The sequence below is a fragment of the Pezoporus occidentalis genome, unplaced genomic scaffold, assembly GCF_034315485.1.
Source record: "Pezoporus occidentalis ecotype Australia unplaced genomic scaffold, CSIRO_AGI_Poc_V1 ctg63, whole genome shotgun sequence".
Classification (NCBI taxonomy): domain Eukaryota; kingdom Metazoa; phylum Chordata; class Aves; order Psittaciformes; family Psittacidae; genus Pezoporus; species Pezoporus occidentalis.
The window spans coordinates 4,191,593-4,309,562 of NW_026915977.1; the positions used below are offsets into that span (position 1 = coordinate 4,191,593).

Here is a 117,970-nt window from a genome sequence, read left to right on the forward strand (position 1 = left end):
CTCAGTCACTGACACAGTGTGCGCACTTTGAAGCCTGCAGGCCCTCAAGGGAGGGGAAGGGGCAGCCTTAGCTGGGACCTGGCTTAGTGTCCCCTCACTGCTGGTGGCGGACCTGTTGTTCCCCTGTCCCTTCCACTCTGGGTGAGCTGGCCTGCAAGAGGAAGCTGGATTGTGGTTTCCCCTTCACTCTGGAGTGTCCCTTCCTTTCCCCTGGTCCGGGAAGCTCAGTCCCCTCCTCTGTACATACCCCTGTTGTGTGGGAATTGCTGATGTTTGTTGGTGTGTCCGTGTCTGCTGTAGAACAGGTTTTGCTGTCCCCTTCTCACAGGCAGGTGTGCACTGCCCTGCTGTTGTGTTGTTCAGTCACGGACCTGGGGGGAGGGAGGGAGGAGACCCTAAGTAATGGGGGGGGGGGGTAATTAGTGAAATGAAATAGGTCACTTCCCACTGTCTTCTCTATGGATGTGTATAATATTGAGTGTGTGTCTGGCCCTGCTGTCTCCTAGCTGTTAGCTGAGTAAGTGTGACTATTACTATGAGTATGGACTGTCTGACCACAGCCGTGTATCACACTAAATAAAGTTATTTCACCAACACTTTTGCTGTCCTGCTGCTGAAGAGGAGCCTTGTGATGCCTCTGCATACTTCACTTGTAGGTTTGACAATGCTGTCTGGTGTCCTGTAGGGTGGATGAAGGGTGAGCTTACAGAGTTTGAGTGTGGCTTTGGGACTACAGTGGGAGGAGAAGGGCTTTTGCTCCAGAAGGTCAGGCTACCTACAGTATCTTGCCAATCTGCCTCCCTGGCCAGGGACTTAATTCACTGACATAGATCTGCTCCAGTCCTCATGACTTTTGGCCTGTTTTGCAAGTTGCTAAAAATTATCCAATGTTCCTGGACCTGTTGTTTTACCATCAGGAATCAGTAACTGCTATTTGTCCTTCTGGTTCCGGAGGATAAAATTGACTGTGGTGGCCAGTGCAAACCCCATTAATGCTTTGTCAGTTAACTTACACTCATGCCTCAGGTATGTTGGACAAAGAATCTACTCTTTCCTGTTTGCCTACAGCCAGTCACAGGGTCAGCAAGACGGCTGTGAAAGCACCCATCTAATTACCTCTGAGTAATGGAAGGGAGGAAATGGCCCTGGGCATCTCCCTGGAGCTCCTGTGAGGGACTGCTCAGAAGCAGGATGAACAAACTGAATGTTGAGGTTGTATTTGCAGTCTCCTGTGGAGTTCAAGGTGCCTCTTGGCTCCTCAGCCATTGGATTGTGTGCTGAAAGCTTGAGTTGTGCATTCAATCACTGTTTTCCAGCAGGCAGAGACCAGAGCTGACCACCTCCCTGGCATGTCTGGGCACAACAGGGGGAGAAGGGAAGGTGGACCAGTAGGAGGCTGCCTTGCTGCAACCTGAGCATCCTTCCCAAAGGAACATATAAATGCTGGAAACTGGTGTGAGACTGCAGATGTGAACATTCCATGGGACACAGAGCCCTGGCCCCAGAGAAGAGCTCCTACATCTTACAGTGGGGCTTCCAGAATGCTTTCCCTGGTAGAAAAGCTAAGTTTGCTGTTTGGAGTTTCTTTTCTAGTGTATTTCATTCCACTTCAGCCTGGCTCAGCTTTCTACCCAGCAACTGAGCTAAGAGCAAGCTTGCTGGCAGTGCTGAACTTGGGTCAGGGCTACTACCCTTCACCATCCCAAGCAAGTTGTTTGTGGTACCACGGACACAACCCTCCACTGCAGCTCTTGCTCCAGGTAGTGCTGAAGCAGTGCTCCAGGTTAAAATCAAGGACTAGGCTTTCAGCTGTGTGGGTGGAAGAACAGCCTTAAACCAGAGCTGCATGCTGTATGGGTCTCATGCACTTCCTCAGAGTAGTGCTGAGGGTGTTAACAAACAACCCCCTCCACACAGAGACAGCCTGAGTGGGAACAGAATGAACTCTGGTTGCTGTACTTTTTATTATTTCAGTTATTACAGATAAGCAGAAAACACCACACAGATAGCCACGGCGCAAGGGCTGTCCTGATACCACTTAGTATGTGGTACTACCGTGCGGAGTAGCACACGACAGGACTATGTCAAGTGAAGAAAGCAGGTTCCGTGCGTGAAACCCTCAACCGTGCCGATGCTGCCCTGGGAGGAACCCAGTCAAGCACCTACAGCAGTTCACAAACATGCTGAGAGCATCTCGGTCCTGTAGTGTGGGGGGTGGCTAAGCAGCACAGAGGTACAAACCTGCCTTGGCAGACTAGTGCAGTGAGATATGTGAACTGAGTTTGAGTGGATTTTACTCCTGTTCTTGAGTCCAAAGTAAACCCAGTAGGGAGTAGCAGAGGTAGGACAGTAGAGAAGGAAAGAACTTCATGGTACCAGAAAAGTGAACAGGTTGATCTCTTGGAGGACGAAGGCTGTGCTGTGCTCCAGCATGCTCATACCCTCTTGCCTTGTATCTAGTAACGAGGGTTGGATCCAGAACCAGCAGTGCCCTCATTTAATTCAAGTTGTGCTAGAAGAGAAGCACAGATCTTGCCAGAGAACCTGCCCTCTGGTACCCACGTGCACATCAGCTTCAACAGCTTGTTTCAACATCCAGTTCAAGGAGTACAGACTAAAGCCCTGTCCATCTTCCAACTAAATAAGATTCCATTGGTATCCCTCCATGCAGGAAACAGCTGATGCCTGTGCAGCCAACAGAACAGTTGTACCTCCAGTGACAGCTGAAACACGGTATGTCATCTCAGATGTTGAGGAAAAGGAGAGTCCTTAGCAGGATGGCCCCTCTGGAAACCCAGCAGACAGTTGCCTGCTAGTGAACAGTTCTTTCCTTCTGTCTCTGGTAATCTGGAAGGGAAAGGCAAGGCTGAAAGAGCAGGAGAGCTGGCTGCGGACGGCAAGATGGAATTAGCAAAAATGTTACAGGAGAAAATACATTCCATTTATACCTCACTAAGTAGAGACAGTGTTTGCTACCCTCTTGGGTAGCAGCTGGCTTTAAAGTAGTATTTGCACCCCAGCCACTCATTTCATGTTATTTTAGGGCATTGAAAGTTTGAAGTCTCTTCCTCTGCTCTCTGTTTTTCTTCTTTCTTCACTTGAGAGTCAGTTTCCATTTTATAAAGAATCCTTGTTTGGCTTGACCTGACCTTCCTCCCCCTCCATTATATCTATGAACTCTGGGGTTACAGAAACCAAGCACTAATACAGTCTTATCCTTCACTCAGAATCTGAATGTTCTTAGGGAGGGCACTTACTGTAGGGGAAGTAACGCACACGCATGGTGATCTCACGGGCTGTCTTCAGGATCTCCACAGCCTGAAACCAGAAAGAGTTGCTCAGTGACCAGACTGGGCTGGAGGAAAGAGGAATGCATCAGTTTTACGGTGTCACCAGCTCAGTTGGTGCAGGCTGAGGGACCGGAAGGAGATGATGGGTGCACAATTCCTCTCCATCCTGTCCCTGCTTCAGCAGTGGAGCTGCAAGAGTGCTCACCTTGCTGTGCTCAATGTCCTGGAAATCCACATCATTTACTGAGAGCACCTGGTCACCTTCCTGCAGCCCAGCCCTGTGTGCATCTGAGTCGGGGATCACCTGTGAAGGGAACAGCAGGGACAACAGCAGTGACCCATGGCACAGCCCGGCTCCAGAGCCTCCCCATGGTGCCCATCTATAGGACAGGGGAGGATGGGGAGCAGTGGGTACTGCAGTGCAGCACCAATGCTCTGTGTGCTGGTGAGAGATCAGGCAATGCTGCAGGAATGGCTGCTTGGTGCGTGGCAAATTACAGCTGTGAGTTCAGAGACTCATATGACAGTTTCCCTGCACACCCAGCTGGCTCAGCAACACCCAAGGGAACAGACAGGATAGACGTAAGGAAATGGTAAAGGACAGACACACCTTAGAGATGAAGATCCCCAGCTGCGAGGCTTTTCCTCCTCGGATGTTGAAGCCCAGCTGCGAGAGAGAACAGCAGTGAAATACAACCCGGGCTTTGACCCAGGATCCTTTCCGCTGCCAGTGTTTCAGATTCAGCGTTCCTCCCCGCTCCCTGTCCTCCATCAGCTCCACATCCCCACACGTGAACACCTCTTGCCTCACCCACGTTCGCTCCGTTCACTCCCGGTTGGGAGCAGCACCAGCGCCGGCACCACCCCGCTGCCAGAACGTTGCCCGTCGGGGATTATCGCAACCCCGCAACTCGGCTTCAAGCAATTTTTGCCAGGAAGGGCATTGGGAACCGTGAACCGAGCAAGGGGGGAAACGACCGGGAGGGACCCGCGCCCCCCGCAGGCAGGGGGAGAAGGGTCAGTGTTAGGCGGGGCCTCACCTGCGCCCCGGGCGGCTTCTTCAAGACGATGGTGCGGGGCAGGAACTGGGTGAGCTCGTTGTTGTAGTCGGGGTGGTACACCCTCTGCAAGGCAACGCCCGTCAGCTCTGCCGCGCACCCCGGGCCGGGCCGCGGACCCCCGCCGCTTGCCCGCCCCGGGTTGCCGCCGCTCCACCACCACCACCACCATCCCGCCCCATCCCCGCACCTCATGCGGCGGCACCCAGGCGGGCGGGCTCTCGTAGGGCGGCAGGAACACCACCGGGAAGTCATCGTAGGGCAGCCGGCCCTCCATGCTGCCGCGCCGCCTCACGGGACGGGCCGGGACGGGGCAGAGCCCGGCCCGCTCCTCCCCTCCCCGCCCCGCCGTGCGCCCTGACGCAGGGCGCCGCCATTGGCGGTTCGCTGAACGCGGGTCCCGTTTGAATGTTGGCGGTTGCGGCGCCGCCTCCGCAGCTCGCAGCGGAGGAGCCTGGTGGGTCTCGGGCCGGGCCGGTGGCGGTTGCGAGGGCAGTTGCTCCCCCAGCTTCCCCCGCTTCCCCCGCTTCCCCCTTCCCCTCAGGCACGGCCGCTGCCTGTCGGGGCTGGGCGCTGGTAGCGGGGTGTAGGCCTCGCAGCTGCGGCCCAGGCCCCGGCACGGTACCTGCTGGCAGCGATGGGTGCTGCTCCTGTGAGGCCTTAACCCGGCTCCACTCCTCCGCAGGGCGGCCTCGGTGCCTGAAAATGATGAAGGAAGATGCGAAGGTGATCCCGGTGCGAGTGGCGTTGCGCTGCCGGCCCTTAGTGCCGAAGGAGATCAGCGAAGGGTGCCAGACGTGCCTGTCCTTCGTGCCGGGGGAGCAGCAGGTAGGGGAGCCCGCGTTCCGCACCGGGGCTGGCGGTGCCTCCCTCCTTCGGGGTGCTGCTGGGGCCTCGTAGTGAGCGTGGTCTGTATGTCTGTCTGCTCCGCAGGTGGTCGTCGGTAATGATAAGTCGTTCACTTATGACTACGTGTTTGACCCTTCTGTCGAGCAAGAGGAGGTCTTCAACACAGCTGTGTCCTCTCTCATACGAGGCATCTTCAAAGGTGCGTGTTAACTGAGCTTATACATCGTAGAATTGTGGAATACCAGCTTGGAAGGGACCTCAAGGATCATCTGGTCCAACATTTAAACTCTGATTTAAATTACTGGGAGTTTTGGTGGGCTCAGCTGTGGAAGGAAGTGCTGTTTAATTCTTCCTTCTGACTCACTTTTTCTTTTGTTTTTCTCAGAAAATTAAATCCCGCACTAGCCAGATTGTGACTTCAACCTCTTGTGCTAGATCTTGCCTCTTTGCAACCGGTTACACTCCACAAAATGATCTCTGTGTTTTCTTTAGGTCATTTTATTTCCTGATGCTGTTTCTGTAAGGCAAGAGTATTTTATCAAGAATAATAGGATGAGTTGCTAAGCATCTCATACCAGGAGCTGTTAGTGATGGTACTGCAGAGCTGGGATGACAGAACTTACACTGTGTTTCTGTGGCTAGCTCTAATAAAGCTTTAACAAAGAGTTGGAATAACAATTTTGTCTGTGTTTATGTTGCTAACTGTGATCTGTGCATAAAGCTTCTGTTAAATAGACGTCAAGGATCAGTGCTTTTCCCAGAATGCAGTTTTGTTCATTAAAGCTTCTTCTGGTTCCCATGTGATTATCTGATCTGGGCACCCTTTGTTCCCCAGGGTACAATGCCACTGTGTTAGCCTATGGACAGACAGGATCTGGGAAAACGTACTCTATGGGAGGTACCTACACTGCCAGTCAAGAGGATGAGCCCAGTGTGGGAGTCATCCCGCGGGTAATCAAGCTGCTGTTTAAGGAGAAGGAACAAAGGCAGGATTGGGAATTCATCCTCAAAGTTTCTTATCTGGAGGTAAAAGTTGTTTTGATTTTCAAGCTATTATGAACTGCAAATAAAGTGAGCTTTAATGAGGCCACCTCCTTCAAATTGTAGGTATTTGTTAAATTAAGCCCAAAGACCACATAAGGTCTTGTCAGGAAGTTGATTACGAGTCCTCGGTGTCTTTCAGTAGCGGTAAAACGAACAGAATGCAGTACAGAGGTAGCCATGATTTCAGCATAACTATGTGTCTGTCTCCATGCAAGGCTGATAACTGAACTGCTGCTCTGATGTTTTCAGATCTACAATGAGGATATTCTAGACCTTCTGTGTCCATCAAGAGAACGGCCTTCTCCAATCAGCATACGGGAAGACCCAAAAGAAGGCATAAAGGTCTGTTGCCCTGTTAGATGGGTCACATACAGCGTGATATGGCATGGGACGAATGTTTCGGTGAACTGTCTGACTCCTTAAGTGCTGCTTTGTGTTAGTGTGTGAGAAATCATCACAATTACTCATTTCTCTCAAAATCCGAGCTGTTGTTGATTCTTAAGTTTACTTGGGTAACACCAATAGGGGAAAACATTCATCACGAAGACAAGTTCTGTTCTGACTTCTTTTGAAGGCTATTTTAGGTGAATATCTGAGAACGTGCTTTGAGTCCTTCACCAAATTCCAAACCCTTGCAATTGCGCTCTTCCTTTTGGCAGAAGTAGTGTACAACAAAAGGATCCTGAGAGGAAATTATTTTAGTGCCCAAGTTATTTGTTTTGTGCATACGTGCAGATAAGCCTTATGCTACTGGTTGTTCTGTGTACTCATTTTGTAGCTGAGCTTCTGCTGTGCTTTATTCACACCAATTCAGTCTGCAGTGGTGGGTAGGTTGTCAGTTGTCATGCACACAGCTTAGGTGTCATGTCACTTTGATCCATTAATGTCTTTGTTACATGTAGTCCTGTGCTGTTTGTTGTCATCTCTAAAATATTGTGGTGCAACTCGTCCATGTGTTAGTAGCAGCATTGTGATTCAGGGAGACAGGCCTTTTAGGGAAAATGCAAGCTTGCCAAGGAGCATGATCAGTGCCCGCTATGCAGTCCTTTCTGTCCCTAAAAACCTGCCTCCCCTCTGCTCTATTCACACAAGTCGCCACCCCCACCAGCCAGTTTTCCACTTTCTGTGCCAGTGATGGGCACAGCTGTCAGCTCTCAGCTTGGCCAGGCATATGTGAAGGCAACTCTAGATTTCTCCACAGAATACTGAGGAGCCCAGCTAGCTCTCAAGCAGGCACGGAGGAACTTGGCGTGTGTATGAAGGAGAGATGATAGGATTAACATTACTGATAGGAAATTCAGAGCAAATTTTTGCTGGGGGAAATCCATACCAAGCTTCTGGCTTGAAATAAGGCTGATTATTGTGAATGCATATTTACAAAGGGAATTAACTTTGCTACAGGCTAAGACAGGATAAATTTTCTGATGGAAGTCAGGATAAAGAGGATAAATAATGCTTTCTTTCTGGATACAGATTGTAGGGTTAACAGAAAGAAATGTCACTTGTGCCCAAGAGATGGTATTCTGCCTAGAGCAAGGGAATAATTCCAGGACAGTGGCTTCCACAGCAATGAATTCCCAGTCCTCACGGTCCCATGCCATCTTCACCATTTGCATTGACCAGAAGAAGAAAAGTGACAAGTAAGTGTGATCGCACAGTCAGTCCTAGCAGTTGTTGGGGGTCAGACTTACTTAGCATTTCACAGTCCTGTCATTCTTTCCTGGTCTTGGATGAACTCAGCTGAGCTTGAGGCATTTCTTTTACTTGGCTGTCTCTGATATGAAGAATGGTTTTCAGCCTGGTAGCTCAACTACAGTAACCACTGGACTGCTTTCCTAACTGCATGTTTACTTGAGAGAGTAAAATAGTTTTTTTCTGCCATAGGAACAGCAGTTTTCGCTCCAAGCTGCATCTGGTTGATCTTGCTGGCTCCGAGAGACAAAAGAAGACCAAGGCTGAGGGAGACAGACTAAAAGAAGGTGTGTAGGAAAATGACTGGTATAGCTTGGGTTTCTTAACGCTTCTGAGTTCACAAAAAAGCAAAGCAGTTCTTTTAATTAACACTTTTAATGTGCTTTTTTTAAACCTTTTTGGTTATTTTTTTTTATAATAAGGACAGGAAATGAACAATTCCCAGTTACGGAGACATCTCTGCTCACTGTCATCTATTTGTCTGCAGGTATCAACATAAACAGAGGTCTCCTCTGCCTGGGGAATGTAATTAGTGCCCTTGGTGATGAAAATAAAAAGGGGAGTTTTGTCCCATACAGAGACTCAAAGTTAACAAGATTGCTGCAAGGTAAGAGACAGATGACGATAAATCTACATATGCACTTTAAATAACAAAGTAGCAAAAAAACCTCAACAGCCATAAAACCCCACAGCTCAAAGCAGTGGCTGCTGTTGACAGGAGGGCTTGCATTTAATGGTTTAGTTCCACTTCTTGCTGAAGCTGGGCCTGTTCTGTACTCTGATTTTTGAGGTTGCAAATATGTTGAGATGGACACAGTTGAGTCCACCTGTTTTGCAGTTCCTATGTGATAGAAGGAAACTAGACAAAGTGCATTTAGTTTTTTGGTGAGGAGAAGAAAGACGAGAAGCTATGTCTGGAAGCAGAGATCTATTATTATACCCTAATTATAGCTACTTACTGGAGAATATTGCAACCAAAATGAAGCTCAGGCTGTCTGTGCCTTCACTGTATGCATTGTGTTTGTTTTGTTTTCTTAGTCTGAGTATCTGGTCCTTATGGTGCTTATTTTTCTGTAGTTGTGATGGGCTTTTAATGCATTTTACCTAAATTAACCTTTAATATAGTCGTAAGTATAGTCATGCAATTTACTGGAGTTTTTTTCTTGTAGTTAAATAATTTGGTACAACAAGTTAGGCTTTTCAGTATTTTCCCTGTCTGGAAGTACCTAATAAAAAGAAGCTGGGTTGGGCAGAGGTTATTATGGGACCCTTTTTTTTTTCCTGATCATCCTGATATGTGTTAGTCTAAAACAAAAGGATAAGATGGCATACAGCTGGACAAGTTGAATAAATATATTGTTGGCCAATAATTCTTTAAATCTGAAGGTAGTGTGAATTCTGATGTCTGGATATCCATGGGGATCTTGGGTATTATTGTGTGGGAGAAGGGAGGAAGTAACCTGAGAGAACTATGCCAGAAATAGCACACAGAAATTGCAGTAATTACAGAAATTACTTAACAGGACAACAACGTTACTGGGACTTCTGATGTGAAATAGCTGGGGCTTAGGGATGAGACATAACTTTGGGATTTTGGCTTACAAAAATAAGCTGATTGTGCTGTATTTTCCTTCTCAGATTCTCTGGGGGGAAACAGCCACACTCTCATGATTGCCTGTGTAAGCCCAGCGGATTCCAATCTAGAAGAAACCCTGAATACTCTGCGTTATGCTGACAGAGCAAGAAAAATAAAAAATAAGCCAATTGTCAACCGGGATCCTCAAGCAGCCGAGTTACATCAACTAAAGCAGCAGGTACTGTGTGCTCCTTCCTGTGAGAAGCGTAGGTCTGTCCTTTTGGTACTAAGGTCATTAAAGAGTTAAGCAAAGATGCAGGATGCCTAGCTACACAAAATAAGCAAAAACTATTTAGTATGTGTTTCTCTGTCTCTTGAGATGGGTATATAAGTGCCATATACATGAATATTACTTGTAATTCTACAACAAGTATTCAATGCAACAAAAAAATGATAACATTAGTTTGATTTATATTTCCCTTCCACTGAACAAGTCATTGCCTGCCCATTAGGCTACAGGTGAAATGAGAAATGCAGTGATGGTTGCCTTGCTGACATCACCTGTCTATGTCCAGCACAGAGCAGAAAGTGAGGAGTGTTCCTATGTGGTCAGCTAGAGACGTAAATAAGCTGCATAAACTGGAATTGGCTAAACTCGAAACCAGAAGTGCCCAAGGGCTTGTCTACCAATGAGAGTTAACTGGGCTTGCTATGCTTACTTAACACTATGCATATGACAGTCTTTCATGCTATCTCTCCAGAGAAAAACTCAGTATTCTGGTTCCACAATGGATCAAGGGAGTTGTTTTGCTTACTTCATAGCACTGTTCACCAAAGCTGAGTGAATGGTTATTAGCATCCTGTAAATTCAAATTACATATTCAGGCAGCTTAGGACTGCAAATGCTCTGACTATCTCATGCAAACAGTAGCAACAGAACATTGGTTCAGCAAAGCGGGAGACCTGTGCTTTACATCAGCTAGGTCCCTGACCCTGCACACAGAACAGCATATCACCTCTCTGTGGGTGACTTACCATGTTCTGATCTGAGCATTCCTGATGAAGACAAAGTAGCTTTTCTTTTTATGAGTAAATTACTTAAAATACTTAACAACATGATTCCTTCCCACAGGCCATTGCCTGTAAAAGAACAGTTGTGAAGCATTATGACTTTTATTAAGATAAAGGATCTTAACAGTGTTCCTTCAACCATTTAGTTCCTGTATGGGAGAGCTTTACAAGTAATAATTGTTTGCCTTTCTAGGTTCAACAACTGCAGGTGTTACTACTGCAGGCCCATGGAGGGATCCTCCCAGTGTCTATCAAGTAAGATTTGTATATTAATGCTCAGTGTTCTGATGGCCATCACACACCAACAAAGGCTCTAGATCTCCTTTGCTCTAGGCAGTGCTGTAGAGTTGAGGGCAGAGCAAAGAGTTGTGTTTTAGTAGGTTCTGAACACCCTTTTTTTCCTTCTCTTTGTCACATTTACTGAAATTCCATGCATGCGTGGGTCACGTAGTTTTGTAGGAATCCCCTTAAGACTGCAAAAACCAATTGTAGGAAATATGAGGAGCATGGCAATGTCTCCTAACTGTCTGCTTTTCAGAACCATCCATCCCTCTTTTCTTCCTCTCCCCTCTACCTCTAATTGTAGGGCACCTCCGTCTCCATTGTTCCTAAAAGCACAAAATGCAGGAAAGAGTGGGATCGTGTAGGTGTTTGTTGTCTCCTGAGCATGTTCCAAAACCCAAGTACATTCAGTTTACAGACTGGTCAAACAGCATTCCTGTTTCAAAAAGCTGTTTTCTTCTCTTTCAAATGTCTACTTTTGTAAAGGTGTATTACTTACATATTCTTTTTAATTAGACTTCCTCCAGTGATTTCTGTTTCTCTGCTACAACCTATATTTATTGTAAGTTATTTAGGAAACTTGGAGGCAATTTCAGTGCTATTGCAAACCTCTAGCAAAGTCATGTTCACAAGCAAACCGGTCCTTAATATTTCAGTAGCATGGCACCTTCTGATAATCTCCAGTCCCTGATGGAGAGGAACCAATCACTAATGGAGGAGAATCAAAAGCTGAGCCAAGGGCTGAGTGAGGCTGCTGGCCAGACAGCACAAATGTTGGAAAAGCTCATTCTGGTAAGGTTCAGTTACCCAGGAAAAACTTTTTAGTTGCATGACTTCCCTTTTTAGCCAAAGACTAATCAATAGCAGCTCCTGTATTAACGGCATATTAGGAATCTCTGTCTTTAATGTTCCTTTCACATTCGTTTAAAATCTGTAGCTATCAGTCAGATCCAAAAGTCTTCCAGAGCCAGTCAGAGCCTAGAGATCTGTTGACTTCAGTGAGGGAAAGACCTGAATATTTCAGCTTTTCTGTTCCTTTAATGTTTTAAGTACCAGCACTTGCACATGTGCTCTCTCTTCCCCACCTCATTCTGCTTTTTGATTCACTGCAGCATATTTTTCCTGTGAAAAAGGGTGTTAAGTCTAAACAAACTCGTGGCAATGATCATACAAGATCTTTCAGTGCATTGATTTGCCACCAACTGACAAACATGCCTTTTGCTACAAATAAATTAGCTATTTGCTGACTTCTTAACTTGCTATTCCTACAGTTCAGTATAATTCTGACTTCTCTTAGGCAGAACAAGAAAATGAGAAGATGAATGCCAAACTAGAGCAACTTCAGCAACATGATGTGTAAGTCTGTTTCCACACCCTACTTATGCTGAGGAAATGTCTTTCAGCATTAAACATTTTTGTTGGGATGAAGTGGGTACACTCAATTTGTGTTTGTTCACCTAGGGCTCATTTGTGTGTTCAATGAGGAAAGTTGTTCCTTATTAGTGTGTGTGACACAAACATGCCATGTAATACTCACGGACTTATTCCCACGTCTGCATTGCAGATGCAAGCTTGATCTACAGAAGCTGGTAGAGAATGTAGAAGATGAGGAGCTAAAAGAAAATATTGAAGTGATTCGCAATGTGCAGCAAGTTTTGGCTCAGTTGCAGGTAAGACTGAATCCTGGGAGAGAAGAGTGTGCCAAGTGAGTTTACTAGCAAAACCAAGGGTTCCTTTGTTCATCTGCTGAACAGTGTATTCTGCTGTGCAGAAGCCTTGTTTAAGGAGCCCAAGAATGAAAGTATTAAATGAGTCTTGATATCTACTTCAAGACAAATTGTCCTGCTGTACTTTTAATGCTGCAGAAAGGCCAGTTGTGCTTGAGTGGCTGCACGTGGTGGTGAGGGGGGAAGGAAGAGACTCCATAAAAGAATTTGACAGTGGGAGTTTAGCACGGATTTGCAATTCAAAAGTTGGAAAGAGAGTTATGAACTTGCTAGTTTTAATGAGCAACAGAAATCGTAGGGACCTGAAATTGTCAAACAGAAGCTGCCCAATCTTCATCTAATTGAGGATCTTCGCTGTTCTCCCTTGCTAGATGTTCCCCCTGTTCCCTGACTCCTTACTCCTGTGAGGAGCTGGATGCCAATGCTGGAGTTGAGAGAAGACTAGAAAGAATGGCTTGTCCAGTTAGTCTAGGAGGAGCTCACTTTGCTAGAGGAGGAAGAAAATGTCATCCTCTTTCCAGGGACAGCTTTCTGGACAGAGGGGAATAACATTATGCTTTGTCATAACAGGCTAACAGACTGTTGTTGGTGTCCTTTTACTTCATCTTTCGCTCTTAACCAAAATTATTTTCTCATTGTCCTATATAGAGTGAAAGTGCTGCCAGAGCAGAAGCTGCTGCAGAGGTGGCAAACTCTGGACAGGATGCTACAGCCGTAAGTGAGGGGAGTCCAGCAGTGCAGACCTTACCAGGGGCATGTTTTTATCCCCTGATCTCTCCTATCTGCATCCGTACCCTAGTTTTCTAATCCAGATGTTTGGGAAAGAACGTGTCACTTTTGTGTGTGCTGCCTTTCTAAACTCTTATTTGCTCAATCTGTTAAAGATCAATAACCTGTTCTTATTTTAAAGTATCTTAATTTTTTATGTAAAAATTGAATTTGAAGTGTTCTGCAGAACCTGTGATCACATGGGTGGATTGGATTGGCCTCTCCTGTTTATCGCTGTGTCTCCTTCAGGAAGCAGGAATGGGCCACAATACCAAGAGATCCTCAGATGGCTTCACCACTCAACATGCCCTCCGTCAAGCACAGATGTCCAAAGAGCTGCTTGAATTGGATAAAGTCCTGGCTCTGAAAGAGGCACTTGCCAAAAAAATGACACAGAACGATAGTCAGCTGGAGCCCATTCAGTCCCAATACCAGGTAAGCTCTTTTGAAATAGTTCTGGTAAGGATATGTTCAGTTTATTTTTCCACAACGGATGCAGTCCCTCCATGCTAAGGAGGGAAGGGAGGAGATGATCTGTCCTTTCATGAGTGTGTTCTTATTGGGTCTGTTTCCTTAAGCTGGGTCACTGCCCTCTTGGGCATAGTGGGGAATTAACTACAGGGGTCAGCAGAAAAGGGGGGGGATCATCATGCCCTGCTACCTACAAATAGCTCTACCACCAGAAGACAGTCTTTTCCCTGAAGTAAGCTATCAGCCACTGTATGTTCTAGGTAGAATGGCCTTCTCTGCTTTTACTTGGAGGTTTGCTTGGCCACACCAAGCAAAATGCTAGTACTTCACTGTTAACTCTTGCAGTACAGCCAGGCGATCTGTTCACTAGCTGTGCTGGGATCTCCTGTCTCTGAAATTGTTCAGTCATAACTTCAGTCATAACTTTTAGTTTGTCACGGTGGTTCTGTGGCCTAAGATCTCGGTGTATGACAGACTGGCCATTTTCACACTTGTACTGCTTTTAGACAAAATGGTTTACAGCCTGTTGGAAAAGAATGTGGTTTCTTAAGGCTTCCAGACATAAAGCTTTGTTTTGAAGTATGGTTTCAAGGCTTTTATTTGGAGGCTTACTATTCTTGTTCTTTGTAGAGTAATATCAAGGATCTGGAACTTGAGGTCAGCAGTTTGCAAAAAGAAAAGGAGGAGTTGATCCTTGCTCTGCATATGGCAAAGAAGGATGTCAACCAAGCCAAGTAAGAGTGACTATGAGAGCTGTGTAGCTTACAGTGCTGAAAATTGTGTTAACGTGCCTGTGAAAATTCATTGTCTTGCACTTCATCCCTGGCAGTGTTCAAGGCCAGGCTGGACGGAGCCTTGGGTGACATGGTTTAGTGTGAGGTGTCCCTGCCCATGGCAGGGCGGTTGGAACTGGATAATCTTAAGGTCCTTTCAACCCTAACTATTCTGTAATTCTGGTACTTGTAAAAGCTCTTATTTTAATGCAGATGCATCTCTTTAACATGGCATGTGAATGGTATGAACTGCAGAAAAGCCTGATAGAGGGTTTTCATCAGTGGGAAAGAGAATTGCTTCGTTTTTCATAAGGTGTCTCTAAAGTTGGAGAGTACCTGTTTGAGAGTAACAGTTTGGGTGGGGGGCCTGTTTGTAAAGCGTGACTTCTCCACAGACTTAGTGAACGGCGTCGGAAGCGACTTCAGGAGTTGGAAGGACAAATTAGTGAGCTGAAGAAAAAGCTGAATGAGCAGTCAAAGCTCTTAAAGCTGAAGGAATCTACAGAACACACTGTCTCCAAGCTGAACCAAGAGATCAGGGTAACTAACCGCAGCATGCAGTTCTCAGGCTTGCTCTAGTGTAGACAAAGCAGGTTTGGGAGAGAAGGCCCTCGCTTTCTGTTTTGTTAGACTGAGAATACTGGGGTTATTTTGCAAGATTTCTTTGGTTGTGTGACCACAATTGCTGATGTAATACAATAGGCAGATGGCTACGGAGACTTGGAAGAATAAAAGAAGTCCAAAGTGTCTTCTGGCTATTCTGATAATTTATTGCCTCAGTCAAATCACTTCACTTGGATTTCCTTTTATATAGTTTGCATATGTTAGCCTTCCCTTTATTCCTTAAAAAATGAATTCTCAAGTTAGCACTTTGAGAGTGTCCCTAGGCAAGTATACAGGGTGGGCAGCACACTGTAGCCCACCTGCCACTCCCCACCCCTGGCAAACACACCAAGGGAATGTAGTTTGGAACTACTTAGGATGCAAGTGCTGGACGATTCCAGCCCCTTCTATTTTTCAGGAAATGAAAAACCAAAGGGTACAGCTGATGCGCCAAATGAAAGAGGAAGCTGAGAAATTCAGGCAGTGGAAACAACAGAAGGACAAGGAAGTGATCCAGCTGAAAGAACTGGTGAGCAAGCAGTAAGCCCCCCAGACTGTAGTTCCCTTCGAAGAGTGAAACAAATCATTACAGTGTTTGCTGAAAGGCTTTGTTTAACTATCGAGCACCTGAAAAACATCTGGGGAATTCTTTGAGGGTAACATTAGTTCATATGGTTGCCACCTTTCACCAGTTGTTATAAATGGACCCACTTGTATCTGGAGATCTTAAAGCTGTCAACACAGTTGTCATGATTCAGCTCTAAAGCAGAAGGCAAAAATATTCAATATTTTTAAGCATTGAAAGTTCTAGGGCTTGGCCAGAGAATGGGAGGTATTTAAACTTTCAAAGGAATATTGCATCCACCTAACAATTCAGGTAAACAGAATTGTTAATGAAATCCAGCTACGAACATGTAGCTGTTGAGTTCTGGCCTCACAGGAATTCTTACTGTAACAAGTTTGCTTTGGGATGCGAAGTGGTTCGTAGTCTCTTACAGCTTTAAGGCTCCTAAACCTTTTTAATGGAAGGTCTGAAGCCCTTCTAGTCACTTTAAGCCTAACAGCCATTTGTTCTTAGAGGCACTACGTGTCTTAAGCTTGTAATGATCAGTGACATTGTTATGAAGCACATGCATTGTGGAACAGCAAGCTTAACTATTCTGTTCCAAGAACTGTGAATCTGGCCACAGGTATTAATGTGAGGGGTGATTTTTCCATCTGTCTTAACATTATTTCCCTGCAGGATCGCAAGAGACAATATGAACTCCTGAAGCTAGAGCGCGATTTCCAGAAGCAGGCCAATGTACTTCGGCGCAAAACAGAAGAGGTGAGCATCCCATATCTGCTAGAAACTCCTGACCAGTTCCTAAAGGTCTGCAAAGTGAGGTTGAAGGTCATAATAGAATATGCAGACACTTCTCCAAAGCAGTTTGAAGGTCTGGAAATAGGTGCTTTTCTCTCTGTAGAAAAATACTGTGCTTCTGTCTGTGGCCTTAGAGGGATTCAAGTTAAATCTATCCCTTAAAGGCTGAATTACCTTTTGAGCATCAGGTTTCTGTGGCAAATGTATTTCAGACACTGAAGCTAGAAAGTGTAAAATGAGCTTGGGTGGTGAACATGCTAGATTGCAAAATTCTCTCAGAATGGCTGTACAGCAGAAACACATCTTGAAACCATCATTTTGGAGGCTTTCTGCTACCTTTAGGCCTAGAAACAGCTTCTGTTTAAACTTTGAATCTTGGCAAAGGAAACAAAGTCAACCAATCAAGTCACTTAATTCTGAAGTTACTCTGGTCTTACTAACCTTATACTCTGTTTTACTGCCTTAGTGTCTGACTTGCATTGTGAATACATCATGTTTTCAACCATTTCAGATTGAGGTATTTACTGTTCAGCTGTTGTGCAATTTGTTTTACAGGCAGCAGCCGCTAACAAGCGTCTAAAGAATGCTCTTCAGAAACAACAGGAGGCTGCAGATAAAAGGAAGGAAAGTCAAAATCGGGGAATGGAAGGAGTTGCTGCACGAGTAAAAGTGGGTGACAAGATGCTGTGCATTGCAACAATGAGTAGACTTAACTTTGTGAACTCAGTAGGTGCTGCTGGGGTTGATGGCTGGAGAGCAGAGGGGAGGAACATGGGGGAGCATATTAAGAGAGGCAATATGATTATTCAGTTTACCTGTGAAAGCATTTCAGAGAGGGATTCAGTCCTGAAATTGAGACTACAGCAAACCACTATACTGGGTTTTGGGGTTTGGTGGGGTTTTGTTTTTCCTCCAGAGCTGGCTTGCAAATGAAGTAGAGGTTCTCGTTAGTACTGAAGAGGCTCGGCGGCACCTTGCTGACCTTCTGGAGGACAGAAAGATCTTGGCACAGGAGATCCATCAGCTTAAAATGAAGAAAGAGGCTGGGGAAAACCCACCTCTAAAGTTACGGGTAAGAGAGAAGGAAATGCCGTTTTCCCTGCCTCACACCTCTGTCTGTTCAGCAAATACTGTTGCTTACTCTGATTTGCTCCTGTTTGACCTTTCCCCTCGGGTGGTAGGGATGGAGATGGTTACCTTTCTGGAAGAAAGCATTTAGTGTTGTTACTGTCCTCTGGCATATCACGGAACAGAGGTGCTGAAATAACTTGTTTCTTAATGCAATAAATATGATGGATGTGAGTGGGTCACAACCAAAGCTAGAAAGTGTAAAATGAGCTTGGGTGGTGGACATGCTAAATTGCAAAAATCTGTCGAGATGATTGTACAGAAGAAACACATCTTGAAACCATCGTTTTGGAGGCCTTCTGCTTCCTTTGGGCCTAGAAACAGATTCTATTTAAACTGGGAATCTTGGCAAAGGAAATAAAGTCAAGTGGGTCACACCCCTTAATCAAAGACTCTGAGGAGGAGCAATGTAATTTAAACTATGGAAAGATACTTGAGGATTTTATAATAGCTATGCTGGAATGTTGTCTGTAAATGAAATCCCAGTCTTGTGTGTATTTCTTCACGTATTGCTCACTTCTGTCCATTGCTGCACTTCTTTAGAGACGCACCTATTCCATCGCAGATTTGCAGGCATCAGAGATGGACCTTTCCATGGCGAAGCAGATAGAAAGCCTGGAAACTGAGATGGGGCTCAGGTGAGGCAGTGCACCAGAGCTGATTTACATGGCCTTGCCCCATTTTTGGGGTGGTTTTTTGTTGTTTTTTTGTCTTAGCTCTTCTCTTTCTACAACTCTTCTGTTTCACAGAAGAGAAAGTAAAAGAACTTATACACCAACAGTAAAAATAAGACCATGTGGTTCTCCTGAATTCTTTCAGAACGTGGGGTTGTGAGGACACTACTCAGAAACTAGGATTGCTTTTTTTTTCTGCTTGTGAGCATCTCCATAGAAGGGAAACACTGCACTTTTAGCCCAGTCACTAGCCCAGTTTTTCTCCTGTTTTGTAACCTCAAATACATGTAAACCTCAAATGTGTTCCTCCAAAGGAGTGCCCAAATAGCTGATCTGCAGCAGAAACTCTTAGATGCTGACAACGGAGATCGTGCGAAACAGCGTTGGGACAACATTGCAACAATCCTAGAAGCTAAATGTGCTTTGAAGTATCTCCTTGGAGAGGTAAATTCTGAATTATCCTATTTTAATCACTAAAAACAAAGGCTGTAAGTCTGCTTAGCCAGGGATGAAAGGAAGTGACTAACAAGCTGACAGCAGGGATGAATTCAAGTGGAGCTCTCTTCTACTGGATGAGATTTATTTCCCCCACAACTTCTGATTTAAAATATTCTCCTGTATTGTAGATCAGTTTAGGGAGTGAAAATTCGAAAAACAGGGAAGAGGGAAACGGAATAGAGAAGTACCTAAAAATCTTCTTGAATAAGTAGGCAGTCTGCAGGGAAAGAAGGGGAGTGCTCTGGGGCCAGAGTGGAAGCCATGGAATGGATGTTGAGATGTGAGAGGCCCTAAGAAGACTGGGAGTAGGGACAAGTAGGAATAGGGCTAATGTGTGATTAAGGAAAGAGCAACTGAATGACAGTCCCTGGTGCTTGGAAATTAAAGGAAAAGAATTAAGGAGCTAATATGAGAGAGCATTCTTTCTTGAGATCCCCCCAGTACTCAGATTGAAAGTGTTGCAGGAAAAGAGATTAATCTAGAACTGTTAACAAGACTTCCTGCTGTTTTGCATCTCCATACCAGCTGTCAAATATCTACCTCTGAATTTCTCATATAATCTCATTGCTGATGGCCAGTCCAGTTCTTATGGTATCTGGAAGCTACAGAAATGCTTTGCCATCAGACTGCTGCATAGCTGTCCCAACTGGCATTAAGAAACATGGAACTGGAACTCACTGACCCAAGCAATCATCTTGCTTCTGTCTTTCAGCTGGTCTCCTCAAAAGTGCAAGAAAGCAAATTGGAGAGTAGCTTTCAGCAGTGCAAAGCCAGCTGTTCAGACATACAGAAGAAGCTGACTGAAGAGCAAAACCACCTAGCAGAGGTGGAGACTGAGTTCCAAAATCAGCTTTTGCTGCAAGAGCAGCACCACCAGGAAAAGGTAAAATAAAGTGATGGAAATCTTCAGAGCTCCCGTGTCTTGGGACTGTGATTCCTGAATGGTCTCAGTGATAAAGGGAAAGGGGATATGCTGAAACCTGTTGCTGTATATCTGATGAAGATTTATTAGACTTTTGCAGATAGCTAACAAGGAATCTCCCTGTTCATCTTCTGTCCTATCCAAGTTGGTTTATTCAATAACATTTTGCAGTGTTTTAAATGAGGATGTTACACCTGAGCACAAGATAACTTAAAAATAGATCAGGGTGGAATCATGCTTTGAAGCGGCAGAAAGAATCTTTCTGAAATTAAGGCCTTTTCCTGGGCTGCCAGATGTCTACTTAGGCATTCATGCCTGTTTGTCTCTAACACATTAACTTGCTTTTAGGTTCTGTACCTGCTTAGCCAATTCCAGCAAAAAGAAGCAGCAAAGAAGAAATTGGAAGATTCACTAAATGAGCAGGAGAAAGAGCTGCAAGAGCGACTTAGGTTCCAGGTAGAGTGTCCAGGTGTGACTTGGGGTGGGTGTGCTCATTACATGCTACTTGGAATAGGAGCTTTAGAGTGAGGAAGGTGAAGAAGGATTGAGAGTATTTCCATTTGTAGCTAAAGTTACTCAGTTCAGTTGCCTGCAGGGGCCAGTTGCTATACAGGTTTGAATAAGCCTGGAGTTTTTTTTGACTCTTAAATGTCTTCTTCCATTAAATAAATGTAAATGCAGTGTTGAGGCCCGTCACAATCCGACCAGCTCACGTAAACTTCCATGCTCAGAATACCTTTAGTTAGGATATTCAACATGCTATTACTAGTCCTTTGAGCGTATTTCCACCGTGCTATGTGATGGAACAACTTTAGCTTGATCGTATAAGTATTTCATATGCTGTAACTTTTCTTGTCCCTAAAGAATTAAGTAGTGTAGCAAGCTCTTGTCAAAAGGCATATTCAGCAATGTATTAAAGCAAAATCAGTCATAGATGTGCCTAATTTGGAGGTAAGCCTTAGAAACAGACGATTTTAGGTATTAAATGGTCACTCTGAAAGGATCAACTCCTCTCTGTATTGGTGGTGTTAGACCTAAAACAAGGCAGCAGGACTAATGATTGTCCTGATCTAGATGTGAGAGCTGATCTCCTGATGGAGAATACGAAGAACCCCCTCTGGTGCTGCCAGACAGATCAAAACAAAAAAATCTGTCACAAACTTGGGCTCCCTCCTCCATGTAAGCCTACAGATTCCATCTTGTCTTGCGAACAGGAGGAGGAGCTGGAGAAAATGAGGGAGTTCTGCGAGAAGAACCAAGAACTTCTCCATGAAAACAACACTCTTAAACAGGTAGAGATCTGTACAGACGGAGGTCTGAAGAGCTTCCTAGCAGTTGCATTAATGTATTTTGCAAATGTTTTGCTAACCTTTGTCCGTTTTAACAGAAACTGCTGCTCCTCCAAGTTGCCAGTGGACAGAAGCTCCATCGCGTTCGGCAAATGGCATCAGAGTCCTCAGATTCTTCTTTTGATTACATTCCACCCAAAGTAAAGATGCTGTGTACCAGTTTTCATACTTTTATTGTACCTGAGTTCTCTTCAAAAGTTAATGTTGGCTGTTAATAGTCTTGGTTTCTTTCTCCCAGGTTGCTTTTTACAAGGCATCTTGTTCTTTAATTATTGGAGTTTGCCTTGTCTGTACTTCAGAGAGTCCTTAAGGCTTGTGGTTTCAGAATACTGTGAAACTGGCTTACATTAATGGTTTCAATCTTAAAACAGGAAAAAAAAAACCTAACAAAAATCCAAACTTGTTTTCTTAGTTTAAATATGTCTGACTCTGTATCCTCCTTTGTAATCCACGTTTTCTCTTTCTCTCTGTAGTATTTCCAGTCTCTGAATGATTACCTTGCAAAAAAGCCAAATCTTAGTGCTGGGAGGAGTAAATTCTTTAGAACTTTGTCAAGGCTGTGACACAAATTATTAAATTCCCAAGGGTTTGTCAACCTATAGCTTTGAATTTTTAATCCTGACAATCTGGTATTCTCTCCTCCCTAACCCTACAGCCTTCCTGGCTGTCTGAGAGGAATGGGGCTGTGTTGATGGGGGTCTGAAGTGCCTTAATAAAACGTAAACCCCCTGTTACTTCTTCTGGGGCCTCAATGCTTTTAACTTCTGTGTGTAGCCAAAGGCTCGCCGCCAGACGACAGCAAAACCCCGTGCACGAGCCTCAGAAATGTATGTGGAAGAGCTGTTCTCTGAGTCGGGGGAGTCTGAAGCAGAGGTGGACGACGCAGACTGGATTCCAGTAAAAGCGGTCAAAGGAACAAAGAAAAGCACAATGGGGGTAAGATCCAGTTACCTTTGACTTGTTACCTATGAGGGAGTCACTAGCCTGTATCCCTAAGGATCTATAAAGAGCAAAGGCTGCCTATAGTTAGTGACACCTTCCTAAACAGTTTTTCATTGGACAAGTTTTCTTCCACCATGAGATATGTGTTCTGTCCAGCTGCCTGTGACTGAACTGGCCTGTATATTTCAGACAGCAGCAAAATAGTGAACCCCTACAGCAGCCTTATTCCTTCGTGGAGCCTGCTTTAGTGAGGTGGAAAAGCGATGGCCTGTCATAATATCCCCATGTAGTGCTCCCACCGTGGTGTGCTGCAGTGGCAAACTAGAAGCAGTCTATAAATCACCAAAGCTCTTTCTACACAGAACTCTTTTCTCTGTCAGTGCTCCTGCAAGGGCCGGTGTGGAAACAGGCAGTGTGGCTGCAGGAAGCAGAAAGTGGGCTGCACTGAAGGCTGTAGCTGTGACCCTGCCAAATGCAGAAACAGAGACTCTGGCTTTCTGGTGAGTAGTGCTGCATTTACAGCCACACTATACAGTGTTTAAGTAAAGCTGGGTGAAGGGATAAGTGCTTGTGCTGTTAGTGAACATGCACAGTTTGTCAAGGTAAAGCATACGCACCTTGCTGAAACATCTGTAAATGTCACTGATTCAGCGTTGCCCTGTGCTAACTGAGCCCAAAGCTTTCCACTGCACTGAAGATTGACATCTGGGAGATGTCTCATAGATTTACCTACCACCAATTGTCAGCCATGAATGTGAGGACAAACAGTTTGGGTCTTTCTTTTGCCCTTGGTAGATAAAAGTTATATCTTTGGCTTCAGGTGGCACAAAAGCTTAACTCATTTTCAGGTTATTTTTGGTTTTGTTGAAGAATGGAAAGTGATTATTTGGGGTGGGAGTTGTAGCATCGGAGAGCTTCAAGAGCAACTGATGTTCATTGGAACTCTTGCTAGAAACGTCTGCCTTACTCTTTCTGAGTGCCTTAGTCTTTCTGAGATTTGAAGCAGAGATCTCCCATAGTCATTCTTTAATTATTGACTCTTCTATGAAGGCAGTTGCCTGGAAGAGGCATCTGGCACCCTGGATTAGGAATTACTTCACAGCTGGAGAGAAGGGGGCTTAGGGACCGCTGGTATTTCTTCAGCTGTTGGTGGGGAAGGAAGGGGGGGGAAGTTTTAAAAGTGCTTCAAAATAGTATTGCCCCCAGGATGCTGCGCAGTGTGAGGACCAAGGAAGGGACTCTGAAGGTTCCTTGAAACCTGAAGACCCCACTGAAGTGACTGTGGAAGGCACCTTTTTTCATCCTGTGTGTGCCACACCACCCACAAAGGTACTGCCTAAAGGTGTATGGGGAGAGGAAGGGCTCTGGATGTGTGAGCACCTTGTTTATGATGTTACTGATGGATCTGTAAGCAAAAAAAGGCCCAAACAAACAGGGTGATAGACTGGTGCTAGAAAATTCTGAGCAGATTGCAGCTGTCAGAAAAGCTTGTGTTTGTTTTGAGTCTGCTCAACTCTTTTCATACTAAAATTTTGCCACACAGGCTTACCATGCTTTCCTGCTGCGCCTTCCAGCAATGAGAGTCTGGTGTTGGCAAGGCTCATAGATGTGATTGCTTCCCAAGTCAAAATTTATTGTTCTTAAACCACTGTGTACAGTGAACAGCAAGTGTTTCAGGGCACTGATCCACTCAGATTCCCTTCTTTTCTTTTCTGATAGGTCCTGAAACCCATCACAGACCAAGAGCTGTTCCTGAAGAAATCCAGCAACCCTGCTTCCATGCTCATGAGTGATGAGGAGTCCCAAGAGAACCAGATCCTGCTTGTGAAGAGAAAGAAGAGAATGCTGAGTAGCAATACCAGCTTCTTCTCAGGTTGCACCCCTATCAAGGAAGAGCGCAACTGATGAGCCCACAGGTGCATGACTGGCCTGGGCTGTGTTCCTTCAGGCCATGTCACTGATGACTTTAAAAAAAGTGGAGTTTTGTTAGATTGTGTCCTGTCCAGTTCTCTGTGAATATTTGTATGTGTGGCTCTGGAATTTCTGCAGTGAATGGAGTTGATTCAGTCCGGGTCCCTCATTCCATCCTGAGCTGTGAACGTGTTGGGTACAGTTTAATCCGTAATCTTGAAAGAACTTTGCCTTTGCACTGGAAACCTGGGTCCTGTCCTCTAATCCCGTACGAAGGGCTGTCCCAGGCTGCTGGAGTGCTGTCTGTAGTCTTAACCTAGAGAGCAGGGTGGGAACAGTCGGTGTTTCTCTACCTCTGGGGCACTGGCCTGTCATTGTTCAGTGAAGTTGGAGCCTTGCTCTAGCTGCCTGTGAATATTGTAGTGATTTTAACTTGGTAGCTCTAATAAAGTAACTACTAAAACCCCCTGACTTCTAATTTTACATTACTGCATACAATAAGTGATTTTACATGACTGTATGTAGTGACCCACCCAGGCCAGGGTTAATTGCAGGGCTCTCTCTTCCACTTGCTGTGTTGTTGCCCCTGAAGCCTCACTTCAGGTCTTTTTCCTACTCAAAGCGGGCAGTCCCCGCAGGGTGTCCTTCCCCCTCCTTGCTGCTGTCCTGATTTTTGAGTCACAGCATGAGGCAGTGACAAATGTAATTGTTTTGTGGGTTTTTTCGCCGCCAGTGGTAGCAGTGATAACCCAGACCTGTGCTTTTGACTCGCACACAGATGCCATCCCTGAGCTGGAAGAGCCCTCTCTGTTTATTGTGAGCTACGTGCAATACTATTTGGTAGGTGGCTTCTGGCTCTGTGCAAGCCAGGCAGGCTTTGCTGCACAGGAGCTGCTCAGACAGGCCTTTAATAAACATCAAAGGGTATCTATCTGGATGGTTTCTCTTAGTATCAGAAAGACCTTAGAAAGAGCAATGTCACTTTCCCTTTCTTACAAGCTCATTCCTTCTAAGAGGAGTGGTGGGAGCAGCTGGAGCAGGAGCAGGGTTTGTGCTGTACTCAGCAATGTGCTCACTGATAAATCCATGCTTGGAGCTCTGTGCTTGCCTGGGAGAACTTGACCTAATGAAAGGCCATCCATCCATCCATCCATCCCACATGCCTGCCCCTCCCTTATGAGAGGGCTTAGGAATGGTGAGTAAGGAACTGTGGGGTATTTGAAGAACAAAGACACAGCATAAAGGCAACAAATCCTTGTGTGGTGACATACAAGGTGCAGATGCCTGTGGTTTAAGCAAACTTGTCCTTCTCATAAAGGGCTTTGTGAAACATCCATGTTCTTGAGGAGGTGCCTGGGCAGTGGCCTCGGTGGCAGGTCTCACCTTTCCCAAACGCTGCTGTCTGGCTGGAGGGCAATGCTGTTGGATGAGTTGTGTGAACCTGAACCTCAGTCCCAGCCCCTGTGTGCTCCTGTCTGGGTGTTGGTTTGACCATGCTCTGGTGGCACAAAAAGGCACCTTCCTCAGCGGGGCAGGGAGCTGGTGTAGATGGTTCCCCCCAGCCCACACAAAGCAGCAAGGCCTGGGATGGGCCTGACCAGCCAAGCTGTGTCAAGCCAAGCTGTGCTGAGCTGTGCCAAGCCATGCCAAGCTTCAGCCAGCCAGAGCAAGCAGGGAGCTGTGCGGAGCACAAGTCACGTCATGCCAACTCCTGGTGCCACCGGACATGTTCAAAGGCTTAAATTGAGACAAGCAACTCCGTTTTGTGCCCAGAGCCTAACAGCTGATGACAACCTGCCCTGGGGGAAGCAAGGGGGCACCCTGGAGGGCTCAGAAAACATCCCTCTCCAGTTATATGGTAAATATAATATATAACAATATATATGTGTGTGTGCATGTACCCATGTGGGGCTTTGTAGAGCAGATGTAAGACTGTGTCACTGTGTGACCGAGTGTTTGTGTGTGAGGATGTAAATTGATTTATGCATGTATTAGTGTGAGAATATACATTTATAGATATGTTAGACTATTACATATATAAAAGAATAGGTGATTGTGAGCATTTGTTGCAGAGGATGTGTCTATATTCTATATATACATGATCTATAATATAAGAAGTTGTATAGTTGAGACCTATACAAGGCTGTCACCCTGTGTGTACAGGGGAAGTTGAAACAGAATCACAGACTCAGCCTGAAAAAAGATCCTAAGGATTGTCTAGTCATTAGGCATATATAGAATCATAGAATCATTAGGGTTGGAAAGGACCTTAAGATCATCCAGTTCCAACCCCCCTGCCATGGGCAGGGACACCTCACACTAAACCATATCACCCAAGGCTCTGTCCAACCTGGCCTTGACCACCACCAGGGATGGAGCATTCACAACCTCCCTGGTCAACCCATTCCAGTGCCTCACCACCCTTACAGGAAAGAATTTCCTCCTTATATCCAACCTAAACTTCCCCTGTTTAAGTTTGAACCCGTTACCCCTTGTCCTGTCACTACAGTCCCTAATGAAGAGTCCCTCTCCAGCATCCCTATAGACCCCCTATATATACATATATATATGTGTGTGTGTGTGTGTGTGTGTCTAAAAGTATAAAAAGAGTAGGTGGCCACGTGAGAGCAAGAGTGAATGTGTGTGTGGTGGATCATAAGCATTTAAAGAGGTGGTAATGATGATAAGACTATTTATTGTAGCCATATATATTACAGTATTACCATGTGGACACACACGTGTGTGCGTGATGCACTACATACACATTTTACCCAGGCACTTTACATATTATAGTGTAGGTATTAAAAAAAGGGTGTCTGCAGCTGTACAGGGTACATACACCTCTGCATAGAAAGAGACTGTGCAAGGGTGTGTGTATGCGTATGTAATATATAATTAAAATAATAGTCTAATATATGTGTATGTAATATACAACAGTATGTAATAACCTGATTATGTATTATATAAAGATGAACAATAGATTGCCATGACACATAATGTATAAAAAAATGGCATATATAAAAAAATGCTACATGTTTGTTATAGATTATGTATGTTATTTCCTGTGAGGGTGGTGAGGCACTGGAATGGGCTGCCCAGGGAAGCTGTGAATGCTCCATCCCTGGCGGTGTTCAAGGCCAGGCTGGGCAGAGCCTTGGGTGCCATGGGTTAGTGTGAGGTGTCCCTGCCCATGGCAGGGGGTTGGAACTGGATGATCTGAAGCTCCTTTCCAACCTAAACCATTCTATGATTATACTTACATATAAAAACGGAAGAGTGCCTGAGACTGTATGTGCATATAGAGTATAAATCCCTGTGTATATAGGTGTGTAAAATAAACATAATATACATCTGTATGTCTAAACATTATTTTCAAAAGCGGGGGGGGTGTGAGAGAGGTTATTACATAGTTTTATTTATACGTATATCTATTTGCTAGTACCTATGTAAGAATAGTGCCTGTGAGAGTGTGGATGTGTATAGTTATAAAAAAATACATATTACCTATTATATGCCATGTCATCTGCTGTATATGTTATATAGATGTATAAAAAGGGTGTCTGGGACTGTATAAATACATAGAATATAGAAAATGGTAAGTGCATGAATGTAAGTATATATAATATGAGTGTATCCATAAATCTGTAGTGTACATCAAGGTGGGGCTGTGTTTGTGTCTGTGCCAGAAACTACTGTCAAGTGTCTCTCTGTACCCACAAGTCTCTCTACACTGTCTGTATGAATGAATAGCTGCCAGCAAGAGCCTTAGAGCATGTACTAATTATACCATGGGTGTGTGTGTGTGTGCATGTCTGTGACAGTGCGCCTCTGAGCATGCCTGTGTGCCCGCATCCCCTGCCCCAGCACCCACATTTCCTTCCTCCTGTGCTGCCAAAACTCCTTTTTGCTTCGGCCCCGCCACTGCCCTTCCCCTCAGACACTGCCTGCGTGCTCCTCTCCTCCTCTCCCCTTGTGAAAAGTGACTTTCATTCATCCTTTCTTCAGACAAAACCTGCTGGAATTAACAAAGCGAGCACAGACGCAGCACACTTGCAGCTGGCGCCAGCCTGCGGCACATCAAGTGACAGCAGCCACCCAAAAACAGTGTCAGGAAGAGGGAGCACTTGTGTGTGCATCACTTCAAAAGCCAGCGTCTTCAGTCGCTTGCTACCTTCAAGCACTGCTTACCTTGCAGGAAGCAGTGGCTGAGCCAGAACCTGGACAAGAGCTCTCCCAGCCAAAGGCATGGCCTCAGCACAAGAAAAGAGGCATCAGGGAAGGCAGCACCAGCTAAAGCCTTTGCCAAGAGACAGCACTAAACACACACACCGTTTTATTCATTGTTTAATATATAAAACCCCATCATTCAGCCTTGCAGCACAGCTTCGTGTCAGCCCTTCAGAGCCAAGCTCAGGCCCCCAGGTCCCCCCACGCCACAGTTCACACACACACATACACGCACAAGCACACAAGCATCAGCTTAACAAAGCTCGCTCTTTGGAAATAAACCAAGAACAGATCAAATGTGTTTTCCTTTCCTCTTAAAGCTGTGGGTATTGGTGGAGATGTTGAGCTGAACAGAAACCGTGGATTAACAAGGACCAGGGTCTCAGCCTAAGGAACTGTCTCCCAACACCCCCTCCTCTTCCTTTTGTCTGCATTTCTACTGTTAAGAGATAATCTTTGCACTCACTGAACTGCGCGTGGAGAACAGTGCATGTGCCTAAAACGACCTAGAAGCAGCAACTGTATTCAGGGAAAAAAAACCAACATAGACTGATACGCTGTTCCAGCTCTGTCCCACCTCTCCCCGGGCTGGTTTTGATGTTATTTAGAAGGAATATCCATGTCACACCAGCCAGAATTTTCTAAAAACTAATTTTACTTGGCACAGGACAGTACTACAGCACGGGGCTCCCTGGGTTCAGGGACGTGGACATGGACGTCCTTTAGAAATAAGGTGACAGAAGAGGCACAAAGACTGTTCTGTGTGACAGGGACCGGTGCTCACCACCGCTGCTGAGCTCCATGAGACCCCATGGCCCACAGGAAACAGTAAGTCGCTTTCCCGTCTTTCTTTCCACAGGCAAAGATCTCTCTCACTCTACACCCAGTGCACACTGAGTATTTACACACTCTCACACTGCTGACAAAGAACTCTTGGCAAAAAACCTCATTAGACTCAATGTGAATCGACGACAGGAACGGGGACCGGGCAGTCTCCTCATAGGTTATCGTAGTCATCATCATCTTCATGCTTCCTTTTCAAGGGGTTCGATTCATTAGATGCATTCTGTGATGACACCATATTTGTAGTAATAAGAATGTTCTTTGGTCCAATTAATGAAGGATTAATGAGAACATTCTGAACTGTCGGAGTAGTTGGGGTGGCTGTGAAAACAGAAACGAAGCCATTCAATTAGCAGCTTGAAAAAGGTGACAGTGGATTTCCCCACACTGAAACAGAACTTGCAAGCTGACGAAGCAGCGCGTTACTACAACACTAGGGGCTGCAAAAGTAGAGAAGATGGGAAAATGCTAGCAAGAAGAATGCTCAAAAAGAAGAATGCTCAAAAAGAAGAGCAAAAAGCACTGCTGGTCTCTGCTTGTGCCTTACCTGACTTGACTGCAGCCTGGGAAGAGGGGATCTGCACGGTGAACCTCTGCCCCGTCAGTGACACCGGAGTGCCCACTTTGGTTGAGACAGACACTGCTTGTGCTGAAGGTGTACCTGCAGTTCAAACAACGTGGTCAAGAGATCCTTTTAAAGAGAAAAGACCTATACTTGCACATGTGAATTTGCCTTCGAAGCAGAAGCTGTTACTTCCAAAGCAGCGGAACATGCCAATACTGGCTCAACAGGAGTTAGGTTTTCAGGCAGATCTGTGCATTTACTCAAGTCTTAGGAAATTTTAGGCTACAAACACACACCAATACGTAAGTGCATGTGCTCAGCCGTAAGTTTTGTGAGCCTTTTAAAAATGGAGTTTATTGAGTGCTATTTGTGTTGTGCTTACAATGAGGAGAAAAACCCTCAAACTTCAGTAAGCTTCTTGAATAATCTCTTCCCATATCAAAGTTACCACAAGTACAGGAATGAAAGTGCCAAATGTCAGTAATGCAAGCACACACCAAAGAGGATGGTAATCTTTTTGCAATTAAGTGTGCTTTCCTGGTGCTCTCGAGCAATACAAAGCTCAGGTGGCCCCAACATTCCCTCAGGGGTTGAGACTTCATTTAAGTTACTTCTGACGACTTTTTGCCTTCATGAAATCAACCCGGCAAACCCCAGCTGAGGTGTTTCTTACCTAAAGTAGGAGTGCTGGGCCTGCTGCTCACAGCACCAACACTCAGGCGAGGGACTGTTATTCTGCCTGCAGAGGAAGAGACCTGTTGAGAGAGAACATTCAGTTCAGCATCCAATTAGAAATCAACAGCTCTCAAGGTGGAAAGAAGAAATGAATCTTCCTACAAAACCCCCGAGTGCCCATTTCACAGCAACAACACACAAGCTGTAGGTCAATGCAAGAGGTTCTCAAGCCCTGCATGGTGCAAACGTCACTGGCGTGAGCAGGAGAGCTCCTGGGTGTGATGTGACACCACAGGATCAGCACACAGCTCAGTCAGGTTTGTTTCTGCCAGAAAAAAGCAGTTAGAACAATTATTACTCCATTCTACACCCAGGCATGTCCCAAGTCAACACCTGGAGCCTTAAGGTCCACTTTTAAAACTCCTTCTTTAAACAGGGGGAAATAAATCTGAAATCCTACACACCAAGACCTTCAGGGTTTTGCAGCCAGCCATGTAAATCTTTTCCCTCTAAAACAAAAACAGCTGAGGTGTAAGTACAAAATACCCTTTAATATCTATCCTAAAGCTTTACATTTCCCTTTTACGATCTGATATGCAACTTGACAATTTTGCTCTAATGCTAAAAAATTCACAGGTGCATTTGATAACCCACTTTGCCTTTGAAATTAACCAGCAGTCACAACACCTGCAAATTCATAGAGCCAAAGACCACTGCTCCCAAGTGAAACACACTTCTGACATGCACAGGCTGGAGCTTGCCCACCCCTATCCCTCAGCAATGCCGAAAGCTTTAACTCCAACAGCGTTCCTGACAGTGTGCATCCTTCCCCACGCACAGACCTCACCTTCTTCTGTAAGGACTTCAGCCGGTAGTTGGGAGCAGTCAAGCAGTATCTGTCAGGTGGGAGCCTGGGTCCAGAATAAGGCTTTATCAGTGGCAGCGGCGTCTGGTTTTTCTGCCTTGCAATATCTAACAGGAACTGCAGAGACATGGTCACATTCCCCCCTGGAGCCCTTGACCGGGTTCAGTTGTCATCGATGCAGCTCTACTTACGTCTCGCGGAGGTGGAGATGTGAAGGACTGGTCTGTTCGGCACTGGATCGCCAACCTCACGTCGTCCGCGTCAACGCTGGATTTCTTTGCGTGGCTCGAATAGATTTTTGCATCTTCCAGTATGGTTGTAACATACCCTTCGGAAAACAGCCCCTCTCCTTACGGTAGGCTCAAAGGAAAGAAAACTGCCCCGTCCCCATCCCACTCCGCTGTCACCAAAACCACTTCCTGACACCACCACTGAACCTGGAATCCTCCAAGGCTTCCCACAGCCTCCTCCTAGAGGGAATAAACTCCCCAGGGAAGTGTTAAGATTTGGCCGGACAAGGCGCACGGACATTCAGGTTAGGGCATACAAAGGTTCTGGTATTCAGGCTTTGCCCGCAAAGCTCGGACCGGATGCCCCTGGGGCCCATTCCAACCTTCCGTGCCCCTGTGATTCCTCCGGCAAGGACCCCCCCAGCAAACACGGCTGAGGGCAGCACCCCCCTCCTCCGCCGACCCCAAGCACTTCCCCTCCCAGGACCAGGCCCCGAGGCCGCCGCCGTCCCTTACTGTAGGCGAACTCCAGCATCTGGTTGATGACGCGCGGCTCGTACTCCGTGATGCCCATGTCCTTCAGGATCTGCGCCATCACCTGCGGGGCGGGGAGGCACCGCTCAGCCCGGCACTGACCCGACCCGACCCGACCCGACCCGGTCCCGGCGCGCCCGCGGTACCTGCGCGTCTTTGGGCGCGCTCTTGGGGGACGCCATCTTCGCCGGCTCCATCTCTTCCGTTAGCCCGGGGGAGACGGCGCTTCCGGTCACGTGACCGGGGCGCTGCGAGCGCGACTACGGGGGCCGAGAGGGCGGCGGGGCGGGGTTACCATGGCGACGGGGCGGGGTTACCATGGCGACGGGGCGGGGTTACCATGGCGACTGGGCCTGGCCGCAGCCGAGGCCGGGAGGAGCCGCTTCACGCCCGCAGGGATCGGTGGATAACGCCATGTACTGAGTGGAAGCGAGGCACCCGGGCACGGACAGACCGAGCCTGATGGGCTCGGGGCTGCCTCCGCCCCCATTGCTGCAGAGCAGCCTAATGCCACCCGTTTGTCCGGCGATGGAGCAGAAGGAGGTGTTACTTCACCGCTCTGATGGTCGCTTCTTCAATGGTCACCATGCCCAGGATTAAAGAAAAGCAGGCTTCTCTCTAGGCTTGCTCTTACGGCAGTGAAGGATCCCCACACACATCCCGTGCAAGTCTCACAATAAATTTCTCTCTCTGAGGTGAAAAAAAAAAGCAACAACAAACAAGTTTGGGGGTGATTTTGTCAAATCGGGGTCAGCAGCACAGAAGCTGCAGTGGTGTTGTCCTTAGCCTGGCGGTCCAAACGAAGCAAGGTCCAGATACAACGGAGCAGCGGAGCCAACCTCCTTGGAGAGCACAAAGGAGCAAAGAGCTGCTCGCTGCTGACCCCTCCGATTCATGCCTCCGGTGCACCGCGACACATCCCAGCGCGTCCCAGCTGCACCAGGCAGGATGTGTAACGCATGGGAGCCCTGAGCTAACCCCCCCTTGATGCAGATGTGACATCCACATCTGGACGTGTGCGCGCTGAGATGGCAGCGGGACCCCAGCACCGTGGGGCAGCCGGTGGTGGGGCAGCCGGGCGGGGGCCCTGTGGCTGCAGCGGCAGGAGGAGGAGCTGGGAAGCCGGTGCTCAGCACGGGCCAGCGCTGGAGGTGCCGGCGGCCAGGATGCTTGTGCTGGGGCTGCTGGGCCCTGGCAGCACCGCAGTCCAAGTCATTTGACTTTCATGAGTCAGAGCACGTTACACAAAAACATCCTGTGAGGACGAATCCCAGACGCTGACCTTAGCCAACAAACAAACCCCACTTCTTTCCCCTTGTTTGAGGGAAGGGGGGGGTGGGAGGGAAGCTCTGTGAGCAGGGTGGAACTTGGCACCACCAGCACCTGCCGTCACTGCCGTGTGTTCCCGATGCAGTAAAACCCACTTTGTTCTGCTGGAGGGATCTGGGTTTACCCCAAAAGCAGGCAAAGACCCTTGTGCTTCCCCCCCCCCCCCATCTCCTGTCTGTGCTGTGCCCGTGCTCCCCTCCAGCCCTGCTGCCCAGGGCTGACTTCCACACTGAGAGCGTGACCAAAAGCGCTTCTGCCTGGAGATCAGCGGCAAGGAGAGGCAGAGAACCCGCTTCCACCGGGGGATATTTGTCCCTAAGGCCACCGCTGCCTTTGGCACAGGCAGCTGAGCTGGGGGGCGTCTGCCTGGCCATGGAAACATCCCCCCCCGCCCGCCCCAGGCAGCCCTCTGGGGCAGGGCTGTGCTGTGAGTGCCTGCGCTCAGCGCGCTGCAGGCACCATGCGCTGGCTGAGCGAGCAGCCGTCACCCTTCCTTCATCTTTGCTCAGACACTGGGGCTCCTTTCAGCGGTGGAAAACAGGAAACTAGGTCACGGCGCGGCCAGGCCAAGCGCTGACTTCTCCATCCGCCACCGCTGAAGCGGGGCCGTTCATCAAAGACAACTGCCTCCCAGCTGGCAGCGGTGCGCTCGGCCGAACAGGGACAACAGCCACACGCACCGCTCACCCGGGCGAGCTCTGCTCAGGGTGCAGCGGTTAAATCCCCAGCGCAGAGCCAAGCAGTGGGAATTCCTTCTGGGATGGGTTTTGTTGAGGCGTTCAAGGTGCAGCAGTGAAGCCTCCGCGCACAGACTGCTTCTCCTTGTTTAGGTGTTCACGTGCGTAAATCTCTTACAAAACCCCACAGCCGGCTCTTCTGCCTCTTGGGAACGGCAGCAGAAACCTCCCTAAACATTTGAACCAGGGATCTGTCGACACAACGCAGTGACTGTGTTCAGCACTGACCTTTCAAGCCCAAATCCTGCTCTGTTTGGCTCGAGAAAATGCTGGCTTTTGAATAGTTCTTCAGACAGGAAAAACTGCAAAGAGCAGTGCTCTGAGGAGGTTTATTTTGCACCGGGTACCCCGCTCGCTTCTGCCAGCACCACAGTTCCTGAGTTATGGAGGCATTTCCAAGGACTGTGGCTGGATCCATCCTGCTGTTGAGCCGAGCGGTGCACGCAGCCCAGTGTCCCTGCTCTCCCCACTGTGTGCAGTTAACCTCCAGCTTCCCAGTGCCTCCCCTTGCTTTCCCCTCTCACTGGCCCTCCTTCTCTCTCCTGCCCCATCCGGCGCTTTCCAGCTCATCATCTCTGACCCGTTCTGAAGTTGGAAGTAAATCCGAGCTGAGCGTCAGACTGGCTCGTTTTGAAGACTGATGTTCAAATAAAGGCTCTCCCCTCCTATCTCAATAACGTCGTTCAAGCCCTGCCAGGAGAAATTTCTTACTCGGCAGTATATGCCGAGGAGGAACTCAAGTGGGAAAGGCCCCAGGTAAACACAGAGCGATGGAAAATGATGCACCTGGCCCAAATGGGCTAATTAAATGTCTGCTATCAAAGAACTCTTCTACCCTACTCGGTGACTGCAGGCACTTTCTGCAGGGTAAGGAGAAAACCAGCGTGGGGGTGCGTGTTCAGTGCGGCATCATTAGTGGTGTGTAGGTGGAGGGTGGAAGGTGGATGACTCCACGTGAGAAGCATGGAAACGGCTGCAAAAAGTCAAGTGGCCCCAGCTGGATCCCTCAGATGTGCCAGGGACCTCCCAGCACAGCAGCACCGGGGCACTGGTGACAGGAAAGCCATCCTGCAGGTGAAAGCATCAGTTTCTGCCAGGCACGATGCCCAGCTCCTCAGTGCTTGGGGACACTCTTCTCAGCCTAAAGATTTCCACTCACAGTACTCAGAAGTGCTGCAATGAGTGGCTCCAAGGGGCTGTTCCAATCTAGCTCACATCAGGGCACTGCCTCTCCTTGCAGCTCCTCCGCTACTGATCCAGAGCCCTGGATCAGTATCACCTGGCTCTATGCACTTGGTGGGATTCACAGGACTTGAAAGGGAATGCTGAAAATGGCCCCTTTTCAAACACAGTGGAGCTAAGGATAAATACCAGCATGGTATTTAAACTAGTTTATAATGGCCAATACAGTTTTTAAAAGATTGACTGGCAAATACTGCGTGTGTGAATCTAATATTCCTTGTATCTATTATTTTTATTCTGTATTCTGGTGCCTGTGACTATAATTTCCATCATCCAGTTTTCCTTGGGAGTCTGGGAACTCTGGAAACTTCCAGAAGAGGAAAACAGTGAACATGTATCTACCCAGCATGGTGCTGTCAGACACTGATTTCCCTTGGCCTGGTGTGATGGATACAAAACACACAGGAATGCAAGGATTTGAAATTAATGGATTTACACCTAATTTGGGTCCCTGGCTACACAGTATTCAGGCTGGGGATCTTACTGCATGGTGGGGCTTTTGGGTGTTTGGAGATCACATTCTTCATTGTGTGTGTCGTCGTCCCCCCCCATTTCTGACCCTTAAATATCCAATTTAAAGAAACTGGGAAATGCTGTAACTTCCATGCAGAGCAGGTACCTCCCTGTTGTGGCAAGGAAAGAGCTTAAAACAATTGCCCCTGCAAAATTCCTCAAGCTTAGTGACCTGTTTGTGCTTGCTCAATCCATCTCAGCAGGGAGGCGGCAGCACCCCCACTTGGAGATGCCATCAGTAGGATGTACCACCTCTATCTGCTGTCTGTTCCTGCATGCTCTGTTTTCCCATCCTCTTCCTCAGTGCTTCTGGGCCAGCTGGCTCCCCTTTTCTGCCCCTGCATCACCTAAAGGGGTCCTCCCCTTCTAACAGCCATTGTGGGATGTCAGGGCTGACTCAGATTCTCAGGCCAAGTGGGCAGCAGGCATTAACTGAAGTGCAGGCTGGATTTGATTCCGTTCTCTCTGCTGGACCGCACGGGTGGAGAGAGCCCTCTTTTAATCACAACCAATTAATTTTGTCCTTGTTGCTTGACATTAGCACAAAAGCCACTGGGCAAGGCAGGAGGTCTCATCCTTGCTGGGTTAAACTTTACAAGCTCCTGTCTCAATGCTTAGATAGTTTGAATAGGGACAACATAGGGATGACTGGAGTGTGCTCTTTTCCTCTTCAGCTGTTGCAGTCTTGGCCTTTGTGCTGGGTTGGCTCAGTTTCCATATTGGCTAAATCCTCTTCAGCCAGAGTGAAGTCACCCCGAGTGACCTCACACAGTACTTCAGCCTCATCGCGTGCTTCTACATCGGGGCTTCCACCATGTCATACAAATACAGGAAAGTGATGAGCAAAATCCTGCACCACAAGTGAACTTGATGCTGCTGACCGGGAGGGAGAAGGTTTCTCTTGAAGGTACGGAACTCGATTCTTTCACGTCAATGTTCAGCAGTGACTTCAACTCTCACAACCCAAGTGAGAACAGCTCACCAGCTCCCAGGCTGCCCCTATGGCCTCCCAGCCTCACATGAAGGGATTCAAGAACCGGCACCGCGTGGCTGCAGGGCTCTTGGAAAGGATGAGGATGGTGCTGTGCTAAGGCTCCCACAAGTAACTTTTTGACTACGGGTTTAAGACCCTTAGTAACAACACTGAATGTGTTTCTTTACCTAAATGAGGTAGTACACAAATGACTGCTCCTGAGCAAGATCAAAACCCACAAAACCACACAACCACCCTGTAGTCAAATTTGAATACATTTGTATTATTTATTGGCTGTATTAAATATATTATCTATTTGATAGTTACAATTTAGTAATACAATGCATGGCAGCTTTAACATAAGTTTGAGATACCTCAAAATTACAATACAAGAAGACTGAAGATACCTAATACATGAACGCCACGAGGGTCTGTTGTTCTGGAATGGGAACGGCTGACGGGAAAGCTGTGTTGCGGTTGGCTTTCCCGCAAGAAACACGAGTGTTTTGTGGCAATAACAAAAGGACTTTGTTTCACCTTTTCACGGTCATGACTTGTTAGTATTTACTCTGCAATCCTAATTTACCTTTTAAAACGATCAGAACTATTATTGCCAAATAAACCTCTACAAACTTCGCTCTAAGAGTTAAAGAAATAACCCTTTGGCAACAGAGATTTGCTGAAGGCCGTCTTATTTGCTAAAAGTAGATTATGAAGAGAAATAAAGACAGATTGTAAACTCTTCTGCAAACTAGACTAATATCTGTATAAAACTCTTTCCAACACTGGAGGGAGAGATTTCTATGATATAATAAATGATTAACTTAAAGTTCTGCTACAAGTAGAACAATACATTCAAACATACATTTTCCAGGACTTTTAATCAAAATAAATAGAGTACAAAATGAAGAGTACATTTTGAAAAGATTAATTTCAGATTGCACCATAAATCTACTTTGAAGAGTATTAAGCGATACTATGTCATAATTTAGGTTTTCCACATCTGAAATACAACACAATGCCTCAAACTACAACGCAACATTATTCCTCAACTGCTATAGGAGAAAGACCCTTAAACTGATTAATTACTGGAAACACTTCGCCTGTAGCACTATCGCATCCAACACTCCACGTACAAGTGCATCGCTCTGATGGATATAAAGTGTAGCCACATCTTTGCAAAATACACTACATCTACCTTTCCATGGCACACTCCAAATGCTGCTGGGAAGACCCATTTTGAACCCCACTCGAAATCTGTTGAGTTCCAGCTTTCCGAACACCCAACATCAAGACGGCAGCTGTAGGTATTCATGAGCAGATTTGACAGCAGTCATTTGTAGTGCACAGTGTCCACAAAATACATATCCCCCAGACAACCAGGACGAGTTTCCGAAAAGCTCACGGCAGGCTGAACATTCCCATCTAGAAAACCATGGAATGTGAAGCTGCTACCCCTGGGATAGCAAGTCCTTTAAAACATCATAGAAATGTTATCTAAAAAGAGTTCTTTCAGGTACAATTTGATCATCCAGATTAAGTTAGAAGGGCATCCAAAAGCAGTTTGAACTTTTTATTTTTAGGTTAATAATAGTACAAAAACATTTGCTCAGTTTGAGCCAAATAGTGTTACATTTATCATAAATGCACTCTTTCTCCTTAAAGACAACACCTGTGCTTTTCTGAAACCACTGTAGAGATTTAATCAGAAGCACAGGAAATTACTCTTCTCTCAGGCACTGAGAGTGAAATGTGGATTGGGCCAAGAGCTGCTTCACCAACAGCAGAAAGCATTTCGTTCCGAAATGTACGATACAAAAGGGGCCTCTTCTGCAATGCTGCACCTGAAACGTACATCACGTCCTGCTAACCTTTTGTCTAGCAGTTGGATTAAAACTCTTAAAAATGCCGGCACCCTCTACGTGAACACTTGAAATGATTATTACAGAATCCAAAATATTAAAATAACTGTAAAGTAGTAATATCACTAAGTCAATATTCTGCTTTCCTTCTACGGTATATTAAATGTGGTATGCTCTAGTAATGATCTGCAATACAGAACTGCTCTAAGCTTAAGCATTTGTGCTGCTGTATCTCATGTATACCAAACTACGACAATACCCGATTAAACACTGCGGATCGACTGCCGCTGCTCTGGTTGTACTGGAAAAGGACTGGTTCTACCAATGCCACCTGCTCTCCCACTGGCCAGAGGGCCCCACTTTGAACTGGGGGAGAGGAAGAGAGTGTGCGCACACTGGTGTGTGCAGTAAGGCAGTTTGTTTTGCTGTTTTATCAACAGCTCACCCTGATTACAGAGGACCCAGGATTACCCTTTCTACAAGAAATCTGCGTTCAGTATTCGGAAAGGATCTGCCAACCCAGCCTCACTGTTAGCCAGCAGCAAAAGTGGAAACGCATATAACGATACATTTCCAGCTAGGATTTTAATTAGAACTAACCATAAATACCCGAAATAGCTTCTGTACAAAAGCTGAGTACTGCATAGGCTCTCGTCTACTTGATTACAAAGTACTGAATAACAACAGCGAATAAAATAGCAACCACTGCGAATCCGCAGAGAAGAACGATGGCGATGAAGCGCTCTTCACGTAATGTCTTCTTAGTCTCTGCCAACTCCGTCATCAGGTCAGCACCCTGTGGAACCAGCTCCTGTTTCTGAGATGAGAACACCGTACTGGGGCTGTAAGGTCCATACAGTTCTTGAGAGCCGGTAGAGTCTTGGGACTGGCGGCCGGCGCAGACTCTGATCCGATATTCACAGTTTGTCTGCAAGTTTGTGAGACGGAAGGAGGTCTCTGGTCCCTTGTACACCTGGTCAGAAGAAGAGGGAGAACTGCATTACACGGGTCCATCTCACAAACAATACCTTCTGTTCCACTTCACAGGCACATGCGGTGCTGGACACTGCTGGAAGTTGTTCTCTTCGAGACAGCTTGAATGTGAGAGTTGTTTCCTTGTGAACAATCCAAAGCTTCCTTGTGCCCAACACTGACACACCTGGATAGCGGTGCTCAGAAAAAAGGTGTTCTGCACAGGATTGTTCTCAGCTCTCCTGAGTGCTATCTATGACTGGCAGAGGCAGCAATGCCACAGATCTAAGAATCAAAAACACCAGGAGAACTGCTGGGAGTAGAGGATAACCTGGCGTTAGCCCACTTCTAGACCACCGGCCCTCCCAGGACCTCCCCTACCTGCCTTTGCAGCCACTTGCTTTTACACTGCAAAGAAAGGGTCAACACAGAAACGAACTCTGTGATCTTTAATGGGGGGCAACCTTCAATGCCACAAAGAGGTGGAACAGCAGGACCTGATGCTGAAAGCTGTTCGGACCCATCCTGAACTTAAGTGTCTCACCAAGAGGAACTGACCAACACATGAAACAAGCACCCTGACAGCAGGACTGTGAGATGAGTTCCCTGCTGAAATGAGAAGTATCCCTGCTGCCACCATTAACAAACAGAAATTCAACCTTGGAATACAGACATCTTCTTTTCCAATACTTTTTCAAAGTAAAGGAAGTTCATTCTGTGAAACGAAAGGTACCTGATCAAACTCTCTCCCAGCAGCGAGCTGAAGGATGTAAACAATGGAATCTCCTTTCATCGGCTGTAAAGGTTCCCATGTGATTTCATATGTGTTTTCTTCCAGCTGATTTGCTTTGGGTGCTAGAAAAAAAACAGTGATTTGTTGGTATTTCAGGAAGAGAAAACAATGGTCTCTGCAGATGTTCGAGTTTTTTCCAGCAGAAGAAAAGGTCTAAAATCACCAATTATCACCGTGACTCATTTTCACAGTTGATGTAGCAAAGAGCACTGGTTTCAGTACTGACAAGGAAATTTTCTTGCTCCAGCTTAAAGAACACTTTGCTTGTGTATATTTTCCATTGAAACTGTGTCAGTTCTAAGGCAAGTGCCTGGTAAAACGCCCCATGCCTGGCAGTATTCAAGGCCAGGCTGGATGGGCTTTGAGCAACCTGGTCTAATGGAAGGTGTCCTTGCCTGTAGCAGAGAGGTTGGAACTGGATGATCTTTAAGGTCCTTTCCAACCCAAACCATTCTGTGATTCTGTGAAATGTAAAAGCTTGAGGTTTTTCCAATATACTTGTTAACAATGCAGAGGGAACTGTCATTCAAATAATTTTAAGCACTTAAGATTTCATTCTTTTTCTTTGCTGTATTTCATGACAAGCTTAAAAAATGATCATTGTAACATCTGCAGGTTAAACCTGTCTGTCTTTTTGAGCTGCTGATATCTACCACTTGAACAGATAAGTAAGCACTTTCAGGTCACCAGAGAAATCAGCATGTATATGGCCTGGGTATGTCCAGAGCTGAAGTTCCATGTTATAAGCATGGCTGAGTCAACTAATTTTCCTGCAGGTAACTGTCATTCTGATCTTCAGAGTGATTTTCTCTAATAATAATCTTTAATGCTCACATTAGAAAGTGAAGATCGGGAGTTCTCATTTGCCTACATGCTGTTGTAACTTATATCAAATGATAGCCATCCCCAAAAAATGACTTTCCAATTGCGAAAGGGTAGAAGAAATCCTCACTGCTGGGGTGCAAGAGCCACAGCCCACACAGGGAGACAGCAAAGACAAAGCCCATGACAACTAATTTCTGTTCCCTGCCCCACAAAGGCCCTGGAAAGACACTGAGCTGGGAAGAGAGTCTGGTTGCAGCTCAATTTGCACTCAAACAGCTTGTGGAAGTTCCTAGTGCAGTGTAAGCTCACCTTTAAGAGATGCAGGTGGAGACTTAGTTGTAGTGAAAGCGTAAACTTCAGAAAACCCTCCCTCTCCAGCATCATTATATGCCTGGATTTTAAAATAGTACGTAGTGGATTCACTGAGTCGCTGTACCTTGTATGTATGACAAGGGCCATTATAAACAGTGACAAACCTGCAAGAAAAACACAATTAAAAAAAAAAATCAGCATTATTCTGTAATCAGATTTGTGACAACACATTCTGGGTGCCCAGGCTCACGATGAACATCAGGCACTGACCTCTGCTGCTGTCATCAACAGCTCACACTGTGCATTACATCAGCACTGCTCACCATTTGTACTGGTGGAAGTCTTAATTTTCAGTCACGAAGCAGTCACAGCCTTTCAAGACACTGAGCTACACAGGCTACCACTGGAGCTACGTGACCAAACTGTGCATTTGAATCAAGAGAATAACCCTTGGTATACTAGATAAATTAGAATCTCAAGTTAAAGAACAGCCGTCAAGCCCAGGTTCCTCATGCACAAACTGGACTTCATTGTAGAATCTCCAAAGAATAAAAAACCCTGGCAACACAGGAAGATGGTAAGATATTACTATTTAAACAGGAACTGTATTTGCTGTTCACAAGTAAATAACAGTGCAACAGCTATTAACAGCATTTCTGGTGGAAAGGTGGGATGCAGAAAGGCAAACTGAGGGGAAAACAGCCCAAATGACTTCCTAGCACAAAGAGAAAGGAGAATACTTAAAACGTCTTATAAACTTGATCTGAAGCTGTAAAGCAACAGGTGTGAAGCTCCGTTTATCTTACCTGCCAAACCTGTCCTCCATCTGCAAGTTGAATTGGGTAGGGTTGGTAATTAAAGCTCTGCTAGGACCTTCACCCCATTTCAGTTTAAGGCTCTGGTAGCTGAAGACCACACATTCCAGGTGAGGAGGGTCAGGAGGTAGTGGTTTTGTTTTGGCTTTAATGGAATGACTGAAAGGGCCAACTCCAAAGCTGTTTATGGCCTGTATTCTGATTCTAGAAACGTGAGAAAAGCAGCTATACGGTTAATTTACTGAGGTCCTGAAAAAAATGCCAGGTAATAAAGCCAGAGTTAGAATTTGTGAAGAATGTAACTTCAAACAATAACACAAGTAAAATGCAGGTAGAAAATAGCTGTACAAATAATCTACTTCCAAACAAGTCAACATTGTTTTCAGCATAATGAAGCTTCAGTGTTTCTCAGCATTGTTCAGATTTACTCTGTTCATCAAGCAAGCACCCAAGTCCTCCCTGTTAACCTGAGCTCTTTGCCTCCTACTGACACTGAAGAGCCACAACCTGACCTGAGCATGTAACACAGAAACAGCTAATTGGCTCTTACCCACATGCTCATCTTCTTCTGGTGAGCTCCCACTGTACACATTGCTTCAGAATTACGAATTCTAAACCCAGAAGATTTAGAAGAAAGCCTTGGCTTTGAGAAAGAATGTTCATTTTAATGCAGCAATCTTAACTCTTGCCACTAAACCACCACGCTCTGAGTCTGGATATGAGAACTCCCCTCCCCAAGTTGCAGAGTGAGTTAAGCAAACGGTCTAAAAGGCAAATGGTCTAAAAAGCAAATGAAAACTTGCTCTAAAAAATTAAAACACTGTCCTCGAAGCTGTTGACTGAAAACCCTACAAGCACAGTTTCTGAATAAAACAATCATTACCTGTACAGAGTGTCAGGCAGCAGGTTCTCAAGAACATGGCTTGTGTTTCTTCCCACAGTTACAAGCTGCTTCTCCCCATATTCTATATTATATCCAGTGATCTCCGACCCGTGACAACACGGTTCTTCCCAATGAATTGCAAGGCACGTTGATAAAGGAAGAGAAATTTCCATTTGATCTTCTTCAAGTAAGTGCAGCACTGACACTACTGCAGGCACCGATGCAGGGGTTGTCACCACACCGGTCTCGCCAAACAACCCTACTCCGGCAGCATTCACAGCCTGAAAGGGAGAGCGCCTGCTGGTTAGTGAGCCTACATTTTTCTAACAGATACGGTGTTTCCTTTTGCATGTGTTAACAGTAATTTGGAAGAGAATGGAAAATCTCCCAGATAAAATGTAAACACGGCAAAATGGCTGGTCATTGATGCAACACTAGATCTAAACCTCTTCTCTAGGCATGCGTAGTCAGGAGGGACTGAGAGAGAAGGGGAAGTGTTTTTACCAATTACCTTATATGCTGCATTAGTAGGTGACATGATTTTATTCACGTTAAGTTTTTCTTCAAACTGACTGTACTTGTTTGTTTGCTTAGCAACACGTAACAGAAGGCTTTTCATACCTGTACTCTGCAGTAATACGTGGTTGCAGGTGTGAGACCTTTTACTTCATAGCTCTGGCCAGGGCCAATGTAGAGGATGTGCATGGACCCTTCCACTTGTCCCCACTCCAGTCGGTATTCACTGATTTCTGCACCATTGCACGCAGGGCTCTGTGGGTTCAAGCAATAAATTTCCTTTCACCTACTGCATGTACACATGTTCACCTGGTAAGTGTGATCTCTGGTATGCTGAACAGAGACACTGGAAGAGAAGCTCTGGGGTTGACACCTGAGCTTCAACTAGAATTGTCAGTACAATTCTAAAAGCCAAATCTTAATTTGTGTATTACTAAGACTCTTTAACACCTACCTCCCATGAAACTACAGCACAAGTCGCACTTTTACAAGTTATCAGGGGTTTGCAACACTGATCAGGAGGTCCTGGAGCAGTACAGATCTCTGCTTTGTCAGAGTGAGGGCCAAACTGCAGGGAAATACAACTGCATGAATACAGCAACAGCAGTAGAGCAAAAACCAATGTGCAAGTGTAGGAGCTGGAGAAAACAAATTATTTTTAACTTAATAGGGAAATAAATAGAAGTGCTCAGTGTTCGGTTTCACAGCACTGTTTAAAACTCCTTTCAATTAGTTTACTCTATAAACTGGCCCTGTGCCTACAGGATATCTGTAATCCTCTCACTGCTACGGTTTTGTAACTCCTCCTTCCCCTGTAGTCAGGATCTGATTTCCAGAAGCAGCTGGGTACTGTTTCAGAAAGACTTTTATGCACCCAACATTTGTCCCAACCTCTTTTCAAACCTGGTATTATTTGAACACACCCCTCTCCACACAATGCTCTTCCCACACCACCAACCTGCAGAGCCAATGCTAATTGTAAAACAGGGCAATTTCTTAAGGCACAAACATGAAGTGGTTATTTGCAGCCAGAAGTGTAGGGCGTACACTGCAGTCAAAGAAATGACTAAAAGTAGTAAGAGAACATCTAGCTCTAACTTTGGACTAGTTACCTTTGGTTCCAACAGTAATCCAGTGAACAACAACAGAAACACAACACAGTGAATGTCCCCATAGCCAGGGACATTCAGTCCTTCCTTCAGCCCTCATTTATTCAATCTTCTTTCAATCTTACTTTTTATGCTGCAAGAAATTTTGCACCTTCAACAGAAGCTACAAAATATCATCAGGCCTGTAAGACAATAGTATCATTACTATCTCTTGTGTAAAATACCCATTTGAGTTTGTTAGCACAGTGGTTACCCCAACTTTGTTTGCTGCTCGGATCCAGAAGCAGTAGGTTCTCCCTGGAAGCAGATTGTTTACTACACATTCAGATGCTGGACCCTGATACACTTGTCTGTGTTCATCTCGTTCAGAGTTTGCCATCTCCACAATATATTCTGTAATGTCGGAACCTCCATCTACAGATGGTGGGCCTACAAAATAAAAAGATTTTTTTTTTCCCTATTAATTACAGAAAGCACTTTTAAATTGTTTCTGATCAGCCCTCTCAAGCTAAAAGCTGAGCCAGGTGAATTCTAGACCTTAGAGTAGAGGCTTGTATTGTGTATCTGAGCACAAACACTTCATGAAGCTTGCCTTCTTCCCCCCGGATACTGACAGATCAGTTTAAGACTGATCATGTTTCCTCCAAACCCCAGTATATCTTCATTAATTTTTGATTATCTCCTTTACCGAGACAGAAGTAAGACAAAGAGGGTTGGTTTTTAAATTGCTGAGCAGGTCTCAGTAATGAGAAAGTCAAAGTGTTCTCACTGGAAGACCTTTATGTCTGCTTAAGTCTCACCGTATTGTTGCACATAGATGCATCCCCCCCAAATCAGAGGTGGTTAGCGTGCTCTGGTGGTCTTAAAAAAGCCCAAAAGCCCCTAAAACCTCCACACAAGTAAGTACATGGATTACATTCATACGGTTTTATTTTAAACAACTCCCCCACCCCCTCCCTTCTAGATTTTTCATTGTGCCATGACTTTTAAAATCAGAACAGTATTTTGCTCACAACACTGGAGCTTACCCCACTGTAAAGTGATTTCCTTGGGCTTAGCTTTGCCTGCCAGGCATGGAGCGTGACAAGGTCCAGGAGGAACAGCTGACGTTGTGACAGTCGTAACATCAGAAGCCTGGCAGTAATGCACAGTGTTTTAGAGTGGAAACACAAAACATTTCACTACAACATGAAGAGAAATGGTTTGCAGAAGCAAATTAATTCTCTTTCTTCTCACCTGGCTTTCACCACCTTTACTGGCACAGTACACTCTCATTCTGTACAAGGTGCCAGGCTTGAGATGATCACACACGTGTTCTCGCTGGGAACCGCTGTATATGGTGTCCCATTTGGTCCCTGAGGAAAGATAGAAAATGCTTTCCACTACAAAACTTGTGCAAAAAAAAAACAAACCCCAAAACAACAAACGTGTGGAAATTCTCTCACTCAGCTACTAAGATAGTCAAATCTGAATGATCAGTTATGCAGAGAACATGTACAGGCCAATACACATGTGAAAATACAACAGCGACAGCCAGAGCAATGAATCAGCACACTGAATTGGCACGCAAGCTGAATTAGCACCTAAAGATGATTGCTTACCAACTGATGGTTCTGAGATTTCCAAAAAGTATTTAGAAATGTCTGATCCTCCATTATCTTTGGGTGGTTCTGAAAGAAATCACCACCTTACAATAAATTATAGAAGATTTAAAACCAATGCATTATCTCATCAGCTTTTTCAGAGAACATTCAGTCACTGCAGAATATATTCACATTGAGAACTCAATTCAAACAGAAGCAGATAACAGCATCCTTATATATTCACAATGCATTTTCCAGAACAATAAGGTTTTTCTATTATTAATTGTGATTATGCCAGGAAGAAGAGTAACTAGGAAAATACTGCCAGTTTCAGGTATTGTCTCATTTTTTTTAAGAGCACAGAGGTATTATTTATGCATCGCAGTAAATCCAGATGCCATTACACCTGAGGATGTTACGACAGCATTGACTGCTCCTTTAAATTGAATAAAGAAAAGCACTGCTTTTGTCCTATAGCCCCAAACCAAACCAAGCTGCAATGTTTTTGGTAATGCAAAGTGTTCTCCTGCAGTAATGCTATCTGCAGAGACAAATGATTACCCTGAGTTTGCCTCTCACTTTAAATCTGCTGACTGTACATAGGTAAGCAGCACTCAAAAGACAACATGTACAAAAGGTAACCTACCCCATGTAACCTTCACGCTGTGCGAATGGATCTTGCCCTTTACGGTGGGTTTACTCGGTGGACCTGGCTTGTCAGGGTTGGTGCTGTGTTCTACCACCTCACTGGGATTACTTTTTCCTTCGCTGTTGTAGGCGAACAGCTGTTTCAGGAATGATCAGAAAATATGATAAATGCTTTATTACATGACAAGTAATAGCCTGCTGATTTACAAAAGTATTCTATGAGAAATAACAAAGCCACCATCCAAGGAAAAGACAACAATTTAAAAGAAAAAATTAGCTAGTGCAAAAAATTTGATTTGTATTAGAATTTCAGCAAAACCTATTATAACAACCTATGATAATAATACCTATTATAAAGGAACTGCAGGTAGTTTTCTGCTGTCTCTACAAAAGTGTCTTAGCTGTATACTCCAGCTGCTAAACTCCAGAAAAGCACACAGCCATAATTAAATGAGAAATAAAATTTAGTACAAACCCTAAATTTATAGGATGTACTCCTCCTAAGATTTCTTAAAGTGCATGAGAGCTCATCTCCATTGTACTGTGGCTGGAAACCATAACCCTGAAAAGGAGGGAAAATAACAACACACAGAGTCACAAATTTTCCACAATAAAACAAGAACTAGATCAGGTCAATCACATTTCTATCTTTGTTTTGTAAGTACATGCAAATGGCTGCAGTTATTTTGCAGCATGTTATTAGAAAGTAAAAGAGCTTATTTAAGCACTACTGCATGTGAACCTTTTACACATACAACAAACCCCAGCACTTACAGAACCTTCCTCTTCCATGTCTAAACTGTAAGTGAGGGAGTCATCTGAAGACACCCCGCCAGGCGGGCTCCACCTCACCGACAGCCAGGTCACTCCTGCCTCAACGAGCACCGGGGCTGCTGGGGCTGGTGGGACAATCCCCGCTGTATAGTATGTCACTGTCTCGCTGAACCCACTGCAAAAATACAAAATAAAATGAAAATGTTAATAACAGCACACCAAATTGAGGAGAAAATAATTTATTTGCTACGTTGTGTTCATTACCTCATTCCAATATCATTTTTAGCAGCTAATCTGAGCGAGTACTTTGTGGAAGGAGAGAGTTTGGTAAGTTTATACTGCTTCAGGTGGCCATAGTAGCATTCTTTGAAGGGTCCATTCTTCCCCTTTAAAGAAGTGAGAACAACCCAAGTCAGTTTCTGCATGAGGACTGCATGCTGCCTGCTGAGGTCAACTTCTTCACTCTAAACTGTCCTAAACTTCATTTCACTAATAGTTAAAAATGAGTAAGCCTAAAAACATCCAAAGATCATGTCACGGTCGTACAGATTATGCTCCTCATAATCCTAAGCATTCTCCATAATAAACCCACATTTTGATTGAGATCTCTGTTGATTTTTTGGCATTGTAATTTGACAAAATGGTAATAAATAAAATCAGAACTGCGTTTTGCTTTCAGTTATCATGTAATGCATTTCAATAAGAACTTTGAAAGCTGAGTAATATTTGTGACAGCAACAAGCCAGATGCTCATCCATTTCAACAGAGCACAGGAATTAATGATGCTCTGACTGACAGGAATCAAATGAGGGATCTTTACACTGTCTTCCTAGAGGATCTGAATGGAATGTCTACTGGAGATGCTGCCACACTAGTAATTCGATTCAAGCTTTTTAATTGGTTTGTCCCTTTAAAACTGTCTGGACAGTTGCACTGAAAATAGCTGATGCACCTAAGCAAAAAGTATTTTTAAGTATAATTGGTCAACAGATGTCATTATGATTTTTTTTTTGGTACTAGAAAAGATCTTACCTCATCCCATTCTAAAAGAAAATTAGTTATTTTGGAACCATTGTCATTTGAAGACTATAAAAAAAAAAAGAAACAATGACAAACGTTAAAATCAAATGGTTGTACTTTTACAAATATTATTTCACATTAAAAAAACCCAAACCAAAACATTTCAACAATGTAACATAACATACTCCAATTGCCTTTTAAAACAAAACATTTAACATAGAGCTGAAAGGAATCTGCAGCAGGCCCAGAGAACAGCCCTCCTCTTCACACCCACTTGTGATAATCTGAAACTCTACTGGGGGCACAGGCACATCTATTCCACAAAGTAAGCTAGAAAGGACAAAAACTAGCTGCTATTTTAAGCAGTTTAATTCCTTGCTCCTGATGGCTTTCCAGGCTGCTATACTACTTCTATTAATTCTGATAGTTTATTAATTAATTTGATATTTAATATTAAACTCATGAATAGTTTTATGAATAACATGAATGAGATTCTTATAAATTTTTCCTTGTGTCCTTGCACTGTATGCTCACAAGCTGCCTGAGCAACGTAAGCATTCAGGCAAGCAACATTTGTGCTTGATACGACATATGAATTGGGAACTTCCTTCACTTTGTAAGTACAGGTTATACAAATGATTTAACTAGTTAAAGTCATTTACGTATAAGCCATTTTCCAATACAGTTATAAGAAAAACACAAAAAGACAAGAAAACAGTTGTCAACAAGTCTTCACAGGCACTGTATAGATCCAAAAGTCAGATTATTAAACTTCAATCCACAAGCAAGCCAAAGAATGTTACTCTGAATGGGTCAGAGTAACTGTAGAACTCTGAATTATAACATTAATTTGTACCTATTTATTGTCCAGGAACCCCAAGGAAAGAAATAAATGCTCTGTTCTTTCCTCTGCTACTGGTTCAGAAGAGAACTTTCCTACTGAATAGTGCATACTGGGAAAGACCTACCAACTGCATCACATTAGAGGCATGCAAGAAACTAAACACTGAAAGAAAGAGGAAGAAACATGGTTTGTTATCAGTCTTCACTGCACAACTTAAAAGCCAACACCTAAAGTACACACTAAATCATTGACCAAGCTAATTTAAACATACCATGGGTGACTACATCTGACTTCTTACCTTCCACTGCAAGCTCAGGCTGTTTTTGGTTCTGTTGATGAGCTTCGGTGCAGCTGGACAGTCTGGCTCACAACTTTCTGTAGTGAAACTCACTAATTCTGAAATGGATTCTTTTATGGAACTGCTGGTTGCTGAAACTCTGAACAAAGGACAATTAATTATGTTGCTGTTGCATCAGCACCTGACAGCTTAAGGAAAGAATTGTCAGCTTTAGAAACACGTTTAATTCCAGCAGTGGTTACAGCCACAAAGACCAGCCTGCTCTTTCATTGGAGATATGTGAGTGAAGAAATACATGTGGAGGCATGATGAAAACTATAAGCAAGTGTAACCAGACAGTAACAGAATACCTGACTTGAAATGAATCTTTTGCTAAAAAAGACCTTGAGATTCAAATTAACACTTGTGCAAGAGTATGGATACTAGAACAGATTCAATCAGCTATTCAGGCAATGAACTCATGTTTACCAGTGTTTGACTGTTTAAATGGTACAGAATTTCTAGAACAGTTGTGCTCATTTATGGTTGGTTTTGAAAAGCAATGACTTGACTAACTTCAGAAATACTGTCTGTCTGATCAAATGAACTGAAGGTAGAAGAAAGTTGGCCACTATGGAAAGCAACACCATGAACTAAACCCACACTACGCTACGCTGTGCAAGTGGAGCTGTGCTGAGTATTTAACACACTCAGAAAATTTCTGCAGTTTAACAGGAGTTGGCTTCAGTAAGTCTTAAAACTGTTTTCTTCCTGTGCCCAAACACTGAGGCTCATTTCTGCTGCTGGATCACAGTGTTCTGCTTGTTTAACAAGCTTGTCTTTCTCTCAACCAGTTAAACACCTCTCCAGTAACACTTATTTGCTCTGTGTGGCATTTCTTGAATGTCACGTCTTGTTCCCTTGTAACACAGCCTGTTTCAACCAGCTTCCACTTCCTTTCTCGCACTGCTACAGAAGCCTGCAGTTTAGAGAAGCAGTTTTATAAATCAAGCTGGTAAGTCAGACTCACAAATCCATATTCAAGGCTAGCTTATTTTATTTACTGCTCCCTTCAGCCTACAACAAATCTCTTTCATTGAGTTCAATCTTGTTCTAAAAAAAATACCAACAGAGGATAACTTAAAGTTTGTATTTGAGAAACACAAAGAGACAGAAAAGACAGTAGGGAAGAAAATGAGGTGACACTTCCATGAAAGTAGAAGGTAAGTGGGAATTTCGATAGCAACAGTAGTGTCCATAGCTATGGCATTTTTGCAGAATGTTCCTCAAGTTCTTTGTGATCACCCTTCCTTCGTGAAGCCACAGTAATTTGGTATTTAACATACTAAACCAAAGCATGAAGTAGGTAACTCCACATAACGTACCTGGCATGATAATCAGTTGCTGGTCTGAGATCGGGAAGTGTAATTGTTAATTCTTCCCCACTGTGAAAAGGGGAGAAAAGAAAAAAGAGAAGAGTTACAGCTCTTTCTTATACTTCAAAGGATAAAAGCTTATTGAAAAGCAAAACCATGTAGCGCACATTTAATTTGCACGTTTCCCATTGTCCATGTAACTCTTAGTGATATTACTTAAAATTTATTTCACGTGAAGTAGGTAGGTCTGCAAGTCAACAAACAGCTCCTGATAGAGAGATTGCTGATGGGTTAATGGTTTTAAACATCGGTATTGTGCTTAAATGAAGAAACTAAACTTACACATAGACAGATTTAAATTTTCCATTTTTACCACTGTTGGATATTGCTACTTCAAATGTAAATGCTGCTGGACTATGACTATGGCTCTCTCCATTCTGTGAACTAACTGGGAGATTCCAGGACAGAACGGCTGATCTTGCTTGTATATCAGAAACCTATTAAAAGCATAAATAATGCAAGTAAGTTTGCTTTCTGCAATAAAAGGTATATTAGTCAATAACATGGTGTCGCTAGTTCGCCTATGAAGTTCCTCACTGGAGGAATTCTTTACCTTTGTAGCAGAAATACTGAGTCATTATTCGAATGTAAATTATTTCCTCTTTTAATTTCTAAAATAATCATATTAAAGGATTTCCCTTCAAACACTCAACAAATGCACAAACACATGACATTATCTCAGTGCAAGAAGAGAAACTTTGTTTCACATGCACTGTTTTCATCACTCATTTGGAGCAAAACTGTCAGATTTAGGAGTCTTGAACACTGACACCAGATCTACATACCTAGGCAGTCAGATGGCCTAACTTCCCTACTCTGTGACAACTCCAGCACGTATTTAACCACTAAGCTAGAGGATTGCAAGAGGCTCTGATTTCAATGTTCACAACTAAAGCTTTTGACCTAAATTTCTTACTGCTCACTTCAAATTTTCTCTGACAAGGTCAGCACAGCCTTCTGTTAGCATTAAGTACAGATGTCAGAAATAGCCATAAAGCTGTAAACAGCTTTATTTTTTTTTCTATTTTTTATTTTTCTATTTATTTATTACAATAAAACTGTAAACAAAGCTAGAAAGCTGAAGAAAAAGAACAACCTGTGCTTACTGTATAGATAATGCAAAGAAGAATTCCATTAAGCATGCTCAAGATCAAAAATATCAGTGCAGTTTTAGCCTTTAGGCATTTAAATTCACATCACCAGACTCCAGCTTCCTCAATAAGTATGTAAATACTTAAGTATTTGCTCCAATCTCTAAGCATCGCGTAAAAAGATGATCTATTTTTGTAAACTCTATTCCCAATATTCTTAAATCCTCTATGCTGAATGAAGAATGGTTCCAAGAGTGGACAGACTTCCATTAGGTTAGTAGGCCCTGGGTATGCTTGGTACTAAAGCCCTCACATACACTTGACAACTTGGCTTACAGACTGGGAAACTGAGGCAGACAAACTGTTTCAGAAAGTTGAGAAATAGTGAGTTTCCGTAGCATGGTTGCCCCTTTCCCAGCTATAAATTCTGATAACTAAAATACATTTTCTCTATTAAAAAAATAAACCATTAAGAAAAAAGAAAGAGATCAAAAAGACATTTTATAGGAAGTATATGCACAGAAGATAATGGTATTTTAAGGATAATACTTACAACTGGCTTGCCAATGCTCAAGTGAGTATCACATTTCTTGGACTCTGTCTCAGATTCTGCAATTTCAAATACAAAACAGATTACCCAAAACCCCAAGAGTAAACCAGTCTGTTACAAAAAAGCCACCACAAGATGGAGTTTGCCTTAATAAAAGTTTAACAATAGTATTATTGTGCAAAGTTCATTTCCCCTGTTTGTTTTGGCTGTGTGAAGGGTAGAAACATGAACTATCCAAAACTAACAGTGTTACAAAAACCCTTTTAGTACATCCTGCACAAAGGGTGTATTTTCCTAATCCGAGCATAAATAGGTTTTCTTTGACAACGCAGAAACATTCTTCCAAAAACGAAAGGTGCTAAAAAATTGACAATAAGATCTTATCTATTGAACATGATTTCCTTGAATTTCTCTTGCAAAACACTTGGTCTAGGCATAATGCGAAAGAAGCCTGATCAAAACTGCACACTAAAGATAGCTACAGATACCAAAAGGGCTACATCTGTAAACTGAATCCTATCTTTACAATTGCCTATGTCGAACAATGCAGGATACTATTCTGCAAACAAAAAACTCTTCCCCCACAAATGTGTATTAAGACAAGTCTTTATAATCAAGTATATTCTTCACCCTTGAAACAAGTTGGATGAAAACTTCCACCTCTACTTCCTTCCCAAGTTACAAAGTCAGGTTTATCTTTTATTTCTCTCACTGAAGAGATAAATACAACAGCGACACAAATGAGGACTAGACCTTGCAGCCTAACAAGACCACTTAGTTTAAGACATACACGAAACTCTAAAAGATGCTCAGATCATTTATGGCATCATGATAAGAAACTGCACTTCAGTGACACTGTTTCAAACCAATAGGAAAGATACTGTACACCAAGTATTCCAGTATACACAAACAGCCACAAGCTATTAAAAAGTTCATTCAAGCAAAACAATGCACTGACCGGAAATTACAACTGATCGAACAGTAACCTGCAACTTGACAAGTTGCTCAAACCTTCCACTTCTCAGAATGTTAAATAACTCCTAGTTATCTGAAAAATACCACACAGGAGGACACCAGAAGTCTTTTATAAAAGTACCCACAGGTTCACCCTCGCTCGGAACACTGATCAGTCCTGCGTTAGAAAAGGCACAGAAGTAACCAAAAGGCTTAAAATTCTTGATCTTCCTGAAGACCTTATCTGATAAATCTCAAATGAAGAAACCTGACATTACTATGATTTCTAGAGGTAATAAAAGAAATCTAAACATAATGGAAAGTATTTCAGGCTTTCCCTAATCCTGAATAATCAAAGAAATTGACAAATTCCTTTTTCAGAAACTATTTTACAATGAATTTATATTATTTTCTGTTACAGAAGAACCTAGATTTTAATTTTTTTTTTTTTTTTACCCTTTCAATGCAACCTACCTCCCATATCTGTGTCTGGACTGCCCTTTGTTTTTCCTATCCGCTTCTGCTTTGGTGGTCCTCCTGCCCCTTGCTGTCCCTTTCCATTTCCATTCTGAAGTGTTGCATTGGAAGAATTAACTTTATGTGGTGAAGATGGAGGACTGTTAAGTTTATTGTTAGTATGACCACTGGCTTGTCTGTCTTTTAGCCTCTTCTTCAAGTGTTCTTGCATTTTGAGACTCCTTTCATCACGCTGAATGAAGTTGGTCCTTCCATGAGAACGAGGTTCTACAAAGAAAGGAGAACTTACTTAATCATTCAGTACAATTTATTAGACAGCTGAGAAACTCTGTAAGTTATCAGAGAAGTAGCTATAGGAGAACCAGAACTCGAACACCTCTGGGACTTCACTGTGCTTGCTGTCAGTCTGTAGATGTGTGGAGCTCCATGGCTCATGCAACCTGGGCTTGGTGCACATGGGATGTCCTGAGGAGTTTCACAGCTGATGCTCGGGAGTCTCTGGGCAGCAGAGCAATAGACAGGAAACCTGCACATACTGCCCTGCTCCCTGGCCACACCCCACCAGACTTCAGGAACCTCACCAGATAAAGAGGTTTTGGACTGGGCTCAAATCAGTGTAAGAGCATAAAGATCAGGTAGTAGGAGAACACCATACCCGGAGGTTTCATTCTATAGCAAAATACACAAAATACCTGCAGGCAAATTTCCATTTTTCCTATTTAACCCATATTCACATTCAGTCACCTTTTCAAAAAGTGTAAGCAAATTTAGGACCCAATCTAACTTTTTAAAACATAGCTTGGGAGCTACTGAATATTTTTACCCTAGACATGAGGCAAAATAGCTTAATTATCAACTTAAGCTTGAGAGGGAGATAATGAATGGTCTTATGTAGTCTAATTTGTGTTAAATGCTTGTTTACATATAATAAGGCTTACAGCTTGACTTAATTCAGTGGTGCCCCCATTCCTCCACTTAAGTATTGCTTCATTCAGTATCTGAATACAGAGTGGACTTACACTTCATCCTCCAACATGGCTTACTATATTTTTTTGGCTTATGTATGTTTTTTCTTTCCAGTCATATCTGGTCTCTGTTCAGTCAAAAGAACGCATTCAAGTACCAAATTAAATGCATTTTCAAAAGAACTTCATGTCAAGGTTGTGACCAAACACAGCAGCTTTGAACAGCACAACTTTAGAGAAAGGCGGAAGAAATCATTGGGGTATTTACAGTAACAAAAGTAAAGATCCATGAAGAACATACACAGTATTAGAACACTTCTAAGTTAAAGTCTTAGAACAGAACAGAGGATTTTAACAACACAAGTAAGTGTCAGCGAGTCTGACAACTAGCCCCAAAATCACAGAAACGTGTAAGACAGCTGCTGACAGAACTCGACTGTCTCCATCGAGATGCACCAAGTGAAAGGCCTTCTCGTGTATTTAAACGTGACCTGCGCTCTCACCTTGTTCTTGAAACACGTGTGGTGGTGGATGCTGGTGAATGAACTGTGGTGGCAGCTCTCCTGTCCCTGGAACCGCAGGGTACACTGGGTGAGGGGGGTGAGGGAGCAGAGCATGGTGGTGATGCATGTAATGTGGCACATGGGGAGGAGGAGGAGGAGGAGGATGCATGGAAGGATGGAATTCAGCCGAGTGCGGCAACACCACCACTTTACGAACTCCATTTTCTTCCACCACCTGTCATGCAACACACGAAATTAAGTTAGTACAGTAACGATCTTTTAAATATTGCACATTTGATGAAGAATCTCTACAGTTTATACCCACAACCTGTCTGTCAGGGATACACACAATGAAATGAATTCCAGTGGGAACCCAGCACATGTTACTGCAAAAAACTGGAGTTTGAGGCAATCAGTTTTAGGAAACTGAGCCTCACACACCAAAGTGCTAAGCAATCTGTAATGTATATATTTTTTAAACAAGTAATGTGAATTGATCAGGCTGTAATTCCCAGTCCACTTGTAATTGCAGTCAGATGAAGTGCTTCAGACCGACAGCGCTATCATGTGTACAAGTCGCTGCATGTCGTCAGATTTGAGGTACACGTCTACATACACATTCTTCGCCTGTGGCAAGTACAAAGTGCTACAAGTCAGCTCTGCTGTCTTGTACTATGATCCAACCCAACTCAAATGTCAAAGTATTTCATGTTTGCCCCAGGCTAAGAGAATTCAGATGAGGAACCTGTCTGTGCGTCTGAACTCTAGGATAAAGAGACGCTAAGACAGCACATGTGTACGTAGGCACATGCACGCTTCTAAAGATGTGTCCTAAATTTATAGGCTCCTTCTGTAACCTAACTCTGCCAGCATGAAATACATTATCTCAATGTATTGCTTCCCCTACAGTACATTAAAAGTAGGTTAAGGTTTAACACAATAACGCTTCTCTAAATCTTAAAACGGAGAAGAGACTTTGCACAGAACACAAGTTTTAGAAGACAAGGTCAAAGAGTAACACCAGAGTAGGATTCACAAGCCAACACACTGAACAATGATGACACTGAAGTACAACAATTTTAGTCTTATCTTTAGTACTCGTGGCGCAGACGAGCAGCCTGAGGTTTACAGGGTCCTTTCTCCAGGTAGGTTCATAGTACAGAGAGAGGACATCTGCAATACCTCATTCTGCAGTTACAGCTCGTTTTGTGTAACTGAGGGATTAAGTTTTCAGCACCTACAGTTCTGACAGGGCCAAAGGCTTCTGAGCTGACTATCAAAAAAATCACCAGGTTGTATTCCAGTTTGTTTCTTCTGCCACAACACAGAAGCCCACTGGCAGAAGACTCAGACTGTACCTAATGAGAAGTCTGACTCGGAAGCAAACTAGACTCTATTAAATCCTATTTAAAGACAGACAACAAATTGTTTTCTCCCTTACACAAGAGATTAAAGAGGTATGAGCAATGTAATTTGAAAAATAAAAATAAATCAATAATAGAAAAATGTTCATCATTAAAGGCAAACTGACACTTAAAAATTAATCAAGTCCCAGTAGGAAAATCAGGCATTTTTCTTAGATTGGCTTAAAATCAGTCTGCAGCTTTATACCTCCTCCCTTCTACACCAGCCATCTCCTCCTAGTTGCATTTCAAAATGCAAATCCCAAATGCTATTAATCAGGGCCTTACAATGCTTTAGGATTAACAGAGATGGATCATGCAGCCAGCAGAAAATACTAGCTGTGGATGCAAGTGGGGGGATGCTTCCCAGCTGCAGGTGGGTGTACACAATTGAGATGCAAAAAAGTGATTTTATTAAAATGTAATCCATGAAGTAAATCCGTTTAAAGGAAGCAGGCAAAATGTTTGTCCTGTTAGCTCCTTTGAGATCCCCTCTTACAGCATATTTAGTTTGGCTATAAGAGATCACTGTAGTGTTTCCGAGTTGGCCAAGAAGGCATTACGGATGTTGAAACACTGCTTATGCCAACAGTGCATGTTGAAAAGCTCCTCAGCAAAAGATAGAGCAAACTAACGAGAAATTATTCTTCTGAAGGGAAATGGAATGTGTCCACTCACAAATTGCTATGACAAAGTTCAGCTGTGAGATGACCTCAGAGTCGGCTGATTTGTTAGCAATTCTCAACAGACTTTAAATGGAAGAAAAAAATAACAAGAGGTCATTTAAAACTAAGCTTACACTGAATACACTGTTTTAGAAACAACATGGGGGGCTTTTTGCTTCATCAACAGAACTAAATGCACCACTTGAAGTGCATCACATTCTGTAACATAACACATGCTATAATACATACAAACCAAAGTCATAGCAAATTCTGATGGCTATGTTAACTCAATTTTATGTATAGATATTAAATAGGACACATGGCACAAATTCAGGTAGAAGGGATACATTAACATAGTGATTTTTTCAGTCCAAAGCTGCTACGCCCCCATCATCCCCTACCAAACTGCTTCGTTCTGCTTTGGCAGAAGCCAGGGTATTTATCTTCAGGCTCCTCCAGACAGATCTGGGAGCAGAAAGTTGAAGCCTCATCTACTGACAAGAACAGCATAAGTACCTCAAGCTCTGATTTACAGTTTGTTTCAAACTTGTCTGTCCCTGTCATAATGACCAAGGGACAATAAAACAACCCCCCTAGTTTCATGTGACAGCAAACACATAACAAATATATTTTTCAGTTTGTACACCTCAGCATTTGCCAGGGCTTTGAATACTATTTGCATGGAAAACTCAGTTTCATACTGATGTATAAATTATCTGGCAGACCTTTCTTCAGGGTCTTCATGGAAGTACCTTCTTATAATAGCAGAAGCACAAAATGTAGACAGTTGTATGCAAAAGACAACTGCCTGGGAGCTCAAGAATATACAGTTACGAGGTTTTCAAGCCTCCTCAGAAAACTCCACATTTTGAACATCACTAAAAAATAAGACCCCAACTTGTTCTGTTTAAACCTTTGTTTTTAATTACTTTCCTTTAAAAATGCATCAATTAAAATGTAAACTGAACTGGTAACTTCAAGTGTCTCTAATAACAGTTCAAATACCACAGGCAGGTCTGACCTGCTATGACTTCACAGAGGAGTGGAAAACCAGGGAGGATGGAAAAGTAAAGCTGGGAGAGAAGCCCAGAGTCCTGCTCATTTGACAGGCACATGTCAGTGGCATTACCACTCCTCTTCACACTTCTGCTCTAATAGCAGGGTGTTTTGCTTAATGTTAAGCAGATCAGAGCTAGTAAAGAAAGGCACATTGAAAACTTTGAATAGAAAAAAACTGAATTATGAGAAGATGTTAGAGAAACATCTTTTGCAGTCCAGGAAAAAAAAAAAATGACCTAAGGATGAAAGAGAGAATGATGCTGGTGTACGACCCTTATAAACTCCATGTAAGAAGCATGAATCTCCAACCCACAGTATGCACGAGACATGTTCAACTGCGATGCCGCCACCAGCTATGCTCCCACCACACTGTTTCTAGCAGAGCTCATCACTCCTCTGACACTGGCAGGTTGCTGTCAGCTGGGACTATTCATATGACCCAGGCACCTACTTTCACCTTGAAAACGGGACTGAAGAAAAAAATCAAGATGTGGATCCTGTTAATGGAGCGAACAGACAGCCAACTCAGAGCCATCTGCTATCTTACTGAAAGTCATCTTGTACTGCCTAGTGGCACTATTATAAACAAATCCTGAAAGCTAGACCAAATTTTACTATGTGAACAGAAGGCGAGAGAGCCTACACTGAAGTGAAAAAGCCGGTAAGTTCAATGGAAAAAAACATGAGAAATGCTTTTAACAGCTGTTCCAAATAAAATAATCAACAGCCTTATTGTTAAAAAGCTACACCCACAAACATCTTGAAACAGGAGAAGAAATTAAAGTTTACCTGAGATACGTAACCGGGAGGCACAAATATAGGCGGCATAGAACCATTTGGTGACATCATAGGAACGTGTGCTGGACCTGAGAAGTAACAAGGTGCCACTTTTTAACAAATGAGGCTTTTACCAACTCAAGGCACCTTTTTTCCCCAAGGTGCTGTCTCACTTTGGTGCCTGAAAAGCCAGCAACTGCATCCAACTGTATTTACGGAGCTAATTTTAGACAGGCAGGTTTAGAAGCCAGGTTTAAACTATCCTATTAAAAGGTCAGTTTGGAGAGAAACTTAAATAATTGGGATTGAGAGTTCAAAAAAAATTAAAAAGTGACTGTACCAAGTTTCCATCAAGAAAAATAATGCAATTTATGTCACTGAGGATACTTCATTTTCACATTCAAGATATATATGAACTACCACTTAATAACTTTCAGAATTTTAGATAATATTGCTGACTGCAAGTATGGATGTACCCTTATTCTACAAAAAGCACAGGTTAGGCTTATCCCAACCATGGCACTTATACAGCCAACAGCATCTATTTAATTGTACAGAAATCAGCTTAGATAAATTTTAGTTCTTATTTTGTGACAAGAGTTAAAAGTCTGTATAAACAACACTGGCACCACAGGGATGCTGACAGCTGGTCTACCAACTTTTTTCTTTTAAGTAAGAATAGCTTATTTTTCACATCAAGCTGAAAGAAAGCATTCCTGTCTGGGATTTGATGTAAGCAGAACAGACACACTTTATATAGTATTATTTGAAATGATAAACAAAAAATTGAAGTATTGATAAATTCAATTTGACTTACAAGAAGTATTTTGACCCAACTGAGATCTGGAGTTCTGTCACTTACCCAGAAGGTAAGAAGTAGGTTGCAGCCACACACAGAGGGGTAGCAGTGCTTCCCACAACAGCAGCAGACTGCTAATGCCGCTACCTTACAGTAAAGGGAGGTCACAGAGCAGCTGTTCAAGTTGTTTAGATTAGTGTGGACTAAATCCCATGTAAATTCAGGTGTTAAGATTCTGGGAAGACACTTATTCAAGGATCATCACAAAACCAGTTGAAATGCCAGCCTTTTGTAAACCAGTAGCAAAGTGTGCAGAGATGCAGGGAATCTCAGCAATGTCTCCTTTGTGCTTTAAGTACAAACTGAAAAATCTGATTTATTACATTGCAGAACATATAAAACCACACCTGACGTTACAGTAACAAACACCTGCAGTGATTCTGTGAATCAAAATATTTGGAGTCAGAGCTTCAGTTTTTCCTTTACCTTGAATACATTGAATGTGTCCATCTTCAGTTGTAATTGTAAATGTTTCACCTGGGTTCACCTGCACAAGAATAACCTGTAGGGAACAAAAGAGGTGTTTTGGTTTTTCTTTTTTATTCTAGAAATTACCTACATGGGAAAAAAAACAACTCTTCGTTATGCCCACGTTAGATTAAAACAATACAGCTTTGGCTACCTTAGAGGGTAAAAAAGCAAGATGAGAAACACTGATGGGTAGAATTGAAATTTCGTAATACTTTGACATAAAATCATTGGCTTTGCTGAATCGGGATTTTTCTCTGATTACAACCAGAAGTGCTTCTCTTGATACACTTGAAATAATTGACTTAGGTTCTGTTTTCAGTATTTTCACACTGCTTTTTCTTCTTCTACTGAAGCAATAAATTACCTAAGACTCACCTCGCTTCCCAAGCTTTGCCTGTGAGATTATTTCAGTTTCAGGGCTAAACTGGCAGTCATGACTCTATGCATATTAAAAAAAAACAACAAAAAAAAACAGAACCCAAAGAAAAACAAATAAATACAGAATCAAACAAACAGAAACAAAACAAGCCACAAAGAAAAAAGATGCTTTGCTCAAAACTCAGCCATGTTTTTTCACCGAAATCATGCAGGTATGTATTTTGACAACATATTCTCTGATGCTATGAAGTAACTTGAGGGTGGAAGGAGGGCAGAAGAGGTGATGAAGCGGGTCATGCCTATCATCTCTGCTCGACTGCTCCTGAAAAATCAGGAGAATTTTCTCACGTTTGTGTAACCCTGTCACTGAAGAAACACAGCTAACAGTGAGATTCTGCAGGTCAGTGTGGACACACCTGCATTCACTTTCACCCTAATCCATGCACACATCTGCCAGAAGTGCTTCTACATCTCCAGTGATGAAGCTCTGTAAATTCCCCAGGCATCTGCACCATGGTTTCACTGTCACCATCATCACAGTTTTTATTATCTAACTTCAACATTCCCTGATTCAACCTGAAACCTTACTCCATGTCTTAACCATCAACAAAATAAAGAATAAAACACCAATAAAAGATTTCTTTCTGTGATTTAGATGCCAAACCCTGTATATGAATCCTTTGGGGATTTTTATCTGCCTTTTTTTGGAAACCATGCAACACTGATGAATTCCACTTGCAGTCTTTATCCATCCCCCTGCAGACCTTTTTCTAAAGGACCACTGCGAAACCCACTGTTCCTCATGTTAAGCTGGCTACCTAAACACAGTATTTTGCACTTGCTGCCAATTTTCTAGATTATCTTTCAGTAACCAAAATAATTTTAGTCTTACAAGATACTTGCCATTCCCCCTATTTCCTATCAGCTGAGAATTTGTTAAGTACGCCTCAATTCTATTACACTGGTCATTAATAAAGAGACCACTGAAAAGAATGAGACTTAAAAAGATCTTGTGGTCCCTCACTCAACCTCTGCTTTCTGACAAACTCCACTGACTACTCTTTTCCAGAGAGTTTGCCAAGTCACTTAATGCTGGCATTAACCAACGCACTCTTCTCCAGCTAATGGAGAAGTAATGGAGTAAGTGCACACACACCAGTTTCCTGAAGTTACGGCTGACACCTCCCACTTTTCTCTCCCTCTACTCTTGAGGGTGCAACTTCCACACAGAAAGAGACTGAGGTTTGCACAGATCTGTTAAACTCTTGTATGTAAAGCGGGACTGAAAGAGGCAGACTGATAAACACCATTTAACACCGATTTTGCAGCTCCTGCATGTTGCTTCTATTTTAGTATCTTAGCTTTTATTTTTTAACAGGGGATGCAGAAGCACGTATGAACACAGACCCTGTGCCAGTATGTTCACAGTACAGGAGAATTTTACTTAGGTAGATGAGTTCTGGACATAACTAGAACACCAAAAAAACACCTAGCCAGTAAGCAATACTTATCACAGTTACATCAGAAGGCCAGATGACAGGTAACGCTTTTTTAAATGACACAATTAAGAGACTGAAACTTAAGCAGATCTGTCGTTTCAGTATGTAAGTAAATGTATTACTTCAATGCTACTGAACTTGTGTAAGTAAAGAGAGAAGCAATGCTAATCATTTACAGAACACTGACAATAATGGGGTGGGGCTTTGCCAGAGCACAAAGAACCAGGACAGATGAGGTCTGCTGTGAACAGCAGCTGCTGGGGATAGGGCTCCACAGGCAGGTATTAAACCCACAGCAAGTCTCATCTTCCAGGGCAAGAAAATTCAGAGGTAGGAAAGGGATCCTTTTAAAAATTCAGAGCCTCTGCATGTGTCAGATCTTCAGAATGGATTTCAATTAACTGAAGTTCTCACAAACAGTTCAGGAAACTATTAATTGAAAAGGACCAGTGAAAAGGACTGTAAGTAACTGGTGTAATCAGAGGGCTGTAGAGCAGTTCAAAGACTGGAATTTCAGGAATGCATGGGGCAATGTCTTAGGAGGAATGACTCACTCCAATTAATGAAGCAAATGGAGTTCCATCTACCTTCCTCCAAGGAAAATTTCCAGGAAGCTTGAGTGTTTCTAACAAGTCAGTCTAAGCCAAGTCAGACGACAAGAGTAGTGCTGGGAGTCAGACCTGCCAACACCTTCAAGTGTCCTGTGCATCCAGTTCAGAACCAGGAGGATCAACACAGATGAAGCAGTTTTACATCTGAGAACAAACTCACTGTACAATACTCTGTAATCAGCCTATCCTCTACAGCACTGGCAGCAAAATAATTAAAAATCATCTGCATTAATAAAGCTGCTAAACCAATTCTCTATTTAAAAGCAAGCTTGAAAATGTGAGACTGTGGCTCACAAGCCTGTCTAGAGGAAAGTGCCAAAAATGACAGGAGCAAGTGTGTTGGGCAACTGAAGGATGGCAGAGTGACATAGATGACAACATCACATCATTGTTTATATACAGACACATTAGAATGAGAAATGTTGGCACATTAACATAAAATCATGTTCTTGGTCCCATGAAGACTTTTCACTAGACAGTCTAATTCATAATTTCCAATATAATTAAAAGTCTTGGAGTCTATCTACTCTCCAAATGCCATTTTCCCACTTACCTCACCCAACTGCAAACAGTCTCCACTAGGTTCTGAAAATTCCAATGCTGTCACCTTCTCCTGGATCACTCAATACACACTCGTTCTCTACACACTGATCTATAACACGACATGCTATACAAATACAGCCACAGAGATAGTGCCCAATTAGATCTATTTGATCCCTTTTCCTCATGTAACACGAAACACTCCCTAATGAACAACTGCACAGCTGGTCAGTGTCTAGTATTTCACGTTGCTAATGCTAGAACTTCAGAAATAGCTTCAAGACTCTATAGCTTTACTTATTTCAAAATGCAGTTATTGTGCTTTCATCTCCAGAACCTGAGGAACAAATGCAGAGTAAATTTTTTTAAATAAAGCTCATTTTTCCAAGTATACTACAACTGAAACAATGCACACCTCTCCTCCTTCTCCATCTGTAATAATTACAAAGTAAAGGGTATCTCATTTAAAACTTCCCAGTATTCATGGTCTATCTGACCCTTAACAATTCATGATTCTGTTGTACTCTGTTTATCCACTGTATATTCAAACATGCCAAGGTCTTCACTGTTAGAATCCCACAATGGTTTGGGTTGAAAGGGAACTTAAAGCTCCTCCAGCTCCAACCCCTGCCACAGGCAGGGACACCTTCCACTAAAGTAGGCTGCTCCAAGCCCCATCCAACCTGGCCTTGAACACTACCAGGGATGGGGCAGCCACAGCTTCTCTGGGCAACGTGTGTCAGTGTCTCACCACCCTCACAGTGAAAAAATTCCTCCTAATAGCTAATCTAAATCTACCTTATTTCAGTTTAATTATTAATTAATTAAATTATTAATGAAGATACTTAGTATCAGGAAGCCAAGGTCTTTCATTTCCCTGCAACAGACTAATTAGTTTAGAGCACTGCAACCACTTGCTAATCTTTATTATTTTACAAGAGCTTTAAGAGCGTTCAAAACTGTAGCACTGTATTAAAGCCATATATTATATATTCCTTCTACTCTTTGATTTTGTAGTTTAATTTTAAAACACTTACATGTATGTAATAAGCAGTCCCTTTAATCTGCAACATTTCCACTATATTCACGAGGAATTATTTTCTTCTCTATATCTGCACTTCTATTTTACTGATCATATCAATGCTGAGAACCACCTGCTTTTCTAACTTCAGTATCACAGATCCTTTATTTCAAGCCTCTTTTAGCCATCATACATGCTGTGCAACAGTTTTTCATCTGTTCTGTTTTCTACTGTATACCTGAATGTCAACCCCTCTACTACCACCGCTATCACAGTATTATATGACTTATATGAAAATGCTCTGGATTTACTTGCCTGTTGTATGCTGTCTCCATTAACCATATGAGGTAGAAGTGGCACTTCATTCAGTATAGGTGTAGCTTCTAATGGAGGCGGCTGGTCGGCCATCATGTCTGAAAAGCATTCATTGACAACTGCTTAACCACCTGCCAAAACAGAGAGTGCCAGTGTCGGTTATGTCTTTGCCCTCCACCGAGTAATTAATTCTCTATTTTGCCTAACTTGGCAACAATATTTCAGAAGAAAAACAAAGTAGTGCCTTCAGATCTTTGTGTTTTTTTTTTCCTTCTTCCACAAAACAAAGTCAAACACTTGCCCAGTGATATTAATCAAATCCTTTAATGATAGAAGAACATTTGAAAACTCAGTAGGAAAATATAATCAGAATTCAACATTCTACAACTCTCCCCCCAAAATGTTCAAATAAACTGATTTTAACTGTAGGCAAAACTTACTATAAAATGCCCACTCTGAAAAACTTGTGCAAACTGACAGTCTTAAAAGCATGGAGGGGATCACATCATCAATCCAAGTTCTTCACAATGGAGTCTACCCATGTGGTCTGATACATTATCCTACTTTTCAAGCAGTGAATCAAAGCAACACGTATCCTCCTTTAAAAATAATGCTCTTCAAATATGCACCATGCATATACAACTTGACATGCCACGAGTGATGAAACAGGTATGTAAGTGAAGTAATTACACAGTAGCATAACTCACACTTATACAGCACTTTCTTCCTAATTTTGTAGTTACAATTTCTAAATTGCCTGTACTCCAGAACCCAAGGTTTAGGCCAAATAATACACACACTGCACACACATTTCAGTGTCTGTGATGATCAAAAAAGCCCCCAAACCATGCAATTTCCTTAATGTTGCAACATGTTGTCAATACAAAAGTCTGACACAGTGGAAACGAAGCTTAGGGCAACACAAGAGAGTGGAGTACTTCGTACAAGTGTCTTTGACTAAATGCAGAACTGCACATGGAAAAGTGCTGCACAGCTTTGGGCTTCTAGTGAATAATGTGTAACTATACAAGTCAAAATACAATCCAAATGTCAAAATACAACCCAAATGTTAGTGAATTTTCAGGGTATAGTTAATTCAGCATCCATAAAAAGCACAAGATAACAGGATACAGGAAATGCTGACATTTCCTTCTCCCTTCCCATTACCTCCTAAAAACCCATACAGAAGACAAAATGCAGTTAGTATAGTCCATTTCATAAAAATAAAAATCATTCCCTCCACTCAAATCTGTGCATGAATCAAGTCAGTCTACGCACAACTGCCAAATCCCATTTCAGTTCTCTACAGCCAGGATGGAAATGACAATGTCTGGGGGAGCAGGGGAGACAGGAAAACTCCTGATTAATTTTGTGCTTATGGGGCTGAATCTTCAGCAGATTAGCAACAGTGGTATAAATATCACAGCCCAACTGTTATAGTTTCTTCTGGTTTAACTCACGTTGTTCTTGAAGGGTTTGTAATGAAAACTGCCTTCACTATGATTTCTCCTGTGCTTCCATTACAAGGGAGAGGCTAGCAGCATCCACCAGTAAAAACCACATTCCTTCTTGTTTGCAAAAGCATCTCAAAATAACTGATACAAATCACACAGCCACAAAATGCAGCACAACAAAATACCCAAGACTGCCAAAGAAACCAGCTCATTTTGCATACCAATTGTTCTCTGGGTCTGCTCCAGGTGCAATTTTAAGAGGCCAAATATGACTGCAACAGATCAAGGGCTAGAAACGACCTCCAGAGTTTAAATTTATACCAGGTTTATCCTAAATATACTTAACTACCTTAGCATGTTAATTTGTTTCCTGAGTAATCTTCCATCCTATTTGTCAGATTTTGAATTACCTGTGCCAAAGAAACAAATTCATCTGATTGTATATAACGACTCCATTTAAAAATAACTGCATGGTAAACCTGCCAGTCAGGATGTTAACATTAGGGCAGAAGTTTCTTTCACACCTCTCCTATTTCTAGAGGTTTAGAGGTTAGATCTAAGTTTTAAGAGCTGTAACAGCAACTCAGTATACACAGGCAGACTGAAAAGACTTTATATATGTGCACAGTCTCAATTTCTTTCATCTAAGAACCTCAAAGACAACAGAAATTAGCACTTAATATAAAGGGGAAAACCCTTTACCAAAAAGCAAATATATCTGCATTCAAATGCTCAACTCGCCAAAATAACCAGCTGTAGAAAGACGTGTTCTGAAACAAGCCAAATACCACCTGCAATTTTAAATAAATAGTCAAAGTTTCTGTCCTCATACCCCACATTGGCTGAATATAATTCTCTGAGGCTTCATCTATGCTGCTGAGCAGCAGTGCAGCCAGGACAAACTGTAGAGCACAGCACCAACATCCATGTGGTTTTTAGACTCCTTCACCTACTGCCTAATGACACAGGTAGTATTCACATTTACACCTACACACATATGTTCTACTTGCTTGGTGTTGTAACTCCCTATTTTTCAGAGGAAGAACTTTATACTTGAAGCATCAGGAAAAAGTGTTTCTATTCAGTTGATGACAACCTCCAAAAATAGCAAATACAGTTTCATTTCTTAGCAGGAATCTTCATCTGGTCAGAGAAAATAGAAGTACTCGTGTAAATGAAACCATTTTAATAACTCTTGGGCAGTTTCACCTCACTTAGACTGCTCACATTTTACTGCACAGCTGGGCTCAGATGGCTGCAAGTGTCAGAACACCAACAATGAAGAGGAAAATCCCACTGCACACCAATAGATTTGCAAAAACCAGGTTCTTCTGGCTTTAGAGCACAGCTTCATTCCTTGAAAACACAGAAAAAAGAGCAGCAAAAGACACTTCTGCTCTCAAATGTAGCACCTCTGCTGGTAAAGAAGCATCGGTCTCAACTCCTCCCAAGTTTAATACATAAAATTTTTCAAGAGGAAAAAAAGCACACCTGCTGAGCATGTTATCAACAGGTTCGCGCTGCAAAAGTCTCCATTCATTCAAGGAAGGAGATGGTATTTGGGTAAATAAAAAGAGAATTCCTGAAAAGTTATTACATACTCAACACAATTTCCTGAAAAACAAAACAAAGAGAGATCTATCTTGAAAAGCCATTACCCACACCCTCTTACTGCTAGTCTAGAAGTCAGCCAGCTGATTCCAAAGCAAAGGTAGAGGGCAACAGCTGCAGACTCAAGGGTCTTAAACCCACCTCCACCCACAGCTCCCACCATACAAGTCCTACCAGTTCTCACAGCTCCCCTCAAATGCTGTCACTGACCTCAACCCCTTCGGTTCACCATAAACAACATTAGCTTGGACAGACAAATCCAGCTGGTGAGTTGTACATGGACCAAAAAGGAAAACTGCCTCAAAAGGCTTCTCAGGTCCCCTAAAGCTACTTTGCTCTATCACACGCTTTGTAACAGAGGCTAAGACTACTATATTCCACAGTCCATTCTCAGCAGGTAGGTGTTGTAAGCTTATCATCACTACCAACTATCCAAGTGGTCCGTTTTCAGAGTTGCAAAGGAATATATTGAGAATTACTGAATCACTGTACATGAATTAATAGCAGAATTTGCAGACATAGCTTCTAGAGCTTTGTTACCATGCACTGGAGGTTTTTGAGTACGGAATTAAACAGATTAAGTTTTAGAAAGGTTACATTTTGCAGGGAAACTTCTGGCCTGATTCATTCCTTTGCAATGGTTTCTATTAGACAGCAGCTAAAGGTCATTCCCAAACCTTGTTTGAGCTGAAAGATGAACTCAGCCCATGTAGACATTAAAAAAAAAGAAAAAAAGAACTGGGACTACCCATCTTGGAAAAAAACATTCTGAAGCACTCTTTTAGCAAAGCCGGAAGAAGTAATGGCAGGTATCACTTTTCCAATTTAACAGAAATCAACACGGGAAACAGCTTGAGTTTTGGCCTTCTAAGATTATTTGCTCAAGACACACACATCTAAACAGCTGAAACAGTTTGTCACGTATTTCACAACACAAAACAAAAATTTAAACTAAATAAAACCAGTCTGTATTTGAAAAATATAGCCCGAGAAGTGTTTCTGAGTAATTCAACACTGTGCTAGTGTAATACGGTTAATCATGTTAACCATATTAAAAGAAAGGCAATATTTTCCACTGACAGTCTCGCACTACAAAGGCTTCTAAGGAAAACAGAAAATCTTAATGACTAGCCTTCCAGAAAACAATTACAGCACACAGCGGCTGTGCCTGACCTCACTTCCTGACATAGTAAAAAATGCCGAGACTCTGGAAGACTGAAACATTGGCCTTCCCTTTTCTTCAGCCCAAATTCTTCTCAACCAGTGCTGCAGTCATCCTGGACCAGGGCCAGCTCCAGAGGATCCGCACTGAGCTCAGTGTTCATTGATTCATGCCTATTCCCTGCTGAAGAGAAAGCTGGGCTATTATGCTCCTAGACAGAACTAGAGAAGCAAAGGCAGGTAACTGAAGTGTCTCTGACACTAAGATCATCGTACTTAAGGCTGGAAAATATCATGGATTTTCATGAGACATTTTAAAATTAAAATCTAAAATAGTGAAATAGTTTCAATCCAAAGTGACATAAACAATTCTAGTACACAGGGGGAGTCACTAACAAATGTTTCTAGTGGCTTCAGTAAACAAAGCTTACCCCATTAGAAAGCCTCCTTTAACCATTCCATAGATTCACAGAACGGTTTGGGTTAGAAGGGACCTTAAAGCTCATTCAGCTCCAACCCCCTGCCAGAGGCAGGGCCACCTTCCACTAGAACAGCTTGCTCCAAGTCCCATCCAACCTGGCACTGAACACTGCCAGGGTTCCACAGCTTCTCTGGGCAACCGGTTCCATTGTCTCACCACCTTCACGGTGAAGGATTTCTTCCTAATACCTGATCTCAATCTGCTCTGTCAGAGTAAAGCCATTCCCCCCCCCTTGCCTGTCCCTACATGCCCTTGCCAAAATCCCCTTTCCAGATTTCTTGTCAGCCTATTTAGACACTGGAAGCTGCTCTAAGGTCTTCCTGGAGCCTCCTCTTCTCCAGGATGTCATTGGAACTATAACCTTTAATCATATTAATAGAATATGAGATAATCTATTGTGCAAATGTGTACTAATTTCACCTGTTTAGCAAGGTCTGAAAATCCTGTTATCTCATATTAAAATGTTTTCCAAGTACATTAAAAATCTCTCTCCAGAAATACATGACACAGAATCTAATGGGGGGAACAGAAATGGATTAGTTTCATTTCACTGGCCGGACTAGAAGCTAAACTGCTTTCACAAATGGTAGGAAAAAAAAAAGTTCATAAACCCACACAGAAGCTACCACAAAGACTGTCTTCATTATAGTAAGTGCTGGATTTAATATGGGAAAGCTCCTATTCCAAGGAGCTTAAGTGGAGACTTTATTTTTAAATAGAGCATGCCTGAGTCGGAAAGAACAATGTGTCCAGGACCTGAGAGGAAGTCTGATGGAGAGTTAGAAATATAGCTCAGACTTCCTGATTTCTAGGTTCAGTGCCTTATGCAACCTTCCAGCCTGATCAGAAGTTTACATTTACTGCAGGAAGTAAACTAGTACTATACTGCTATTTATTAAAAGCAGTGTTGTAGAAAACCCTAAAGCTTTAATAATAAATTTTTATATTACAGAATTACTTTACACACACTCTAAGCTAACAAGTTACACTGGCATCGGTATTCTCTGAAGGTTGTTAAAAAGAACATCAGCAAACCCAAACAAAAGTCATCCCCAACCTCAGACTAAGGAATAGCCTCGTCATGAAGATGAAACCTTTTTAAGGAATTATGAAAACCCCTCACCCCTCTGATCTGGCATTTCTGCCCTACACAATTTTGAGGTAGGAAAGATTTTGGAAAAATGATACGAGTTACCCTCTGCCACCCAAGTTTTTCAAATAAACAGTATTAACAAGGTGTTTAAGATATCATCCCGATCCTAAAATAGTTCCACAAGACCACACATGAGACATTCTAGGTGGACTAGTTTACCTTTAGCAAGATTAAGGGAACAAGAGACTTTATCAGATATAACAGAACCTCAGTTACAAGTTCAGCTCTGCAGAGAGACCACCACTGCTCCGTAACAGCCATCTGTTCAAAACTAAATACATGTTTTGATTAAGATGTTGGGATTAATTTATGACACCCAAGTGAATCTGTCTGCACCATCTTGCAGGAAGTTTGGCTTCCAGCCAGAAGGGCACCAAAACTTTGATACTGAAAACATTCTTCATGACTTATCCAACAAATGTGCTCTAACATTTTTAACACTTACAGCTGTAAAGCCTGATGTCATTTGAATCTAGATCTTGCAAGGACCTTGCAATTTTCACCTAGGTGAGGTCTGCAGCCCCAGCACAAAGAAACTCAACAAACCACCCACCCAACTCCCAGAAACACTGTTCAAGGTTTTCACACTCTGCACCAAGTGTTTTCTTTTGGAAATTCTTTTAAAATATTTTTCTGACATCTAAAAAGCAACAATTCCAAAAACATTTCTCTGTGTTTTCTGTTACTTAAATACTTATTCTAAAGCAGTGCTAATAGTTTCCAAGGTAAAATATAAGTGACCACAAGCCTTTTATCACTGCCCAGACAGACCTTCTGCCCTCACAAAGACCACCTGTGGATCAAATACATCAGGCCAGGCACCTGAAGGACCTCTAGTACCTTCCTGAAGGCTGCAGAAAGTTGGAACACAGACGAATGACCTGGGGTGGGGGTGAAGTGTAAATGCTCTACAGGAGAGCAGGGACAGGATGTAGAAGCAACTAGCAAATTACAGAAGGACATATTTTTTCTAAAGACCATTTAATTAAGTATTAAAGCTCATCTCTCAGGGTACTGTAAGACCTGACTGCTCATAGAAATTCTCCCTGAAGGAGAAAAAAAAGAGTGAGATGGAAAGCCCTCGTATCACCAAAACACTGCTAAAAATGCAGAGAAACAGCAGATACAACATACTAAGGCACTTGGGAACTCTGACCCAAGTGATAACATCAACTTTTATCCTCCCTTAGCAACGTGGATGAGGTTCCTGATGTGATTGTGCCAGAAAAGCAATAAAAAAGAGAATTGCTCCTCTCCACCCTCAAATAGAAACTACAGCAGCAACCGCCCATAGCACTGAAGAATTCTTTTCTAGCTTGAAACTACATCCCTCCAGATTGGAGTGTTCTATTCCATGGGGACAAAAAAGGCAAATGCAGAGTCTTGAAGGGTATTTAGTGCTCACAATAGGGGGCTATACACATCTTTGCAGTGACTGCAAAACTTCTTGCTGTTCTTCACAAGAGAAAGGCAACTGTTATAAACTGTGACCTGGGAAGGAAGTGTCTGTCAAAGCCCAGAGTACATTAGGTTTGACTTGATTATAGCTGTTATTTAACAATATGCTCATCAGTCACATTAGGGCCATGTCTGTCCTCTTAATTATTCCTTTATGAGGCCTGTAAAGTTTGCATTAACAGTTTCTATAACACAAACATGACATCACTTTTAGATAAATATTTTCTTTCATTGTTTTAGTTATTTTATGCCTTTACTTTTATTGCCAGAAAAGCAAATCGTATCCTAAGCACCTCTGTGCTGCTTCCAAAGAGACCAGCCCCATAAACCAAAACCCAGTAGCTCCTTTTGAAAGGTCCCATTCCTGCTTCTAGAAGTGTTCAAGAGAATTGAACACCTCAAAGGACTGAGCCCTTAAAGTGTTTCATTCTTATTTCAACTTCAAAAAAATAATAGGATTAAGAAATTTTCCAGCTGTCTCAATGTTGTTTTTAAAAAAAAAAAAATTAATAAAAAATTAAATGCAAACCTGCTTCTTTCCACCAGCCAGGAAGATGACATTTTCTGGCACAAGCACTCATTTTAATGACCTAAAGCTACATAAAGCATAACATTTTCAAGCTTATATTTAATAGCTTTTAATGAATGCAATGAAACAATGTATTTATTTCAAACATTATTTTCTAAGTATGAAACTGTGCCCCCTGCATTTCCAAACTCTGTTCTGGTTTTTCAGTCAGGACACCAGTTTATTTACACATTAACAACATACTACTGGAAATCTATGCCCAAACATCTATTTAAACCACTTAGAAGCTGTGGAAGTACATACACCAAGGTTCATTGAAAAGTAATTCCAAAACCACTTCTGATCAGAGCCACAAGAAGTACAGCACTGTGGAAATGAAAAAAAAAAACTATAAAAATATGAGAAAGGAAAACCCTGCAAGAACAAAAGCAGTTACAGTGTTCTCACAGGACTCGGGCCGCAGTCATGACATTAACTGTGGTAAAGAACAGCTGGAAAGCTCCAAGGGTACTTCTTTGCAAATACACACTCTAGAAAGACGATGCTACATTCTCAAGAGCACTTCTGTGTACCTGAAAACATGTACTGGTGCTATTGCAGTAACAGCCGCAGAGGAATCTGAACTGGTCAGCAAAAAGGTAGCTGGAGTTTACACCTTTAAGTAACTACAGATCAGAACAGATGAAGCAAAATGTTTAAAACTATGCCAAGATTTACAAGATGAGAATTGCAAGTTTCTACAGGGAGCTACACATGCTCCAAGATTCTGATATTCAGGTTAAGTATCCGGATAAGTAAGTACAATTCTTCCCTACGGGACAAACTTGGTCTTGAAGTGTAATGTAAACTTGAAACCATGGTAATTTTTCCCCTCAAAAGAAGCAAGTTCTGCCCATATTTTTTAACCAACCTCCTTCAATTCCAGGGGGAAAAGTTCTGTTTTGAAGACTAGGAGCAATCCAAAGACACAGCTACTGTATCTGCAGACAACTCCACTGCAACACAAACACATACTCCATAGCACCTTGCTCATATGAGTTTCCTCCTTACAGGGAGGAGAAAACCTAGTTTGTAGCAAGGAATAAATATCTAAGCATTTTTAAAAGCTTTTCTTAGAACCTTCAAGTACAAGCTGGCTGAGGACCTGCCAGCAAAGTGCACACTGAAGTGCAAATTTAAGTGCACCCTGTGCCCGGCTGAGCTACTTTGTCCTACGCGATGTATTTCCGCCAAACGGGGCACACAACGCGGGTGTCAGTTTGCTGAGCCAACCACCCCTCCTGGGATTATGCCAGGGAAGCCCTAAAACTCCGACCTTTTTAGAGCCAGAGCTGGGTAACATCTGACCTAAATTAAACTGGAGAGTGTTACGGGATGTCAGACACACGCACAAAGTTGGTACAGCTGGCATGATACAATCAAGATGCGATCCAAAAGTTATTTTCCAAATGCCTGCACTCCAAATCTTGAACAATAGTTTATTTACTTTAAACTTGACCCTGAGAGACAGCAATCATGCATATTATTAAAACCAACAGTAATAATGTTATTTCCAGGAAAGGGTGCCTACCACAAGACCAGTCAGAGCAGTCAGTTGTCAAATGCAACACAACAGAAGTAAAATCAGGACTTCACCAGACTAATACAAGGAGGAGTTTGCTTTCAGGCTTCCTTAGGCACTGAAGAAAGCAAAGGCTGACTTTCTGCTAGCTCAGACTCAACCTGCTTCTGCAGATCAACAGTGTGCTTGATGTACCCCATCAACATACAGACACAAACAAGCTTTTAATTTAAGAACTCTCTTATAAAACATGACGTCAAAAACAAGCATAAAAATACAGGGAAAGCAAAGGATTTCTTCAAGCTGTAAGAGATTATGCAAACTTCAAGCAAGGAAGAATTATTTTGATATACAAACTTAAGACTGTTTTTTTTGTGCAACATGAGAAGAGGTTCAAGCTGTAATGCTTTAGCTGCCCAGCGGATCAAATTAGTCTAGTTAAAACTGGTTATACTTAAACCAAGAGCTAAAACACACCAATAAATTACTTAAATTACCACATCTGAGGAGTCTCATGGTAACAGACCACGTGCGTTTTTTTTAGTTCATGGAAAATGCAAGGGAAAAACCAAGTATGAGATCATACACATGCAGTTTAAGCAAGCACACTTCACCCAGCATTTGTGACAGGCCAGGAACACACATGTAACCATTTATCACAGCTGATGCAGAGCACACACTAGAATAATTTGCTTCTGTATCTGAACTTTAAGTATTTATTGGTAAATCAGATAACCTGCTACAAGCCTGGGGATGTAATCACATCTTAACAGCATAAGTGGAAATCATGAGTTTTGAAGAATATAAGGATGACAATTATGTGTTTTTATAAAGATCCTGTTTTAAGAAATCAAAGCATTAAAAACCAAAATGACAGTTTACAACATATCAAAAAGCTGTTTATATAGTACCTTCCAAAACTGAACAGTTCTTCTAAATAATCATTCTCCCTGACATTTTGAAATGGACAAAAATCTATGCATTGGTAAACTGGTTAATCCTTCTGATGAAAACAGTTATTCTGCTCAGTACTAATATGTACCATCTTACACGTACTTACACAGACCCTTACAGCCTGGCAAACATTAAAGGCTGCCTTTACTCCTTCAACTATTGTATGACGAACCCAACTGAGGTTATACATTAATGGTACTGATCTTCACTAGTTTAGAACCCTAATACTTCATACACCAGAACTGAAAGCTACTGATGCTATCAATGTTAAAGCTATTTAATAGAGAGCACTAAACTGCAGATAAAAACACTTCATCTAATTTTATAAACCTGCATTTAACCTGCATGGTTAAACAATTTCCCTCCCAAAATACCTATTCAACTCCAGGAGAATATAACAAGCTTACCAATTTATTTCTGTAAGAAACTAAGTGCTGATCAATCTTTTGCTCATAGGACACATTCAACTTTTCTCCCAAAGACTTTCTTTGTATTTACTTATGTATTTTCATACCATATTCTATTTTACAACCATGAGCTACCATTCAGTTCCTTACTTGATTTCTTCTGTTGCATTATACCAAACATGAACAGGCCTGAGTTAAATTGCTCTTCGTAACTGCCCTTCACAAAGTTGAAACTAGCGTGTTACACTCAAATTTTGGTGCATATTCACAACAGGAAAACTATTTCTTCATTAGAGGGGACCTAACTTCAGCAAAAATATAGTCCCATCATAGAAAAAATAAAATCTGCTTGGATGCCTTTCAATTCAATGAGCAGCACGTTAGCTGTGATGCAATGCAAAACCACAGTTCCATCCCCTAACACAGTTGATGAGTGATTGCTTTCTGCAAGGCAGCAGCCACATTAGGCTAAAGAACACACTGTTGTAAGCTATATACAGCCAACATCACATACCAAGTGATCAAAACCTTGTCAAAGGACAGGGTTAATTAATAACTATGTCATAGTTGTGTAGTATCAATGCACACTCATTTTGAGCAGTATTAGCAACTGCTCTTTCCTGATCCACAGCCAGATCGTGAAACACAAATTCAAATATACAAATGAACTAGACAGACAGACCTCCACCCCACAGCAGGTGGTTCTACACCTAAATGTTCTGACTGAGGAAGAGCTTGACAATGGTCTTCAGGACATGCTCCCGGCAACCCTTCGAAAAATGAAAACAACTACTTTGTGTCTTTATGTCAAAAAGATGATTTCTGGTTCACAAATACTTTATACTGCATCTGCTTATTCCTCTCCCATGTAAAACACACTACTGTAGCCAAGAGCTTCTAAAACTCATCTTTACTTTGGACTACTTGTATTTTTAAGAATGCAACTGCTGTGGTTTCATGACAGTCTCATGTATCAAAAGAATTCACAGGAATCTTTATTAAAAAAAAATAAAAAAGCTGGAGAATTCTTGCTCTCACAAGTGCCATACTGTGACAGTACTTTCTGACAGATTTCTTTCTGCTTTTCAAGCTGGTCAGTTCCATGACCTGGTAAATTCAATGACTAAGGAACTCAATTCCATGAGCTCCAACTAAAAACAATCTGAGTAAGGCCTCCTAGTTGGTCACTTATCAATACTCTACCACCCGCTTGAACTGTTTTCTACACAGGAAACACATTTCGCTAAAAACAGAATTTACTTTCTTTATCCAAAGGCCAATTATGCAAGTCTCCAAGAGAAAACTTCAGCTAAGGAGGTGGAAGGAAGAGAAACAGAACAAGTAACATGAAAACAGAGATACGGTTGCTACCTTACAAAGTCAGTAACGTTATGTGGAAACACAGAACCTCTTCTTAGCTCAAGAACTCAATCTGTTCTTCCTCCCCTCAACTTACCAAAAATTTCTTCCAGGAAAAAAAAATAAGAGTCCTAAGTTTAGTAAATCTGTCATACTTTTACACTATTTCACCTTACAGTGTTACGTAGAGACTTAACAAGAAAAAAATACTTCATAAAATCTGGGAGAACAGTAAGTTATGTGTAATTACCGTTGACACTCTCTTGACTTGAATGTGCTCCTGCTGATAAATCTTACACGGTCAGTGCCTGCTGTAATATGAGCAATGTGCTGTACCGTCCCTCAGTCTTCTTCCTGCAGACAAGACAAAAGTAATAGTAATTTTCTTTTTAGCGACTTGGCAAGCACAAAGTCTCGAAAAGAAGGTGCAAAAACCAACCCACATTCAGAAAAACAGCAAGAGAGACATCAGAGAAGAGCCAACAAGTAACTCCACTAGAATCAGCAAATAAACCTCAAGGAAGACTCCACTGGGAAATGACCAGAAGACCTCACACAGCCTTCTAGTGTTCATTCAGTATGTACAGAAGGCAAAACCTGACAAATGGGGAAACACTGCACATGCATTTAATGCAACTAATACCAGCCAAAGACACTCTGTTGCTTAAGCTATGATCTAATTAGTGAAAGGTAACTTGAACACTGTGCAGATGGTTCCCGTATATCCTGTGGGTATTAAGTGTTTTTACCTACTTATCTACTCAGTGCTCAATTCCTCTATAGACAACAAATTTAAATGATCACACACATACTTTTCCTTTGGTAAGGTTCATAAAAAAAGACATAAATTGTACAATATGGAAAATAAAATCAGTTTACTGTTACAGGGCAGCACACCTTCATTCTAGAAACTGCTTCACCACCAGGAGAAGGCAATGAACAGCCTCGGTAGTCACTGAAGCCATTTAAGATGTTATATTTAATAATGTAAGAATCATCACCTTTCTCAAGCTACTGTATCCAGAACAAAGCTCCAATTCCTGAGTGATCTGCATATTGAGGATTACAAATTGCACAGTTTTGGTTCTCCAAATTCAGCAAGACTTTATAAATATTAGCCAATCCGCAATATAGTTTTTCTAAAGGTAAGGCACAGGCAGGTATGTCCTGCACTTTTGCTGAACACTCCAAGAAATCCCTGCCTTGTAGCTCACTGAGGTAATTTAGTGACTGAGCTGGCTGACTTTGCACTGAGCCAGCTAGGAGAAGCTCACAGCTTCCTCCTGCAAACACAGCACATCCATTGTTATTTTCCTCAGAAAGGTGATACTATTTTGAAGTTGCAGATGTTTCTGAAGTCACAGCCTAATAAACGTTCCTTAACTACTTTTAATAAAACATGGGTGAAGATAGTATAAAGCATCAGGCCCCAACACTGGAAAAGTGAATCTTGAGCAAACAGAGACATTTTTTACACCAATCAAGATACTGGGAACAGCAGCAGATTTACATTAAGATTGAAACAGACTAAGGGCTCTGAGCCAGCGGTCTGTCTTTGCTGGTCAATACACAAAAAGGATTGTGTTAGCACCACTGAAAGAATAAATTATCGCTGCTTTTACAATAAGCTCTTCAAGAATGCAATAAAGAGTTCAGTGTGTGCTCCTCACTCAGGAATCCAAAACTTTTCAGTTAAAGTCTGGCTTGCAGCAAAGATAACAGCTGAAAACTAACCATTGTGACCTTGGTAAGCTTCATGACAACTTGGTAAAAACAGGTGAAAAAAAGAGAAAAGGTTACTTCTGAGATTCACCAGCCTCGAAACCAGAACAATGAGCAACCACAATTTTAAATACTGATAGCTCAGACCTGATCATCTTGAGATAAAGAAAAATTAGAAATGAGAAACGTAATTGTTTTCCTAAACTCTCTTGACTGTTGCAGTATTACTAATATTAAGGCTTTCTCATCTGCTTTCAGAGATAAATTTAAAATTCTTCTCTGATAAAAAGAAATGTTGACAGGAAATTAAGAAAACATGTAACTAGGGAAGGCATTCTTACAATATTTCATACCAGCTTCTGACTTTGATGCAGAATATTGTAAGAATGTGCTTCCCAGTTGTCTACTTTCTTAAAAGTTACAGCCGTACTCCTGCGGTTTGACAAGAAGCCTTCAAGTTGGGGAAGTAGCAGGGCATCAAATCAGTGTCAGTCTTCCAAGCTTACAACGTGTATTTTAATCTGCTTGAAATTCACCCAAAGGGATTCCAAATCCTTTTTCAACAATGGGTATACAAACAGGTGTACAAATACACACACAGAACTACCCAAACACATAGCACTCCTGGAGGTGTTTCGCCAAGGCCAGGCTCTTGTGAGCAGAATGCTGGAGTCTTTACTGTTTGCGTGGTACATACAAAATGTTGAGTTTTAAGGACTCAAAAACCTTTCCTGAAAATAAACATAAAAGATGGAAGATTGTTGGCATAAGTGTAACAACCCAGGCAGTCAATATGATGCAGATGACAGCCTCCAAGAAAACTCAAACAGAAAACCATCAGGAGTGTTATATAGAACATTTATAGTCAACTTTGTTGTAAATTTGGTTTCAGTACAACATCAAAGAAAGATGCAGATTGTGATCAAGGATTATGGCAGGAAATGGATTTGTGTAGACAAAGTTATCTTTATTCTCTCTAAAGGTGAATACACTAGGAGTTATTGTTTTGAACTATTCTGACATCCAGTTTCTCAAAACCACTGGCAAGTAACAACACTGTAGTAAAATTAACTACCCAATTTTACAAACTAAAATTAAGCCAGCCTAATATTATAGAAATGAACCCCGCCTGCAGTATTCATCTGTGCAGATACCAACCCCGAGAAGTTGAAGTTATTCCATTTTGTTGTCAAAGTGCTACTTAATTCCAGGCCAAGTTTTTCAAAAACTTGCTGCAACAATACCAAGCCTACAACCAAGTGAACAACTTGTAATAGCTTGCTCCAGGAGACGTTTAAGACAGTCAATGCAAGTCCCATTTATTCACAGGCAGCTGTGAATCACAAACTAAGATCCAGGATACCAAGGAACACAAAGTAGACTGCTTTCAACTCAGCTGGACAGAATATTGGACTTATTCAATCCTAGCAAAGAACAAATTATTCCCAGTCAACAACAGCATTCCAAAGCTTTCAGAGATTTGGAACACAGTAAGGTAAAAAGACCTAGACGAGAGGACAGTGTAATAGCTGGCTGGTTTTTAACATGCATCATCACAGACACAGAGCCTTGAGAAAGTCAACATAGTTCCTATTTTAGCACCTTATCCTTTTTCACGTACAAATTACATAAAACAAGGAAAGGAATGCAAGTGTGGGAAGTAACTCGGGTTTTGCTTCTTACTCACAAAGACACTGAATAAAAAACAAAGTACTTTCTTCTCCACTGGATATTAACTCCAAGGTCAATTTATTGGCTTAAAATACAGAGGATGCTTCCCTGGTTAAAATGCTAATCTGAGTCTCAGGAAATCTAGATTCAATTCCCTGCCTCACCACATACTTCCTGTGTGACCTTGGGCCATAAATATTTCGGTGCCTCAGTCTTTCCATCTGTGACTGAGATAGTATTTCCCTATTGAACCCAGTGTTGTAAAGATAAATACAAGAGAAGAACATTAGGAACTGCAGACCATAGGCATACACATACCAAGGTACCGAAGAACTTATCTGCAGCAATACCCTGTGTCAATATTCACAATAAGGCATCAGGTAAAGAGCATGGAAAGTCTGCCGATGTTAAAATCCTAGCTACCACAGGACAGGAAAGACTGAATGTTCAAAGAGGTCTGAAGACTGGATACAAACTGAAACCTCACTTAGAAAAATAAATTATCTTTACCAAAAACTTCCACTGCTCCGACAAGAAGCCTGCGCAGCAAGTTTTATACAGAAACAAAACTGAGGAACCAGCTGAGGGCAAGCTGCTAAGGGAAGCAAATACACCTGCCAGCAATGCATTATTACCCTGCTTCCCGAGGTTACCGCGATGTGCTGCGCTTGAAGGGCCTCAAATAAGAGGTAGCAGAGGGGCTGCTGAGGCTGGGGGCTGTGAATCCCTGGAGACTCCCACCCAGCCCTCCCTAGGAAAGCCAGAGCACGTTGCTGAAGTCAACAGCCTTTTGTCAGAGGCAGTAAAAAGGACTGCGCTGAAAAGCGGTCACAGTAGGGTCCCCACCTTTGCTGCTGCCCCAAGGCAGAGGGGGACAAAGCAAAATGGGGGAGGGTAAGAAATGATCGCCACCCAAACAGTAGATGACAGGACTGACCTCCCCCTGCCCCGACCCCAGGAGGAGCTGGGGGAGGTGTCTCGTACTCGAGCTGCTGATCAGCCAAGGGGAACAACTACAAGGCTACGTGGCATTTGCAGGCAGCAGCTCCGGCTGCCGAGGAGGGAGAGCGAGGGGGGGCGGCGAGGGAGAAGCTGGAGGGGGGGGGGGAGGTTGAATGACTTAAGATCTCACCCCCCGACTCTCCCCAAAGAAACAGAAGGGAAAGGAGAGAAAGGGGAAAGACAGAAGCTAATAATTAGTACGTTGGGAGAAGAGCGGGAACGGGCGTACGGCAAAGCGAGCCCGGGAACTCGCTGGCATTAATCCCATACGAGGAGGCACGGCGGGGCCCGCCAGATCACCGCCGGGACACCCCCACCCTGCGAGCGGGACCGCCGCGATCCCGGCTCCGGGACCCCCCGCTGCCGAGGCGGGTCTGTCCCGTTAGAAGCTGTCTGTGTGTCCCCTCTCTCCGGGGCACCGACCTCATCATCCCCAGGTCCCCCTGAGCAGATCCCGGCCCGAAGGGCAGCCCACCCGCACAGCCTTCCTCCTCCTGCCCGGCTCCCCTTTCGCCCTGCCTCCCCCTATCCTGCCCCATAAGCCGGGCTAACCCCACCTGCCCCGTGCGCCAAGTCACCCCTCATAACCTACCCCACCCCCGGGGTCCCGCTTTTCTCCTCTATCGCCCCACACTGCGGACCCCCCCGCCCCGTCCCCCACGGTCACGTCCCCCCCATCCCCGGGCCGCCGTCCACCACCCCACCGCCTCCCGCCACAGACGGGCCGGCTCCCCTCCGCCTTCTTCCACCCCGCCTCGTCTCGGCTGGCTTCCCTCCGCTCCCGCCGCAGCCGCCGGCGGGTCGAGCCGGCCGCCAGCTCCTGGCACTGCCCACCCCGCCTTGGGTGGGGAGCGAAGCTCTCCCCCTGCCCTGCCCGGCCGCCCGCTCTCTCCCTCCCGCCCGCCCCGCGGGGAGAAGAGGGGCGCAGGGGGAGCCCCCGGGAGGTGGCCCCGCAGCAGCACTGACCGTGCACGGCGCCGCAGCCCCTGCCTCAGCCCCGGCGCTGCCGACCCCCAACCGACCGTTCCGCCATGATGGAATGCGGGCACTGCGCCTGCGCCGCCGCCGCCGGCCGGGGGCGGGCGGGCGCGCCAACCACAGGCCGGGATGATCTTCGTCTTCATCCGCCCTCTCCCGCGTAAAGAGAGGCGGGGGGGCGGCGGGGGAGCCCGCAGGTGGCTGGGACGGCTCGGCCGGGCGGGAGAGCGGGTGCCTGAGGGGGAGGTCGGATGGGGAGCGAGGGCGGGGACGTGGCTCATCGTGGCGGAGGTGTCACCGAGTGCACACAAAGGTGCGACGGTGGCCGGAGCGGCTAGCCGGCCAGCACCCGCCGTCCCGCCATGGAAGAGGCCTGTGCCGCGACCCCGGTGGTGGCTCCTGATGGCGGGTGTCCTGCCTGGGCGCTGCCCGTCACCCCAGGGCGCAGCAGCGCTGTGGGTCGCTCGGGCTGTGACACAGGAACCGGTGCCCGGCTGTGGCCGGGAGGTCTGCAGGCTCTGTCGCCCCATTGTGCCAAACCGGGGCAAGCATGGTGTTCTGTGCGTTTAACGCAGTCAGTCTCCCCCCTCCAACTGAGGGGGATAGATGGGTCACAAAGACAAAACCCCCAAACTCTAATCCTGCGCGATCATATAGAAAGCATTAATGCTGATGACTGTAAGAAGTGAGGGGTGTTACACCAATGGTTTATGTGGAAAGCCAAGGGGAAGGCAAGATGTCCCTAGCTTGTCAGAACACGGAGCCGCGCATCCTGACGTGCAGCTCTGTTGTCCGCAGCCGCTCTTGCCCGTCTTCGGACCGTCCTGAGCCTCAGCAGCACCAAACCGAGCTTTAAAAGGATCGAGGGCAGGGGCTGAAGACCTCCCCCGGCACATCCATTTTCTAGGGCAATTAATACAGCAATAAATTTTGTGTTTTTCAGCTTATTTCCACTGCATGGTTTGCACTGATGCATTTCTGTTAGTGTGTTTTAAGCAAGTTTTGAGGCACGGGTTTTTTTAAGGTGATTTAAGGGGTATTTGGCACGCAGCATGGAAGTCAGCTTCAGCGGGGATGCAAAATGAATGTGACAGCTGTGCTCTTACACAAGCTCCACTGGAACAGCAGTTTAAAAGGAAAAGGTCAAACTCAACGTGTACATGCAAGCTAGATAATATACATAGAAAGAAGCTAACCTTTTAAAATGAACAGCCATGGGTTTACCCTGCATTGATCTTAGGGATACTTTTTAATGAATGTAGGAAATTTTATAATGAATAGAAGAAATTGTTCCTTTCTGTGAGAGAATTTCTCCCTGGAGACTAGTGGAAGGGGTTGATTTGCCATAGTGAGCAACCTATGCTAAACAGGACTAAAATAAATTCCCATCCATCTTTTTAAATAAGGAAGCAGTGTTAAGGAAGGCCAGAGGTGGTGGTGTCTGCTGAATTTCTAGGCAACTAATAGCTTACCTTATTAAATAAATGCCACAAAACCGCTCCGTGTAACTTTACAATTAATTGTACTCATGTTGGCCTACCAAATGATGAATACGTTCTCTGCAAATTGATAGCAAAGAGAGAAAAAACAGATGCAATCATCCTCAGATTGTGTGTTCAGCACTAGCTGAAGTGTTGTCCCTTTCTTCTCACCTGTAAAATAGATTGAAATCTTCAGAAAAGGATTTAGAGGAAAAAATAAGCTGCTCCTCTGTTTTGAGTCATGTTGTGTTTTTGTCACTAATACTTAGCTCTTCATTTCACTGACAATTCCAAAATGAAATTCTTTGCTTCCAGCTCAGATTTAAGGCTTGTGACCACTTCAGAAAAGATAGAAGACAAGACCAGCGAGAGACTCAGGGAATGCAGACCTGCTTTCTGCATTATTGTGCTCTAGGAACAAAAGGTTGGTTAGTAAGTTCACCTTTGAGAGAATTCCTGGAATCTTCAGCACTCTAACTCAGGAATCTTATAACTCCACAGGCTCTAACTAATCTGCAGCAAAGCATATCTAGTGCCCTGGGGATTTCAGTTCTGAAGTGAAATATTTCGACTTAATTTTTGGGAGATCATCTGAAAGAGACCCATCAGCTTGTGATCTGGAAATCTGAAGTACATTGCATTAAATGAACGTTGCTGCTGACTGCAGTGATTCAAGGACTATTTTGACTTCGCAGGCTCCGTGTTTATTCATTGCCAACTAAACCTTTAAAGTTATGACTAGTGGTGTTGTGTGATATACGAAGGTCTGATTCCCCGTCACAAGCGTACTGTGATATCCTGAATAAAGAAGGTCACTGGGGGGGAATGCTGAGCATTCTTTGCACCGAAGGCTATTGGACCTCCCAGCTTTGATAATTACAGGAATTCTTTTGTAGGTAATAATGGAATATTTTAACACTCTGAAAAATCCTTTGCCTTTCCCTCAGCCTTTTATGAAATAATTTTTTCCCCCTTAAATTTTCCACTTTAAATATACTTTATATCCTAGCAAGGTGTTCAGTGGTAATTCTAGCAAACATGCCTGATGGAAAAGCTTAGAGTTCTAGCTAGCTGCTAGTGAGACTTAGGATGAAAGATCTAAAACCTGCCCACATTCCACAAGCTCCAGGGCTCCTTTATAACCAAAATTACTTCAAGTACGAGAACTATTCCCACACACTGGAAAATAAACGACCGAACGTTTGCAGCTTACATTCTACATTTGGATTTCTGTGGAATGACAGTAAGGGAAAGTTTTTTTTCAGCTGAAACTGAAAACTATATAGGCAGTCGGTGAGGCTGAAGGCACACAGGCGGCTGCTTCAGATAGCAGAGCTGCTCAGAAGCAGCATTTGGTGTGAGCAGCAAAGTGACTGAACTGCCTGGAAAAAAAGCCCTGATCAGGTGGGTCAGAAGTTACAGAACAACATGGAACAAGTCCAAGGGGAGCTTCAACTGTATTTTGAAATTCCTGGAGAGCCACAGGGACTGTTCAAGGACAGTGGTGATTCTGGTTCCGCACATGAAAGCAGTCAATGCTCGTCTTGAATCGCTGGGTTAGAGAAACTTGATTTTGAGGAAATGATTGCCCAGACTGTCCTTTCAGTCTAGAGAGGAAGAGGGTAGAGAGGCACACACCCCAGTGTCACACACAGGGTCACGGGTGGACCCAGGCCTCGGAAGAAGGAATTAAAAATAGCAGAATGTAAGTTCAGAGAACATTCTGAGAAAGGAAAAGGAAAGAGAAAAGAAACAGCCAAAATGGGAAATGGAAATGAGTCAGGAGGGAGAGAAAAGAGTACAAATGGGAAGAAATCTGGGCTTATAAAGGAAGGGCAGTCTCTGGAATGGGAAAGGAGAGTTAAGGAGGGTCTGTCTTAAGAAAACAATGGCAAGAAGCAGTGCCAAGAACATGGTAATTCTTCCATTAAAAATTTCTGAATTATAATTTCTATTTTTTTTTTTGTTGCTAATTTGGCTGCTCTGGGTTAATAAAAATAAAGTGTGTGTGCAGGGAAATATTAGAAAAATTGAGAAGAAAAGCCTTTTACAAGAAAGAGAAAAGAGAGATAAGAGGACTATTACCACATATTTCAATTGGAACATGGGTGAGGGAGGTTGCTGAAAGGTTTGAATAACAAAAACCTGCTGCTTACAGTTGGACACAGTAAACACCTGGATGCACAAAACCTCCTCCAAACCAACAGCCCACTTGCAATGATTAGCAGCTGCTCTGGTTTCTGGTTCCATCTCATAATAAAAACATTTTATTTTCCATACTTGCATGGCAATGATAATAATGATTATGGTTATTTTAACTAATGTCTAGCAAAGCTCCCATCTGTTGAATTGTTAGGACCTGCAGACAAGGTCTTGGAACATATTCGCTTCATTTTCTCTTTTTATATACAAAATAAGATTGTGTACACTTCAGGAGGGATTGAGGCAAGGCAACCCGGCAAACAAACTTGTATCAAACAGCACTTTGTTGGAAGTGTATGTTCTTAGATCCTCAAAAGTAAACAGTGTATACTGGAGCAGGTTTTCTGCCAGTATGTGTTGGCATCCCTCCATCCACCCCAGTGGAATCAGGAGTGTTTTCTCCAGCTGAGGATCTCGTCCATCGAGAGCAAAACAGCACTCTGTGCTGTACGTTTTGAGAGAGGCACAAGGGGAAAAGCCCGTAGGGCGTCAGGAGTGGGACTTTCCCTTGCAGGCAGGTGAAGCATGCCTGCTCTTCTTCATGCACGAGGGCACTCATCCCTATTCCAGAGAAACTGCTGTTTGTTTGCCATTGAACCCCAGAAGCAAGTCATCATCAATAGAAATGATTTAACATTAAGCAACACTGTCTAAGCAAATAGGTGATACCCTCAGAGGCTCTGGAGGATACCAGCACTCCTCTTCATGCTCTGTGTAGTTTTGTCCACTATATCATGAAAAAAAAAGCCATTTTAAGTGGAGAGATTAAACCAAGTTTGGAGATCTTCTTTTGATTTATAGGATTTTCTGCACTCTCAGTGGGCACAGTGGTTTACATTCCTGGTACAAGTGGAACGTTGGTATCTTAGAGGAAAAGAAACAAACAAACAGAGGAAGATGAAGAAGAAAGATGAAGAAGTAAGAACAGATTTTTGGCATCAGTATGGACAGGCCCAGAATGGATTGGCAAGAAGATGAGGGTGGACACTGCATTGTGCTCTCTATGCTCCTTTCTCCAAGCAGGACCCAGACCCCTCCTATGAACCCACCACTGCAGATTGGAAACTCCTCTCATAGAATTTCCTACGTGAACTCATTGGATGTCATCAGTGGATTCACAATGCTGTTGGTACAAAGTAATGATAAAGGTGCAGAACAAAAGCCCTCTGCAACCCACAATAAGCGTATCTTGCATTTATGGCTGGTTTAAATGGCAAGGGATGAAGTTCAGTGCGGGGTAAATTGCACTTTCCCCAGAGCATCTGGTTTATGATTCCTTCTCTTACTTATTGTATGGCACAGTGTGTGCAAACACTGTGTGTCCTGAGTTGATCTGCACCCTGGGCATTTGCTCCAGCCTTCAGGTTTGACCAAGTTCATTGGAAACACAACAGGGTCTGTTAGGAAAAGTGAATAAAACCCTGGCTTATTGCTGCAGCCCCATCGCTGACCTCTTTGCGTGCAAGGCAAAAAATAAGCTCACCCTCATCACCCTCACACGCTGCTGTAATGTTAGGAGCAGGGATGGCTGGAGCTCCCACCCTGCTCACTGTCAGCAGATGCCTCTAAATAACAACGAGAGGATGCTGGGGAGCACTGAAATGCAGCACAACTCCTCTGGAGCTCAACACAGGCTGCCAATCAGCCATGGGAAAATAATTACACTCCAACTGCTTTTGAAATGAGGGGGAAAAGTGTCTGGAAGGGCCTTTTCAGAGCCGGGAGGATCCCTGGAGGCTGATGGAGCCGGTTAGTTTGCAAGAGTCAGGAGTGTTCAGCTTCTTGGCTGTCTTCATCTGAATGACTGCCTGCTTAAACTTAGCAGCAGCTCCGGCTCTGTGCTGGACACATTAATGTCTGCTCTTTGTGGAGCCACTAGAGAGAGTCCAGGTAAAAGGACTTGCAGCGACTGGTCCTGGTGGCTCTGCAGAGCCTTGGAGAAGGGCATGCAAGCGTGGGATCTGCGTGGCCTTCTGACCAAGTGGAACATAAACATGGCACTCTTCAGCTCTTGAGCGGGCTGCCATGGCCTCGAGCACCACCTGAGCACCAACACTTTCTACACCTGAAAGTCTGTAGCAGGGAAGTTGTTCCTCGCTTCTCACAGCCCCAGCTGCTCTTGCATGGCAACACCATGGAAGGAGATGGCTGTAAGACACCTGCCTGGTCTCTCACACATCTTTACCACCTTCTGCAAGGTCTTTCTGCTCAGTTCCTCCTCAAATTATTCAGCAATGGCCCAGATAGGCATCAAATATCCCAATTCAGTGCAATTCCAAACACTAGCTGTGTTTACCCATAAATTTATAAGTCTTCCCCCAAGCCAAGAAGCAAACAAAAAAAAGCAACCCTGAAAACCCAAACAGGCTCAAGAACTCTGCCACAACAAAGCACTGAGAAGAGGCAGGTTCAAGCAAATACTGGGGGAAGCACATGCAATGTGGTACCATACCTTTTGCTCCAAAGCAAAACATAGAGCTGAAGGAAAATGCCATCTCCTTCCTAACAGCTTCTCCTTGCAGGAGGGAGCCTGTCCTGGGCTCACTCCCTGGTGCTGCAGCATCTCCAGAGCACATAGGGGTGCATCAGATGTTTCAGTGGGGGAAAAGCTCAGGCTCTGAGGAGCTGGAGTGAAGACATTGCTCCCAGGGTAAATACACAGGCAGTTCTTAGCTGACCTGGTAGCAGTGCCAGCAGAGCCAAGTCTGCTCTGCTTGCCTGGCCTGACGTGAATGCAGTCATAGCTCCAAGTAATCTGAGTAGCTGGATCCTCAGAAATGCTCAAAACAACTATAATTTAAACATGTTAGAGCTGGAGGATGCTTGTCCTCGCTCTAGTGAGAAAAGGAGAAGGCCAAGAAGAGTTCACTGCTAGCTCTTATAAACTAGACTGGAAGTGTTTAGAAGAACAACATTGACGTGCTTTGCATGAAGATAAAATCTGCAAGATGCTGAGACACCTGGGTCGTGTGTTTTTATCCCAAAGATAGGGGAGCTGGCAGGAGTGGGTTTGCTCCCTGGACTGGGCAGGGCAGGCGCCCATTTCCTGCTGCATGAAACTCGGCTGCAGAGGGTCTTTGGAGAGTGAGAACAAAGCATCAGAGCTCACTTCTGAGGAAGAGGGGAAGGACAGAAAAGAAAGAAAACAAGCAGAATAAATCTGAATTGTAACAAAATTAAAGGATGTATTGAAATTTCCACATTTGGAAGTGATTTTTTTTTTCCCGTCAGACAAAAGGCTGAGGCTTTAGGTGTTGAAATACTGATCTCTTTTTTAATTTGCTCTAAATGGCCTATCTGGATGAGCTGCAGGTGAACCAGCAGCAATAAAGGACTGATGCAATCCACAAATATTTTCACATCAAGTGTAATGTGATGCTCTTCCCTTTGTTTGGGTTGTTTTCTTTCCTGCTCTGCATGAGGTGCAGGTTTCTCAGCTTTCAGTAGGTGATGCAGGTTCACTTATTCTTCTGGCTGCTGCCTATTTTCTAACTCACCCCCACTTTACATTTAGGGAATGAAAAACCACCTCCCATGTGGTGTCACATCGGGACTGAAATGTCAGCTTAACTCTGTACACAAAGAGTTTTATTTGCATCCCTCCAGCTGCATGCGCTGGAAGCGAACAAAGCTGTAGCACCATTGTGAAAAGCTGCTCACCTGTGATCAGTGATCCACTTGCTCTGTTTTAATGTGGATTTTCAATTGTTTCACTCTATTTCTCCATTGTCTTTCTTCAGAGCGCAGTTGCTTTCCTATCTGGCATTTTCCTCGCTGTCCCCAAGCAACCTCTCCTACTTGCTCTTTCCTACAATAACCCCATTCCTCACTATTGTTTCCTTTCCTTTTTTTTTTGTTGTTGTTATTTTCAGTTGATGGAGGCCCGGGGGCCCCTGCTCTATGCTGGGGGTTCCTCTTCCAGTTGCAGCACTCAGCAGACACGTTGGAGCTGGAGCACTGCCTCCTGTGTGTCGCATTGGTGTCTGCAGAAGAGGCTCGCCGATGAGCATTTTATATCTGCTTTGCAGGAGCATACATAATCTGTCAAAGTGCAGAGCAGCGATGAATCGGGTCTTTGATGCAAATAAGAAGCAGGCACATGGCATGAAGCGTTTGGGAGCACTTCAGGCTAAAAAGGAAAAAGAAAAAAAGGAAACAGAAAAAGATGCAGCTGTGAAGAATACAAATATTGGCTCCTCAAGGAAACCTCCATATTGTATCCATTATTGCAATCTACTTATTTGTTCAGGGCTAATGCTTTCCATTTTGAGATTGTCATGGGTCTGGTTTCCCATCCTCAGAGAGCAGACAAAAAAGTCTAAGCAGCAATATTCTTCATGAGGTAGCTGCATAAGGAGCCTTTCTCCCCTGTCTGGCTGACAGAGCAGATTGCTGTTTGAGAGAACCTGCTATTAAAATGAATAAGGACCCCTTTGTGCATGAGAAAGCAGGGAAAAAAAAAATTGGCCTCTTCCCACCTTCTCCATCTTCTCTTGCTATGAGAAAAAGTATCTGCACTGCCTTCCTCACTGCAGCTATTGTGAATGCCTTGTGATGGAGACTGCTGGAAGAGGGGAGGCTTTACACAGCCTTTCCGAAAGCTCCTCTGCAGCTCCAGAGGCTGTAAGCGAGGCTCTGAGCAGCTGCTGGCTGTGGTCATCCATGGAGATCGATATGGGGCTTGTCTGACACTCCAGCACTAAATTTTGCATGATCTGCAGGAAGAGCAGAAGGAAAGTGAGGTGTAAGCAGTGTATAGAGCAGTTTTGTTACATGCCCTGCAGTTGCCTTGGCCCTGGAGCTGCCTTGGCCCTGGAGCCTGGCTTGGCAATGCTTCTGGTCACCACCATGGTTTTGCTGGTGTTGAGCTCAGGACAAACATTTCAGCTGGCAAAACGTGGCTGAGGGTGGCCTCGTGCTCCAGCATCAGTCACTGCCTCACTTCTTCTTTTACACACTGGGAATAGCAGTCACTCCCTGCTCAACAGGGAAGTTAGGAGCCTGAGTTCGTTAGAGGTTACTCTGTTACTGTGATAATGGGGCTGAGATAGTACAGGAGCAATGGAGAACAGTTTTCTGTTAGTGCTGTAAGAGAAGGGTGATAAGCTGTTATGTTCTGGGAACTGACTTGAGACCCCTGGGCCAAATGCTCCTCTGCTATAGCGAGGGGTAAGTCAGCCAAACCCTGCTGATAAGCATCACCCTGGCCACCATGCAGCTGCAAAGGTCCCATGTCACAGCGGGCACAAATAGTAGTCACCACTAAACCCAGCAAATTGAAACGCTTTGCTTCGCATCCCACTTATAGCTCATTTCATATGACGCCAGGTAAAACACACTGGGAAATGCATGAAGGAGGAGACCCCAGAGCGATTCCCTGCAGCACAGCATCGTGGCACAGCCTGAACTACCATAGCGTGAGCAATAACAAGTTTGAAATGACCCTGTTTGCTCTTGTTGATCCCAAGCGTTTCAAATGAAGCTGAGGTAAAGCCTCTAAAAACGAAATATTTGTACCTGTGAATGATCTGCTATGGCCAATCACTCCAGGAGGGCTACCGCTAAGCAGAAACCCAAATCTTTCCTCCACCTACACGTGTCTTCAGTGTCTATTCCAGCCATTTCTCTAAAACCACAAAACACAGAGCACATATTTGAGAGAGCTACAGAACTCTTGTTTCATCAAAAATGAGGCAGTACATCTTTTCACTTTCCCTCTTTGCAGTCACTTCAGCCATTTCCCCCAAACTGTCCTGGCTGGGTGCTGTGGCCATACCAGTAGTGTTTAATTGGAGGACACCATGCTGGTAGAGCAGCATGTCGTCTGACAGTGAGGGGTTCCCCGGCAGCACTGGGTGCACAGGCAGGGGTAAAACACACACAAGGCTGGCCTTTTGTCACAACTCCACTCAACGAGGTTTGCTGATTTCTTGTCTTATTGAAGGTTACATGCCTGATGGACAAAATCCATCCTCCTGATGGACAAAATGCTGTTGGTGCCACCCCAGGGGAACCTGCTAGCGGACCCTGACCCCTTATGCCTCTTGGAGAGGGGGCGAGAAAATGTCTTTCCAACACTGGAGTCTGTTGTTCGTGTGCAGTGTAGCTGCCTTTATCACCTCTGCCCTTGGATAAGTAGGTTTGTATTTATATACAGAATATATCAAAACCAATCATAAAAGACATGAGTATTTAAATATAGATCTCTTCATCCAAAAGGAGCTAAAACTGTGTTTATGCAAGCTGGGATAGTAAAGGCAGTGCTCTTCTGTTGTGTTTCTGCACTGAACTTAAAGTCCCTGTAGTTTACATTAAATAAAAAGAAACAACCAAGTCCCTTGATTTACTATATTCTCAACCAGCCCTACATTTACTCCCTCTCCCAACACCCCCAGAAGAGTGCAGCACGGATGGTTTGTATTGACATAAACTTTGTCATTAGGATAAAGAACTGGAAATTGGTAAAAAGATTTCAATCTTCTAGGGAAACCAGGGGCTGGAGCATTTACATATTTTTCGTGTGATTGAATTGAATTTGGGATTGAAGCTGTTGGGCTTCCCTGGTCTCAATTCTTTATTAATTCCCAACTTTAACTTTTCATTGTCACCTTTCTTCAGGTTTTATTTGGGGGACATGGAATGGAGAAGTGGTTGAACACCTGCCTTCTGTTTGCTGCCCAGAGAACTCCCTATATTAATATATATATAGGGTATGTTAATAATACCCTATATTTCTTCTTCTTTTCCCTTACAACTACCCATTTATTCTCATGACTTCCTTCTAAGAGTCACTTTCCCAACGAAACATGCCCTTTGGAAGTGTGAGGTGTAAGCAGTATCTCTTGCTACAGCCCTCCTCATTGAAGTATCACTGTTTTAGAGGAACATCTGGTAGAAATAAACAGGGAGAATCCAAAATATATAACCCTGCTGCAGGGTCAGTGGCCATGGAGGAGGCTGTGGGCTCAGGCACCGCACACTGGAAGCTGCAGAGGCTGATGAGATCAGTGCCTTTGTATTTATGGGCAGTACTGACCGTTTGCAGGGAGCTGGGGTTATTTCATCAGCACCTGCCACCACAGGAGAGAGTTACTGTACTTAGAGGTTTAATATGAGCAGATGCCATGGCTGAACTGCTGCTTTCTGTGGCTGTCAATTCTCCTGACCTGCCACAGTGTCCCCTGCTATGATCAGCCCATGCAGATGCACTGGGAACGGTCGCTGACCTTTGGAACAGCCCCAGAATGTAATGATCAGTTTTAGTTTTAATGGCAGTGAAAGCAAACTTTACAGTCAGATTGGTATTAGCAGCACAATTCAGATTTGAACAGGCAGTGGTTATCTTGTGATCTACAAGTTCTCCTGCTGCATCACAAGATAAAAGTACTCAGGACCTCAGGATGTGCAGAACTGTCCCCCAGGGCTTTGGCAACTGTTTCTCAGTGCCTCTGTTTTACTAGTTCACATCCCCAAAGCCTGTTTTTCCTACCACAGGATATGATTAACCCTGACTGGAGTCATCACCCTGCATCTCAAAGCAGAAAATCCACCTGAATTCAGCACAAAGCCTCTGCTCACCCCAAGTCCAGTGCAGCGTGGGACCAGACAGCCCTCAAGGGTCTGCTTTGGGGCAGGTCTTCTGGGCCACCTTGTCATGGGGGCTGGACTGTGCCCATGGAGCCTTGCTGGTCTCCTTTGCCCAGGTAGGGAACAGGGTGCTACACTGGTGTGGGCACCACAAACTCTTCTGCACAGGGTGAGGATGCTGCTCTATGTTTGTAGGGGGAGTGCAGTGATGCCCTTCCTGCCTGGGCACCTGGGAAAGGGCAAGGAGGAACATAAACCAGCTGTGAAGTCCTGTGAACTTGTGGCATAGTAAGTCAGCGGAAGAAGGACATGGAGGCATGTGGGAGGAGATGCTGCTTACAGGAGGCAGAGGCTCAAGGGCAATTATGGGGAATTTCTCATTCCACTTTCCACGAAAAATAGTGGTGAAAGGGCACTGTAGCATTTCTGAGCCCTCGCTCACGTAAGCAGTGTGTGATCATCAGTGCAGCAAGCTTCCTGCCATGAGTAACTTGGACGGAAAAAGGGGCAGAGAATAAGGACTGTCTCATTTCAAACGGTTACTCAGAAAGGAAAAAAAGCCTTGGCTGACTCCTGGGCTGGATGAAGCGCTTCAACAGTCAGGCCACACGCTTGCCTGTTGCAATAGCTGCTCACAAAAGTTAGCCCTTTGCAGCACTCCTGGCATGGGCTTGCTGGACAAAATATCTGCAGAAACCTCTTTCCTGGTGCTGAGAGTGATTCCCAAAACACAGGGCAATGCTGTGCCTTTTGTCCTTGATTCCACGAGGCGTCCTCTGGGGGAGTCATGGGGGCAGCATGGGGCCTTGAAGATAAGCCCAAGCAGAGCATCCCAGAGACGTGCTCCTCAGAAATAAAAGGATTTCGATGGGCTAAACCATAAACCAAACTCTGTTTAGTCTTCAGCATCCCTAGCAGGGACATGCAGCAGATTCCTGGAAGTGGAGTTTTTATTACCAACTGAAATAGGGCAGGTCTTCTAACTCCTACACTTTTTCTTCCCCTAAACACAGTGAATGTCCATCTCGAATATATTTATGGAACTAACAAAGGGTCCTCGCTTTACTCCAGAGCAGTCTGGCTTCCTTTAAAGCTTAAGAAGCTGCATTAACAGGAAAGAAACAGGCACATTTCACCCTCAAGTGAAGTTTGCAAATGCTCCAACTATTTCTTTGTGTGTGTGGCCACTCGCAGAGCTGAAATTAACAGCTTGGGACAAGTAGGGTTGAGCTACCGATCTTGCCAACCCAGGCACCAGGAGGTGGATTTGTAACCCCAAGCAGCAGACTGGGCTCTTCATCCCTCAGGTTTCCTTTCAGTAGCACTTCTAAGATGTTTTATTATTCCTTACACTGATGGTATTTTAAAATGTGATGTGCTTTCCTTCATTTTTGCTACTTTTTGGTGTCCCCCCCCAGTAACCAGGTCATGCCCTCCCTGCTGCTGTATGTGAAGGATAAAGATCCCAGTGTTCTCCCTCCTGCCATATGGAAGAATTCCCTCTTCTAATATCAGACCATAGTGGAAAAGGGTAAAAAAAAGAAAAGGGCTAAATTAGGATTCAGCTTGAGAATTAGCTCCTGCTAAGGGATCTGCAGCCCCTCGGTGTACAGACCCCTATTGCAGTGGTAGAGGCAGTGGGAGGACAGTAGGGGAGAAAGCACCTTGGTCAGAGCAGGAAATCTCTCTTTATTGCCAATGCTTGGAGTTTATTGCTTGTTAAACTGAAGGCTCTCACATCTTGCAAGCATTTTATGTGAAGACACTCCATATATAATAAGGGTGGTTACATCCAATGCATAATTTCTGAGCTTCCCAGCCTGTGGCATTGGAATTCACCCCCATAGCAGGCAAAAATGGTGTGGTGTTAAAAAACCTCCAATGACAACTTGCGATAGCATCACAGCTGTGAAAAAAGGGAGTGCTTTTACAACCTGAGGAAGAAAGACCACGAAGGGCTTGTAAACAAGATAGACATGCCATCACGTATTGGAAGTACGATGTCACCTCCTGTGATTTATAGTGCGACCAAATAGATACATGCATATGGGGGGAAAACTCACCCAGAACTTAACACTTCCAGAAGTAACAATTAATTCTGGCTGATGGCACATGGGGCACGTAGCTTAGGAGAAATCAGCAAGTGCCCTTCTCCCTGCAGTCAGGGTCAGATGATTTTAGCATGGCTCAAGAAGAACATGAAGAAAAGTACTATCCTGCACCAGCAGCATGTCGAGGGAAGGCTGCAGCGGGGAGGCCCATCCCAAGCAGCTGCTGAAGAGGAGCACAGAGCAGCCAAGGCCAGGATTCATTGGAAACCAAGGTTTGTACTGTTCTCTTGGAAACAGAAAGACTGTGTTATTTTTGCAAACAGAAATCTAGTTTGTGGTTAGCTTCTGGCAGCAGGTGGCTGCTTTGGACCCTCTCTGAAAATAAGCACAAATAAAACCACATTTTAGCCTGCTATGAAGACAAAATGGTGCCTGTTTGGCTCTGCTTGCCCAGAAGTTTATGCTGAAACCAGTCCTCTAAGAGGTGAAGGGGGGCGGGTTTTCCTCTGCATGGGAGGCACCATGCCCTGAGCAGCTGCTAGACGAGGAGTTCCTGTTTGTTAAGTGATACTCTCTGCCCCATCTTCCCATTGAGGAATGAATGTTATCCGCTGTGCTCCCCCAGAAGAGGTTACCGCTTCCATCGAGATACGAAGCAGATTTTTCTCCCTTGTATTCAAACATTTTATTCCACTTCATACTCTAAAAAGCTGGTGGTGCCTTTTAAAAGCACTGGGAAAAGACATGGACCATATTAAGCAATGGTTTAGAAGGCCCGATTCCAAGTTTTTGAGTGCTTCGGGCTGACATACGCACAGCAAGTGATGGTCAGGAATGACAAGGCAGCTGGGTTGGGAGTGCTTATGATACTCCAGTTATTTTTCCATCTTTGAGCAAAGAGAAATGATCCTGCAGTACAAGTACAAATGCTGCTGTCTAATTTACCCACTGAATTATTGTTATTTGCCAAATTAGGAGTGTGTAAGTGAAAGGTTAGCACAGCAAAGCCTGCCTCTTCAGCATCACAGCAGTGTGGCAAATCCTTCTCCTCTTGACTGGGACTTCTGTCATGGTGATGTGATACCAAAGGGCTGTATTTACCTCCAACTTCCAACAAAAGCTTTGTGGGTCCAAGCTCCATTCCAGGACAGCCATTCAATGGAGATACAACATTTTTTAGACAATGTGGATGGTGCTGCTGGAGCCCAGAGCAGGAGAAGGGAACCTGGGTTCCCTGCAGCCACGTGTGAATGAGTGCACCTGGACCCCTTTCCATGGCTGGGTCCTTCCCTCCAGGAAAACAGGAAAAAACCAAGAGGAAGGCAAGAGGGAAAACCCAAAGATTATGAAATAAAATGCAGACAGGGGCAGGAAAGGGGGGCATTGCCTGTGACCAGCACCAGAGCCAACAGGACGTTACAGGCAATGAGCACCATCTGAAGAAAGAAGAAACCTCATCAGGCAACAAGCAGTTGCTCCACGAATAATGCAGCACTAGGGGACACTATTGTACCATAAACTGCAGCACATACAGAGGAAAAAACCAGTCCAGTTTCAAGAAAGAAACCTAACACTTCACTTTTTTGAGGCATTCCTGACACCAGCGCTGTACCAGGATGGCACTTTGCCCCCTCTTCCCAGCCCTTGTCGTTTTTTAGAGACCATACAAATGCCACAACTTCGAACTCACCTTGTGACAGTAACGGCTCCTGTTTCCTGGCACCTGTTTCTCTCCAGGTCCTTAATCCTGAGCAGAACCCGAGCAGCAGTTGCTGCAAGGATAGCACTTTGATTTGTTCCGTGAAGCAGGGTCACAAGCAGGGGACGACTGCCCTTGGCTCTCACGTGGAGCTGGGTTTCTGCTGAGCTGACAGCAAAGCTTCCTCCTCAGCAGCATGGCCTGGAGTTCTATAACTAAATAACATGCTGCAGATCCTGCATCTGTTCTGGGAAAAACTAAGCAGAAAACATCATTCTCAGTAGACTTTTCCATGCAAGAACCTGTGTGTGATACATGGCCACGTAGGACACCCAACTACATCGTGCTCACCAAAAGCTTTACTTCCTTCCAGGCGTCTTGTAAGCATTTCCTATCTGTAAATACAAATGTGTTGAGGTCCCAACTGCTATTGGTTGGGGTGCTCCACCTCTGCAAAACCTACCAAGACCCCAATTGCCCTCAGATGATGCCCCAAATCCACTGAAGTTGGCAGCAAAGGCCAGCTTGTCTGGACCAAATTCCAGCTCCAAGCCACATACATCCTTATAGATTATTGTTATGCGAGTATTATGCTAGTGCTGTATGTAGACAAAAGTGTATTGTAGGGAATAAGAATCTGTATGCAAAGACAGAAAACGGTGGTTGGTAACATTTTACTTACAACATTGTCATTTAATTTTCAGCAAGCTTTTTTTAAGTAGTCTTCCCTATTGCACAAAACCACTGCCATTTCTCTTGCCATGATCACTGTTTCATTAAAAAAATAAAATAGGACAGATACACCTCTGGAACAATAGAAATGCTTGCAATATACATAAATGGTGCTTCACTGTACAATATTTTAATATTTGGGAATATGCATATTATTCCTACGTGTTCTTTCATTCAGTTTTCCCTGATTTCTATTTACAGTTGCACAATGCCTTTAATGCCCAGAAACAGAGCTAGAATACTCAGTGCTAAGCCTTGAAAAGAAGTTTTAGCCAACTCTCACTCATTTTCTCATAGCAGCCTACAGGTCTAGCTGTGAGCTAGACGTTTTGCCCTCCGTTTAGGGGGAGCTGTAACACTCCTGTACACCAGCAGCTTCCAGCCCTCTTCCGCTTCACACATCCTTGCAATTTTTATAAAGGGCTTTCAGATCTTGTTGAAAATTCACATCCTTAAGTTATCTGAAGGCAATTTTGCCTTTTTAAGTGCTTTTTGATGACCCAGGGATACACAGAGTGTGGTATAAACTGTGAACTTACTCATCTGTATCTGTAAAGAGTTTCTCAAGCAGAACACTGCTCCAAGCCAAACTGCCTTTGCTCACTCCTATTCTACAGTATTAAAATGGATTTCTTTAAGATTACATCAAGTAACATCATAAATACCACATCAAAACATACTCGCCATTGATATATCAACCACTTTTCCCACTAGGAGTCTTAATCCTACAAGAATTTGTTTCTTTTCTGAAGCATCACACATCTCTAGCTGGGCTTTGCTCCAGCAAAAGGCAGGCAGCGCTACTTTTCCATGAGGTTCACTGGAAAAGCACGGGAATGTTTCCCTCTGTCCAAGACTCTGGCAAGACTCTGGCATTTTTGTTCACCTAAGAAACATAGCCCAATCTGGTTTTCCACTATACGGGTCTTTCTAGAGAACTTTCCAAAGGCCTTGGGTTGCCCCTTTTCTGCAACATGAGAGGAAGATGAACACTCTTGAGCAAGTCAAGTATTATAAATAGCTTTTTTTAAGAGCAACTTCTGCCTTTTTTTTTAATATTTCTTTAAAAACCTTGGCCACTATCTCAGAAAGGCCTGATCCTGCACTGACTCTGGGTAACCAGACCCATGCTTTAAGGTAAAACCTCCCAAAGAGCTGGAGTGATAATCCATCACTTCCAGGACCAGTCCCATTCAAATAAGTTTCAGATGGACACAAGGACACTGCAGTTTTAAAACTGCTCCCACAGGTAAGATTCTTCTAGAAATCCAAAAGACACTGGCAGAGCTACTGCCCATGAAAACGTGGCCAAGGAGCTGCCCCTTCGGGGTGGGAGACAAGCTTCAAGCCTGAGTTCTTGTGTTTGCAGAGCCCAGCACCAGCCCTGCAAGCCTTCCACATACAATTATCTGGAAAACTGCACTCCAAAGCAGAAGCAGCTGGAACAGGGCAGGAATTACCCTGGCCTTCGCTGTGTAAATAATTTAGTGGCTGTTTGAAGACCCTGTGAAAACTCTGCCCTCCTCATTTGCCACTTGCTCCCTGAACACCACTGGGCTGTGCACAGCAAATGTGTTTACATTTCCCACCAACACAAACGCTGTTTGTCAAGCTGTGACATGAAGCTAATGCCCAAATAGAGGCTCTGAAGAGTTTGCTTGTGCGAGTTTATCATCAGATCAATAGTTTTCTGGTGCTGGCTCCTCCATCCTAAATGGCTGTGTGTGTCCAAGCAGTGCTCCTGGGGAAGCAGCTGCCCATCCCCAGCAGTGGCTGTAGTACCAAGTAGCCTAAGTCATGGAATAACTGTGTATGATCCACATCTCACTGCTATGAAGGCTTGTGAGCCTCCATCATGTCTTCTGGAAGAGTTCTGAGATTTCTACTGTCCATCTGAGATCTTGGGGGAGGATTTAGCTTCCGTATGAAGGGGCCACAGCTGCCTTTTCATTCTCCTTATGGCTGTCTCCAAAGGGTTCCTCATCTTTCTCCTTCATGGAGAACTTCTTCCTGAAAGCTTGTGTCAAGCTGGAAGAAGAAGCCTTCCTAAATGTGGTAAGTCTCTTCCGAAAGTTGCCCCCTGAGAAGAAATAGAGAAGTGGGTCAAAGCAGCAGTTGGAAGCTGCCAAGGGGAGCGTTACCACAACTGATTTCTGTAGGTATATGGCATCCTCACAGCTGGCATTCTTCAGCCTCAGCACATGGAGGTGGACCGTACGTAGAACATGGTATGGGGTGAAGCTCACCAGGAAGGTGACAGTCACTATGATGATCATCCAGACTGCCTTCTTGTGGTTAGCCCGGTTCTTCTTCAAGGAGTTTTTCATTAAGGCCCTTATAATCATGGTGTAGCAGATAGTTATGACAATAAAGGGAAGGATGAAACCCACAGTAAGGGCAATAAAATCCAGGATCACAACTAAATTTGTCTTCTGAGAGTTTTCTGGGGGTTCAAAGCATTTGGTCTTGTTGCCATGTTGGTACGTCCCATTCCGCAGAAAGGGAGCACTTGTCAGGGTGACAAAAATCCAGATGCCAACGCAGACAAACTTCGCCCTCCTCTCCGATACCAGATTGATGTTCTGGACTGGAAAAACAATGGCTATGCAGCGGAAGAAGCTCATTGCAGTCATGAAAAAAATGCTGCAGTAGAGGTTGACGTACAGTGCGTATGAACTGACCCTGCATAGGAAGTCACTGAAGAACCAGTTTCCTTTGTGAAGGTAGTAGACGACACGCAGGGGCAGGGTGGCCACGCAGAGGAAGTCGGACACAGCAAGGTTCAGCATGTACACCTGGAAGGCTGTCTTTTGCCGGTATGTCTTTATGAGGACGTAGAGCACAAACCCATTGCCAACAAAGCCCATAATGCTGATCATGGAGTAGAGTGAGGAATAGACTTTGTTTCGGAAGTCATCGATGGAGTGATGGCATGACAAGTTATCAAACAGCACTGTCATGTTGGCTGGCTGGAGCACTGATTCTGCCTGGTGATGAATGTCAGGCCTAAGGATGAAAAGCCTCAGGTGAGATGTAAAGCAGCATATGAAAATTAAATGCCATTATTAGATAGGAGGAAAAAACTGCCACCTCTCCCTACAACAGAGAACAGGGAAGAAGGGGCGTAGATTGGCACCTATTTGTGTTATTATAACAATCCACTACAGCCACCTTTCTTAACAGGGGACCAACTTGGCAGCATCTTTCTTCCACTGAATAACCAAAATCTCCAACTCCTTACAAACCTAGGTAGCTACTCATTGAAACAGCAGAGAGGAATAATGAAGGTGGCAACAGCTCTGTGCAAGTTAAGATAGAAAGACCAGATCTGGACCGTAAGGATTGCTCAGTTCTGCCTCTGCATTGCCTGGCAAATGCTGCCTCACTGTGCTCCACCTCCAAGTCTGCCTGCAGAAGGACAGGTCACTGCAAGAAAAAGTCTGCAAGGTTTCCAAAAGAGTAAAGGTGCTCACCTCTGCTCACAGGTAGCACCATTTCTTAAGCTTGCTTCATTAATAAATATGTGTAATTACTAGCTTTGGAAAAGATACTGCTTATTCCATGTGATGAGCAAGAAGGATCCCTGTAGCAGAGAAGACACCACGGGGCTCCAGTTTCTCTGGCACTGGCTAAGCAAAGGTACTGCTGCAACACCAGCAGATGGAGGAGAAGGCTGGAGGGAGGCTCAAATAGATCAAACCTCTGGGTCTGGAGACATCTCTCCTACCAAGGTAACTCCCTAGCAAAGGGTTTCTTCTTGGAGTTGCTTTTGCACCTTACCTTGGTTTACATTCACAGGTCTGGGGCTCTCCGGAGCGGTCAGGAGGATTTTCAGATCCGCTCAGCTAGTCTTCCATGACATTATTGTTTCCTTTTCGTATTCACTAGAGTGCAGCCAGACATGATGCTCTGAAAACTTGTGTTGTCTTAAAGTAAAGCAAGAGAAAAATACATATTTTTCTCATTTGTTTTAAATGTCCAATAGTTCAAACATAGGATCTCGCTTGCAGTCTGAGACCATGAAAAACCCCAATGATCAGAACTGCAGGATTTCAGCTTACAGGCTGAAATAACAGGACTTAAAAACAACGAAAGTGATAGCTGGGACAGGATTGGTTATGAGACCACCACATATGCTCAAACCCGATGTAAAATGGTGTTTTCATACCTAAAACCAGTCTGACAGCATTGAAGTAGTCTCTGTCACCCTCCAGGATTTACTAGGCATTCAGAACCACAATGGAATGCTCAAGGCTTCCAGGTTTCAGGCAAGCTTCAGCTATTTGAGGGTTTGTACTTTTAAAACAATTCTTTGACTATTTGCAATGCACAAAATACATTAAAGCTCAATAGACACCAGTGAGGTGGCACAGATAGGAGAGGAGGCAAAAGCTGACACAAGGTCAAGAGGATGTTTTCCCCCCCCGTGCACTTGAGGGTGTGAATGACCGAGCAAGTAACTGCACAGAGGTCTTTGGCCAGAAGAGGCAGCCAAGACGCTGCCCGGCTCTGTCAAAAGCTCTCCACGAGTACATCATCACTTACAGTTAACCTTAGCTTGCATAAGCAAAGCTTATCTAGGGATGCTCATTGCAAATAATCTGTTAATCAGAGCGGGACATCGCGTTTGCAGCTGTGTCCTCTCCCTGCCTCGTCAGCCTGATTCTGGTGGTGACAGAAGCCAGACCTCAGTCCCAGCTTAGAAGAGTCTGGGCTCCTCACATACAGGACAGAGTGAGTCCGAACACCATGAGACATCATTCTAGCAATCTTGGCTCTCCTCTGCAAGGACGACCCAGCATCAAAGACTGAGCCCTGGGTCCCCTGGGAAATACCAGGATCCAGTCTTCTTCCTACACCACTGGCATCCTCACTTGCCTGAGGTCTTCACTTCAGAACTGAGGGTCAAGTTAAAGAGCAACACTCCAATAATGTTGTAAAATCTCCAAGGTAGGATTAAATTTAAGTTTGTGGTAACATTGGCCTGATCCTAACTGTTTGCTTGGGAGTGGCAGATAGAGCAATATTCTTTGCAAAAAACCTGCAGGATCCCTATTCCCTGCTTTTATCTGTCAAGCTAAAACAGAGCAGGCAAAAAAGCTCTTCCTACTGTTCCTCTTATGGCTGGGTTAATGTCTAGCAAGCAGACCCACCAAGCAAAACCCCACCACACTATGCACTGCAAGAACATACGGAAATTAGTGGCTCAATTATCTCATGAAAATTCATATAGATAGAATCTCTGTACTTACCAAGGTATTGTACATCAGTTTTTTCTCAGATGTTAAAAAAAGACAGAAAAACCACACCAAGATGTTTGAGATTAAGAGGCTGGAATGATCTCTTCTGCACACTGAGGCTTTCTTCCTCTGCCTGCACCTCCAGACAGCTATGGTCAGTATGAAGAAGGAGCAGAAAATTGACAAATGGGGCTGTGTGGCCAAGCCAGCCGGCAAGCAAAGAAGCTTTGCCTAAAAGCAACGATGCTGCAAGCCCTTCTGAGACAGCATCAGCGAGGGATCCCACTGCCTTCCTGTCACCGCAGACTGCTCTTCCCTCTGCCTGTTCAGCTGTCCTGCACAAGAGATAACCAAGAGGTACCAGCAAACGTCACAGCCCATCACTTACACATCAGTTAACTTATTCAACTTCTCTGCCTATTTGTGCACACTTCTGCAGTAGCATTCAGCCAGATCCTAAACATCTTACCTGCTTTGGGGACTAAATTCCAGTCTTTCAGCTGCTATTCTTAGAGATACTAGCAGATAGTGAACAACCATGAAAAGTACTGGTCTAAAAGACAGAGACCTGTTATCAATCATATTTCTGAACAGAACTTACAATATCTTTTGCAACCAAAATAAAAACTGATGATTACAATACTGAAGTGGACTGCTAAAGCGTAAGAGCTCTGCACCTGAAAAATATCCCTGTAAAAACCAAGAAACCCCCCAGACCATCATTTCCTAGCTGAAGCTTTATACCAGGTTTGCATCATGGACGAAGACAAACATCATTTCCACCAGCTGTGGTTCACTGAGCCATTATTTATACAGCTGTGGTTCACTGAGCCACATTTATTTATATGCTCCTTAGTAACATTCAGAAGCAAGAGGGAGGAAAGCATCCCAAACCAAGCAAACCCCTGAACAGCATCTTCAAGTCCTATGCAGCATAGCTGGATTTATATACTACATTTAATTACACAACCGAAAAGCAAAGTACCGTGGTTTGTGCAGAGCTCAGGTGTAAAGCACCGCCGGCCCTCGGGAGCTTCGAAGCCCGAGGTGGGTGTCTGGGGGGAAGCAGCGGGGAGCATCAATCAAGAACGCACTTGGCAAACACCCCATCTCCCGCAAAGCGCCCGGTCTCAGAGCGAGCATCGCCGCGATCAACCGAAGCCGGCAGCAGCCACTAATTAATAAAGCAGCTCATTAGCACGCAACGCTTCCAACCGGCTGCTCAGCCCGGCCACAAGCAGCTCCCCGACGGCTTCCGCAGGCACCGCATCCCGTCCCCCCCACCGCCACGAGTGAGCCGCGGGAGCGCTTACCGGGGCCGAGCGGGATGCGGGGCTCTCCCTGCTCCGCTGCCCTTAAACCGGGGCCACCAAAGCCCCGCCCCCCGGAGGGGATGACCACGCCCCCTTGCCGCGCTTCCCTCCCCCGGACCCCCGGCTGCCCGCAGTGTGTGTAATGGCAAGCCCTGTTTTGGGGGTTACAGCCCCCCGCAGAGCCGCCTGGACGACACGGAGTCCTTTTCGTTTTGATTGCACCTCTTCCACCCTGCGGTGTCCCGGGTTTTTCTGCTGTCAAACCCCGTAATTTGCAGGTCTTTGGCGCGTCCTCACACCCGGACCCTGCAAGACTTGCGCTTCAGACAAAGCCATGGTGCTGCGGAGGTGTCAGTTCCTCTTTTGCCCCACTCTCTGTCAACAGTGAAACAAGCGTACGTACCTCATCTCTCCACCCCTCCTGAGAGCCTTCCCTGCCTTCCTCGTCTATGCCATGCACAGAAAAACCTTCTGTATCCCACGAGGTACTTGGCGGTGTGTTAGGAACAGTTGAATCATAGGACCATGGGATAATTCAGGTTGGAGGGGACCTCAGGAGACCTCTAGTCCAACCTGCTGCTCACAGCAGGCCAGGCCAGGCCAGGTTGCACAGGGCTTTGTCTCATGTGGTCTTGAAGAGTTTCAAGGGTGCAGGTCCAAGGGCCTCTAAGACTGAGCAACCTGTTGCATTGCCTGCAATTGCCCATGCTGGGAAGCAGTCCTGTGGTTTGCTTTAGTTGTGGTGCACATCTTGTTATTGCTCCATTCTGCCATTCCTTCTGCTTTTTGGTTCTCAGTGTTGTTAATCCTTCTCCTTTTTGTTTTTTTTTGCTCTTCCTTCTTCTTTCTTTTTCTGCCTTTTACTCTCAAGAACAGGCAGATTCCCTCTTGCAAGGTCAGAGGGAGGGTGATGTGGGATCCAGGAGGCCGCTGCTCTTCCAGATGTGCTGGCAGCAGGGCCAGGGTTTCGGGGTGGGAAAGGTTTTCTCACCAGACTCCTAAGAGGAGGTCAGATGGTAACAGAGCAAGGAGACATGTGGGATTTGATAGACGCCAGGCATGGTAACTACGGTCAGGGCTGGGATACTCATGGAATATATCCACACTGCGAGTAGCTGGATGAAACCTCTAGTCCTGTGGTCTGAGCGGCTAGAGGGTGGCCAATCCTGACACCTCCATGCACCACAGGGACCTCCGTGCTCCAGGGAAAGGCTGGATCCATGGCACACAGACCCAGCACCCTGAGAGAGGATAGAGCAGACCTCCTTGGTTGCAGGGCCATGGGTGACCATCCCAGGGATGGCTGGCACTGCTTGGAGTGTCCAGCTTGGTGACTTGGCCCTGGCTTCCACTTGATTCTTAGGGTTAATATGTGTGGTCTATACTGGCAGCTGTGAGAAGCTGCTCCATCCCAACCTTAGAGAGGCACAAAGCTCCCTTTTCCCCTGGGAAGAAAGAAGAATGTAGGAGAAGAATGGATTTGGGGAACTTTCTGTGAAGAAAACCTCAGCCCTCATCACTCTCTCAGATCATGAAGCTGTTTTTCATACCCTACTGCAAATAGAACCTTTCTAACTAGCTGTTGTGGAAAAGAGGACTGAGAAGATGCAAGGCTGGGTGAGAGGGTAAGATATCTTCAGCACCATCTCTAGTAGGTATTTTTGTGGAATAAAGCACTTGCTTTCCTGAGACGAATGAAACAAATTATTACCAGAAATGGCTGCAAGGAGAGCATCCAGCAATCACATCACTGCTAGCCTAAATACTTGGAGAATTATGTTACTCTTTCACAGGCACAAATCTCTCCTCACAAAAGGAGGCAGTAATCCAGGAAATCGCATGAGGCATCAGCCAGGAGACAACATTGCTTCTGTTTCATTGAAGAAGACAGAGTTTGTGTGGTTTCCACTCCAAATGCAAAGCAAAAGGTGAGAGATTGTGCTGGCTTTTCTGAGAAGTGGAGCAGTGTGGGTGCCGCCACAGAGGTTTGGGTACCGGGCTGCCCGCACTGACTCAGCCTCCCTGGGGTGCTGCAGCCGAAGTGCTTCATGGTGCTCCTGCACCTGGGTGCCTTTCCTCTCTCCCCCAGCCTGATCCACATCTGGGTTTGGAGGGGTCCCCAGGGTATTTGCTGGGGAAGATTTCTGGAAGTAGGGCTTTTAGGGACCTTTTAACCTGCTCTGATCCTTTCATCTCCTGCAAAGTGGGAGGATGGGTTTGTTAGGCCAGACAAGGACCCAGGAATATCCTTTTGCTGTGGTTTGGCTGCTGAAGGGCCTCAGCAAGCCATGAGAACAGGCCCATGGGCAATCAGCTGATCGCACTCTGTACGAGTACACTACCTACGTGTTTGTAAAATACGAGGTTTGGATTTTGACATTTCTATAGCCATTATGGGGTTGGCTTCACCAGATGCTGAACACCTCCAGGTCTTGCTGGCAGGGATTCCTGGTGTCTTGCAGGTTAGCACCCTAATTCCCTTGTGTGGCTAACCGCCTTAGAAAAGAGAAAATGACATCATGAAGTCTTTTGGACTGTTGATCTGGAAAGCTGGATTTCCATGGGGGTTTTGGTGGTTGTAATAAGTAGAACAACCATGCTGTCAGGAGATGTGGTCCTGATAGAGCCAAATGTTGCTTCCTCTTCCTGTTCTATACATGTAACAAAAGGGTGCTTCAGTAGATGGGTGAGATACAGCCTTCTTTAAGCTGTGTCCTCATTATTTCACAAGTCACCCTGGAGACATACCAGTCAAGAAATGAGGAATGTTCCGTGTCACTCTGTGGATGGCATGTTTGCAGGCAAAAGCAGTAGAATGTTTTCGCATTCCTGAAGGCTTCATTTACCAAGAGCTGGGAAATTATAATAATTCTCCTGGTTGTGTTAGAAATGACATAAAATCCGTATTATATGCAAAGCTGTCCAAAGTAGTCTATCATTCTAATATTTCTATTCATAACGGGACAGACCTAAGGTATATTTATTGTCCCTTAGGCTGGAACTGGGTGTTCCAGGGTCTACCCATGTCAGCAGTGACTTCAAGCTTCATAATGCGGGTTACTGTGAGTCTGTCCAGATAATCTTCGCTAGCATTTACTTTCAAACTGACAAAAGCTTGTGCTTTGATTTGCTAGGGGTTATTTTTTTCAGGTACTGACCCTGGCTTTATTGCCTCTCACCACTTTTTTTTTGGTAAAATATAATATATATATAATATTCTGACATGCAAGTTTTTAAACATAAAAATAGTCTATCAGAGATTTTTTGTAACGTTTTTTTCCCCACCCACAATAGTAAAGTAGCATTTTAATTCTCTGATGTTCATTGCTTTGACAACAGAGTTTTCTGATTACATAAACTACCAGGGTTCTTTTTCTCTGGAAGATGGGAAAACAAACTTATTCTTGGAAAATTCAAGAGCACACAAGAAAACATTTCTCATGGGGAAACTCTACTTTAATCATCTTCTGGAAAGTAATCTTAAAAAGCCAGAAATAGTATATGCAAGTTGGCGTTCTCTTTTTGGAAAGGAATGGAATAAATGTCATGAAAATATGTGATTTTTTGGCACTGAAATTATCATGAGGCATATATCACTTTGTAATTTTGAAAAATGTAAACTGAAAGGCAAATGAATGTGCATTACTGAATCTTAACATTGATAACAGAGACACTTTACAGTTAATGAAACCCATATTTATCTAGTGCATCACTTGATACGCATTGCTGTTAGGTATTTGAGGATGGCCAGATGACCTATGACACAATATACGTCAGTTAAATTACCACAGAACATCAGGGATAGTAATAATTTACTTGTATTTGTATGAGAGTGTAACACCCTGCCAGCTGGCCTCCAGCAGAAGCTTTTCTTAGGAAACATCCATCAGGACACCAAACCCCTCCTTTTGAGTGGAATCGTTCCATGTTTGCTGTACAAATACACCCATGTGAAAATCAGGTTTTCCCTAGCACTAGATTGCATCTTTAAGGGACTTAAGCTTGGCTTCCCAACACCCACAGTCCATGTGCTCCATCTTCAGGAGGCTTCCTGGGTGCTGCCCAAGCTCTGGAGCACCTCCTGGGCTCCTGCAGTGGAGGTGGCTGACTGCTTCCCAAGGGCCTCCCTGGAGCTCCGCAGCCATCAGCACTTTGTGCTTTACACCTCTAGGAAAGGTGGTCATTTAAAATGTCCTGATTTGGCAAAGATGTTTGCTTTTGGCTTTTACTGTTTTGTTTTGGGTTGAGAAGAAACACCCGGTCAGCTAAGACCTGCACAATTGCTCTTTGCTGCTCAAACATACACTGCCATGGCCTGAACCCTTACATTACTTCCTTTATCCACCAGCATCTTTCCATTTTGTCAGGGTTGCATCTATGCTCATCTGTTCTCATTCGCAGTTTTACCCCAGACAAGACAGAAAGACACAGGGAGCACACTGCAGAGAGTAGCAATGGGGCTGATCAGAAGGTTATAGGCAGACTGGACCAGGCACTTCATCTGGGGGCTGAGACCACACCTGACTAAATCCAAGCGGAAAGCATGGAACAGAAGTATGGGAAGCTTTGAAATAGTGGATAATAACTGGATGGGAACAAAAGCAGCTCCGCGTGGTAGTATATGGCACACAACACATCTATCTGACCAAGAACATGGATTATTTTCAGGCAGTTCCACCGGTGACATTCTGGAAATTAGAAGATGTAACCATTAAAGCCCAAACTTTTACTGTTTAATGAAACTTCCCAATGATATCTTCTGTGATCTGTTCTAGAAGCAGAAACACATCAGTGCTGGAGGTGGACACCGGTAAGAGCATCTTTTCACAGATTCCTCGTGTAGAGGGTCCCTTTATCAGAATCTCAGGTTTGAACAAAGAGCCCACTTACACACGTCATCATTTGGCAGGGGGGAATTCTCTTTACTCCCTTTTAAATCAACAGCAACAAAAACCCCCAACCAACAAGCTGAGCACTTGAATGCTCAAATAACAGGAAACTTCTAATGCTGTTTCCTCTGGTGATTTCAACCAAATAACTTTGCATATCTGGTGATCTGTATTCATCATCTTCATGCTGGATGTCTCAGGTTTTGTTGAATTTAATTCTCATCCTGCAACGAGGTATCCTACCCATGCATTAGTCAAGAGGAGGCAAAACATTTATCTGGTACTATGATGCCATTAAGTGCTACAGTTTATTTTGATTCAAAGTTGGTTGGTTGGGTCATTTTCTGGTCGGGTTAGCATTAGCTCCTCTGACCTTTACCTTGGTTGATGGCTCTTCAAAAGAGGAAAAAGCAAATCCCAGTAAAACTACAGGAAGCTCGGAATCCTTTAGCCTTCTCTGTGCAGATCGTGGTGATAGCCACTGGCCTTAGCACTGTTACCAGGGCACGCAGGGCTGGGTTTGTGGGAGACAGGTAACACACCACCTCCAGTTTCAGCTGGCAGTGGAAGTCATCTTCTTCTGAAAACCATTGGTGTGGCCTTAAGAAAAGCCCAACAATCTTCTGTCGCTTCCCCTGTTTCACAGATGAGTTACTCCTTCTGCACCCAGGCTCTCTCCAGATCTTTCATCCTATTCAACAGACTTGTGGTCTGCCAAGTGACAACCCCCAGAAGTCCTAATACAAACTTTGCCTGATCTTAAGAGCAGGATTTCTTTGAGCAGCAACCAACATTTTCCCCTCTGTCACCCTGGATCACAAAAGCTACAGCTCTCAGGTCATACAAAGCTCCCTTCCACTCCCACCAGCACCAACGCTCTATCTGGTCTACTTGGCTCAAGCAATTTGCTCAGCACTCTGTCTTTTCCATAAAAAGCCCTACATGGCATTTGCAGTGAATTGAGGATTTTCACAGCAGTTGAACCCTCAAGTCTCTCCCAATACATTTTATGGGGAAAATAAAGAGGAACCTCAGGAGAAGGGCTGGGTTGTTCTTGCCCTTGCTCATTTCCCAGGCTTTGCAAACGCAGCAGCATCCACTGCTGGTGGGGCTGGCTGAGGCCCCACAGCCTGTACAAGGACCTATCTGTAGCCACTCAGCCCTGGCCAGCCACGGCGCCAGGCTGAAAGGGGTTCACCAGAAAGGATGTGATTAAAATAATTCCTTGGTAACCAGCAACAAACATTTCATGTTCATCTTCTTGGTAGCTCTACAGAAGAGGAGTGGGCAAAGCACCAAGTGTAAGGCCGGGGGAGCTACTTGGCAGGACACAGCTTGGGCTTAACTATTTTACAGTACTGCACAGACTTCTACACCACTACTAAAGCTCACCCTAGTTTAGCTGCAATTTTATCCATGGCTCTTACAAACTTCCGAAAACCAAACTAGTGCAGTAGCCAAGCATAAGAAAGGAACAGGAGAGAGAACACAGCTGAAAGAGAGGGTAAGAATGAACAAAGCGCCAGTTTCATTTAGTAAGCATTTAGGCTGCCTCTAAGCTTTTCCTCAGAGTTACAACATTGCTGTTATAGATGACAAGAAGTGTAAGAAGAGTAGTGGCTCATGCAAAAACTTGTAATGCTGCATATGAGCTGCAACAGGGGAGAGAAGGCAAAGCAGGAGGTGATAATGCAAATATGAAAAGGCAAAGGCTGGAGGAAATAGAAGTCAAAGGTGCCCATACTCTCACTTCTATCTTCTTTCTTGCTTCCTCATATGAGATTGCGCTTACAGGAAAGGGAATGGGTTTTACCGCAGCAGCAAAAGAGCAAATTTACAGCCACATTAGTGCCACAGCAGTAAGCACTAAATAAGGGACATTAGATAAATCAAATTCCTTCAAAACAAATGCCAGAGAAGGGGAATTCCTTGTGCTGAAATCCTGCTCTGGTGATCAGAGATCCCCCTCCATCAGAGCTGGGCACTTACAAAGCAGTGGAGGCATGCAGGTCTACTGAAGAAAGGACACAGGTAAGGGGGTTTTCCAAGGAGACCAGAGCTGTGGGTGTGCTGGAGGCTCCACGTGGCTTGGGAATAGCATCCTTTGGCCAGTATCAAATTGAGATGAACAACTCTATCCTTCTGCTTTCCTCAATCCCAACTGATCTGGTCAAACCCACTTTCCCCCTCTTCCAAGTTGAGCTTCTCAGCCTCAGCTGTGCAATTACCAACACCCCCTTCCCTCCTGACTTGCCTTTTCCTGACCAAGGGAACTATATAAACCTGTGACTGCTCCTGAGGAGCTGCTGTGCCACACATGGGGGCTGCGTTCATTGTGAAAACTCGAGACACTCAGCCTGTCTTTGAGAGAAAAGCACAGTGAGAACCCAGCATAAAGTGGTTTCTGCTAGCCCCTCTGTTCACAGTCTGTACACTCATTGTCCCCCACTAACTGCATGATTTACTCCATGTGCCTTAGTGACTGCTCACAGGTGGCTGCGTGCTGCTGGGTTCAACTCACCCATGCTTAGTCCCATTATTGACCATCAAAAATGTTAAATGAGAACACAAACCTTGGCATGGAGAGACAATGGCCCACTTTTTGATGCTTAAGCAAACTAAGTGTTAAATAGGCCTAAATAACTCCCTTAGGATGATGTTTCCAAACTGATTTTCTAGGGTTGCCAGTGAGTTTGCTCAGATTGCCTGAGATCTGGCAATGGTGCAGTCAGGTTTCTCTCTTAATTAACTGCTTTTCTATGTAGGTTATTTTTGTCCGTCTGTGTGGTCCCACTAGGAAACAATTTACTAATGCCTGTCATCTGTCCAAACAAAATACAGCTACTAATAAAGGAATTGCATGGAGTAACACAGAATTTGTTTCCTCCTTTCATTCTTTTAGGCAACAATAGCACTCTGAATAGCTCCCAGGGTCTTTTGTTGAAGAGATAATACATTTTTCCTTCTGTCAACTAGCTTCCCCCATGCCAGCTGAAGATAATCAATGTTAATCTTCAATGCAGAAAGAGCAGATTGCTGGCAAACACTGAAGGCAGTGCCAGTAATTCATCTTGTGGTTTTTTTTCAGCTCCTCTTGGCAGTAGAAGGGGTGTTTTATGTGATGGTTGCACATACAATGATCTGTATGGAAACAGATCATGGCATTAGCGCTGCTGCTGCTGTTGGGTTGGGGTTTCCAGTTCAGCTACTGAGTAAGCTATCAGAGACCTGCTTACTACAGGCTTCATCTGCTCAAATCCTGCCATGTTCTAGCCATGCCTTCACTAACCTCTTACAACCCCAAATACTCCTTCAGGTTTTACCGATGGTTCTGCATTTACTTCCCATCATTGCAAGAAACTTTGGTTTTGCTTTCATTTGCCACAAAGGTGTAAAGGTCAGAAAATACCTTTACTCCAGGTAAATATGCATTTGATGAGACATGGGACAACATTACTTCTGCTACAAGACCTACTCTGGGCTGGAACCTCATTCTGGAAACGGCACTGATGTATGTATCACCCATCCCAAATTAAAACCCAGCCAGACCCGAGCAAATCTTCCATTTCCTGGTGCTGTTAGGAAACGGGAATCTCATTCTACTATATAGTTCGCACCATGTGCAGACCTCAGATGCTGTTTTCAGTTCATGACTGCATTTTCAGTTCCAGGGGGTTTTCGTTCTTTACTCAATGATAATTTGCCATTCCAGTTTACAAGCCTGAACAAAACTGCCTTCTTAAAAAAAATAGAGCAAATCAACCCCCAGACATGAGGACACCTCAACACCCCCAGACGCAAATGAACTCTTCAACCTTAGGCCAAGATTGCCTTGGAAAACAACTAATGCCACGTTGAAAAACACATTTGCAAATATCTTCTTCTCGTGTAGTCCCAGTCACTGGAAAGCAATTTCCTTGATGTGCCGTCACTTGTCCCTTAGGGGAAATCTGAAATCAGACTCATTCAGGGAAAACATCACAAGTGTTTATGGAGAAAATGATTGCCAAAGGAAGTCTGAGGGGGCAACGCGTGTGTATCGAGGACAGCAAAGAACAAAATCCTGTGAAATCTATGTTGAACCCGCTCCAGAACAGTAGTGATAACCACACGTCTGTGTGACCCTGTCCCCGCCGCCCCTCTGGATTTACTGACTAGCAGATGCTCACCAGTGCCAGCAGACATCCAGTCCGTGCTGCTGGTGCTGTGTGAACTGCACCCATATGGAAGACATACCACCCAAGCCTGCTGCAAGGCTTGCCAGCCCTGAGAAACAGTGGGATATCTACACATCTGTTTGCTACCAGTGCAAGGGCAGATGATGAGACACACACTACTGGTACCTGCTCCTGCCCTGAGCTCACACACAGCAAAACCTGCACTTCTGTTGTGCCTGGCTGGCCACTGAGCAGCACCTACCGACACCAATGATAGGAGATGCTCAGGCTGCCAAAATGATTAAAAAGAAGGGCCAAAATGTAAATTTGTTGTTGCTGCTGAATACAAGAACAAACGGCTTTAAGTGGACCATGCCTACGTAGGAGGTGGGTTACATCAGTCCATGCCAAGGCTACAACTAAGAGCAGCAGAAGGCAGTCTGGGGAGTGCACAGCACTGTGTGCAGGTGCCTGGGGGTGAACAAAACCAGGGTGCAATGCAGATGTGAGAGCAGCAGTGTGTTCCTGGGAAGTTTCCACTCCTTGGACCACTCCTAAACACAGAGCAGTGATGGGGTGGGACATGAATCATGCTTTGCTGCAATTGCAGCTACTGTGGAGCAAACTTCAATCCTTGGAAGCATTATTACTAAAATATAACCCAAAATTTCTAAGGTGAAGCAAGGGAGTGAGTGCACTAGTTCCTCCCAGTGGCCTGGCTCACTCCCATTCTCCCTCTGCTCAGGATGGCTGGGTGCAGAGCAACTCTTGCAGGTATTTATGTTTCCAAGAGGCACCTCAGCCCTGTTCTTATGCTTTGGTTTGCTGTTAGGTATAATAATAAAAGTAGGATGTGTGAAGGATGCAGCTCCAAATTTGACAACACAGTTCCTGTATATATCACTGAAATGAGCTCACCTTTCTCTTATGTGGCAAGCCAGAGGATGTGGGTTTCTGCTTTCTCGTGCTATACACAGCTGATTTGTTTGTTCTCAGGTGTGAGGAACTTGAAGGCAAACAAAAGTGTTGAAAGATTTTCGGTCAGATGATTCGTAAAATGCAGGAAATAGTAAAATCTTGTGTTCCTGTATCAAGGGTGAGATTGAAATACAGACTCCCTTAACCATGCAAAGCGTTCAGGATAACTTCTTGTTGATAATTACTGTTTTGGCTTTTGTTTTCATAGAAAAACCTGGTGAAAGTTCACCATATATTCTTACTGAATGTCCTATACATCTTGTTCACGCTAAAGAAGTCAAAAACAATTGCCCCTGTTTATGAATGCAATATTTGGCTCCGTGAGTAAGGCTATAAACTTTTACATACATGTCAGGTAAAAAAAAACACCAATAAAGTAATAAAAAGAGGGAGGACACAGGATATGAGTAAATGATAATTTAGACAAATGGAGGCAAGTAGCAAGGGGACACTTAATAAGCAAACATGCCATTTGTAGTAGGAATTGGTTCTTGACCGTGCATCAAGGAAGGGGAGGAAAGGTCATTAGATGGAGACACTAAACTCCAATCAAAGCAAAATACTAAACAAGTAATTGCAGTGAAAAAAGCCTTCTGCATTGATGGGATGTTGTAAGATCTTTTAAACTGCAATATGTTTAATTTGGGGATTCAATTAGCTAAGTAACAATATTATGCCTTGGAAAGTGAATAATGCAAGAGGGCAGAATTTATCGTGAGGACACATTGAGGCACCGCGTTTGGAGGAGATATCAAAATTGCCTCTAATGCTCATCCAAGGGCAGAGAAAAGACCACATTTAATTTCTGGCACTGAAAAGAAAGCACTGTATGCACATAGTTTGCTTCTGCGTGATCCACAGCACCAGGATGGAGGCCGTTTGGTCAGGGGTATAGCGAGTGTGCGCTCAATGTGGAAGATGGAGTTCAGCAGAAAGCTGTGGAGCCGATGCCAGGGAAGTCTGTAGGTGCCAGGGAAATTCCCACCACCTTCATTCTTGGAGATGAGCTGAGCGATGCCAGCGCAAGAGTGCTGTGACTCAAAGCAAAACACTTCCCCAGACCTCTAATTGAAAACAGACTGACCTGACCATGGTAGCCATGGAGAGAGCTGTAGCTGCTGTGAGCCCTGACCAAGAATGACAGCCTGTGTGTAAAACCACGTTATGGACAAAAATTAGAAGGCAGGAAGGCTTGTTCATTGCACAGTGCAGACAGAAACAAGCGAGTCCCTGCTAAGGAGGGACTTGTGCAGGCAGGGTTGTAGCTCTGCAGAGCAAGTGCTCAGAAGGGGTTAAGTGGGCTGGCTTCAGGCTTTCCAGTGTTGCTCGGTAGAGGAGTTGTCAGCTGAGAACTTGCAAACTCATTCAAGAGGTTCCCAAAACTTCAGCTATGGGCAGCTATGGGGAATTTCCTCCTCAGTAAGTTTTGCATTTCCCAAAGTGCTGTTACCGCTGTTATTTCCCGATTGGAAATGGGAGTTAGTGAAGGAGGAAGCCAAAACCAAGTGAAATTTGCATTAACTTTTTGTACCTAGTTATTCTCCCACTGATTTTATGAAACACCACATCTTCTTTATGCAATTAATCCGTAATCTTGATACATTCAATACCTAAGACAAAAAGGATTTTCTTGTCAGCCTCTCCACTCTTTCCCTGTAAGAAAATCTTTTCTGTCAGCTATGCAAAAGGGACCGATGAAATCCTGGAATCCACTTGCAAGTATGTCTTATTACTGGACTTCTTGTCCACAAGGAATAAACATTACATTAGTAATGTTTTAACCCAGCATTTGCCCTCATTGAAAGTGAATTTCCTTTTCTAAAGTGAAAATAGAGAACAACAGCAACAAAACAAATGAGCTAATTATTGTCTTTGCTGATGAGCAGTTTGGGAAAGTGCAAACTTGTGCTCTTGAGAGAGCAGCAGAACATACCCAGGTCACACATCTCCATACCTGCCCCGTCATGTTTTACCAAAGGGCCAACATGAAACATCTGCTCTGTAATGAATATCTTGGAAGGTTCCTGTCCATGAGCGGCCAGGGAGATAACCACTGTCCTCTGCCAGCCAAGGTGCGATCTCCTCACCTTGCATCCTGCCTAGGGATGCTGGTTATGTCCAAGGGGCAGCCGCACTAGATTTGAGGATGCTTTGGAAAGTCCATCCCTCCCTCGGAGGGTTTGTTAACCTTTCTGCTGCTACAAGCCTTGAAACAGCAGGGATGGGGCTGAAACTCTTCAATTCCTGCTTCTCCAGCATGCAGGCTCTGCTGGTTTTCCATCAGAAGGGGCACAAAGGTCAGCTCAGCAGCTTTCGAGAACCCTCCTGTTGGCTTGCTGCCATCCTGGCTGTGGCTCAGTGCCCATAGGAGCTGCTACGTGACACTCCTGTTCTTGAGACTCTTCCCTGTGCCACCCAACCCTTCCTCATACTTGCAAATGCCGCCTGACTTCGACTTCTCCATTTTCTAGTCAGAAGAGACAGTCGTGTGACCGGTTTGCAATTTAAGAATGAATTGCTTGAACTCTGCAGGGCCAGGGAGAGAAGGAAACAACAGGGAATTCTGGAGAACTTCAGCGAGTAATCATAAAGAGTGCTCGAGAAATGTG

At 44.1% G+C, this 117,970-nt stretch overlaps 5 protein-coding genes across 13 annotated transcripts; 1 reads left to right on the forward strand and 4 right to left on the reverse strand.

Annotated features, from left to right (window-relative positions):
• Positions 1 to 1,945: 1,945 nt before the first annotated feature.
• Positions 1,946 to 4,657, reverse strand: PDZD11 (PDZ domain containing 11). Of its 5 annotated transcripts, XR_009968811.1 has the most exons (7): positions 4,539 to 4,657; positions 4,331 to 4,414; positions 3,901 to 3,957; positions 3,496 to 3,594; positions 3,258 to 3,318; positions 2,949 to 3,179; positions 1,946 to 2,866 (listed from the first exon to the last, which is right to left on the reverse strand). XR_009968811.1 is itself a non-coding variant. In XM_062640145.1 (6 exons), the coding sequence occupies exons 1-6, from the start codon at positions 4,623 to 4,625 to the stop codon at positions 2,813 to 2,815; spliced, it is 423 nt and encodes a 140-aa protein (XP_062496129.1). In that variant the 5' UTR covers positions 4,626 to 4,657; the 3' UTR covers positions 1,946 to 2,812. The 5 variants fall into 5 exon arrangements, 4 of the variants coding, with proteins under 4 accessions (XP_062496129.1, XP_062496131.1, XP_062496128.1 ...); XM_062640145.1 differs by lacking the exon at positions 2,949 to 3,179 and having other exon boundaries at positions 1,946 to 2,847; XM_062640144.1 differs by having other exon boundaries at positions 2,854 to 3,179.
• A 29-nt stretch (positions 4,658 to 4,686) lies between these two features.
• Positions 4,687 to 24,462, forward strand: KIF4A (kinesin family member 4A). 3 transcript variants are annotated; one of them, XM_062640148.1, is made up of 31 exons: positions 4,688 to 4,805; positions 5,034 to 5,176; positions 5,282 to 5,396; positions 6,033 to 6,223; positions 6,491 to 6,583; positions 7,715 to 7,881; positions 8,126 to 8,220; positions 8,421 to 8,540; positions 9,572 to 9,747; positions 10,774 to 10,835; positions 11,519 to 11,654; positions 12,160 to 12,218; positions 12,427 to 12,532; positions 13,238 to 13,303; positions 13,607 to 13,792; positions 14,459 to 14,562; positions 14,997 to 15,141; positions 15,623 to 15,733; positions 16,448 to 16,531; positions 17,123 to 17,236; positions 17,484 to 17,639; positions 18,239 to 18,333; positions 18,684 to 18,813; positions 19,580 to 19,750; positions 20,138 to 20,245; positions 21,004 to 21,081; positions 21,177 to 21,278; positions 21,913 to 22,074; positions 22,461 to 22,580; positions 23,287 to 23,409; positions 23,800 to 24,462. In XM_062640148.1, exons 1-31 carry the CDS (start codon positions 4,757 to 4,759, stop codon positions 23,983 to 23,985), a joined length of 3,753 nt encoding a protein of 1,250 aa, XP_062496132.1. In that variant the 5' UTR covers positions 4,688 to 4,756; the 3' UTR covers positions 23,986 to 24,462. The 3 variants fall into 3 exon arrangements, with proteins under 3 accessions (XP_062496134.1, XP_062496132.1, XP_062496133.1); XM_062640149.1 differs by having other exon boundaries at positions 11,522 to 11,654; XM_062640150.1 differs by lacking the exon at positions 21,177 to 21,278 and having other exon boundaries at positions 4,687 to 4,805.
• Positions 24,463 to 28,850: 4,388 nt separating this feature from the next.
• On the reverse strand, positions 28,851 to 32,212 carry TAF9B (TATA-box binding protein associated factor 9b). The gene is made up of 7 exons (XM_062639981.1): positions 32,077 to 32,212; positions 31,913 to 31,994; positions 31,358 to 31,494; positions 31,149 to 31,283; positions 30,300 to 30,381; positions 29,609 to 29,722; positions 28,851 to 29,382 (listed from the first exon to the last, which is right to left on the reverse strand). Exons 1-7 carry the CDS (start codon positions 32,125 to 32,127, stop codon positions 29,216 to 29,218), a joined length of 768 nt encoding a protein of 255 aa, XP_062495965.1. The 5' UTR covers positions 32,128 to 32,212; the 3' UTR covers positions 28,851 to 29,215.
• Positions 32,213 to 36,986: 4,774 nt separating this feature from the next.
• Positions 36,987 to 83,152, reverse strand: LOC134174781 (fibronectin type-III domain-containing protein 3a-like). Its single transcript, XM_062640024.1, has 27 exons — positions 83,021 to 83,152; positions 77,910 to 78,013; positions 65,532 to 65,662; positions 61,123 to 61,198; positions 59,850 to 59,926; positions 55,934 to 56,168; positions 54,463 to 54,732; positions 53,038 to 53,093; positions 51,676 to 51,830; positions 51,343 to 51,402; positions 49,979 to 50,117; positions 48,849 to 48,902; positions 48,081 to 48,202; positions 47,817 to 47,991; positions 47,518 to 47,604; positions 47,041 to 47,179; positions 46,413 to 46,481; positions 46,048 to 46,166; positions 45,840 to 45,945; positions 45,065 to 45,240; positions 44,157 to 44,270; positions 43,808 to 43,957; positions 43,187 to 43,467; positions 42,295 to 42,507; positions 41,486 to 41,652; positions 40,292 to 40,413; positions 36,987 to 39,559 (listed from the first exon to the last, which is right to left on the reverse strand). The coding sequence occupies exons 3-27, from the start codon at positions 65,625 to 65,627 to the stop codon at positions 39,242 to 39,244; spliced, it is 3,576 nt and encodes a 1,191-aa protein (XP_062496008.1). The 5' UTR covers positions 65,628 to 65,662; positions 77,910 to 78,013; positions 83,021 to 83,152; the 3' UTR covers positions 36,987 to 39,241.
• A 16,500-nt stretch (positions 83,153 to 99,652) lies between these two features.
• On the reverse strand, positions 99,653 to 105,366 carry CYSLTR1 (cysteinyl leukotriene receptor 1). 3 transcript variants are annotated; one of them, XM_062639963.1, is made up of 3 exons: positions 105,338 to 105,366; positions 104,037 to 104,173; positions 99,653 to 101,790 (listed from the first exon to the last, which is right to left on the reverse strand). In XM_062639963.1, the coding sequence occupies exon 3, from the start codon at positions 101,742 to 101,744 to the stop codon at positions 100,698 to 100,700; it is 1,047 nt and encodes a 348-aa protein (XP_062495947.1). In that variant the 5' UTR covers positions 101,745 to 101,790; positions 104,037 to 104,173; positions 105,338 to 105,366; the 3' UTR covers positions 99,653 to 100,697. The 3 variants fall into 3 exon arrangements, with proteins under 3 accessions (XP_062495947.1, XP_062495946.1, XP_062495948.1); XM_062639962.1 differs by lacking the exon at positions 105,338 to 105,366 and adding an exon at positions 105,010 to 105,084 and having other exon boundaries at positions 104,037 to 104,359; XM_062639964.1 differs by lacking the exon at positions 105,338 to 105,366 and adding an exon at positions 105,010 to 105,063.
• Positions 105,367 to 117,970: the final 12,604 nt, after the last annotated feature.

What these genes read in the sequence shown, in the direction of transcription:
- PDZD11 (XM_062640144.1), bottom strand. Translation starts at nt 4,625, where the DNA reads ATGGAGGGCCGGCTGCCCTACGATGACTTCCCGGTGGTGTTCCTGCCG. An exon ending in CCTGGGTGCCGCCGCATGAG is followed by an intron (nt 4,415 to 4,538) that starts GTGCGGGGATGG and finishes GTTGCCTTGCAG; the next exon opens with AGGGTGTACCACCCCGACTA. An exon ending in AGGACATTGAGCACAGCAAG is followed by an intron (nt 3,319 to 3,495) that starts GTGAGCACTCTT and finishes TTCTGGTTTCAG; the next exon opens with GCTGTGGAGATCCTGAAGAC.
- KIF4A (XM_062640148.1), top strand. Translation starts at nt 4,757, where the DNA reads ATGTTGGCGGTTGCGGCGCCGCCTCCGCAGCTCGCAGCGGAGGAGCCT. An exon ending in CCATTCAGTCCCAATACCAG is followed by an intron (nt 13,793 to 14,458) that starts GTAAGCTCTTTT and finishes TGTTCTTTGTAG; the next exon opens with AGTAATATCAAGGATCTGGA. An exon ending in TGATCCAGCTGAAAGAACTG is followed by an intron (nt 15,734 to 16,447) that starts GTGAGCAAGCAG and finishes ATTTCCCTGCAG; the next exon opens with GATCGCAAGAGACAATATGA.
- TAF9B (XM_062639981.1), bottom strand. Translation starts at nt 32,127, where the DNA reads ATGGAGCCGGCGAAGATGGCGTCCCCCAAGAGCGCGCCCAAAGACGCG. An exon ending in TGAAGTCCTTACAGAAGAAG is followed by an intron (nt 30,382 to 31,148) that starts GTGAGGTCTGTG and finishes CTCTCTCAACAG; the next exon opens with GTCTCTTCCTCTGCAGGCAG. An exon ending in GCCCAGCACTCCTACTTTAG is followed by an intron (nt 29,723 to 30,299) that starts GTAAGAAACACC and finishes TTTGAACTGCAG; the next exon opens with GTACACCTTCAGCACAAGCA.
- LOC134174781 (XM_062640024.1), bottom strand. Translation starts at nt 65,627, where the DNA reads ATGATGGCCGACCAGCCGCCTCCATTAGAAGCTACACCTATACTGAAT. An exon ending in AAATTTAAATCTGTCTATGT is followed by an intron (nt 51,403 to 51,675) that starts GTAAGTTTAGTT and finishes CCCTTTTCACAG; the next exon opens with TGGGGAAGAATTAACAATTA. An exon ending in GTACATCCTATAAATTTAGG is followed by an intron (nt 47,180 to 47,517) that starts GTTTGTACTAAA and finishes TTCCTGAAACAG; the next exon opens with CTGTTCGCCTACAACAGCGA.
- CYSLTR1 (XM_062639963.1), bottom strand. Translation starts at nt 101,744, where the DNA reads ATGACAGTGCTGTTTGATAACTTGTCATGCCATCACTCCATCGATGAC.